The 144,179-nt window shown below is 39.7% G+C and overlaps 3 protein-coding genes and 1 long non-coding RNA gene across 11 annotated transcripts; all 4 read left to right on the top strand.

Annotated features, from left to right (window-relative positions):
- Positions 1-31,097: 31,097 nt before the first annotated feature.
- On the top strand, positions 31,098-75,332 carry LOC141410443 (liprin-beta-1-like). Of its 6 annotated transcripts, XM_074083076.1 has the most exons (8): positions 31,190-31,441; positions 39,053-39,166; positions 40,020-40,135; positions 45,083-45,175; positions 46,578-46,691; positions 71,586-71,757; positions 72,209-72,241; positions 74,946-75,332. In XM_074083076.1, exons 1-4 carry the CDS (start codon positions 31,361-31,363, stop codon positions 45,087-45,089), a joined length of 318 nt encoding a protein of 105 aa, XP_073939177.1. In that variant the 5' UTR covers positions 31,190-31,360; the 3' UTR covers positions 45,090-45,175; positions 46,578-46,691; positions 71,586-71,757; positions 72,209-72,241; positions 74,946-75,332. The 6 variants fall into 6 exon arrangements, 4 of the variants coding, with proteins under 4 accessions (XP_073939177.1, XP_073939179.1, XP_073939176.1 ...); XM_074083078.1 differs by lacking the exon at positions 40,020-40,135; XM_074083075.1 differs by lacking the exons at positions 71,586-71,757; positions 72,209-72,241; positions 74,946-75,332 and adding an exon at positions 48,760-49,791.
- Positions 75,333-77,218: 1,886 nt separating this feature from the next.
- LOC141410438 (uncharacterized) lies at positions 77,219-78,389 on the top strand. The gene is made up of 3 exons (XR_012450801.1): positions 77,219-77,359; positions 78,051-78,162; positions 78,269-78,389. It is a non-coding gene; the product is annotated as an uncharacterized lncRNA (long non-coding RNA).
- Positions 78,390-83,582: 5,193 nt separating this feature from the next.
- Positions 83,583-89,782, top strand: LOC109698757 (rab15 effector protein-like). Its single transcript, XM_074083074.1, has 4 exons — positions 83,583-83,764; positions 84,933-85,112; positions 85,486-85,551; positions 88,306-89,782. Exon 4 carries the CDS (start codon positions 88,389-88,391, stop codon positions 89,082-89,084), a length of 696 nt encoding a protein of 231 aa, XP_073939175.1. The 5' UTR covers positions 83,583-83,764; positions 84,933-85,112; positions 85,486-85,551; positions 88,306-88,388; the 3' UTR covers positions 89,085-89,782.
- A 7,908-nt stretch (positions 89,783-97,690) lies between these two features.
- LOC109698753 (small ribosomal subunit protein mS35) lies at positions 97,691-137,483 on the top strand. 3 transcript variants are annotated; one of them, XM_020183130.2, is made up of 8 exons: positions 97,691-97,831; positions 101,101-101,147; positions 102,164-102,331; positions 104,995-105,055; positions 111,244-111,383; positions 117,163-117,272; positions 119,281-119,350; positions 134,530-137,483. In XM_020183130.2, the coding sequence occupies exons 1-8, from the start codon at positions 97,720-97,722 to the stop codon at positions 134,797-134,799; spliced, it is 978 nt and encodes a 325-aa protein (XP_020038719.1). In that variant the 5' UTR covers positions 97,691-97,719; the 3' UTR covers positions 134,800-137,483. The 3 variants fall into 3 exon arrangements, with proteins under 3 accessions (XP_020038719.1, XP_020038720.1, XP_073939174.1); XM_020183131.2 differs by lacking the exon at positions 101,101-101,147 and having other exon boundaries at positions 97,696-97,831; XM_074083073.1 differs by lacking the exon at positions 97,691-97,831 and having other exon boundaries at positions 101,134-101,250.
- Positions 137,484-144,179: the final 6,696 nt, after the last annotated feature.

Genomic DNA, 144,179 nt, shown 5'->3' with positions numbered 1-144,179 from the left:
TATTGCTGCTTCTGGTGGGGACAGAAAAGGCAACCTGACATCCTAGGTAAGGGAGGGGGAACAGAGCTTGGAGACAGGACACATGCCTTAGGGTTTAATGATTAATCGTGCTATCAGTGCATCCCACTAAGTGGTACTGGAACACTGTCAGCCACACAAAATCTCCACTCTCAGGTCACTGCCTCAGCAGAAGTAGGTGTTGACATGTGGGAGAAGACAAAGGTCATCAGGTGTCAAAACCAATCAGGTCTTCCCCAACGTAGCATAGGCATATGCTCAGTCTCAGCCCACAGGGAGGGAGCAGGAAACACCTCCAGAGCTGGAATCTCCATGAGGCCAAAGTTGGCTAGGAGCTGTTGGTTTGATACCATGATGGGAAAGTCCCTCAGGAGGACAGGAACAGAGAGAGACAGGGAGAAGCGCAAGGAAGTCTGCTTTTGGCTAGTCCTCAGCAGGGGGTTTCCCCAGCAGGAGCATCCAGCACGGTGCTGGAGGCCCACAGCTGCACCTTAAGCAAGCTCTTGCTGGTATGGTGCTCAAGTCATACTGACCTTGATCCAGGAGAGATGTCCCTTCGTTTGGTCACCAGATATGTTACATGCCAGTGTGAAATGTTATGGGCCAGTGTCAAGGGCCCCTGTCTTCACAGGCCAGAGAATTGGCTCATAAGGCAGCTGACTGACTTGTGAGATAAGGCTGGTACATGAAGTAGGATTTATTAGAGAGAAAGGAAAGGCTACAGGTATAGCTGTGCAGCTCAGGTAAAGACGGCTTTTTATGGACACTTTAACTCTGAGTTAGGGTATCAGTTAGATGGCTTTTTTCTATTGGCTGTGGATTTGTGGGCTTTCTTAGATGAGCTGGTCTGTTTGCCCCTTATTGGGGGGGAGGACAACCTTGAGAGCATTCTGTTTATCAGCCCCATGGCAGATTGAGCTCCTCCTCAGGGTGCAGGAATGCAGATTTATAACTCCTTCTCAGGGTGCAGGGCTCATAGTGCAGATGGGATGCTCACACATCTGTCCTTTAGGTTCCCAGACCCAACAGTGGAAAAAGTTTTCTACTGAAAAAAAAATGAGGAATGCAAAGGATGTAGACTCCCTAGGAAACAAGAAACCACAGAGCAGAATGGGGAGTTGGCATTTTATGACCTTTCCTTAAAAGATTAGTAGTAAAATGCTTAAAATGTGAAAACCTTAGTTCTGGTCTCTAGAGGACTGCAAAGATAGGGCAGAAGTGGAAGTGAGGGCTGGAACTTCTCAAGGTTGATTGCCTGAGAAAGACAAGTTGGCTTTCATATAATATATATTCTGAAAAGCCAGAAAAATTTTAGACTATCTGAAGAGTGAGTGGAAAAATGCAGGTGAGTAGGAACAGGTGACAAGAATGCCTATTATAAATAATTCACCTCAGTTTAACTAGGAAGGACCAGAAGGAACAGAATGGGAGCTGACAAGGCCAGGATGGGAGTGAGGCAAGATGAGGGCTGGGCACCTCTGCATCTCTCTGGACACTGGCATTAACCACCACAGAGTTCCCGCTAATAGACCTGCCTGCTGGCCAGAACATCCTGCCATTGCTACCCCTTCCCTCAAGTGATTTGCTGTTCAAATGCTTTGCATTTCTGTCCAGCCTATTCTTAGCACAGATAAAGCATTCTCTATCTTTCCTGAGGCTAAGTAAATATAAGCTCTGGCTTACATTGCAGTATCTCCTGCAGCTCTGTGAATAGATGCTGTTGTGTGTGTGCAAGGGTGTGCATAATGGTCCCTATTCAATTAGGAATCACTTGTAAAAATCCCTAGGAAGACAGTTCATTGCCCAAGATGCAATTGTGATGGCTTATCATCTTGGAAATGTGTTAATAAGAATGATGTTGATTAATGAAAGGTATACATAAGACTTAAAAATAAGTGACGTTAAAATTAACTGTAAAAATTGTAAAAACAATACAGGACGGTTATAGAAAAAAGTGCCTCTGAGATAAGGGGAAATATTTTCAAAGCTTCCTCAAAATAAAATTTCAAGGGTACAAATCAGATCACTGATTGCCAAGAAAGGGGTAGGGACATAGTATTCACTACAAGGAATAGAAATAATGTATGTCATACTGTCAATAAAAATGCAACTTTAGCCATAAATGCAAATCATTAGTTTTTATCTTAATTTTTTTCCTAGGTACATTTAAAATAGGGCAAATACACTTAGAATTAATTTCATTGTGTGTTATAGAAGTCTTGAAACATTATAATTTCACTGTAAAATAAATATGACATTATGAAGAACCTCTTTTTCATTTTCTTTTTTTTCATTTTTCTTTTATTATTCATATGTGCATACAAGGCTTGGTTCATTTCTCCCCCCTGCCCCTGCCCCCTCCCTTACCACCCACTCCGCCCCCTCCCGCTCCCCCCCCAATACCCAGCAGAAACTATTTTGCCCTTATCTCTAATTTTGTTGTAGAGAGAGTATAAGCAATAATAGGAAGGAACAAGGGGTTTTGCTGGTTGAGATAAGGATAGCTATACAGGGCATTGACTCACATTGATTTTCTGTGCGTGGGTGTTAATTCTTTTTGATCTAACCTTTTCTCTAGTACCTGTTCCCCTTTTCCTATTGGCTTCAGTTGCTTTAAGATATCTGCTTTAGTTTCTCTGCGTTAAGGGCAGAGAAGAACCTCTTTTGCATTTTCTTAATCTTTCTTGAAGTCTGGTGTGTATTTTGTACTTATAGCACATCTGATTTTGGACTGCCCTCACATCACGTGGTTAGCCACATGTGGCAGCTCTATCCAGGCAACACAGCTTTGGTAATGATTAAACAACTGTATACATTCATCAGAACTTGTTGAACTGTACAATTATGAAGGGCAATTTTTACTCTACGTAACTTCTGCCTTAACTGAAAAATTTCTAGAATGAGCCAATATATGTGCCACACATGAACATATGTTTAAAAAACTATTTTCTTAAAATTAATCTCAGAAATGGAATTTGGAAATTCCATTGTCAAGTTCCTAAAGTAAATGTTGGGATCATGTATCAGATTCACCCAAGGCTAATACTTTTCATAAATTTCAGGTGTTGTGCATGTGTGTGTGTGCTGTGTATACATTTTGTTGTGTACAGGTTAGTGTGATGGGTAGGACTGATGAAAATTTAGTGCTTTATTCTTTACACTGTAGTCCCAGGGAGTGTTCACTTCCTGAACTAAAGGTGTGTAAAACCAGCACCCTTCACTGAATTAATCCTAAACATATATCCAAGGGTGTTTCTCCCAAAGATATCCATGGAGAAGAGGGTGAGTGGCCACTTTCAGAAGATGTTTTTATTGTGGCTAAAGGTGAGTAATAGGTGTTGACAAAGTGCCACGGATCATCCATAGAGACTTTGGCAAACTAGAAAATAATGCCCCTTCCAGACAAATGCAGGCCCTGTGCAGAATCTGGCTGACTAGATTTCGCCATGTAGTGGCTCAGGTGAAGGCAGGCACTTTTGCAGGGCATGACCTACACAACCAGAGCAGTGACCTTGACTCCAGGTGTCCATCAGTTAGCCTACAAATTAAAGTGGGTCGGCTTGACCTTTTTAGAAGTAGAAGAACAATGAGTAACTTTTGGAAATCCCTGACAGCCTAGACATTTGATAATAATAATAAAAATGAAAGACTTTCACTATGAAGCTATAGAAATTGTTCTTCGTGTGACTAAGCTGACGTGGTGTATGTGCCATTAAAGCCAGCATAATTATTTATATCTATGCTGCTTACTCAGTCGCCATGTTTCATAGTTGAAGATCAGGTGTGCTTTACAAGGTAGACTATCTCTAACTGATGGCATCAAGTTTGGAATTTAGCACTTGAAGTATCCAGACTCTGGTTTTACTGTGTGGAGGAGGGCACAACTCGCCAGGCGTGACATTCTTTCATCTGGCATGTTTTCTCTTGAGGAAATGGCTTGAAGTATTTGAGACCTAGCAATAGAAGAAATGGGAGGAGGACCAATTCTTGCTAGGCATGAGTCATCCTATAAAAATACAAATTGAACATTTTATTCAGAAATTTCACTATTGATATAAAACTATTAGTCAATTATTAGATTGCTTTGGTGTACCCGTTTTACCTCTATGTGTCTTATGCCAGGAATCTAGCATAAGCCTCTCTTTGATAACCACTGAATGGATAGTGCTGTGCTTTATGTTGCTTATAATTTTGTCTGATTTGGGGACAGTTTTCTTGTTTTTTAACTCTCACAAGTATGAGTGTCACAACATTTTATTTAGTGGGGTTCCATGAAAAGCAAGTACATGTGCACAGTACGTTTGTAATTTCAAACTCTACTGGACTCTTACCTGTCTGTAGGTCATTGTTGGATCAATCAGTAGTAATAGAATTAGAATCTGGAAGCAAGTAATCGCTTTGAAAGTGTGATATTGAAATTGATGATATGCTTAATTTAATTGAATTAGAACTCTGTGTTCATTATTGGGGCATAAAAATTAGGTAGCTCAATGTTGTCACCGACAAGAATATATCTATGCCTAGATAGAGCAGTCAGTGAGCTTTTATAGTCCCATTGCTCTCTGAAAAGTTGTGGATGCCAGAGGCATTGGTAAGATTGGATTGAGAAGGAAGGGTCTGCTCCAAGTTTCTAACCTTGTCTCTGGCAGGCAGATTCCATGAGATGGACTTGATAGGAATCCAAATATGAAAATGGACGGTGTTCAGTAAAATGAAAGTTCCTAGTGCCTGCACCAGCTTCTGGTACATGGTAGATACAACAAACTCTTTTTTTTTTTTCCTGTGCATGTGTGTTACCTTCTTTTTTTATTCTTTTATTATTCATATATGCGTACAAGGCTTGGGTCATTTCTGCCCCCTGCCCCCACCCCCTCCCTTACCACCCACTCCACCCCCTCCCTCTCCCCCCCCTCAATACCCAGCAGAAACTATTTTGCCCTTATTTCTAATTTTGTTGTAGAGAGAGTATAAGCTATAATAGGAAGGAACAAGGGTTTTTGCTGGTTGAGATAAGGATAGCTATACAGGGCATTGATTCACATTGAATTCCTATGCATGTGTGTTACCTTCTAGGTTAATTCTTTTTGATCTAACCTTTTCTCTGGTTCCTGTTCCCCTTTTCTTATTGCCCTCAGTTGCTTTTAAGGTATCTGCTTTAGTTTCTCTGCATTAAGGGCAACAAGTGCTAGCTAATTTTTTAGGTGTCTTACCTATCCCCACCCCTCCCTTGTGTGCTCTCACTTTTATAATGTGCTCAAAGTCCAATCCCATTGTTGCATTTGCCCTTGATCTAATGTCCACATATGAGGGAGAACATATGATTTTTGGTCTTTTGGGCCAGGCTAACCTCACTGAGAATGATGTTCTCCAATTCCATCCATTTACCAGTGAATGATAACATTTTGTTCTTCTTCATGGCTGCATAAAATTCCATTGTGTATAGATACCACATTTTCTTAATCCATTCGTCAGTGCTGGGGCATCTTGGCTGTTTCCATAACTTGGCTATTGTGATAGTGCCACAATAAGCATGGGTGTGCAGGTGCCTCTGGAGTAACTTGTGTCACAGTCTTTTGGGTATATCCCCAAGAGTGGTATTGCTGGATCAAATGGTAGATCAATGTCTAGCTTTTTAAGTAGCCTCCAAATTTTTTTTCCAGAGTGGTTGTACTAGTCTACATTCCCACCAACAGTGTAAGAGGGTTCCTTTTTCCCCGCATCCTCACCAACACCTGTTGTTGGTGGTGTTGCTGATGATGGCTATTCTAACAGGGGTGAGGTGGAATCTTAGCATGGATTTAATTTGTATTTCCTTTATTGCTAGAGATGGTGAGCATTTTTTCATGTGTTTTCTGGCCATTTGAATTTCTTCTTTTGAGAAAGTTCTGTTTAGTTCACTTGCCCATTTCTTTATTGGTTCATTAGTCTTGGGAGAATTTAGTTTTTTAAGTTCCCTATATATTCTGGTTATCAGTCCTTTGTCTGATGTATAGCTGGCAAATATTTTCTCCCACTCTGGGTGTTCTCTTCAGTTTAGAGACCATTTCTTTTGATGAACAGAAGCTTTTCAGTTTTATGAGGTCCCATTTATCTATGCTATCTCTTAGTTGCTGTGCTGCTGGGGTTTCGTTGAGAAAGTTCTTACCTATAACTACTAATTCCAGAGTATTTCCTATTCTTTCTTGTATCAACTTAAGAGTTTGGGGTCTGATATTAAGATCCTTGATCCATTTTGAGTTAATGTTGGTATAGGGTGATATACATGGATCTAGTTTCAGTTTTTTGCATACTGCTAACCAGTTTTCCCAGCAGTTTTTGTTGAAGAGGCTGCTATTTCTCCATCGTGTATTTTTAGCTCCTTTGCCAAAGGCAATTTGGTTATAGTTGTGTGGCTTCATATCTGGGTCCTCTATTCTGTTCCACTGGTCTTCATGTCTGTTTTTGTGCCAGTACCATGCTGTTTTTATTGTTATTGCTTTGTAATATAGTTTGAAGTCAGGTATTGTGATACCGCCTGCATTGTTCTTTTGACTGAGTATTGCCTTGGCTATTCGTGGCTTCCTGTGTTTCCATATAAATTTCACGGTAGATTCTTCAATCTCTTTAATGAATGTCATTGGAATTTTGATGGGAATTGCATTCAACATGTAGATTACTTTAGGGAGTATCGACATTTTTACTATGTTGATTCTACCAATCCATGAGCATGGGAGATCTCTCCACTTTCTGTAGTCTTCCTCAATCTCTTTCTTCAGAAGTGTATAGTTTTCCTTGTAGAGGCCATTCACATGTTTTGTTAGGTTTACACCTAGGTATTTGGGTTTTTTTTGAGGCTATTGTAAATGGAATTATTTTCATGTATTCTTTTTCAGTTTGCTTATTATTAGTGTATAGAAATGCTAATGATTTTTCTATGTTGATTTTATATCCTGCTACCTTGCTAGCTATTGATGATGTCTAGAAGCTTCTGAGTAGAGTTTTTTGGGTCTTTAAGGTATAGGATCATGTCATCTGCAAATAGGGATATTTTGACAGTTTCTTTACCTATTTGTATTCCTTTTATTCCTTCTTCTTGCCTAATTGCTCTGGCTAGGAATTCCAGTACTATGTTGAATAGGAGTGGAGATAGTGGGCATCCTTGTCTTGTTCCTGATTTTAGAGGGAATGGTTTCAGTTTTTCTCCGTTAAGTATAATGCTGGCTGTAGGTTTGTCATATATAGCTTTTATAATGTTGAGGTACTTTCCTTCTATTCCTAGTTTTCTTAGAGCTTTTCGCATGAAATGGTGTTGGATCTTATCAAAGGCTTTTTCTGCATCTATTGAGATGATCAAGTGGTTTTTGTTTTTGCTTCCGTTAATGTGGTTTATTACGTTTATTGATTTTCGTATGTTGAACCACCCCTGCATTCCTGGGATGAAGACTACTTGGTCGTGGTGAATAATCTTTTTGATGTGTTGCTGAATTCGGTTTGCCATTATTTTGTTGAGGATTTTTGCATCAATGTTCATTAAGGAGATTGGCCTATAGTTCTCCTTTTTGGAGGTGTCTTTGCATGGTTTTGGGATAAGTGTAGTACTGGCTTCATAAAATGTGTTTGGCAGTTTTCCTTCCATTTCCATTGGCTTGGTAAATCTTCTTCCAGTCTTTCATCCTTAGCCTATGCTTATTTCTGTCAGTGAGATGGGTCTCCTGTAAGCAACAAATTGTTGGATCTTCCTTTTTAATCCATTTCGTCAAGTGGTACCTTTTGATGGGTGAATTAAGTCTGTTAACATTAAGTGTTAGTACTGATAGGTATGTGGCGATTCCTGTCATTTAGTTGTCTTAGTTGTTTGAAGGTTTGATTGTGTGTACCTAAGTTGAGGTTACTCTCTACTGTCTTGCTTTTCCTTTTCCTGTGGTTTGGTGCTGCCTGTCTTTTCATGGTTAAGTTGGGTTTCACTTTCTGTGTGCAGAATCCCTTGAAGAATCTTTTGTAGTGGTAGCTTTGTGGTCACATATTGTTTTAGTTTCTGCTTATCATAGAAGACTTTTATTGCTCCATCTATTTTGAATGACAGTTTTGCTAGGTAGAGTATCATGGGGTTGAAGTTATTTTCATTCAGTGCCCGGAAGATCTCACCCCACGCTCTTCTTGCTTTTAATGTTTCTGTTGAGAAGTCTGCTGTGATTTTGATGGGTTTACCTTTGTATGTTACTTGCTTTTTCTCTCTTACAGCCTTCAATATTCTTTCCTTAGTTTCTGAACTTGTTGTTTTAATGATGATATGTCGTGGGGTAGTTCTATTTTGATCTGGTCTGTTTGGTGTCCTGGAGGCCTCTTGCATCTGTATGGGTGTATCTTTCTCTAGATTTGGGAAATTTTCCATTATTATTTTGTTAAATATATTACGCATTCCCTTCATTTGCACCTCTTCTCCTTCTTCGATGCCCATGATTCTCAAGTTTGGTCTTTTGATGGAGTCGATGAGTTTTTGCATTTTCTTTTCACAGGTCTTGAGTTGTTTAATTAATAGTTCTTCAGTTTTTCCTTTAATTACCATTTCATCTTCAAGTTCTGAGATTCTGTCTTCTGTTTGTTCTATTCTGCTGGATTGGCCTTCCGTTTTGTTTTGCAGTTCTGTTTCGTTCTTTTTTCTGAGGTTTTCCATATCCTGGCTGTTTTCCTCTTTAATGTTGTCTATTTTTGTCCTGAGTTCATTTATCTGTGTATTCATCGTGTTCTCTGTTTCACTTTGGTGTTTATACAGTGCTTCTATGGTTTCCTTTATTTCTTCTTTTGTTTTTTCAAATTCTCTATTTTTGTTGTCTTGGAATTTCTTGAGTGTCTCCTGTACATTTTGGTTGAACCTATCCAGTATCATCTCTATAAAATTCTCATTGAGTACCTGTAGTATGTCTTCTTTTAAATTATTCTTGTGGGCTTCATTGGGTCCTTTGGCATAGTTTATCTTCATTTTGTTGGAGTCTGTATCTGAGTACCTGTTTTCTTCATTCCCCTTCTGGTTCCTGTACTAATTTTTTGCTGTGGGGAAACTGGTTTCCCTGTTTTTTCTGTCTTCCCGTCACTGTCTTTTGTGTTGGTACTGTCCCTGTACTGTGTGCAATTAAGTATTTTCTAGCTTGTAATAATAGCAATAGTAATATTTAGAATGGAAGGGTGAGCTGAGATGGAAAGCAAGAAGTTAAAGAAATGGGAAAAACAAATACACAGACAAGATGGAGGAAACAGAACAAGGTGTGAGACAAGAAGATTTCAAAGGTATAAACAGGGAGCTTTAGTGTACTAATCAACAGTAAGCTGAACAGACATTAGAGAGACAGAGAGAGGATTGAAAATAAAAAATAAAAAAAGGTAAAAATGAAAATAAAAAATAAGTAAATGAAAGAAAAATCTATTTATAAAAATGTATTAAAATAAAATGAAAAAATAGAAAATTTACAAAAACCAAAAAACTAAAAAACCTCCAAGTTCAAATGCAGTGAAGTCTCAGTCTCCAATCCTGGACATTGTGCCTCAGATGTTGTTCTGTAGTTGTCTCATGAAAGGGGACACATAAAGAGAAACAAAACTACACACACATGCACAAAAAAAAAACCCACCAAGTGTCCCAAGTTCAAATGCAATACAGTTTCAGTAAGTTTTTCAGCTTGCAGGTGTAATTCGGTTGTTCTCTCATCAAATGTAGGGAGACAAAGAAAGAAAAAAAAAAGAGTCTGGAGACAGTTCTGAGAATGGTATCTGCAACTGTGGCTTGCCTGCCTGCTGCTGTCAGCCTGCTGTTGCTGGAGGCATTATTTATGCAGATCTCTGGGGTGAGGTTAGCACTCACCTGGCCTTGCAGGATTTGTTTGCTCAGATTTCTCCTGTGCGTGAGCCTCTGCTACAAGCTTTCCCCTTTCCAAGCACTGGGAAATGTGACACTGCACCCACATTCTCAGGCCTGTGTATTTATTTACAGTTCATGTGGGAGGTGGGTCTTCCCCCCTCTCCTGTGCAGTTCTCCTCCCACCTCTGCTTTCACAAGCTTTCCTGCTCCTGATTACTGGGTGGTGCTGCTGCTCCTGCCAGCCACCATGTTTGTTTACAATTCACGTGGGAAGTGGGTCTTCCCTCCTCTCCTGTGGAGTTTTTCTGCCTCCGCCACTCTCACAAGCTTTCCTGCTCCTGGTTGCTGGGCATGCGCCCCTGCTCCCACCAGAGCCTCTCTGGCTTGCCCAGCTTGTTTATTTACAGTCCTGGGAAGGATTCCCTTCTCCCAATCTTCAGCACTCAGGGCACCCCACCCTCTTTCCAGCGTGTCTTTATTGCTCTTATTGCTTATTACTCAGTTTCTCTTTTTTCCCCAGGTGGAGGTCAGTCTGTCCAGGGGGCTATGCTGCTCTGGCCCAGGCTTGTCTGTGGGAGTACCATGGTTCTGCGAAGCTTGCCTGGTCCGTGTCTTCCCAAGCCATTTGGGCGCCAGCGACTGGTGGCCTGGGGGCCCTCCTTGTTTCTCCGTTTAACGTGAAGTGGAGATTCTCTGCACCGGCTGAAGGTGTGGAGGGGTCAAAGTTTTGCCTTTTCTCAGTGATTATGCCTGCAAAGTGTGTCTCCAGCGTCTTTCCAAGATTTCACTATAGGAGGCTCACTTTCTGCTTCCTCCCTCTAGCCGCCATCTTGGAATGTGTCACAACAAACTCTTTAAATAAAGTGTGTATGTGTTTGAATGTATGGGCTTACCCATGCCATGTTGGAGTACTATTACTGCCAGATACAGTAAAGTATCAAACAACCTGATCATATTGGTCATTTGGTATCTCCCCCTACTTATGGTAAAAACCAAGCTTTCCAATTTGTATCAGGGCAATTCAACATACTTGCTCTCTTCAGCTTTTCATCTCTACCTCCCCCATTCCCTCTCTCCTGAAAATTATTAGGAGGGGATTAAGTATAGTGTTTCACACCTGTAATCCCAGCTATTCGAGAGGCAAAGATCAGGAGGATCAAAGTTCAAGGCCAGACCTGGCAAAAAGTTATGGTGATCCCAATGTCAATCAATAAACCAAGCATGATAGCCGAGCCTGTCCTCTCAGCTACATGAGAGGTGTAGGTAACAGGATCTTTTGCCAACAAAAACATGAGACCCTACCTAAAAAATAAACTAAAGGAAAAAAAAAATAGTCTCAGGCATGCTTGGCTTAAGTGGTTGAGTACCTGTATAGCAAGTGTGAGACTCTGAGTTCAAACCCCATTACCACCCCCCCAAAAACCAGGTTGTCATAAGTTTTAGTAAAATGAAAACAAAACCTAGCTTAATGATCAAAGACAATAAATCCCTTCCATTTAGGGAGCATACTGCTTAAAATTTCCAGGGAATGAGTTTCAGTTTTCTAGATAACATCCTTTCAGCCTGAGTCAAGATAGTCTAGAAATGGATAACAAAAACACTTACTTATTGGGAACAAATATATGAACTCCAAGGGATTGTGGAAAAGGGCTATAAAAAAGTGTAAAAATGTGGAGATGAATGGGGTCATGAGTCAAGGCATTCTCAAGGCATGATTGTGTTGCTTCTAAAAGGGTGACTCTTCAGAATCTTTTGGTACCATCTCGTCTGGTCCTTGTCAGCAAGCTCTCTCCTTCTCCTGAGGGAGGCAAGGACATGCTGCCTCAGCCAGTGGAAGGCCCTCCTGGGGTTCAGACAGGATGCAATATGTGTGTCTGGAAGAGTGTCCTCCTCTGGCTGCTCAGCAGAAATTGAGGAGGTCTCTGTCATGCTTGTCCTTTGGTTTTCAGTAGCCTGGCTTACTGCCTGCTCACAAAAGAAAGATAAGTTAGAAACAAGTCTTGTTGACAGCAGTGAAATCAATATTTACTCATTTATGGACCTAGAATTCAGTTACCAAAATTAGCCCAAGTGTAAACACAATTTTATAATACCCATTAATACTTAAATGCACACACTTTTGTAATCACATTATTATTATCATTTCTTGTTCCTACCCTCTTCCCCTCAGTGCTCCTCAGGATTTTCCCTACAACTCCACCCTGACCCCTTTCCTTGCTGTCATCCTTCTCCCCTTGCTAGTCATTTCAGACAACTGGGGCCCACCCTGCTTCACAGCAGGTAGTAAGGTTCTACTGTCCAACCTGGTCCTCTTACCAAGCTGTCCTTTGCTTTCCTGTGTGGCATCTTTGTGTTTACAAGAAGTTCATGTTCCTTAGACCGAGGAGGAGTCTCTGGGAGCTGAATGACTTCTTCATTTTCTGGTGGTTTGCACTTGGGTAAAACTTGACAAGCATCATTTTCTTTGTGGCTGATCTGAGTCATATTGAGTTGGGGAGCTGGTGGACAACTGGAAATCTTTCAGATGAGATTCAAACAGGGAGTCATCATTCTGATCTTCTAGAAATGTCTCAACCTTTTGTATTAGATCATCCAATTTGCAGGGAGTCAGTTTTGTCCACTCTTGTGGCCATTTGTCCATCCAGTGGTGGTCTCTATTTAGGTTCCAGTTAGCTGCTGGGTCTGCCTGGTCAGGGCCCACATCAACATCACAGGATAGGGTGATTCTTAGTTTGCAAAACTGCGCTGGGTCATCCTCAATCTGATCTCGTCTCTTGACAAGTCTGATACTCTTAGTCCACCCTTTCCCTTGGACAGGAGGGAGGAACAGGAGTTGTGTCTTCATAGGAGGTTGGGTCCTCATAAGAAAAGGGGTCATCATAGGGGAAGTAGCCCACAGAGAGGCTTAGGTCAGATTTGGATTCCCAAACATCGTCATCCTCTGTGTCAGTGTAGTCACTGCTGGAAGGTGAGGTTGTCATGGCTCTCAAGGGCTCCCGTCTCACTTTTCCCTTGACTCAGAACTTCAAAAGAAAAAACGGATAGTGAGAAGAGAGGCAAGTCCTTAAGCAACAGTATGATCCGTGCCCTTTTCTGTTTGGAACTCTCCCATTCAGATAGAAGTTTGTCCTACGTTTGTACTTTCTATTGAAGGTCAGAAGAGGCAGTTCTACCCCCTTGAAAACTGATTTAATTATACAATAACCTTCTACTGAGTATCTCCATCTGACATCTCTCATCATTTGAAAGAATTTAAATAAAAGCAAAATGTAAGTGTACACAATTTTTAAAATATAAGGAAGTATGAAGATGAAAATAAATATGTCTAAGATCCAACCATCTAATGATGATAACCTCATAGACTGAGATTGATGGACTTCCTTGGTGGAGGAGTTGATGATGCATAGCCCAGTGTCTTAGAGTTAATGACACAACCCAGTTTTTTTAGAACTAACCATTTCCATCTCTGTAGATTTCGTAGAAATCTCAAAACCTCCAGCATAGTGTTTTGTTTTCTTTTCTTTTTAAGTCCTTTTACAATTCCATTCAGAGAGTGTACTTTTGCTTTGTTTTTACTTTGCTTTACATAAATTTATCCCAATCCTCATATCAGTGCAGCAGCACTCCTTGTGCTCAGCTGCTCATTGCCTCTCTGTGTTTTAATAAATTTGCTGTTTTCACTTGTCTTAGTAAATTCTTTTTATTAATTTATTATTGTTGTGCTGAATGGGTGTACATTGGAGTATTTACAAAAGTTCTTACAATGTATCAAATATATCATACTTAAATTCACCCCCTCCACTGCCCTCCTCCATCTTCCTCCCCAGATGCCTGGTACAGTTTCAATAGGTATCATTTTCAAGTGGTGGTGCACCTGCCTTAGTAAATTCTTTTACCAACCTGTAGTATTAAAATTTTCTGGCACTTATCTTGACAAACCAAAATATTTCTTTAAGTCAGTTTTTTTGTAAATGTTATTAAAAGCAGAATAATATTTTTAAGATAGTCTTGCTGTTATGGTTATTGAGAATTAGGTTCTACTTTAATATCAGTATATTAAATTTTAACCTTAGAAAACCTTTTAGATAACTCCTAGGTTACATCAACTTAATTACTTACACAGGCCTTTATGTAAGTCTCCATCTTTTTATGACGACCTACTCTGCACCATTATGACAACTTGCTTTGTCCATTCATATGACTTATTCTAACTTTTATTTTCATTTTGGGACAATCCTTGAGGACAAATGCTTTTTCTTTTACAGAATCCTTTCTCATCCTAAAGTACTCTCTTTTCTTTAACCTTTCTTCCTCAATACCCTTCTATATCTTTTCCTTAAATCTCCTGTTGACTTGCATCTTAAAGTTACAGAATCCAGTTACATCCAGTAGGAATAGTATTCCCCATATCACTGTCAGGTTACAGTGCCTGTCAGTCATCGTGGCCATTTCCTCCAAGGAGCAGCTGGGGAGCAGTTCTCATCCCATGAGATCCTCTGCTTTTGGTGAACTTGTTGCCTGAATATTTTACTAAGACTAGTCCAACTAGTTATTATAGTTGGACTATAACTAGTGTTACAGTCCAACTAAGGTGGGGTGAGATAACAAGCCTTTTAAATGACCTTAAACAGCAACACTTTCAGCACAAGCAAGGAAAAAAATGCAGACATGATGAGAAATATGCCAAGTCAAAAATCTTCACATTTTAACCCTATAATTGCTATTTCCCTCTTTTCCTGTTTTTTTTTTCCCTCAAGTTTTCCTCAAAACCAAACAAGTATTGGGAGTATGGATGCACAGGAATGCAGAAGAAAGCATGCTTCAAATCTAGGACTGTAAACCAGGCTGCATCTGAGATAATAGGGTGTAGGGGTAGGGACCACAGGGTGAATGGGAATGACTGTCTTATTAACCATCCAAAGATCTTTTACTAGTTTCCAGTTGCCACTTGGAAACTGGAAACCCCAGGTTTCCAGTTAACCCCAGGGATTGGAGTGTTGCAGGGTCTATTGGGAAGGCACTAGGAGTTTTCTGCTGTTTTAACCTCTTTATTATTTTAGATAAGCCTTTTCTTGTCTCCTGATGAAGGGGAGGGATATTGTCTCTGATGGGGATGTGCTGCCCCAGGTTTAAGATGTATTTGTACAGTGGCACAGTGGTCCCTGTGCTCTGTCAATCTTTCCGTTATCTTCCCAGACATCTGAGTTAATCTGTCTCCACCAGAGGCATCATCCTTTTAATGGGACATGAATTTTCATTTGAGCTAAGATGTCTCTATCCAAGAGAGGAGTGGAAGTTTCAGGCATTGTTAGAAAGGAGTGTATGAATGGGACACCCGTTCACAACTGAGAAGCAAGGTAAAATGGCAAGTTAGGGGCTAGCCAGAGACTCTTTGTACTGTTGTCTTTTGGGTGGACATCAGTCCCAAATAGGAAAGGAGAATCGAATACAAGGTACCTGTGTCCCTCCATTTCAATAACTACCTGAGGTTTCCATTCAGTGATCTCAGGTGGGAACAAAGGGAACTTGTGAGGTGGGAACCTCCTCGGGAGCCCATCAGTCCTGCTTCTGGACCATCATGGAGGAGTCCTTCCCTTGGGACCTTCATCTCTTGGGGCAGTCCATGTCCAGTTGTCCCCTTGGCAAATTGGACAGGGCCAGGGAGGTCTCTCAGGTCAATTCTTTTTAAAGTGGCCTGCTTCTTGCATCAGAAACAGATGTGGCCATTTTCTCTTTTTCCTCTCCATCTAGGATTGTTCTCTCTCATGGCCGACACAGGCTTCTGCCTTTTCCTTTTGTTTAATCTTTTGAGTCCTTAATTTCTCCTCTGGAGTAGAACATGTCGGTGACCAATTTTAAGAGGATTTTAGTGTTGTTGCTTTTTTTTTTTTGGTGGGCCCAGGGTTACTTGAGCCACACCTCCAGTCCATTTTTCTTCAGTTTTTTTTTTTTGGAAATGGGATCTCATGTAGCATTTGCCTCTCATAACCTGTTTGACTGAACTGGCCTCAAACTATGATCCTCCTGATCTGAGCTTCCCAAGTAGCTAGGATTGCAGGCATGAACCACTGGTGCCTGGCTATAAGCGTTTCAATTCTTAAAGTCAGAATTATTTCTGGCTTCAGGCCTAAAACATTACAAAGCTCATAGCATACTATCAGTGTTTTAAATGTCAAGAAACTTTATTAGGGATGATTTTGCCTCAGAAGAAGACAGTCTGTATTTATTTTAGACAATGAACTATAATCCAAAGACAGCTAGATCAGAAAGTCTAGACCCTGAGAAAGAAATGAACACAAAAGGTGTTGCTAGTGAAGACCCCCAAGTCCCCTGACCTGTCAGGAAAGGATCACACCCTCAGCATGGCATCCTAAGCTTCACGTATGTCATTGTTACTTGTATTGTCACAGGAAAGCTCAGACAGAGACAGGAGAAGGCACCAAAGCTTTCAGGAAGCAAGTTTATTGGGCAGGCTGCCAGCAACTCAGCAGACTCGAGTCTGAAGGCTGAGCCCCAAGAATAAAGGGGGCCTTCATTACATACCATTTAGAGCAGGTTACAGAAATGGGGGGGTACACCTTGTCCCATATGGTCACATATTATTTCATTGGCTCCTCTAACCTCTGGGGTGAGGTGACCCTTTGTTGGTCTCCAGGTAACATTTCCCAACTCTGGTTTTTCTTTGTTTCACTGTAGCACTCATCCTCTTCCTTACCCCTCTCTGCCTTCCTGCCACAATATGATGCTTTAAAAATCTGAATAAATAATATATAAGTAAGCTGTTATCACTGATTAGCATTTTTTTTTTTCTGTGCAGGACATCATGTGAGTTCAGGGAGTTTCACTATTTGAGTTGTGTATTTAAAAGGAGAAAATGTATGTGTGGAGCAGGGTGGAGAAAGACAGAAAGGAAGAAGGAGAGAGAGAGGGAAGAGGGAGAGAGAGAGAGAGAGAAGGAGGGAGAGAGAGTAAGAATTGTAGTTTTCTCCACACCTCCAGTCCATTCTGCTTGGGTTATTTTGGAGATGGGATCTTGTTTGCCTTGACTGACCTCAAGCCACGATCCTCCCAAACTCAGCTTCGCAAGTAGCTAGGATTATAAGTGTGAGCTACTGACACTCAACTTTGGAAGTTTCCTTTTTAATTTATTATTGTATCACAGATTTGTCCATAGTGCACATACAGTGCTTTTAGTTTGTTTTGACGACTGTGTGTCATGCCAGCCTGTGATTAAACCAGATTATTCATCCCCTCTCACATTGATGGACATTTTGGTTATTTCCATATTTTTGCTTTTGTAAAGATTCCTTATGTGAGTATTTATGTACTGTTCTTGGTAGACACATTGGAAGTAATATTACAATATTGAAACGAATTTGAATGTTTAATTTTAGATGATAGCACCACACTATTTCTCAAAGTCGTTAAGTAATTTTACAGCCCACCAAAATTTTATATTTTTTCTTTTATTTTATCATTTTTACATTTACTTACATGTGTATAAATTGTTTGGACCACCTCCCCCTTCCCCATCCCATTTCCGGGCAGAACCTGTTCTGCTCTCTTGTTCTCCGATTTTGTTGATGAGAAAACATAAGAGATAATAAGAAAGACATAGAGTTTTTGCTAGTTTGAGGTAAAGATAGCTATACAGAGAGATTCTTAGCATTGCTTCCATGCACTTGTGTATTGCAACCCATACTGGTTCATCTCTACCAGACCTCTTCACTATTTCCTAGTCCCCTTCTCATAGTGGCCTCTGCCAGTTTAAGATTACTATATATGCTCCTCTACAGTGAGCACATCAATGACAATTAAGTTTTAGGTTTCCTTGCCTTCCCCTATTCCTCTCATGTTCATTCTCCCCTTAGTGTGTGATCCATGTCCAATAATATTACTGCATTTGTTTTGGATCTATAATCTGAATATTAGGGAGAACATACAATTTTTGGCTTTCTGAGCCTGGCTAACTTTGTTTAAGATGATGTTCTCCAGTTCCATCCATTTACTTGTGAATGACACAATTTCATTCTTCTTTGTGGCTGAGTAAATTCCATGTGTGTAAAGACCTCATTTTCTTAATCCACTCTTTGGTAGTGGGGCATCTTGGCTGTTTCCATAGCTTGTTTATTGTTACTAGCACTGCAATAAACATGGCTGTGCAGGTGCCTTTGTAATAACCTGAGTTGCATTACTTTGGGTATATCCCCAGGAGTGGGATTACTGGATCATATGGCAGATCTATGTTTAGTTTTTTGAGAAGCCTCCATATTGTTTTCCAAAGTGGTTGTACTAGCTTACATTCCCATCAGCAGTGTATGAGGGTTTCTTTTTCCCCACATCCTCACCAACATTTGTTGCTGGTGTTTTTGGTGATGGCTATTCTAACAGGAGTGAGGCAGAATCTTAGTGTGGTTTTGATTTGCATTTCCTTTATGGCCAGGGATGGTGAACATTTTTTCATGTGTTTTTTGACCATTTGGACTTCTTCCTTTGAAAAAGTTCTGTTTAGTTCAGTTGCCTACTTCTTTATTGTTTCATTAATTTGGGGGGAGTTTAGTTTTTTAAGCTCCCTATATGTTCTGTTTTATCAGTCCTTTGTCTGATGCATAGCTAGAAAATATTTTCTCACACTCTGTAGGTGTCTCTTCAATTTAGAGACAATTTCTTTTGTTGTGCAGTAGCTTTTTATTTCATGTAGTCTCATTTGTCCATCCTTTCTCTTAGTTGCTGGTCTGCTGGAGTTCTACTGGGGAATTCCTTGCCTATACCTGTTGCTTCCAGAATATTCCCTGCTCTTTCATGTATAAACTGCAAGGTTTTGGGTCTGATATTAAGGTCCTTAATCCACTTTAGGTTGATACTAGCACAGGGTAACAGGCGGGGATCTAGTTTCAGTTTTCTGCAGGTTGATAACTTTTCCCAGCAACATTTGTTGTAGAGGCTGTCTATTCTCCATTGTATGTTTTTGGAGACTTTGTAAAAATAAGGTGGGCATAGCTGTGGGGATTCATATCTCTATTCTGTTCCATTGGTGTTTGTGTCTGTTTTTGTGCCAGTACCATGCTGTTTTTATTGCTGTGGCTCTGTAATATAGTTTGAAGTCAGGTATTATGATACCTCCAGCATTGGTCTTTTTGCTCAGAATTGCCTTGGTTATTTGCAGTCTTTTGTGTTTCCAAAATGAATGTTAGGGTAAATTTTTCAATCTCTGTGATGAATGTCATTGGGATTTTATGGAAATTGCATTGAACATGTAGATTGTTTTGGTAGTACAGCCATTTTTAATATGTTGATTCTGCCAATCCATGAGCATGGGAGATCTTTCCACCTTCTGTAGTCTTCTTCAATCTCTTTCTTCAGTGGTTTGTAGTTCTCCTTGTAGAGGTCATTTACTTCCTCTGTTAAGTTTATTCCTAGTTGGTTTTTTTTTTTTTTGAGGCTATTATAAATAGAATTGTTTTCCTATGTTCTTTCTCAATGTGTTCATTGTTGGTGTATAGAAATGCTACTGATTTTTGTAAGTTGATTTTGTTTCCTGCTACATTGCTGAAGATGTTTATGGTGTCTAAGAGTTTTTGGGTAGAGTTTTTTGGGTCTTTGAGGTATAGGATCATTTCGTCTGCAAATAGAGATACTTTGACTATTTCTTTACCTATTTGTATTCCTCTTATTTCTTCTTCCTGCCTTATTGCTCTGGCTAGGAATTCCAGGACTATGTTGAATTGGAGTGGGGAGAGTGGGCATCCTTGTCTCATTCCTGACTTTAGGGGAAATGGTTCAGTTTTTCCCCACTAAGTATGATGTTAGTTATAGGTTTGTCATTTAGTTTTTTAATGTTGAGGTACATTCCTTCTATTCCTAGTTTTCTTAGAGCTTTTATCATGAAATGGTGTTGAATCTTATCAAAGGTTTTTTTCTGCATCTATTGAGATGATCAAGTGGTTTTTGTCTTTGCTTCTATTAATGCATAATTAATAAATTACATTTATTGATTTGCATATGTTGAACCATCCCTGCATCCCTGGGATAAAGCTGACTTGGTCATGTTGAATGATCTTTCTGATACGTTGTTGGATTAGGTTTGCCATTATTTTATTGAGGATTTTTACATTGATGTTCATTAAAGAGATTGTCCTGTAGTTTTCCTTTTTGGATGTGTCCTTGTCTGGTTTTGGAATGAGTGTAACGCTGGGTTCATAGAATGAGTTAGGCAGTTTTCCTTCCCTTTCTGTTTCATGGAAAAGTTTAAGGAGTGTTGGTATCAGTTCTTCTTTGAAGGTTTGGTAGAATTCAGCTAAGAATCCGTCAGGTCCTGGACTTTTCTTTTTTGGGAGAATCTTTATTGCTGCTTCAATTTCATTACTTGTTATAGAAGTGTTTAGGTTGTTAGTAACCTCTTGGCTCAGTTTTGGATGGTCATATGTAGCTACAAATTTGTCTACTTCTTCAAGATTTTCCAATTTATTGGAATATAGGTTGTCAATGTAGTCACTGATGATTCCCTGGATTTCCTTAATGTTTGTTGTTATCTCCCCTTTTTCACTTCTGATTTTACTGATTTGGGTCTTTTCCCTTCTCATTTTAGCGAGATATTCCCAGAGGCTTGTCAATGTTTTTTATTTTTTTAAATAATCAGCTTTTTGCGAGAGCACACAAGGGAGATATTAGGATAGGTTAAACACCTAAAAAATTAGCTAGCATTTGTTGCCCTCAATGCAGAGAAAGTAAAGCAGATACCTTAAAAGCAACTGAGGCCAATAGGAAAAGGGGACCAGGAACTACAGAAAAAGTTAGATCAAAAAGAATTAACCTAGAAGGTAACATACATGCACAGGAAGTTAATGTGAGTCAACTCCCTCTATAGCTATCCTTATCTCAACTAGCAAAAACCCTTGTTCCTTCCTATTATTGCTTATACTCTCTCTTTGACAAAATTAGAGATAAGGGCAAAATAGTTTCTGCCGGGTATTGAGGGAGTGGGGGAAGAGGGAGGGGGTGGAGTGGGTGGTAAGGGAGGGGGTGGGGGCAGTGGGAAGAAATGACCCAAGCACTGTATGCACATATGAATAAAAAAAAATCAGCTTTTTGTTTTGTTTTTTGTTTTTTTTCAAGGTTGAATTAATATTTTAATTTTATTTTCAGTTTTTACGGGTGGGGGGGGTTCATAGTATTGCTATTTCTTTGCATGTGAGTTAGCTATTGTTTTTTCTTTTATTATTCATATATGCATACAAGGCTTGGGTCATTTCTCCCCCCTGCCCCCACCCCCTCCCTTACCACCCACTCCTCCCCCTCCCTCTCCCCCCACTCCCTCAATACCCAGCAGAAACTATTTTGCCCTTATTTCTAATTTTGTTGTAGAGAGAGTATAAGCAATAATAGGAAGGAACAAGGGTTTTTGCTGGTTGAGATAAGGATAGCTATATAGGGCATTGACTCACATTGATTTCCTGTGTGTGTGTGTTACCTTCTAGGTTAATTTTTTTTGATCTAACTTTTTCTCTGGTTCCTGTTCCCCTTTTCTTATTGGCCTCAGTTGCTTTTAAGGTATCTGCTTTAATTTCTCTGCATTAAGGGCAACAAATGCTAGCTAATTTTTTAGGTGTCTTACCTATCCTCACCCCTCCCTTGTGTGCTCTCGCTTTTATCATGTGCTCAAAGTCCAATCCCATTGTTGCGTTTGCCCTTGATCTAATGTCCACATATGAGGGAGAACATACGATTTTTGGTCTTTTGGGCCAGGCTAACCTCACTGAGAATGATGTTCTCCAATTCCATCCATTTACCAGCGAATGATAACATTTTGTTCTTCTTCATGGCTGCATAAAATTCCATTGTGTATAGATACCACATTTTCTTAATCCATTCGTCAGTGGTGGGGCATCTTGGCTGTTTCCATAACTTAGCTATTGTGAATAGTGCCGCAATAAACATGGGTGTGCAGCTGCTTTTTGTTTTGTTGATACTTTGTTTTTTTTTTTTTTTTTGGTCTCTATTTCATTAATTTTGGCCTTTATTTTCATTATTTGTCTCCTTCTGCTTGTTTTTGGGGTTTGCTTGTTCTTGTTCTTCTAGGAGTTTGAGATGTAGCATTAGGTCATTTATTTGAGATCTTTCTGTCCTTTTAACGTATGCTCTCATGGCTATAAACTTTCCTGTTAGGACTGCCTTTGCTGTGTCTTCCAGGTTCTGGTAGGAACCCACCACAATTTTATAAGAGACTTCTGAACCTACATCCTCTACAATGCTTTGAAGTGTCAATTTTTGATTTTTTAGGTTTTTGTTTTGCCCATTGTGTATAAAACAATATCACACTCTTAAATTCCTTAATTATTGACATTAAGCATCTCTTCACAATTTTATTTGTTGAAAATATTTCCTTTTCTTTTAAAAGTCTGTTCATGTCTTTACCCCTTCCTCTTTTTTATAAACTTGTAGGAATTCTACGTTTGGCATGCCACTGGACCTAGACAACTGTATGTAACTTCTTTTCCATTATTAGATAGATCTTTGGCCTTCTAATCTGTCACTGCACTCTGATCACCTATTTAACTTGCAAACCCCTCCAAAGACTGGACCTGTTTATCCTGCTCCATCTCCTCCCCCCTTAGCACCCATTACCCTTGCCATATTATATATGTATTTATTACTTATGTCTTACTATCTTCTCCATACTGCTACATGGAGGCTGCTATGGGATAAATACAGACTGAGAATAGACGTCTATAAACTTTCATAGCGATTTAATATTGTCATCGTGTTCTTCTTATTATTAATAATGAATTGGTCTTTCGTAAATTGGAAGTTTTTAGGAATACTGTTTCTTCTCTGCCTTGGCAAGCATGGTCTAGGTGGTCTCACCCCTTCATATCATAGCATTTCAAAGGCTCACTGACCAGAACATAGGTGAAATAGTAATATAGGTGAAATAGTTGTTTTTCTACTTTAGTTGAGGTGGTGAGTATGCTTTTCTAGTGTGGGCATTACTGTGTTTTATTGATATAAACAATATCAATGAGTGTGATTTGTATCTCTTTTATATATAAAAGTGTATGTGTGTGTGCATGTGGGTGTAAAAATGTGGCAGGATAAATGTGTCCAAAGTTTGGAAGGGTTTGAAAGTTAAATAGAAGGTCAGGTGTGTGTGTGTGTGTGTGTGTGTGTGTGTTTGTACTTTTTAAATTAAAAAGAAGGCCATCCACTTAATTATATGAAATGTGTGGATTGCACACAGTCTCCTGTTTAATCCTTTATGCTCTTAAGTTTTCATGTTTGATTTTTCCAGTATGAAATGTGGTTATTGAATTTGTGCCCTGCCTCTGCAGACTGTGCACTAGCTGAAAGCATAAGTAAATTTTTTAGAACCATTTAGGTTCATAACCTAGTTTCTTTATCCCTTTATTTCTGGTTAGCTATAAACATGTACCTGGAGTATTTTTGTGCTATATTATTTTCCACATAAAATTGTAGTGTTCTTTTATGCCTTTTGAAATTCTAGCAAATCCTTAGCTAAAACTACTATAAAATCAAAGTGTGAACCTCCAGTATTTTGAAGTGCTTTGCCTATCAAATAAATGCCTGCTTGCTCTTCTTGTAAGCTAACTTTTTTTTTTCCAAAAAGGTAATATTTCTGAAGAAGTATATGATATTTTATTAGAATAAATGCATAGTAGAGAAGTGGTCCTAGAAGCGGATTCCAGAACTATAAATATATTTGTGAAAATAGCATGGTAAGATCTGGCTGCTTAGAAACAGAGGACAAAAGTGTGTTAGGCAGCATGCCCTTTATTCACCTGGTATTTATGATACTGCAATACCTGCAGACTAGCAAGAGCTTTATTCAGGCCTGTTGGGAGACTCTACATGTGTTAATTTTGGTTCCCAAAATGCATTAATTAATGTTGAAAAATACACATTATTGACTTTCCTCTCAGTGACCAAATTTTTTGCAAGTATAATTTCAACACATTTTTTCCAATGGATAAAACAAAAAGTGATGCTTTCAGAATAAATCTATTCTTGAGATCAGTTCCAATGAACAGAAATCCACCATTATCATGGAAGTCAGATGGACCTAGGTTAAAAAACTAGTCTTTGAGGTTGGGCACTGGTGGATCACGCCTATAATCCTGGTTACTTGGGAGACAGAGATCAAGAGGATCTCAGTTCAGTTCCAGCCTGGGCAAAAACCAAACCAAACAAACAAAAAAACCCTATCTCAAAAATATCCAGCACAAAGAAGGGCTAGTGAGTGGATCAAATGGTAGAGGGGCTGAGTAACAAGCATGAGGCTCTGAGTTCAAACCCCAGTATAGCCAAAAAGAAAAAAAAATAATCTTTGCTGTATTTACTTGCTACGTGTCCATGTAAATATCAAACATTATTCGTTTTAATTTATAAAATGGAGAGATTAACTTATTTTATATAGCATTATTGTCATGGTTAAGAATTATGAATAATTGACTGGCAATGTAGCTTGCCCAGCATAATACATTTGTCCATTTGGGGTTTTTCTGGCAGCCCTGGGGCTCGAACTCAGGGCCTCACACTTGCTATGCAGGCACTTTAGCCCTTGAGCCACTCCTCCCGCCCACATTTGGCTATTTATAGTCACAGATTCAACCAAGTGCAAATGGAAAATGTTTGACAAAATGATAACATTTTTACTTCAACAAGTACAGACTTTTTTTTTAATCATTAATCCCTAAAACAATACAATATAGAACTATTTACATAGCATTATATTAAGTGTTGTAAGTAATCTACAGATGATTTAAGTGTGTAGGTTCCATGCAAATGCTACATCATTTATATAAGGCACTTAAGAATCCATGGATTTTGGTATTCAAGAGAGTTTCTGGAACCAATCCCCTGCGGTTGCCAAGGGACAGCTATACATATGTTACTGAACCCTTTTTTCACACAATTCTTATGGTAAACTCTTATAGAGATTTTAAAAAGCAAAATTAAGAGGGCAGAGATTGGGTGCGACTGGTACAGGGGGAAGAAGTCTTGCATTTCAATACCCCTCATGACCCTCAGCAAGCTTCCACAGCCCCACTCCCACCCCCATGCCTTTTACAGAGTCAGTGTGGATACCATTTTACTGGGATTTATGTATGTATGTATTACAGTGCTGGGGATTGAGCCCAGGGCCTTACTCATTCTAGGCAAGTGCTCTACCATTGAGCTATACCCCCTGAACTTAAACAACCGCGAGTACAAGAATCATATATTACTTATTTTATTAACTGATACAGGTATAGGTGTGGTATTACACTACAGTAGGTGATTGGCCATGGCCAATCAGCTAAATGAGTCAGTTAATTCAGCTCCACTATGTCTAGTCTCTCTCTCTCTCTCTCTCCCTCTCCCTCTTTCTCTCCTTGACTACTAAGTGGAATTTTAATTTGAAATAGAATAGCAGACTCACTAGCAAGCATATTCCTGCCCTGGGAATGTCCTTTCAAATGATTGAAGGACTTTTATGTAGAAAACAGATTAGACTTATTCTGTCATGATGTCAGAAAACATAACTAGAATTGATCCTATGCTCTAGCCAGACTTTTACCCTTACACACATAGAAAAACGCAGTTGAGAGACGTGATCTTTCTGAAATAGTATTTGAAGGATTACTCTATTAGATTAGATTTGAAGGACTAATCTATTAGATTAGTGTGCTTGTTTCCTAGCTCCAGCAGGACTTCAAGACACACATTATAGTAATTAAGAAAAATTAAGATTTTCCAGGTCCCACCTCAAGCTAAACCAGTGAGAAGCATTGTGAGTGGGTAGGACCTGGGTTTATTCAAGTTGACATCAATAATTCTGATGTAGGAAGAAAGGAGGAAAGATGATTATAAATGCCTGGAGACTTTCTAAATTCACATCTCTCCCTATGCCTACATAGTCCTATGATGGGGACTTAATGAAGCGGAAGGCTGTCATGGGGATGTGCATTTTTTAATGACATCAGGTGATCTTAATGCTTAAAACTGCTGGAATAGAAAGAACCCTGTAACTTGTATGGGTTTTGATGCTCTCCTGCTCCTCCCGCCTAATGACATACCTTCCTCAATTTACACCTTTTCTGGATTCTCATCTCAACCATATGGGATCCCTGAGGAGATTAATCCAGAGGGTTACGTGAAACTCAGCACTGCATTTGACATATCAGCAGTGACTTTGGTATAGTTGAGCAGATTTTTGGTCCAGTGTTAGAAAGATCAATGGGATGGACTAGCTGAAAGAGAATTCCTGAATCCATCAGTAGACTTGATCAAGCCAGGCAGCCAACTGGAGAGAAAACTCACACATTGGCTTCACCCAATTGTAAGAACTCCTGATTTCTGAGGCAATAGCATAAATATAGTAACTGCTATTTAGGTATAAAAGTAGCATGTATATTTGACAGACCAGGAAATAAAAATCAAAGAGATGAAAAGGTATGTATGATTGCTTTCAGAATGGCTGTTTGGGGCTGGGATGTAGCTCAGTGGTACAGCGCTTGCCTAGCATGCGTGAGGTCCTGGGTTTGATCCCAGCACCAAAAACCAAACAAACAAAAAAACCAGAATGGCTGTTTGTCAGTTGTCTGAATTAAAATAGTGGAATTGCTTTTCTCTTTAATCTAAAGCAAAAATAGTTGTGAACCCTTTTTTAAAGCTCATGTTAGCAAAAGCATTTGATACTGCATTGCAAACAAAATATGGAAAATGCTTATGTACCTGTGTTCACACATACATATACAATGTACACATGTAATTCACTCAGCTTCAGAGATTAAATACTGGTAAGTTAATGGGGAACTGGCTCTTTACCTTCAAAATTAGGCTATGGAATTTTCTACCTCAGTGTATATCTCCTTTACAGGGAATTTGAAGCTTTGTGGTCTCTAAAAGTTGTGTTTTCTGGAAGGAATGGCTCTTCTGACCTGTCACCTTACCCATTGTTTCCTGAGGCAAGCACACCTCACCCCAAAACCCACTATGCTCTTTTTCTTCTATAACATAACTGACCTCGTTGTTGGGCCACTGGTATTTACCATCAGTTATGTGGTTTTGTTTTTCTAACCAATAACTATGTCTTGGAGAGATTTATATGATTGACTTATTATCTTTTCCCTGTTTTTGTTTGATTATTCCTTGTGACTAGACTGGTTTTACCACCTTCACCTCTGGTGTTTTATCTAACATAAATCATATTGCTGTCTCTGATTTTTTTAACCGAGGTTCTAAGGTTCTGGAATATTCCAATGGGCTTTTTGATTGTCAGTCTCCTACCTCTCCATTCATGGGAAGTTTGCAAGCTCTGTACCTTATAGAAGACCTGCGTGGATTGTTAGAGATGATGGAAACAGATGAGAAAGAAGGCTTGAGATGCCAGATCCCAGATTCAACAGCAGAAACACTGATTCAGTGGCTTCAGAGTCAAATGGTAGATGTCTGCATGTTACTTATCTATGCTATGGATCTTTTGTTGCTTATTTCAAAATTCGGAGCATAGAGTATCTGATCAGAATATGAAAAAAATCCAGAGAAATAGGTTTGCTTCTCTTTTATCACTGATGAAATCCCTATTCCTCTTGACTCTAAGGATAGCTTATTATGGATGCCACAGGTCACCTGATTTTGCCTATAAAAGTGGGCTGGTTTTTAGGTAGGGCTTGAGTGATCTAATGTAACTTAAAACTAGTAGTCCTATAAGGGAAAGGACCTTGCTCATAATAGATACTTTTGCAGTCATAATGAAATGTTCACTAAAAAGGACTCAGTGGCAATTCTAAATGAAAAGCGTAATAAGCAGACACTTCAAAAAGTAATAGAGGTTTGTAGTGTATTTGGCAAGAAGTGCCATCTAGTGGTTTGTGCCATTGCATCAAGTTCAGGTTTTCAGTTAGGTTGTGGAGTTTGACTAAATGGTGTCACTGACCAACAACCAACAGGGCCTGTTTCTAGGCATCCAGCTCACAAATGGATGACACGACTATGCTGCCCTTTCTGTGGACACCATGATATTACACCATGGTTTAAATACATGTTGAACACGGGAAATCTAAAGAATGTGACAAAAAGAGACAAAAGAAGGATGGTAAAGGTGATCTAAGTATTTAAGGGATGCTCAGTTTTCGGTAAGATGCAGGGATATGCTTATGATTTGGTTGTTTCCATTGAAACTAATAGAGATTGCGAAAGGATCAAGGTCTGCTTCTGGATCATGGTGGAAGTGAGAGCCACTTGCTCTGGGACCCTGTGCAGCACACCCCACAGCTAAAATGTTTGCATGCGATGTCTCACAGCCGCTGGTGCCCACCTGTCCTGAGCTGGATGGTCTCTGTCCATGCCATTTGCCTCTCCAGTTCTCAGTGCTACACCAGCTACACAGCCCTAACAAGTACAGATAGTGTCGAAATACTTTATATTTGCTCTGTGAGAATCTCCCACGGACAGTTAAGGGTCCCCGCTTGCTGATTTCTTTGGAGATTTTTTTCATGCTCTAACAATTCAGTGTTTCCTGCCATATTTATTAGCTTATTTCTACTTCTTCTCTCATCCCTTCTTTATTCCATGTTTTTTCTGACTTTTAGCATATAGTAAGAGAAATTTCCTATTATAGAAGAACCTTTTCCTAGCAACTTTCAGAGGCCACCAATGGTTGGATTTTTGACTTATGCCCAAAATATTTCCATTAACTGCACTCAATCTGTTCTACTAATGTATTTCTGGAATGGCAAAAAGAGTGATCATGATGATAATCAAGTGTAAGTTAGAACATGTCTTTAGAAACTGCAATGGTGACATCACTAACCCTCAAACATGCACTTCCTGTTCACAGACTAGAAAGCTCTGTCTCCAGTTAGCTGTTTGGCTAGCTTCTCTCATTCTTCTGGTGTTTACTCAAAAGCTGTGCTCTCAATAAGGCCTTCCTGTGCCGTCCTATCTAAAATTTTTATTCTTTGTCCCTGCTTCATTTTTTCTTTTCGGAGCAGTCACTACTTTCTTACATACTAAGTAGATATTTTGTCATTCTTTCTCTTTCTCTCTCTTGCTGGGATTTACTCTTTCTTCTCTCTCTCTCTCTCTCTCTCTCTCTCTCTCTCTCTTTCGCTCTCTCTTTTGAGGTACTGGTGTTTGAACTCAGGGCTTTGCACTCACTAGGCAGTCACTCTACTGCTTGAGACGTGCCTCTCCAGCCCTTTTTGCTCTATTTTTCAGATAGTGTCTCTCTTTTTCCCCAGGCCTGCCTGTACTGTGATCCTCCTATTTTATGCTCCCCAGTGTAGCTGGGATAACAGGCACACAGCACCACACACAGTTATTGCTTGGGATGGGGTCTTGTGAATGTTTTAGTCCAGGCTGACATTGGTCCTCCCAAGTAGCTAGGGCTACAGATGTGAGCCTTGGCACCTGTCTCTTTTCTTTTTGTTAATAGGATACCTAGAATAGTTAAATTCGTAGAGACAGAAAGTAGAATGTTGATTGCCAGGGGCTGAGGGAAAGAGGGAATAGGGAGATGATATTTAATGGGGAAGAGATTCAGTTTTGAAAGATAGCAAGTGTTCTTTAGATGGATGATGGTGGTATTTGCAAAACAGTGTAAATGTGTATAATATTACTGATCTGTACACTTAAGATGGTAAATTTCACAGGTTTATTTTACTACAATTAAAAATAAAATCAATAGTGAGATAAGAACTGAGGGAGCACAGAATCCTAGCATATTCCTCCTTTATATTATATGTGGAGAAAAAGAAAATCAATAAGGAGAGAGAGAGAGAAAGAGAGGGGAAAAAAGAGAAAAAGCATTGTAATGAAGAAATTTCTTAAACAATAAAGGAGGGCCTTATATAAAAAAAGCAGCAATGGGCTGGCAGAGTGGCTCAAGTGGTAGAGCACCTGCCTAGCAAGTGTGAGGCCCTGAGTTCAAACCCCAGTTACCACCACCAAAAAAAAAAAGTGAATGACAAAGAAAGCAGATCCAGGCTCTGAAGGTAGCAGACCTGAATTTACATGTTATCTCTAACTCATAGATGATTGTATTACTTTGGAAATGTATCTTAAGCTTTGCGTCTAGTTTCCTTATCTATAAAGCATGGACAGTGGTTTCTGCCATGCTTGTCAGTGAGCCTGACAGGTGGCCAGTCACAAAGGTAATGCTGAAGAGTGGATCTTAAAGAGAAAATTCTTTTTTTTTTTTTTTTTTTTTCATTTTTCTTTTATTATTCATATGTGCATACAAGGATTGGTTCATTTCTCCCCCCTGCCCCCACCCCCTCCCTTACCACCCACTCCACCCCCTCCCGCTCCCCCCCTCAATACCCAGCAGAAACTATTTTGCCCTTATCTCTAATTTTGTTGTAGAGAGAGTATAAGCAATAATAGGAAGGAACAAGGGGTTTTGCTGGTTGAGATAAGGATAGCTATACAGGGCATTGACTCACATTGATTTCCTGTGTGTGGGTGTTACCTTCTAGGTTAATTCTTTTTGATCTAACCTTTTCTCTAGTTTCTGGTCCCCTTTTCCTATTGGCCTCAGTTGCTTTAAGGTATCTGCTTTAGTTTCTTAAAGAGAAAATTCTTAACAGGATCCCTTTATACTGAGGGCAAGTGAGTTGTTGAGTTATAAGGGAATTAGGTTATAAATCATCCATCCATAGTTCACTTATTATGAAAAAAAGGAGACTCCCACTGATATTTTAGAAACACTTGTTAATGGTGCCAGTTACATAAGTAAGTCTTTTTTTTTTTGTGGTACTGAGGTTTGAACTCAGGACCCCGTGCTTACTAGGCAGGGACTCTACCACTTAAGCCACTCCACCAGCCTTTTTTTGTGTTGGTTATTTTTCGAGATAGGGTTTCTTGAATATTTGCCCAGGCTGGCTTTGAACTACGATCCTCCTGATCTCTGTTTCCTGAGTACCTAGGACTACAAACATGAGCCACCAGTGCCTGGCTCATAATTAAGTCTTTATTCATGTTTAATGATGGCCAAGTTTCTCAACTTGTACTTTAAGACTGATGCTAATCTTTTCATTAGTACAACTGGGCATCTGCATTTCTAGTTATTATTTTGGACAGGCCAGGGAGATGCCTGGTTTCAGTTGTTTCTTCACTACTAATTGTTGCTGCCTGCTTAATTATTTTATATGATCAGAAGCTCACACGCCTGTAATCCCAGCTCTTGGGAGGCAGAAGCAGGATAATCATGAGTTTGAGGCCAGCCTTGACTACATATCATTATCCACAGCAAAGGGTGGAGCCTCACTGCCCACCTGTCCTCATCCTGTCTCATGATGAGAGGACTTGGGAGCAGAACACTGCCTCTGCCAGGTAGGTTGATTTCCAACATTGCTGGTGGTGTACTCTCTGGCTCTTTGGAGACGTGGCAGTGTGAGATGCCTTATTGTGTTGGACTCAAATGAAATATGACTGCAGGATTCACGGGGAAGGATTCAAGTCTTATCTTGATCTTCAGTGTGTGCCCACTGGAGAGCAGGCATACACTACATGTTTACATGCAGGGGTGGAGCTGCAATACTGGTGAGGACACAGAGCACCTGTACTAGATCCTTCTTTTGGCGGCTCGAGGTAACGCTTAATTAAAGGAGATTTAGTATGCTCAGCCTAAATGTTCTTCCTTGATACTAAATTTTTACAAACAGAATTATGAAATCCAGACTGTGGGACAATTTTTTAGACCTGTTTTAAAAACAAGTATATTGACTAGATGGGATTTGTATGTATGTAATAATATTATACCAACTATATTTAACATTTATTTTCCTTATAAGAGAACTATATTTTCTCTTCCCATTTAAATTTAGATGCCATCCTGGTTTGGGCATGTTACATCCAAAATAAGTTGCTGTGTTATAGATAAGTACAACAATTGTGGCAAATCATAGCTTATGTGTTGGTTTTGGATTTAGATAAGACAGCAGAGCTCAGGAAAAAAGAACAAAGCAAAATGAAGATGGGAAACAGGGAAGACAACTAGAAACTAATGCAAAGAAATAGAACCCGGGGAAATATTAAGTCAAATAACATTTATGGTGAATTAAAAGCTGTTGAAATAAGCAACATGTACTTGGTTTCATCAAGCTAGGCCCTCTCATTTACATATACTTGAAATTTTCTGTAATAAAAATATTTTAAGAATGGGGACACAAAGGCTAGATGCTAACAGTTATTACATCTTTATGTAATAAATTATTACTGTGTATTTATGTTTGATAACTACAAGTAACTTATATAAAAAGACTTTTCACTTTGGTGGTCAAGGGTAACGTAGGTGTTTGATGTTGTATAGCACCTGCCACGTAGGTTCAGGAAGTTCATACTTCCAGGTGAGATTACAGGCTAGCCCCAGGACTTTGTAATTCTCTGGTTTGTTTTTCTCCTCATCATGCCAGGAAAACATGGCAGACACCCTCACAAGGCCTTAATTAGGTCAAAGTATCAGGGTTACAGCCAAGCTGGATTGCTACCCTGATCCTCAATATGCATTGTTGGTTGGATAGTGTCCTGTTGAAATGCCCAAGGTGATTCCAACTTTGACTTAAACTTTCATCTGGATTGAATGTGCGCAATAGGGGTTGTACCATGGGAAAGTATAAAGGGTTATTTTGAAGGTATTTCTGAGGTTTTGAAGAAAGTAATTGAGGCCACTTTTAAAAATGATTTTATTAGCATATAATAGTTGTACAGGGGAATGCATTGTGATATTTACATATGTGCTTACAGTGTATCTTAGATTTACCCTCTCCATTGTTCTCTCTCTTTTCTCTTCCCCTCCTTCTTAGAACAATTCCAACAGGTTTCATTCTTCTATTTTCATATATGAATACAAAATACATCCACCATATTCATCCTCTCTCCCTTTCCTTATGCCCATCCCCCCCACTGGTACCCACCCACGTATCTTACCTTCCTGCCCTTCATTTTTTAAAATAAAGTGTATATTAATAGTCCAAGGGGCTTTCGCCTTGTTACTTCAGGTCTGTTTATATCATGCTTTTATCAAATTAAACCCCTCCCTCTGTTTCTTACTTACTCTCTATCACCATGCTCCCCTAATATTCAAAAGCTTACTGTAGAGTACATTATATTATACTCATCTTTGGATGAGTTGTTTCAATATTTTCCATTCTCTAACATTTTCTTTTTCTCTCCCACTTCCCATAGCCCCTTTAGACAGACTCAATACCATTTTGTTCTGTTACTATACGTGTATGTGTGTGTGTGTGTGTGTGTGTGTGTGTTTATAATCTTATATGTTTCTATATATACATTTAACTTATAGGTCTAGCTTCTACATACAAAAGAAAACATGCAACCTTTGATGTTTTGAGCTTTGTTTAACATGAAATTCTCCAGTTCCATCCATTTACTTACAAATAACATAATTTCATTTTCCTTTATGGCTGAATAAAACTCCATGGTGCATATATACTATATTTTCTTAATCCGCTCATCAGTTGTGGGGCGTCTGGGCTGCTTCCAAAGCTTAGCTATTATAAATAGTGCTGCAGTAAACATGGTTGTGCAAGTGGCTCTGCCATTTCCTGGAGTGCTTCTTTCAGATATGTGCCAAGGAGTGGTATCACTGGATCATATGGTAGTTCTGTTTTCAGTCTTTTGAGGGACCTCCATATTGCTTTCCATAGTGGTTGCACTAATTTACAGTGTAGAACCATTCCTTTTCCCCTACATCCTCGCTAGGCCACTTTTTAATGCTTTGCATTGAACAAGGTTTATGATGCTAAATACATTTTTAATTATGTGCTCAGGATTTTGTGAGCATCATGGAAGAATCAGAAGACATGTAAGAGAGGTTTGCACTGAGAGACAAACTGCCACGAAATTGCTCTTTTGAGCCATTACTGGCAGAATGTGATGAAAAGCTACATTGTGAGTTACACAGGACACAGAAGGCACTCCAAGAGAGGGGATAAAGGAATGGCACAGTGTAAGAGGAGGCAGTGGGAGTTGGGTATGAAAGATGGATTATATAGGCAGAGGAGTGAGAGGGGAGTGTAGCACTGGACACAGGTTCTCTGAATAAATGTTGGAAGAGAGAGTTGAAGAGAATGTGTTAAGCAGAAGAAATTGAGAATGAGTGGAGGTAACAACTATAGGTCTAAAGGGAAACAGGAAAATTGAGGTTCCAAAGTAGATGTGGAAGATATGCTTTTAGGAAGGGAATTCTTAGTTCCCCGAGACTGGCAGAAGAAAGAAAGGAAAGATGTCAACTGCAGTATATAATACTGTGCCCAACAAGGTGTATTCAGGAGTTCACACGAGATGGCCTCACCTCTTGTCCTTTATAAAGATTCTGGGACCACCTCTTAACCACGGTGGGAAGAAGAGTGCAGGAGAAAGGAGCTAGTCCAGAGCACAATCATGGAGTACTGGGTACCAGGTTTAGAGGAAACCTGAATAAAAGTCTCACCAAGAAGCAAGTAGGCCAGATTAAAGCCAAACACATTCTCTTATCCTCAACCAGTGTTTACTGAGCACTTATCCTCGTTCCTTCATTCAGCAGTCATTTAGTTAGCACCTACTGTGCATCAGATGGAAAGACAAATCTACTCAGAAAAAAATACTTCAGATCTGTTAAAAAGAGAGGGACACGTGAAGCCAAGTCTAATCACAGTCCATTCAGTGTGATACCTGCTGTAATGAAAGCTTATTCGATGCTGTAACTGGCATACGAGTGAACCCTGAATCAGGGGAAATCTTCACAGACTGGGCTCTGATGGAAGTGGACCTTTAAGGCCTGAGTAAAGAATGAGAAAGGGTGAGAAAGACAGTCCATGCAGAAGGAATAAGATTAGTGTGGGAGAGAGCATGCCATGTTTGGGGAGGTTTTCAGTGATCCTATAGGTGGAACAAGGAGCCAAAGAGAATAGAGGTGATAGGGTATTTATTTACCAGATTTACCTCCAACATTCTTAGGCAAAAGTAACAAATAGGCAGAAGTATAAACAAACATATGGATGTATATACCTTTACCTATTGAGTAAGTTAACACAAGTGTGTAATTATTCCAGCAGTGACTCCTAAAATTTAATTTGTTCTATGTTCCTGTGGTGACAGTGCTTTAAAATTTAATCTCGAGTCTTATCAGTGCAATAATGAGAAATGTTAGTACACTTATTTTGAGTCAACTTTCAGTATTTTATTTTGGAAAACTTGTTTTGCAATATCTCATTTCTGTATCATATTTAGCCTGACAGTAAATACTGCAAATCTGGCTCTAATTCCTTCCAGTTAGAAAGAAGGGCTAGAGATTGTAGCTTGGTGGTACCGTGCTTGCTTACATGTGTGGAGCCCTGTGTTCAATCCCCAGCACCACCAAAAGAAAAAAAATTTGGTTGGGCATAGCGCCACATGCCTATAAACCCAGCTATTTGGGATGATGAGGTTGGAAGATCACTTGAGGTCAGGAGTTCAGTACCAGCCTGGGAAACATAAAAGTAAATAAATAAAAGTTTTACATCTTTCCTCACTGAACAAGAAGCATATTTTTCCTACCTAATGAAATGTGTGCTTACAAAACATTGCCTGTGTGGAGTTTTAAAAGCAGACACCTGCTAATGTTCATGATCAAAACAAGGAAGTCAAAACCGTACAGGACCTGCCTTGGCACTTTGTAGATTGAGAACAGGCATCAGTTCTCAAGTTTTGTAAAGTTCATTTTCTCCATTGTCTCCAGGGATGGGCGTCACTCCACCACACTTGTAATTTAATTCTGGGCTTTTGAGTTAGCAACGTGAACAGTTATGCTGTGGTAATTGTGCAGGTGTGTGTCGAGCAGCTGGCATTAGCATTTTTATCCACTGTAAATCATATTGCACACTTACTGCATTAGCTTCTGGCTCCTTTGAGGGGACCTAGTATTCAGCATACTTAGGTTTTTAAAAGAAACATCCTGGGTTTTTTTTTTTTTGTTGTTGTTGTTGTGTTAAAACCCCATTTGTTTTCTTTTTCCTTCCCAACATTATGACGTTTGTTATTCCCAGAACTGATATAGGGACTGCACTGATGAGAAAGGTAGAGCAAATAATACCAGTTAATTCTGGAAAAACAAAAGATGTCATATCTGATGTACCCCACCGAGTAAGTTTGTATTTTTTCTAATTCTAAATCTAAAAGGGTTATTTGCTTTTTCAGTTGAACTCTAATGACCCCATCTATTCATTTTGGATGTCAGCTGGCTTTAATTTCTGTTGCATTTGAATGAAGAATCAGGAAATTCTGTGGGTATTACGTATTAAATGGTTATGAACTATTTTGAGATTACAGAGACACATCACAAGCCGAACATGGTGTGCACACCTAGAAACCTATATAATCTCAGCACTCGGGAGTCTAAGGCAGGAGGATTGACATTCAAGGCTGGCAGGAGCTGCATAGAGACCCTGTGTCAAAAAAAAAAAAAAAAGAGACATGTAACATACACTGCTACTATGTTTCAAACTGGCATTTTCTTGTTTTCCACTTTTTGTAAACCTTTTCAAGCATCTCATGATTTGCATATAAGACATCCAAGAAAAAAGTCTGTACTTCCTTTGGTATTCATGCCTTGCATAAGCATACCTGAATCTGATTTTCTTTAATAAAAAGGAGGAGAAGAAAGAGTGAGCATCAATATTGGCAGAGCCAGACACCATGGAGGTTGCAAGATGATACCGTTCACAGGCTCTGCTGCAGGAGCTAAACATAACATTATACAAATGAACAAACTTACGAGAAGTTATTGGGGTCAAGACAGAAAGGGATAAGATGCTGTAAGCACTGATGCTAGTCAGTGCTTGCTGCCAGTGGAAGTCACCGTGGACTGGGTGTTCAGGCTTTTGGGGGAAGAGAGAGAGGCTTCCAGAGGCTCAGGGGTTTAGAGTGACAAGGAGGATTTGCCCTGTGGTCTGGAGTGAGCATGAAGACGCCTGTGGCATATGTTGGTCCTCCTGTCCCCTGCTTCAAAGCAGGCATTTGCAGTCCTGGATGTGAAATCTGGGGATGGGGATGGCAGGAATGGAAGGCCATCATGGGTCATAACCACTGCCCACACCCAGAATTAGTGACACTGGGCATTTAAAGAATATAGGGATATTGTACCCATCACACACTCACAAAACTTCACATGTCCCTGGGTTGTGCTTATTATCACTGAGAATATCAGCAAGCTGCTCTTTAGAGTCATTATTTTCTGCTTGGGAGAAGTTGTTTAGCATGTCTAAATGCCTAATGTGCCTGTCTTACCTAATTTGAAATAAATGAATTCTCACATTTTCCATTAATGGCAGTGACAAGTGTGCTGAATTTAATTCAGGCTCCTTGAATTTAAAATATGCAAATTTCATTTATTCAAAATATGTCAATCTTAAAGGATATTTGGCCTTACCTATATTGTTTCCTTTTTTTAGACAAATGGGCACTTACCTGGGAATGGAGATGTGAATCAAGAAAGGCTAGCATGCTTAGAAAAATGATAAAGAGCCCTCATTCTTCAGACAAATGTTTTGTAAATGTCACTCTTGTTTTCATGAGATGCAGTTGGCCTTCCCAGCTTGGATCAAAAATATTTGGAAAAATTGAGTTTGTAGTAAATATGTGCAGACTTTTTTTCTAGTCATTAGTCCCTAAAAAAATAGTATAACAACTCTTTATATAGCATTTGTGTTGTATTAGGTAATCTAATGATAATTTAAAGTGTACAGTGATCATTTAAAATGTTCTATGCCAACACTATTCCATTTTATATAGCAACTTAAGCATATGCAGATTTGGGTATCTGTGAGGATCCTGAAGCCAATGCTGCAGATACTAAGAAGATACTGTACTTGCAATGACCATACTAAATCTAGGTGGTAAATTCAGATGCTTACAGCAACCAGGCTGCTAAACACAGTAGTGCAGTGGCCACCTGTATGCAATAAGGAGCAGTGATGACTGGTGGAACAAGGGTGTGACAAACCCAGGCCACGGGGAGCAGCTCTTAGCCTCAGCTCCAGAACATGATGAATACAGACTCAATGCCATCTGACCGGAACTTAAATATATTTTAATATGTAATAGAAATCCAGATATATGAACATCTACAATATACAAATCTCAATACTATATATTTTTAATGTATTGAATGTATATTTAATTTTTCAATTTTTAAAATACCATGGGCCAAATAAAACACAACAGTGACTGGAGTCTTGCTTGGGGGTTACATTTGTTTGCTTCCTCATGTTTTAAATGCTGGACAAATATTTTTATTTTGATGTTTTGTTTGTTTGAGACAGGGTCTTGCTACATAGGCTGGTCTCAAATTCACCATCTTGCTGCTTCAGCCTTCCAAGTGCTGGGATTACAGGCATTACCGTGTCTGGACTTTATTTTGGTATTATGAGCTAAATGATAAATTAAAGTATATTTACTAGGCTGGTGATCGTTGTGGAAAGACAGGTTTTCATTTAACACTGAGGATGAAGGACTAACCTTTTTTTTATGGACTTTTGAGCATGTTTGCATTGCACACTGACCTTTTCCTCCTCCTGTTTTTTTGTTTTTGTTTTCTCATTTTTCTTGTGCTGGGCCTTGCACATGGTAAGCATGGGCTGTAACACTGAGCGACACCCACCCCTGTACTGTGGCTCTGAATGCATTTGTGATCAGTATGATCTTAAGAAATTTGAATTCCCTGGAGTCTTTTCCTTAAGCCCTCCCTCCCCATTCTTCCTGAAGTATCAGATTTGAATAGTCTTTAATATCTGTTTCAAATATTAACTTTATTTCCTGTACTAACCTCTAATGCTATCTCCTTCTCCAAAAATACATAATTTAAATGCTTTTAATCCATGATGTATTGCACATTCCTGACCAGCAATAACTTTCTCATAAATGAACAACAGTCCTTGGATCAGAAAGCAACACAATAGGGTGGGAATGTAGCTCAGTGATAAAGCATTTGCCTAGCATGTGTGAGGCCCTGGGTTCAATCCCCAGTGCTGCAAAATAAAGAAAAAAATCAACAGATAAACAGGAAAGTAAAGGATCACTATTATCTTTTACCTCTCAGATTTTTTTTTTTTTACCCACCACATGAGTGGTGAGGTCATTAGTTTTTGTTCCATTCAAAGAAATGAGTATGCAGTGGGACTCAAATTTTTTCTAACTCATTGCACTATTTTACTGTACATACAGGTAAGTGTGCTAACAGACCAGGTAGAGGCTCAAGGAGAGAAGATTCGAGACTTGGAGTTTTGTCTTGAAGAGCACAGAGAGAAGTTGAATGCTACAGAAGAAATGCAACAGCAGGTATCTACGGAGCTAGCATGGGGAGGCAGTGCTCCTGCCGACCTGTTTTATTAAGGATGCTACATTTCTATCTTTTTTTACTCTGATGCAGTGATAAATTTCCAGATTCACTTAGACTGGCACATTTTAAGCCACTTAAAAATCTAGAGTAGCAGGGTCTTAAAACACCTAGCCATAATATAAAATGTTTATGCAATTAGTATCAAATAAAATGTTATTAGGATTGTAAGTTGATTTTCTTCTTTTTGCATTCATATGGTTTCCTAACTCTCAACCATGATAATATATTTTATGATTAAGGAAAAAGATAAATATCGTATATAACCTTTGTTATTGGAACAGAACTCATGTGCACTGTACTCATAGATGAGAGGACCTATGACGCAGTGAGTAAAGTACACCCTGGAGTAAAACTTCTTAGGTCTGAATTACTGCTCTGTCATTTCCTTGCTGTATGAATTTTGACAAGTACTTAACCTGTTCCTCAGCTTCCTCATCTGATGAATGAGAATAATAAGAGTTTCTACCTCACAGGGTTGTTGTGGGGATTGAATGACATTAATGTCACATTAGTACCCCTTACAGAGCAAACGTAATTATCATCATCAGTGTCATTGTTGGGCTTAGGAATACACAAAGGGTCAACATGTGTCTTCTCTAATAAACTGACACGTTTGGTTCTGCTCAAAGGAGGGTAACTAAAGGACATAGCTGTTTAAGATGTACATTTGTAGAAATTATTCTTTGCTGCATCCTCGGATCTCTGCTGCTTTGCAATTGTGAATGACACAAGTTCGCATGCAGCCATTTATAGTTACTTGGTTTTTGAAGGCTTTTCTTAAAACTCTAATAGGAGCTTCTGAGTAGAACATCCTTAGACACTCAGAAGTTGGATCTGATGGCTGAAATAAAACTGACAACAGTAGAGAAGGATAGATGGATTATGAAGATAGGTTCAGAGACACAGAGGTAAGTGGCACCATCTCTGTCTTCTGGTCTGTCTGTCTCTCTCTTTCACACACATGCCTGGAGGTATGAAGGGGAGGTAATTACATTGTGCCTGCTTCCTGCTTTTAGAGAATAAACTTTAGGACTGGAGTGTCGCTCAGTGATAGAGCACAACATACTCAGCATGCATAAGAGCCTGACTTCCAAAACCCCCAGAATAAACTTTAATTAAATTGAATTATTATCACCAAGTGCTAATGGCAATTTTTATTTTGAAACCATCTTTTTCTTTCTTTTGGTGTTACTGGGGCTTGAACTCAGGGCCTCACGCTTGCTGCTATAAGTGCTCTCGCACTTGAGCCACACCTCCAGCTCAATTTTAATTTAGACCTTTGATTTGAAATACTCACCTTTCCATTAGCTGAGGAAATACTTTGACTTCGGGTATTTGTATCATTTGTCCAACAGTCCGTACTGGTTTTCTCAGTTTTGTAGATACTGTTCTTAAATGCGTGGTTTTTCTGCGAGTGTTTATAAACATATACAGACAACAAGCTAATATTATATAATCATGAAATCACAAGGCCTTTTAGGGATTGTTTAATTTGGCCTTTTGATCTGTTCTGCACATAAATCATTCTAATGAAGTCAAGCTCACTGCATTTTTATGAAATTCTGGGTAGATTCTACATCCTGTGGCTAAACAAACTTTGCTGTTTGTTCTCACTCTTTACTAATGAACCAGGTCTTGTAGTTTGCTGTTTTATTGTAGAGGGGCAAGAGCAGAACCATTTGAAATTTATTCATTTAAAATGAAATATAGGACTGGGATATAGCTACACAGTAGAGTTCTTGCCTAACATGGAAAATCTTGGTTATATTTCTTGCTTCCCAGTAGCAAATGGAAATCTGTAACCTGGTTCATGATCTAGTCTTAAAGTTCTTTTGTCTATCCATTTTTATGAATGTATACCTCATTGGATTGAGACTAGAGATCTTAAACAGAACTTAGAAAGTTACCCAGTTCTTTAAAATTCATGCTTTTGTGCCTTTTTTAAAACTTCACTCAGATATTTTCCTCTATTCTGTCATTCCCCAGCCTCACGGTTGTTGCCTAACAGAACTCAGTCAAAGGCTGGGGGCATGACTCAAGTAGCAGAACATCTGCCCAGCAAGTGTGAAGCCCTGAGTTCAAACCCCAGTACCCCCAGAAAAAAGAAAAAAACTCAGTCAAAAAGTAGCCAACATGACAATGGAGCTAGTTCTGCTACAGAGGAAGAAGTTCCAGGATACCAGGATCAAGAGTAGGCCTTCTACATTGTGTCTGCAAAGTTAGAGGACTTCTTAACTTACAGGACTGTTAATAGTTTAATTGGGGTACAAGATGTTAAACAAGCATTGGGACTAAATTGCAGTGGATGTTCTGTGAGTTTTTGGTAAGATTCCAGAACAATGTATAGTCTGCATTTTGTATGAGACATTTTTCCATCGCCTCTTCCTCACTTCACTCACATGTTCTCCTTCATGTGCCTTGTGGTGTTGTCATCTCACTTTCTAGTACACAAGCCCCATCGTTTTGTTAAGTGTTCAGTACTGTGGTAAATTGTAGTATGTACGTATCCACAGACTGTAGAACAGTGGTAAGCATTGTGATGTTATATCCAAGAGCAATTAAAATTTTCTCCAAAATGTTCCAGTGATTGTTCCCATAATAGGAATAAAATGTTTTCCCAGCTGTTATAGGAATCACAAATCCTTCAACTTTGTCTAGAATTTTAGATTATCTAGATGTTAATTTCTAAGAGAAATTGAAGTGGGGAAGAAATATAGGCATTTCCAGAAGACGGTCGGTAAAAGACTTTTAAACCTCACAAGACAGCACTTGAAGGTCTCAGAAATTGCTGACGATAGTTAGGTCGTTCAACACTGCCCTCTGCTGGCAAGAGCACAGATGTCAGGAATGGAATTGCTCTGGGAAGCCTCCAGGGTTCTCTGAAAGGGAAAGGAAATGTATTCTTTCTCTCTTTTGTTGTTGTGTTTTTTGTTTCTTGCAGTGCTGGGGATGGAACCCAGGGCCTTGCACATGCTAGGCAAGCACTCTGCCACTTGGCTACACCTCCAGCCCAGGGATCTTTAGGACTTGTTCTTCTGATAAGAAGTTAATTGAAGTAACTTGCATTCCATTTTTTAAAATTTCTTTTATTCATATGTGCATACAATGTTTGGGTCACTTCACCCCCTTTCCCCCTCCCCCTCCCTTACCCCCTACCCCCTCCCTTAACCCCCAACCCCTCGCTACCATGCAGAAACTATTTTGCCCTTATTTCTAATTTTGTTGAAGAGAGAGTATAAGCAATAATAGGAAGGACTAAGGGTTTTTGCTAGTTGAGATAAGGATAGCTATACAGGGAGTTGACTCGCATTGATTTTCTGTGCATGTGTGTTACCTTCTAGGTTAATTCTTCTTGATCTAACCTTTTCTCTAGTTCCTGGTCTCCTTCTCCTATTGGCCTCAGTTGCTTTAAAGTATCTGCTTTAGTTTCTCTGTGTTGAGGGCAAAAAATGCTATCTAGTTTTTTAGGTATCTTACCTATCCTCACCCCTCCCTTGTGTGCTCTCACTTTTATCATGTGATCAAAGTCCAATCCCCTTGTTGTGTTTGCCCTTGATCTAATGTCTGCATATGAGGGAGAACATACGATTTTTGGTCTTTTGGGCCAGGCTACCCTCACTGAGAATGATGTTTTCCAGTTCCATCCATTTACTTGCAAATGATAACATTTCATTCTTCTTCATGGCTGCATAAAATTCCATTGTGTATAAATACCACATTTTCTTAATCCATTCGTCAGTGGTGGGGCATCTTGGCTGTTTCCATAACTTGGCTATTGTGAATAGTGCTTGCATTCTATTTTTAAAGACTTTTGCACTAAGGAACTATTGCCAGATTTTCCAGCTTGTGTTGTCATGGGAAGATGTGACTTCTTCCAAGTACGGAATTAGATTCATATTTAAAGTATTGCTGTTTCAAAAACAGCAGAAAAATGATGCCAGTGTATAATCCTGTTTTCTTCAGTTGTTTGTTCTTCGCAAACTGCCACAAAGGGAAGTAGTAAAATGTACAGAAGTGTCAGATAGGAATTCAAAGCTGTACCCTTAACAATAAGAAAACAGGAAATATACACCAAAAATATCAGATGAAGGAAGATCACAACTCATTATTCAAGGATGATTGGTTAATAAAAGCTGGGGGGTTTTTCCTTTGAATTTGAATTCTGAACTGATAAATAAGGAATTGTATGGCTGGAGATTTGGTTCAGTGGAAGAATGCTTAACTAGCATTCACAAGGCCCTGGATTTGATCCACAATATTGCAAATAATAATAATAATAATAATAAATCATAACTAAAATATTATTGAATAATGTCAAATAGTTCTTGACCTCATATGTGAAAGAGAGAAGTAGATTTCTTCTTATTGGAGCCTTGTATGATTGTTAACAGGCAATTACATAGGGTAGGTAACACTTTTATACATTTCACAAGAGCCAGTGGGTTTACTGAGAAGCATATTTCTTTGTAGTGACCTTTTCCTAGCTTTTATGAGCTTGAGTCCTAACAGTTGGGAGCTTAGACTAATCACTGTTAACAAAGTTGTGTTTCTTACAGCATTGTTCAACTCGTTTCTTGGTTGTTTTGTTAGGGTTTTTTTTTATATATATTTCTACACTCTATGAATTTGAAGGAATAAATGTAAGAACAGAGGAGCTAAAACTTTAGCCATTGGAGGGAACTTTGTGGTATGTAGTATTAAAAAAAGAAAGGAAAAAAGTTTGCTACACAGCGTATCTGAGCTGTCTTTTGAAATAGTATTGTTTTATATTCCAATTTTCTTTTCCCTACTCTCTTGACTCTGAAAAAATATATATACAGACTTTATCAGACTACTTAGGTAAGTGTTACAGGCAAATTAGATGCATTTAAATGGCAGTAGAAAAGGAGTCATAGTCTACTATGGAAACATTGGATTGTTTTCTTTTCCAATCTTCAAATATAAAATTGTATTGTGATACTGAATATATGTCTAAACTATTGTGCTTTCATCCATCTCCAAGTTGAGAATCTATGGTGTAAAAAATTTAAATTTAAATCTGTATTTTTTCAGACAAAGGAATAAATTATTTTTAGAATTTTATAAATCCACATGTCACTGAAACGCTCTTGAGGTAAATGGCTTTACTAAAGAGTTTCTGTGGTTTATTTTAAAAGACGGATTTTAGTCTAGGAATATCTGACAAGTGATAATGAGTCAGATGTTAAACTGTGTTTCTGTATCAGTGAGCTTTCCATCACCATAAAAACAATACTGAGATAGTCAACTTAGAGGAAAGGTTTGCTTTGGCTCACCCTTTTGGAAGTTCCAGTCCATTATTAATTGGCCTCATTGCTTTTGGATCTGTGGCAATGCAGCACATCACTGCGGAAGTGTGTGGCAGAATAAAACTGCTCACCTCGTGGTGTCCAGAAAGCAAAAAGAGATGAAGAGGCCAGGGTCCAATAATCCCCTTCAAGGGAACGCCCCAAAAGACCTAAGGATGCCCTGCTAAGACCCTTTAAAGGTTCTACCACCTCCCAACAGTGACACAATGAGGACCAAACTTACCCTCATACCCTGCGCGTTAGGGGCACTCAAGATCCAAACTATAACATCTTCTTAAAATTACAGTCATCTTTTGCTTTTGTAAGCACACCACTGAGGGCAGAGGCATTGGGAATTGAAAGTGTGTTTTAAATGGGAAGAAGGCCTGGTTCTCAAGGAGATATACTTACTACATTTCTATGCATCACACTTGACTTACAACTTTAACTCTATGAAGTGTGGCTTCTGAAGATTTCCAAGCTGCTCTTTTGGGATGGGTAACTGTGTCACCCTTTTCCTGATGCTTTTCCTTATTTCTTTTTGGACAGGGTCTAATGCAGGAGATCAGTGATTTGAGGTTAAAAGTCAGTGAAATGGATAGTGAAAGGCTTCAGTATGAAAAAAAGCTTAAATCAACCAAAGTAAGTTTCTCACTGGCAAAATTTTTTTTAAACAAATGGCTCCACTACTCATCTGTGAGCAATAATATAAGTAAAATAATTTCTACTTAGTATAAAATGACAAAGGTATTTCATAAGTAAATGAATTTTTTCCCTAAAGTAGAAACCTTCTTGAACTTAACTTAATAAGGCTTAACTAACTTGCCATTTCTAAATTATCTAACCTCCTTTATAAACTGATTCTATTTTCTTGGTTATTTAGCTTGCCTTTTTCTATCTAGTTTTCTTTTTCTCCTCTGTCTCTCTACCAGTCTTTAAGGTCCAAACTTTCTAACATGAAAATCAAGGTGGGTCAGATGCAGTATGAAAAGCAGCAGATGGAACAAAAGTGGGAGTCACTGAAGGTGTGGTAGACTTTGGTGATGGGCTTCATGTCATTGCTTTCTGGCTTGTGTCGTTTTGCTGTGGTGATGTCTTTAGTGCCATGTGCATTCATTTTCTATGTGTGTGACCTGTTTATTAAAATGTGACCAACACTGACTAAAGGGACAATGAAATCCCTAATATTGTTTCCAGAAACATCTGAAATAATTACTGAAAATAATAAACAGGTAAAATAAAATCATTAGCTTAACCTTTTTAGGCTGTCTGAGTTCCAAGCATCATAAAATAATTGTAAATGTTCACCTGTGAAAGAATTATATTTCTTATATCAACAGCATTGCATAGCTCTGTTTTCTGTGTTAAATACAACCAACAAAATGGAGGGTTGCTAATGCTCATTCTCTACCAAAGTGGAATTGAAATTTAAAATGTTAACAGTTCAATGGGCTCAGAAGCTTTTTCAGTTATATAGTTTAAATAAAGAGGGCTTAAGATGTTTTCTAGATACATTTTTCCCTGTCATTGTCAGAGATTCTGTCCTTTTAATTAGTGATGAGGATGAATTATTTAGCCCCTGATTTGGCTAAAGTTGTTTGTGATTTGTTGCTTTGCCCACTCATTAAGCTCAGAGCTCATCCCAGAAGCATGACTGCCATCATGAAATGCTGAGTGAACACCAAGCCTTTTCCAATTTGCATCTTATTTTGCTTTTATGACACTAAGTATCTGAATTTGATTATCTTCTTTGACTAAAACTTGATCAGATTTAGAACTTAGGGCTATCCTATTATATTTTAAAAGATTTCTTTTTTATTTATTTACAAATCTGCTATTATTATACTATAATAATTATAAAGTGGTCTTACATTAACAGTCTTGCTTCCTGTTCAACCATCTAATTTCTGATATTTGTGTCTAAATTCTTACAGATTTTTGTTTTAGTCTCATAATTTAATTATTGATTTAAGGAGCTAATAGGCTCCTTAAATATTCCCTTGAGTCATAAACTACAATTCTAAAATGAATTTACAATTTGTAGGATGAACTGCATCTTTAAAGGAGCAACTGGAAGAGAAAGAATCTGAAGTAAAAAGGCTGCAAGAAAAACTGTTTTGCAAGCTGAAAGGAGAAGGGATCGAAATTCTTGATAGAGGTAAGAATGTCAGTTCAACATGTATTATCTTTATTAAAATTCTCAAAGTCTAGGAAGAAGCTGGTGTTAGTCAGTGTGTAATTTTAGCATCAAAGGAAAGAGTAGCAGAGCCACCTAGGCTCTAAGGAAATTCTTAAGACCATACTGCGAGGGAATCTGTAAACTTGCTCTTCAGCAGCTGGAGAAGAGCAGTGTTGTACTTTTTTGGGTGATTATTTTAGATTAGTACATTGTAAATTCTCATCACAAGAACACAAATTGCAATTTCAAAAGAATTAATAGGGGACTGGGGACGTGGCTCAGTCGCAGAGTGCCAGCCTAGCATATGAGAAGCCCTGGGTTCTGTCCCCAGCACTACAAAATAATAATTAATTAAAAATTACTACATTGACCTGGGCACTGGTGGCTCATGCCTGTAATCCTCAGGAGCAGAAATCAGGAGGATCGTGGTTCAAAGCCAGCCCGGGCAAACAGTTCAAGAGACCCTATCTCAAAAAATCCTGTTACAAAAAGGGGCTGGTGGAATGGCTCAAGGAGTAGGCCCTGAGTTCAAACCCCAGTACCACAAAAAAAGAAAATAAATTACTGTGTTCCAAGATTATTTTCCTCTGAACTGAACTTGAGACAATGTAAGTAAAGGATTTAAAAATAAACTCTGAGAGCGAGAAAAGAGGAATGGCTCTATATCTTTGGAAATCAAAGAAAACTTCTTAGAAAAGAAGAATGGCTCCATGTCTTTGGAAAATCAGTGAAAACTTCTTTCCATGGGTTGAGCCCTCAACCTTTCAGAAAACAAAAATAAGCTAATTCTGCTTTTGGAAAAATGTGTGAATTTATCCATTTTTTTCATATTTGAGACAGTTGGTTCTTATATATGGTTTGTAATTCCTAATAATGTAGGTTATACATAATAGAAAATAACTTGAATGAAATGTGTTTTTAAATTATATTTAGAAATATTTCTTTGTGATTACAAATGACAACCACAACATTACAAGACGTCAAAGCAACTTCTAAGTCATTCAAAACAAAATAGATTCCAGTTTGTGTGGTTTTGGCACTTTTTTATGTATCATGTGAAAATGAATAACATTTATACCTATAGTTACTACACTTCCCTATCCATCAGAAAACTCAATTTATCAAACCTGAGAGAAATGGATTTCCCTCCTGATTTTGTCATATGTAAAATGTTGTTAAACAATGCTCAGAAATAAGCCATGTTTTTAGGCTTATTTCCCCCAGACCCTGTGTTATTCAGTCAAAACAATTTGCCATCACAAAAGGTTAGCAATTGGTAATTGAAAACATTATGTCAATGCTAAATTATGTAATTTACTACTATTTAAAAAATTATCTTTAATAGTGTCTTTTCTCAGAAGCAGGTATCCTTAGCTGAATGTTTTTTCTGTTTCCATTTTTTTCTCTTTTTTTGTGGGACTGAAGATTTGAACTCGGGGCTTCACACTTGCAAAGCAGGTGCTCTACCACTTGAGCCACACCTCCAGTCCATTTGTCTGTGATTATTTTGGTAATGTGGTCTCACAAACTATTTGCCTTGGCTGGTCTTGAACATGGATCCTCCTGATCTCAGTCTCCCAAATAGATAGGATTACCATGTTTAAAATATTTAAGTTTTTATTATTCAGGTAACATGCTTTTGTATTTGAAAATCAAACTTTAAGGAAAATCACATTGACCTACTTTGGCTACTATGTCTTGGTATCTGTTTTAAAATGAAGCTTATGGATTAATTAAAGTCTGTATTATGCTTCTGCAAGGAACCTACAAGTAGCTTCTCAGCATGACTACTCATGAAATTCCACATGCCATCAGATTCTTACCATTGTGTCCCCATCTCGCTTACAACTGAGTATCATTTTCTCTGCTTTTGTCATTGTATGTATCACTTATGCTTTCACTTGCTGCTTTATAGCTTCCTTTTTGAAAAGCCATGCTTTCATTGTTTTAGCATCCAACTCTCATCTTCAGTGTCTGATGAAGATTTAGTCATTGCTTTGAGAGAGGGTTAGTTATTACATACCCATATTGTTTCCTTTCTCTTCAGGTGACACAGAAAATGTTCATCTTTCAAATTTCCCTACAAGCGAATTTGGGTGCTAAATGTGTCCTTTTAAAAACAAATAAAACAAATCATCAACATCTTTACCTTAAACCACCTCAGTCGATTTCATGTGGTGTCGATTTCATATCAAAGTACAAAAAATGAAAAAAGCTGTGGAGTCTCTGATGGCAGCAAATGAAGAAAAGGTATCAGATAAAATTTAAGTACTTATATGGGTGCTCTGTAACACCATTTTTATCATTCCATGTAATTTCTTGAGCCTCAGTTGGAAAGTACATACCCCAAACTCTACTGTTACTGAGCAGTCTTCTGTCTCCCTGTCCGAGTGTGCAGTCTCGGTGATGGCAATTGTGATTGTGGCTGTGTGCACAGGAACTAGCAGCACTGATTCCAATAAGAATCTTGCCCCGCCCCCTTCACGGATTTAGAAAATGTTCACGTCATCAGAAGAATGCTTACGTTCGGGTGACAAGAGACAATACATTCTACAGTATATACTGGAAATTCTGGGCTCAAGTATGAACTCTGAAGGAGTTTGCCCATGACACCGTTAACCCCAGTCATGCCGATTTTCTCCTTCCTATGGATATTACTTCCTCCACATTCCTGGTCTCTTTCACATGTAGAATTATCTGTGCTCTCCTGAGAGGTGAAATACCAGAAGACAGCGGCAGAGGCTCCATGGAATCATGTTTGGGTCTGGCCTAATACTTGTCTCTAGGGCTCTTTCCCTGATTGGCTCTCGTCATGCACATATGGTACTTTGTCCTGCTAGGAGCAGGGTGGGGTTACCCCACTAGAACAGTGTGTTTCTGTTCCTACCTGACCATCCAATGTCTAGGAGGCAGCAACTGTCAGGTTCAGCTCCTGTCATTAAGACTAATCTCCCCTTGTGGTCCTTTAATGAATAGAACAAGGGGAATTTTCTCAATAAAAGAGCAATTTCAAGGAAGTAACCAAAGAATAAAATGCCAAAGAATTAGCTTGATCTTTGTTATAACTTTCTTTCTCTATTTCTTGCCTACTCTGTTTTTTTTTTTAATCTCTGTATTTTTGCTTTTTATTATCTTTACTTGTTCTTCATTTCATGGAAATAAACTCATTGTCATACTTACCCACCATTATGTAGGTTTCTTCTTGCTAGTCTTCCCCACTATGAATACAAAAAAAAGTAATTAGCAAGCTACCCTCCATACTTTTTATTTCAAAAATCCCTGAATTTATTGTCTTAATTTATCTCCTTCAAAAATCAACAACAAGCAAAACCCCAGTGTTGAATGATGCTCAAAGTGCTATAATAGGAGCATCAAAAGTGACATAATGTTTTTCAGCATTCCAGAAGGCTTCAAAGAGGACATAGTTAAGCAAATTCTGAGCAGGAGCGTGAGTTGTTCATTAGGAAAACAAAGGCATCTAGGCAAAGGGTCCTTGAGCCAATACACATCTCAAAACCCAGGCTTGGAAGGGCTTGGTGCATGCTGGGAGAGTACTCGAACATGAGGTAGGTGGGGAGGGAGGTATATGAGGCTGACCAAAGAGCTCAAATAGTAGGTGACTTTGTATGGTGGCCTTATGATCGGGGTTTTAGCTTATAGATCTTGGGAGTAACACAATTAAATTGATATTTTGAAAACTAGCTTTAGTGGCTGAATGGAGGCAAGAGTAAGGGAGAGAGTATAAAGACAGAGCAATTAAGAAGCTGAGAAAGTAGTCTGAGTGACAAATTAAGAGGGCTTGAAACCAGGCAATGCCAGTGAAATAACAAGGAAGGAAGAAATCTTTGAGAAAGTTGCAGATCAACAAGAGTTATAGATCTCTGGGTTGGAGAAATGAGAGTAATTTCCAATTTGGGCAACTGTGTAAGCAATGGTACTTTCCAAGGATTAAGGAAATACAAGCAGAGGCCTAAGTACTGGGGGAAATAATAAGCTTAATTTAAGATATATTCAATTGAATGTGCTCACAGAGCATTTTAAAGGAGATTTATCATAGACCATTGGAATATGAATTGAAATTTTAGGATTAGTGAGAAGTGAGCCTCATCAATTTTAGGAGGAATCCAGAATTGTAAATCACTGGAGGCTAACCTACAGTTGAGTTGCCGGTTAGCTTATGCTCCATAACATACCACATTTTTTTATGTCTCATACTTCTGTGAGTTGGCTAGATGGTTCGTCTGGTCTAGGCTGGCTGAGCTGATGTCTACAGTGACTTGGCAGCTCAGAGGGACTGGATGTGATTTAACATATCTGATGATTGGCATCCCACATGGGATGACTCCTCCTATCTCCAAATGACCTCTCTTTCTCCAGTAGATGAGCTCAGGCTTCTTCATACAGTTCCTCAGTTTCAGTGTGCAAATGCTTCGTTGGCACCTCCTTGGCCAAAGTTAGTCACATGACCAGGCCCAGACTCAGTGTAATTGGAGCTAGGGAGACCATTTTTATTTTAATTCATTTATTCACATGTGTGCACATTGTTTGGGTTATTTCTCCCCCCTGCCCCCCGCCCCCATCTTCTCCCCTCTCCCCACTTGCTTCCAGGCAGAACCTGTTCTGCACTTTTCTCCAGTTCTGTTGAAGAGTAGAAATAAGCAATAATAAGACAGACATAGCATTTTTGCTAGTTGAGATAAGGACAGCTATACAGAGAGATTTCAAATGTGTTTCATCCCAGGTTGATTCATCTCTAACTGATCTTTACACTGGTTCCTGATCCCCTTCTCATGTTGACCTCTGTCGCTTTAAGGTTTCTGTATTAGCTCCTCTGGAGTGGGCACATCAAATGCTTTCATGTTTTGGGTTTTCTATCTAACCCCATACCTCCTGTATATGTTCTCCCCTTGTCATGTAAACCAAGTCCAACAACATTTCTATATTTGCTCTAGATCTGAGGGAGAACATATGAGGGAGAACATACGATTTTTAGTCTTCTGAGCCTGGCTGACCTCGCTCAGAATGATGTTCTCCAGTTCCATCCATTTACCTGCAAATGATAAGATTTCATTCTTCTTCATGGCTGAGTAAAATTCCATTGTGTATAAATACCACATTTTCTTAATCCATTCATCAGTAGTGGGCCATCTTGGCTGTTTCCATAACTTGGCTATTGTGAATAGCGCTGCAATAAACATGGGTATGCAGGTGCCTCTGGAGTAACCCGTGTCACAGTCCTTCAGGTATATCCCCAGGAGTGGGATTGCTGGATCATATGGCATATCTATGTTTAGATTTTTAAGAAGCCTCCAAACTTTTTTCCAGAGTGGTTGCACCAGCTTGTATTCCCACCAGCAGTGTATGAAGGTTCCTTTTTCCCCACATCCTCGCCAACACATGTTGTTGGTGGTGTTTTTGATGATGGCTATTCTAACAGGGGTGAGGTAGAATCTTAGTGTGGTTTTGATTTGCATTTCCTTTATGGCTAGAGAGAGTGAACATTTTTTCATGTGTTTTTTGGCCATTTGAATTTCTTCTTTTGAGAAAGTTCTATTTAGTTCAGTTGCCCATTTCTTAATTGGTTCATTAATTTGGGGAGAGTTTAGTTTTTTTAAGTTCCCTGTATATTCTGGTTATCAGTCCTTTGTCTGATGTATAACTAGCAAATATTTCCTGCCACTCTGTGGGTGGTAGGGAGACCATTTTTATTGTTGGTTTTTTGACAGTACTGGGATTTGAATTCAGAGCCTTGTGCTAGTTAGGCAGGTGCTCTACCTCTTGAGCCATGCTCCTAACCCAGGGAGACCATTTTTATACTGTGCCACATTGAGGGCATGGGAAAAGAAAATAAGGTTAAGGACAAAATTGAAGCTATAACTTTTTATCAACCAGGCTGGGAAATAATGTGAGCTATAGAAGTAGACTGTCTAGGGCTAAATGTCATGCAGTGACAGGGTGTTTATCTAGCATTCATGAAGCCCTGGGTTCAATTCCCAGCACCACCATCACCCCTCCCCTGCCAAAAAAAAAAAAAAGAATTAGAATATCTTATCTAGTTGAGGGGTTCAGAAATAAATAGAAGAAAGAGTAGACAGAGAAGTAAAGGGAGGAGTTAAGAGTGTGGTCAATAAAGTTTTTTATGGAAGTTAAATTAGAAAAGGGTAAAAATACTCATTTTAAATGGAGAGAAAAATCACTGGAAAGTTACACCATCAAAGCAACTTTGGTGGTGTTTTGAGAAGGGAAGAGCTAGCTAGTGATTGATGATAGCTAATAAAGATGGAAGAAATAGGGTCTTCTTTCAACTTACAAATTAGAGAGGAGAGTAATTAAAGCTGATTTTTTTCTTGTTTTTTTGTTTCATATCTTACTACCTTGTTTTGTTTTTGTTTTTTAAGGATGGCAACTTAAGGATAGAATCTCTAAATTTAGAGATACTTTTTCCATCTCTGATGTGTAAGAAACATAGATATTACCAGTTTTACGAAAGTGTAGAAGTATTCTTTGAGTAATGTAAATAATTCATGTCTACTTACTCTTTCTGTTTTAAAATCATAGTATTAAAGATAATTTATTTTATTCATAAAATCAGAAAATAGAAGATCTCTGACAATGCCTGAGCAGGTGCAAGAAAATGCAAGATGCAGTGGCCCAGGGTAAAACAGGTAGACCTCAGCTCTAAAGACTTCCCTTCTTTAGTTGGTTCTGAGTGGCTGTGGACTTACACATTTGGCCTCAGTTTCTTTAATATATCATACCCATTATCACACTAGGTGTCTCATTCATTCATTTATTGAACAATATTATTAGGTAACTGTTCTCTGCCAGAAAGTATACAGGCTGAGGAGTGAGTACACTATAGATTGGTTGGTGAGGGAGAACATCTCTAAGAAGCTGATTAGAGAGAGAGAGAGAGAGAGAGAGAGAAAGAGAGAGAGAGAGAGAGAGAAAACATGTATAAAGAGCCTAGGAGGAAAAGGAAGTGAAAGAAGACCAGTGAGCAAACATGGTTGATGTACTTTGTGAACGTGTATAAAAATAGAACAATGAAACTTGTTGAAATTATTTTTAAAAGGGGGAGGTGGGAGAACGATGGCGGGGGTGAATCTAAGATGTATGGTAAGCGTATATGTAAATGTCACACTGTACATCCTCCCACAACTATTATATGCTAATAAATAAAGAAAGACCAGCGGCTCAGTCAGACAAGGTGAAGTGTTCAGCTCTTGTTCAAGTGCAGAGGGATTCCCTGAAGGGTTTTTAAAACTCTGAGTATGATCTTCGTAACAAATGGACCATGGAGGAGGACTGTATTGGGAGCAGGGGAAAACAATCAAAAGACTTGCAATATTCTGGTGAAAAGATCTGGTGGAACTGGGTGTGATTGGGAATGTGTTACAGTGTTAGAATCAACATGGTCTGATGACTTAGATGAGGAGAGTGAAGAAGAAGGAAATAAAAAAAAACAAGAAAGCCTGGTATTTTTGGTTAAAGCAATGCCACAGATTCCATTTATTAAGATGCAAGAGGCTAGAGAAGAAATACTGAGGTGATTAAGGAAGGTGAGTTCAGCTCTGAACATGGGAAGTTCAAAAAGTCCTGAAAGACAGTAAGTACAGGTAGCTATGCATTTTTTTCCATTTGTTACTGGTTTAGCTGCAGATGGGCCAATTGGCTATCCCAAAGGTGGGAAAAACTTCAAGGGCAATTTAAAATAAAAATGTTAGGAATTTTGAATGCTCTTGTTTGCTAGCAATGCATGGGTAGTTATTTACTCAAAGGAAAGTACTGGAAAAAACATGTCTTTTGAAAGTATGATGAAATGCTCAAAATTTGAATTTTTTTTTTAACAGTGCTGGATCCAAACCCAGGATCCAAACCCTAGCATGGGCTAGGGAAGCACTATATATACCACTGAGTCTCACCCCAGCCCCCCAAATTTTATTTTGTTGAGTTCACAAAGAAAAACAAATCCTGCTATGGGCCAGGATTTGTTTGTTTGTGTTTGGTTTTGAGTCAGGTTCTCACGAGCCCAGGTTAGCCTACAGCTCATGATTGTTCTGTGTCATCCTCCCCAGTGGCTGGATTATAGGCATGCACCACCATACCCAGCTAAGATATTTGGGGGAAAAATGGATCTTCCTACTTCTTGTACACAGGGCCTGACATATGAATATCTTATAAATATCTAAATAAACAAATGAACCCCTAAGTATCAGTGTCCACTGAGGTAATTCTCATTGCTTAGCATTTTCCACGCTTTCAAAGGAATTTCTGTTTCAAGGAACACTATAAATTTGCAAGTGATTTTTACTTGTGGTTACATTCAAAATAGTGTTTGATTTTATAGAATTTCAACACTGCAATCTTTATGTTTAAAGCCTAAGAACTACATAGTATTTGGTTTTTGGCTGAGGTTGTTTTTTATGGGGTTTTATGGGCAGTACTGGGGTTTGAACTCAGGGCTTCATGCTTGCTAGGCATAGGTGCTCTAGCACTTGAGCCACTCTGCCAGCCCAAAAAACCCAAGAACTGTATTATAAAGCATTTGGGAAATAGAGATGAGGGGTAAAAAATTACTCATAATTCCACCAGCATGGTCATTCTTCTGCATTTCTTTCAAGTCCTTTTTTCAATATATATGAACATGTAGATTTAAAAAGTAGGGTTTTTTTGCTGAGCATAGTGGCACATACCTGTAATCCCAGGGCTCAGGAGGTTGAGGCAGGAAGATCACAAGTTGGAGGTCAGCCTGGGCTACATGGTAAGGCTCTATTTCAAACAAAATAAACAAAATAGTAGGAGTGTGTGTGTGTGTGTGTGTGTGTGTGTGTGTGTGTAGTTTTTAATCATTGTTGGTTTTTGTTTGCTTGTTTGTTTGTCCTTAACGGGGTTTGAACTCAAGGCCTCCCACTTGCTTGGTAGGCATTCTACCACTTGAACTACGCCCCCAGCCCTTTTAGCTCTAGTTATTTTTGAGCTAGTGTCTTGTGTTTGAACCATGGTGCTCCTGATCTCTGCCTCCCAGTTAGCCAAGATTACAGCTGTGCGCTGTCATGGCCAACTTGCATGGGGTTTTTTGTGGTGCTGGGGATTGAACCCAGGCCCTCCCATATGCTAGATGAGTGCTGTACCACTGAGCTACGACCATGACCTGTATCTAGTTTTAAACCAGATGCAGGGTAGCTTTTCATAAGCCATTAAAAATTATGTACTATTCTAATGAAGAGTTATAAATATGAAAATAAATGAGAATCTTAGGGAGGATACTTAACTCTTCACACAACTCCAATAATACCTAAATTCTAGTAAAATTAGGATAAAATTCTAGTAAAACCTTCTACTAAAATTAAGAAGTTACGGTCTGGCTGGGCATGGTGGCAGATACCTAAAAATCCCAGCACTAGGGAGACTGAGGCAGGAGGACAGCCTGGCCTACATTGTAGCAAGACACTGACTTAAAAAAAAAAAAGAGATCTTTAAACAGGTGTATGATTTGCCATTCATCAGTATGTAGAGATTGGAGTTTTAAGCATCATTCTTTCTATTTTTAAAAATAACTGTCTGGCATTCCACTGTTCAGCAGTCAATCCTTTTCATTTACACTGATGTAAAAAATTCTTCAAGTTACTGCCTTGCTGGATATGTGGTTCCTTTCTTCTGTTAGATCTGCTTTAAGAGAGCATAAAAGAATTCTTTTGAGGGGTCAAATGTCATCTGTCTATTTTTTTTTTTTCCTAATTTTCTATGTATTTTCAGCACAGCAATGCTGAAAAATGAGCTGTTTATGTAGTGATTTTGTTGCTATTCAGAATCAGTTTGTTATACCAGGTACTCCTTAGCTTAGTTTTTTCCTACACTAGTATTTTTAAAGCCCTAAAATTTTTAAACTGAATTACAAGAGGGTTGTTGGAATAAATTAACTTACAGTTTTCTTTCAATCTCGCACATCAATGATCATATCAAATGTGACTTCACCTGCTAACACCACTGCTTGTGCTCAGTGCAGTCTGATCCTGGGCCGCAAGTACTCAGGTGTTCTTGTTTGGTTGGTTTGGTTTTTGTGTGTGTGGTACTGGGGTTTGAACTCAGGGCTTCACACTTAGTAGGCAGGTGCTCTGCCTTTTGAACCACTCAACCAGCCCATTTTTGTGTTAGGTGTTTTCAAGATAGGGTCTAGTGAACTGTTTGCCCAGACTGACCTTGAACTGTGATCCTCCTGATCTCTGCCTCCCAAGTTGCAAATTTGCCTCATCTCTTACGACTCTTCAGAAGTCACAGCATCTCTTCTGCTGTGGTCACATGCAAGGAGTGGGAAAGCAGAGCCTACCTCATTTTTTCTTTAAACTTCTGAATTGTTTATTCTGGAATTTTTCTTTTGATATTTGTGGGTCATAGTTGACCTCAAGTAACTGAGACAAGATAAAATGAAACTGAAAATAAGAGGGGAGTGGTACAAATTAAAGTGACAAGAGTTAAATTGTTGCAACCCTGTGAGGTGGGCATTGTTCTCATTTAGAGAGATGACTAACTCCTGGCTAAGGAACTAGGTCATTTAGGCACGTGTGTCAGAGCCAAGATTCCACTGGGTCTTAAAGTTGCCAGTATTTGCTATTACTTTGCTTAATATTCGGTTTCTTATTCAGAACCAAATCCTGAGTAATTAAAAAGTTACCTTTCTCTGTAATGTTTTCTGTGATCAATACTTCTCTAAAATAGATGCGTATTTTCTGAAGCCATTTTATAAATGTAAGAATAGAGTTCTAAACACAGGTACATGCAATTTTACTGATAGACCGCTTAATCATGTTATTTATGTTTTGTTACTCTGCGGCTTGTGTTTTGATTGCTCGATTGATATTTGTTTTTAACTTTATTACAGTTCCACACCAGCATCTTGCAAGTTTCGATCCCTTTATTATTGCCAGCATCTATAGGGGCAGAAACTGCTGAAAAATCAAAGTTGCCTCCTAAATCAGAGACTTCATTCGAAGAGGAGTATGTCATTTATGAACTAACATTGCAGTGTAAAAAAATAGATCAACCAAAAATAGACGAACCAAAAATAAAGGCACATTGTACTTACCCAGAGAATAAGAAAGAAGAAGAAATGTGCCAGGGGTCCTTTCGTCAGTTGTAATTATTGAAATAAAAGGTGTGAAGCAGGAAGTAGTGGGAGGTGCAGCTGGTGAAGTGAGGTAATGTGGTTAGAAAGGGGTTTTAAGGAATTTGGATTTTCTTCCTGCTGCATGGGTGACCATCAATAGGTCTTAAGCAGGATAGTAAGAGTCCTGTGCCACAAAGCCATCTGAAGGATGAATATGAAAGAAACAGAAGAAAAAGACAAAATAATTTCTCTGTAGGCAAATAGAAATTTTTGTCAGCATATTTCAAGTTAATTGCCTAAACTTACATTTAGGTCAAAATAAAGTAGAATATTTTACAAATTAGAAATAACTTCCTTTGTGCATTTTTGTTGTTTTTGACAATTCTGTTCACTTAGAATATGTACAAACAGTCCTAACTGTGATGGTTCAACTTAGTGATGATTCAACTTTACAACAGAGCTGCTTTTTCACTTTTAGAGCAGCATTCAATAAATTGCATGAAGTATCCAACAATTCATTATAAAGCAGGCTTTGTGGCAGATGATTTTGCCCAGCTGCAGGCTAATGTGGATTAAGACTGGACAGTTTAGCTGAGTTGTTTGGCAGGTTAGGTATATGAAAGGCATTTTGAACTTACGGGGGCTTATGGGGGCTTACTACCCTTGTAAGTCAAGGAGCATCTGTACAGTCTTTTGCGCATGCTACTCATACATTCTCTTACATTTTAGTGATGGAAGAATAATCCTTGGTGCTGTGGTTGAAGCCCAGTCGTGTGATAATCTTCTGTAAATTGTGTACTACTGAATGTTTTATAACTGAGGCTTGAGAAAGATCGTTTGTAATACCAATGCTAATGAATACTAACAGCAATTGAGGTGATAAATTCATGGATAAGCTAATGGGGCTGTAATGATTGGCTGGAGGTGGAGGGCTGTGATCCCTGTTCATAAAAGAAAAGGAAGGGAGGGAGGGAGAAGGAAAGAAGAAAGACTAAGCTGGGCACCACTGGCTCTCCCCTGCAATCCCAACTACTTGGGAGGCTGAGATTGGGAGGATCTTGGTTCAAGGCCAGTCCAGGAAAATAGTTTGCTGAAACTCTGTCTCTAAAATAACCAGAGTGAAATGGACTGAAGGTGTGGCTCAAGCGATAGAGTGCCTGCTTTGCAAGTGTAAAGCTCTGAGTTTAAACCCCAGCCCAACCAAAACAAAAAAAAAGGAAAGAAAGAAAAAGAAATACTCATTTATCTTTATCTTATGCCAGTTTTTTGTGTTTGTTTGTTTATTTTGGTAGTACTAGGGTTTGAACTAAGGACTTCACACTTGCTAGGCGGGTGCTCTACCACTTGAGCCACTCCACCAGACCTTGTTTTCTTGTGTATTGGGTATTTTTGAGATAGGGTATTGCAAACTATTTGCTTGGACCCCCAAATCCTCTGATCTCTGCCTCCTGGTAGTTAGGATTACAGGCATTAGCCACCATTGCCAGACTCATGCCAGGTTTTTACAGATCTTTAACCTTCATTGGTTTTCATTCGAAGTTCAGTACTTTTCTTTTTTTGCTGTGTAACTGAGACTGGCCTCAAACTTCTGATCCTCCTGCCACAGCCTCCTTATATGGATGTGCCACCATGCCTAACTTTTAATTATTATTGATTTTTCTGCAGAGCTAGGGATTGAACCCAGTTCTTTAGCATGCTAGGCAAGTGCTATACCACTGAGCTACACTCCCACTCCTATAATTCATGTTTATAGTGATTTGTGGTTTTGATTCTCGCAGAAAAGATCCCCAGAGAATTATATGATGGCTGGAAAAGCTGAAATGGGTTTTTGCACTTTCAATTTAAGAAACTAACATGAATGTTTATCCAAGTTGAAGTCTGGATTAAATTAGGAAAATCTAAAAAATATCAGGAAAGTCTATTTTCAGAGTGGTGCTCAAAGATGAGATTGTTTCTTTTTTCATTTTATTTGGTAGTCAACACATCTAGCAACTTACAAACATGTAAATACAGGAGAAATGCCTTTAAAAGTTTGTGTGTTTATTTATATTATTCTATTTGTTAGAGCAGACACATTCTCTCCCCAACCCCCTTTGCACTGGAGATTAAACACAGGGCAGTCACTTGCTTAATAAGCATACACTCTCGCACTCAGTGCACCCCCGGCCCTCTTTCTTTAAACAGTTCCCATATTCCTGCCTTTGGTTTTTGAGTAAGATCACCTCCAGCTGTGCATACCAAATGCTAATTATGCAAAAGATATTTATAGCCTGTTGTGCTTTGACTAGAACTATAATTTCTTTGCGAATGGATAATTGAAACTGTCTGTATTTTAATTAGAAGGATTAGATTTAGCAGTGCATGAGTGTTTTAGCAGTGTAAGTGTATAAATGCAAAGGATGCATCACTCATCCATGCAAGGGCTGGCAGAGTGGCTCAAGCAGTAAGAGCACCTTCCTAGCAAGCATGAGCCCTGTGTTCAAACTACAGTGCTGTCAAAAAATAAATAAATAAATAAATATATATATATAAGGGCTGATGGAGTGGCTCAAGTGGAAGAGTGCCTGCCTAGCAAGCATGAAGCCCTGAGGTCCTGAGTTCAAACCTCAGTGTTGCCAAAAAATCCCAAACAAACAAACCCCAGTTCTGTCCCCTGCCCACCACCCAAAAAGAAAGAAGGAAATATAGAAAAAGGAAACTATGTCCAGTTAAGGATACAAAAACCACAACAAAAAAAGAAAACTAATCCATGGAAAATGCTAATCAATTTTCAAATATCAATATCACAAGGATAGTCCCTAGTGTTTTTCCAGCCATTCTAACATGTGTCAGACATTTAGAGTTATTGGCAAGACAGTTAACCACCCCGCTTTTAAAAGAACTAAATGTGATAATTTAGTTAAGCACATTGTTAGGGTCCAAGGTTGACCACCCCCCAGAGGAACAAAAAGACACTCACGATAATGTAAGCCACAAAAGGAGGTTTATTTCCAGCCAGCTGGGGTCCGGGTATCCGCCTGATGTAGTGGGTTTCAACACGGACCCCGAATACAAAATTCAAGCTGCTTTTATATTTTTTTAGACATTAGTCACGGTCACACAGCAATTTTTATGGTCCCTGGGGTCACATATTTCTGATATCACCCACATCTTGGTGGTGGGGCAAGATTACTTGAAGATTATTTATCAGGAATTTGGTAAACACCAGGTGTCTCAACTCATTGACTCACATACTGTTTTAGCAAGATTAACCAGAAACAGTCCCTGTTCCCAGAAACCATCCCACCTCCCTTAGTTCCAGTAAGTGGTGGCTTGGGTCATGTTAGCCATGGCCGGTTTCAGGCTGAGTGGGCTGCAAGCCTCAAAGGTATCCTAACATTTGTACCCTAACATTCCCCCCTTTAGTTGTTCATAATGAGGAATCATGCTCATCTGGGCAACGAGCGTAAACATCCTCAGGGCTAGGTAACTGTTCATATTGCTGCCTCAGGACCATTAGTTGGACTGTACTAATTCGATCTTTTACGAAGGTCACTAGCTTATTCAGAATACAAGGACCAAAGGTTAAGATAAGCAGTAGTATGACCAGAGGGCCCACCAGGGTAGAGACCAAGGTAGTGAACCAGGGGGACCTATTGAACCAAGCTTCGAACCAATTTTCTTGGGCTTCCCTTTCCCGTTTCCTTTTTGCCAGTCCTTCCCTCACTTTAGACATAGACTCCCTAACTACCTGTGAATGGTCAGCATAAAAACAACATTCCTCCCCTAAGGCGGCACATATTCCCCCCTGCTGAAGGAACAATAAGTCTAGGCCCCAACAGTTCTGAAGCACTACCTAAGATAGAGAGGTAAGGGATTTTTCTAGGTGACTAATGGAGGCTTCTATCCTCTCTATATCCTCGTCTATGGCCGTGTGCAGCGAGGACATCCCTTTATGTTGAGTAGCCAGGGAGGCTATGCCAGTTCCTGCCCCAGCCACCCCTAGGCTAAGTAGGGTAGCAATGGTTAATGCAGAAATAGGCTCTCTCTTCTTTTTCTCATCTGTTCCTGTATTCCAGTATGAATATAGGCTCTCCTCAGAATGATAGATGATGCGAGGCAGCACAGCCACTAGGACACAGAATTCTTTAGAGCCGTTAAACACATTAGTTGATAGACAAGGGGTGAGCCTGGACTGTGAGCATATCCACCATCCATTGCCTTTTGGAATTACCCACTTAATACCATCGCCCCAGGTGGGGTTGTTTTCTACAACAGCACATAGGTCCTGTTTTCCCACTGGCACCTTCCCTAAGCAGGTTCCTTGGCTGCTCACTTGATGTATGGTCAGACCTCTCTTATGGTCTCCCCAGGAACATTGGGTGGGGTTTTCACTAGTCAAGATATCATAGGTGACATTTAGCCCTATTGCCTCATAGAATGGGGGCCTCACATCATAGCACAGCCAGCAGGAGGTAGTCATATTAGGGTTGGTGTGTCAATATTAGGAATGCAGCATTTACCAGATTCCAGAGGGGGTCTGTGGACCCGGTCATGAGACTGGGCTTCACCAAGGGAGGGCCGGTGCCTAATGGTCCTGGAGTTTTAATACTAGCCTTTGTGTGAGGCTGGGTAGGGACTGGGGTTGTGCAAGGTCAGAGAGGTGGCTCTACATAGGGTGGCTTAAGTACTTTGTTGGGGCCTACCATTTTGGACGGTGGCCCCATGGGCTCAACTTTTAATCTGATTACTACGGTCGAGCCAGAATGTCCACCATATTTATAAAACACAAGTCCCCACACCTTACCTTGTATCCACCTGGGGGTGTCCTCTTTGCCACTGTCAGTGAAGGTGACCTTGATTCTATCCGTATCTGTGGGCTGGCATTCATGGGTGGGTGATGGAATTCTGCACCCCCAGGGTACCCCATTTACAAAGGCAAATTTGACAAGCTCCGGTTTTGATATCCCCCACTTCCATTCACCATTGTTGGATGTGACACATGCCCATGACTTACAGAAGGAGTATTGTATCCCCCCACAGTCCTTGTTCTTTTTGTGGCCGGGGCAAGCATAAAAACCATAACGTCGGGCTGACTCCGGGGCAGTAGACTTGTAGGCAGGATTGATGTCTCTGAAGCAGAATTGAAGCTCCAGCCACCAAGTTCCTATGGGGGCAGTGCGAGCAGTCTCGTTAAGGGTGGTATGAGTCTCCCCATCAGTGAGTATCCAGGTTTGCTTATAGGGCTGGTGAGGATTGGTTTCTGCGAGTTCCTGCTCCGGTCATTGAGCAAGATCAGAGTGACCAGCCAACCCATCCATGGCTGCTCTTGAAGACTCTGCATGTTCCCGGGGTCGCAAAAGCTTCAGCTTCAATGGGTTATCTGGGTGCTGCTGTGCGGTCCACTCTCTAGCCTCTTTCTGTTCCTGCTGATTGGCTTGACGCACGTGGGAGTGATGGACCCAAGGCCCGATGCCGTCAACCTTAAGAGCAGTGGGGGTAACCAGAATGACCAGGTAAGGGCCTTTCCATCTTTCTTCCAGAGTGCGGGCTCTGTGCCTCTTTACCCATACCCAATCCCCTGGGACGATCCATGTTCCGGGTTCAATGTGTCCTTTGTCTCATACGAGGCGAGCCCTGGCGCTGCCAGACCCTCTAAAGCCCTTCACCCTCTTTGTAGACGAAAGAAGGGGGATAGTGAAAGGGGTACTAACGCAGCGCCTAGGGCCCTGGAAGCGGCCAGTTGCTTATCTATCCAAAAGGTTAGACCCAGTTGCAGCGGGCTGGCCCGCATGCCTGCGAATCATAGCGGCAGTTGCCCTAATGGTAAAGGACGCAGATAAGCTCACTTTTGGGCAACATCTGAAGGTGGTAACCCCCCATGCAGTAGAGGGAGTCCTAAAGCACCCTCCAGGTAGATGGATGACCAATGTCCGACTGACTCATTACCAAGGGCTCTTGCTGGATGCTCCCTGAATCCTCTTCTCCGACCTGGTTTCTCTAAATCCGGCCACCTTGCTGCCAAATCCGGACCTGGAAGCCCCTCTACATGATTGTCAGGAGATTATAGCTGAAATCACCCAAGTGCGCCCCGATCTCCAGGACTCAACCCTACCCAACAGTGAGCTGTTATGGTATACAGATGGGAGTAGTTTCGTCTCGGATGGGGTGTGTAAGGTGGGCGCAGCGGTGGTGGACCAAGGTGGGAACATAATTTGGAGTGCCCCACTGCCCCCGGGGACCTCAGCCCAGAAGGCCGACTGATCACACTGGCAGAGGCACTCGAGCGGGCTGAGGGAAAACGAGTGACTGTTTATACCGACAGCCGTTATGCTTTCAGCACCATCCATGTACATGGTGCCATCTACCGGGAAAGGGGTTTCATTACAGCGGAAGGAAAGGAGCTACGTAACCTCCCGGAGATCCAGAGACTACTGACTGCGGTGCAGAAGCCCCAAGCTGTGGCGGTAGTACATGTTCCTGGTCACCAATCTGCCCAGACTCCAGAAGCTATGGGGAACCGGCATGCAGACATAGCGGCCCGAAATGCTGCTTTGGCCTCCACGACCCTAGCACTGACCTTACCCGTGTCCGAGCTTCCACGCTTGCCACCGCGACCCAAGTACACCCTGGAAGACAAACAGTGGATCCAAGATCACCGATGCCCAGAGCCCAATCAGCAAGGCTGGTATCATGATATCGAAGGGCGACTGATCCTGAAAAGTTAGGACTGTTTCTCCTCTCCAATTTACATCGAGCCAACCATTCAGGCAAGAAGAAACTACTCGCTCTCCTCGAGTCAGCCTGCCTCCGGTTCCCGCACCAAACAGCCCAGATTCAAAAGATTGTGGACCAATGTGTTGGGTGCCAGGCTATGAAACCCAGCAAAAGGGGACTCCTACATACAGGTACACGGGTACAGGGGAGGGCGCCAGGACGGAGCTGGGAAGTGGATTTCACTGAGGTGAAGCCAGGAAGGTATGGGTATAGGTATTTGTTGGTTCTGATAGACACCTTCTCAGGCTGGGTAGAAGCTTTTCCTACAAAACGAGAGACTGCTCAGGTTGTAGCTAAGGTTTTGCTGGAGGAAATCATACCCAGATATGGCATCCCTGAAACTCTAGGTTCTGATAACGGTCCGGCTTTCATCAGTAATGTCCTACAAGGGCTGGCCCGGGCAGTGGACTAATTGGAAACTGCATTGTGAATATAACCCCCAGAGCTCAGGGAAGGTAGAAAGAATGAATCGGACCCTGAAGGAGACCTTATCTAAATTAGCCATTGAGACTGGCAGAGACTGGGTGGCCCTCCTACCCTATGCCATCTTCCGGGTTCGAAATTCACCATATGTGCATGGATTGACACCTTTTGAAATTCTATACGGGGCTCTGCCCCCCATTATTGTCCAAACCCTACCGGACCAAGACCCCAGTACAGCCCCAAATTACTTGGCCAGCTTAAAAGCCCTACAGGAGGTCCAACATGAAATCTGGCCTCGTCCTTAGTTGCCTCATATAAGGGTTTTGCCAGTTCAGCATACCCCAATATCCACAGCCAGCAGTAGCCCGCCGTCCCCAGGAACTCGCAGACTTCTCGAGCTGAGGTGGGGATGGGGAGTCTGAGAATAGTTTCTTTCATAGCATTCGTTAACCATCTGGTTCCCTCTTTTAGTTCATACCCCAGGCAGGTGACTGTCTACAAATTTGAGCCTTCTTTGCACTGGCCCGATAGCCTAACTTCCCCAGCTCCTGGAGGAGGTCTCCAGTGGCTTGCCAGCACTCAGCTTCAGATGCAGCTGCCAGAAGCAAGTCATCTACATACTGCAAAAGTGTGACGGAACTGTAGCTCCAGCAATATGAGTCCAGATCCTGATTAAGAGCCTCATTGAACAGAGTAGGGGAGTTTTTGAAAACTTGTGGAAGTCTAGTCCATGTTAACTGTCCAGGGGTCCCCGTATTTTCATCATGCCATTCGAAGGCAAAAATGTGTTGACTGTTGGGTGCCAGGGCTATGTTAAAAAAAGCATCTTTCAAGTCCAAAGTGGTATACAAAACATGGGAGGGGGGCAAATGCTCAGCAAGGCATAGGGGTTGGGGACTGTGGGGTGGATGTCCTCAACCCTCTTGTTTACTTCCCTTAAATCTTGGACTGGCCTATAGTCTTTTCCCCCGGATTTCTTAACGGGGAGAAGTGGAGTGTTCCAAGCAGAACAGCAGGGCCATAATATTCTGGCCTCCAGGAGATGGTTTATGTGAGGGGCAATCCCCCTCCATGCCTCGGAAGACATGGGATACTGATGGACTCGGATGGGCTGAGCCGAAGCCTTGATCTCTATTATTACCGGGGCTCGATGTTCTGCCAGCCCCACACCTGCTATTTCTTTCCAAGCCTGGGGGAAGGTTTGAATCCAATAAGCCATTTCAGGGGACCACTCAATAGGTTTCGGGGGAGGGTCCCACAAGGAGAACAAGTGATGTTCATCCTCGAGAGACATGGTCAAGACTTGGAGGGGCTGTCCTTGTCCATCTGTCACTTTGATACCGTCCGGCTAAAAGTGAATGTGAGCCCTCACCTTAGTTAGCAGATTGCGTCCCAGAAGGGGGGCAGGGCACTCAGGAATGACCAGAAAGGAATGGGTCACCTGATGTCAGCCCAAATCCACCTGACGTTTGCTAGTCCATTGATATGCCTTGGATCCAGTGGCTCCCTGCACAAGGATAATTCTCTGGGACAGTGGCTCAGTAGGTTTATTGAGGACTGAATATTGGGCTCCTGTGTCCACCATGCATCTCACGGGCTTCCCCTCCACATATATGGTTACCCAAGACTCGAGGAGGGGGTCCGAGTCCCGTGCCCTCCAGTCACTGTCCATTCCAGCTAACAGGACTCGGGCATCATTATTGGGCCTGCTATTTGGTCCCGGGCGACCCTGGAGTTTGGGACATTCCTTCTTCCAGTGTCCATATTCCTTACAATAGGCACATTGTCCCTGGTCTAGCCTGGGTCTATCTCTTCGGGGACGTGTGGGGCCGGTCCGTCCAGAACTTGGTCCGGCCAGACCCTGGACTCCTGCTAGCAATATCTTAGCCATCTCTTTTTGCTGTTTCTTGTTTTCCTTACTCTGGTGTTCCCTGTCCTCCTTCCGAATCCTTTCTTGTAGTTCCTGAATCTCCTTCCTGATTCTATCCTCTCATTCTTCTGGGGTTTCTCGGGTGTTAAAAACCCTTTCAGCTACTTTCATCAGATCCCAGATAGTCATTTCCCCAAGTCCTTCCTGCTTATATAGTTTCTTCCTAATATCAGGGGCAGCCTGATTTATGAAGGACATTATCACAGCTGACTGATTCACCTCCGCTAGTGGGTCTAGGGGGGTATACTGTCTGTATGCATTGTAAAGACGCTCAAGGAATGCGGCTGGGCTTTCATTTTCCCCCTGCATTATTGCCTTTACCTTAGCCAAATTGGTAGGGCGGTGTGCTGCCGCCCGGAGGCCTACCATAAGAGTCTGGCGGTAGACCCAGAGACGCTCCCTACCTTCTGTGGTCCCATAGTCCCAGTCAGGTCTGTTTAAAGGAAAATGATCATCAATCAGGTTTGGCAGGGTGTTCGGTTGCCCATTGTCGCCGGGGACATTCTTTCTGGCTTCAGTGAGAATCCGCTCCCATTCCTCGGTGGTGAATAGGGTCTTAAGGAGCTGCTGACAGTCATCCCATGTGGGACTATAAGTATGCAAAACAGACTCGAACAGATCAGTCAGGCCTCTAGGGTCCTCAGAAAAAGGATGATTCTGGGCTTTCCAGTTGTACAGGTCACTACTTAAAAAAGGCCAATACTGATAGGTGCATCCCCCATCGGGGCCAACACCACCCGGGCCCGCACCGGGAGGATGGGGGGCCCGGTGAAAGTGGAGGAGGGCTCCTCCTCTGGGGTTTCTTCTCGCTGCCTACGGGGCCTAAGTCCCCTCGCCAGTCCGGAGACCGGAGCAGGGGGTGCAGACGGGGAGGCTGATGAGTGGGGAGGCTCAGAGGAGCCATCTGCCTCTGGCTGGAGTGGTGCGGCAGCGGCATATGGCGGGGGATTTACTTCACAATCTAAGTCTATCAAGGATGGATGGAGAGTTGGGTCTTCCTGCAGAATAGGCTTCTTAGGGGAATTAACGGGAGTGGGGGTGTTCCCCGACACGGCCAGTACTGCGGGCCGGTCTGTAGGTGCTCCATGGATAAATGGCCGCAGCCAGGAAGGGGGGGTCTTCTACTAAAGTCTGCCACATAAGGACGTAGGAATACTGATCAGGGTGGCCATGAAGACCGGGTCTATTAATGGCATCTTGGACCTTCTTAATCGTGTCCAAGGAGAAGGTACCTTCAGGAGGCCAGCCTACATTAAAGGTTGGCCATTCTGCTGAGCAAAGGGTGTCAAACTTACCTTTCTTAATTTTCACGCCATAATTGTGTCCCTTAGCGCGGATTTCTGAAAAATGACTCAGAAGAAGGGTCTTAGGAGTTACCTGAGCCTGTCCCATGATGATCAGGAGAGAGGGACAGAGGAGACAGCAAAGAACAAAAGAGACAATTCCAGCAGACAAACAAATTCGCACAGGACTCTCTAACATACACAAGTACCGGCCGGTCAACCAGACTACTCTCACAGGCACACTTCCATTCACACCAGATTCAGGATCCTTACCCAAAGACCGCCCAAACGGCGTCCACTGAGGATGCTGGTGGGGCTCCTGACTGTCGGGGATGTCTCCCACGACTTCCAATAGTGAAGCCTCCAGGGCTGTAACCCCTTCCTTCCACTCAATGAGAATTCTCAACCAAATTCAGATGGGGACTCTAAGTCCCTCCAAACAGAGGTGGCCAATCCTCCTTCCGCGGTCTTTCCCAATTAAACCTTGGTATCGGAGGCCGTTTGTTCCTCTCAGGGGCTGAGATCTCGGTGGGACCTCCAGATGTTAGGGTCCGAGGTTGACCACCCCTCAGAGGAACAAAAAGACACTCACGATAATGTAAGCCACAAAGCGAGGTTTATTTCCAGCCAGCTGGGGTCCGGGTATCCGCCGGACGCAGTGGGTTTCAACATGAACCCCGAATACAAAATTCAGGCTGCTTTTATATTTTTTTAGACATTAGTCACGGTCACACAGCAATTTTTATGGTCCCTGGGGTCACATATTTCTGATATCACCCACATCTTGGTGGTGGGGCAAGATTACTTGAAGATTATTTATCAGGAATTTGGTAAACACCAGGTGTCTCAACTCATTGACTCACATACTGTTTTAGCAAGATTAACCAGAAACAGTCCCTGTTCCCAGAAACCATCCCACCTCCCTTAGTTCCAGTAAGTGGTGGCTTGGGTCATGTTAGCCATGGCCGGTTTCAGGCTGAGTGGGCTGCAAGCCTCAAAGGTACCCTAACATTTGTACCCTAACACACATAAGTGACTACCGGATTCCAGATTTTCTTTTATTACCAGGATTCAACCCACACACAGTTTTAATTTCTTTATCTACTTAGAAATGCAAACATCAGAGCCACTTATTTTTCATCCTAATTATTATTGTTGCTATTTTTAGAACTTCAAGTCTGCAAAAATCCAGCAGCCTGGGCAACCTGAAGAAAGAGATATCAGATGGGGTGGATTTTGTATTTTGCCTCTTACCTTAGGAACAAAAAATTTAGAGATCTGCACCTTTTCCCATTTTGCAAATAAAAGTCTTAAGAAGAGTTTGTGGTTTCTCTAATGGGAAATTATTAACTGTCATGGTACAGTTAACAGTAATTACTATGTATAAATACAAAGAATTGAAACCAAAAATTGAGACTTTAATAAAACATTGTAGAAAGTAAATGAAACTAAGAATTATGTAGCTTAGAAGTGATGTGATCTTTTTCTTTTTTACAGAAGTATACATAACAAATTCTAAATATATAAAAGATTTCTTTAGCGCCTTAAATATCGTTGTTTTGAACAGGAAAAGGCTTCTATTCGGAAGCCTTTTTCTAACCAAATTAAAGTACAAAAGCGTTTTTCATTATTATTGCATGTAAATTGCTTAAATGTTTTTATAAACTAAAATTCTCAGAATTCCCAAAACATGCTAACTGAAATCATCTCTACACAAAGGTCAGCCACATTCTGCATGCTTCCACATCTATGAATATCCAGAATAGATAAATCCATAGAGACAGATTGCAGGTTGGTGGAAGCAGTGGTAAGAGGAGGGAAATAGGGAGAAATGGCACAATTGTGAGAAGGCTGGCTTTAGAAAGATGGAAATGTTTTGGAACTAGATGGGGTGGTGGTTGCACGGCATCAGTAGTACTAAATTCCACTAAATTAACTCAATTAACTTTAAAATAGTTAATTTTTTGTTATGTGAATTCCACCTCTATCAGTCATGAGAAAACTGAACTCATGGTCACGCTACTTGATGATCTCAGTGACTGTATGAACTTCTCAGGCTTCACAGAAATCCCTTTTAGATGGCCAGTGGTTCATTTTATACAGTCATCGTCCATTTGAAGCCAGCATTGTAGTATTTGTAAAGATATCAGCAGCTGCTCCAGGTCTTCTTTCCTGTGGTTTTCTACTATGACCCTTGTAAAGGTTCCAGTTGTATAGACAGGCTAATTTCAGGTGCAGTCTCTTGACTGTCAGCTCTTAGCGTCTGATCATTGCAGACAGAACTGGCAAAGCAGTCATGGAGACAGCTGTCACTGAGGTCCTGTTTGTCTGTCACTGCAGTGAATGGTGAAAGGATTTGGCATCAGTGTTGAGACACAGATAATAACAGCACTCTGTTGTAAGCAGTAGATAATGTAGAGCAAAGTCGCCACCTTAAAGGCCTTTGTGCCCTGGCCCTTTTCTCCACTTCTGCAAAAGAAAGAAATAGAAAGCAAGCAATGTTAGGGAAATGAGAACATATAAGCAGAAGAATCTCTGGGTAATACTTAAACATATCAATATATCACCACAATTACCAATTCAAGTCATCAGAAAGTTCAAAATAAACAGTTGCTGATTCTACTCTCATTATTCTTTAAGAACAGTGTTTAGAATAGCTAGAGTAGGATGTCCTTATATCGCTAGGGTAAAAGTGGGTTAGTTAATGCCTGCTTTATAGGAGAATTATGCCAGGCTTCTATTGATGTCCTTGTAACATAGACTGTGAACTGTATCATAACTGTATCATAGCTAGAAAAATAAGAAATTTGCTATTCAAGTTATGTAATATCTGTGCTTTTTGAGGACTGAGGCAAACAAAATTAAAATAAAACTTGAATTTCTATATTTATCTTAAATAGTTAAAGCCCTAAGTACATTGATTATAGATTAATGATGGACATCTTTGTCTTGCTGCTGCTGGGGGTTTTTGTTTGTTTTTTTTGCAGTACTGGAGATTGAACTCAGGGCCTCGCACTTGCTAGGCAAGCACTCTACCACATGAGCCGTGCTGTCAGCCCTTTTGCTTAGTTTGTTTTTCAGACAGGGTCTCAGCTAACTTTCCTTGGGATGGCTCCAAATGTGATCCTCCTGTACCCTCCTCCCAAGTAGTGGGGATTATAGGCCTGTACTACCACACCCAGCCCTCTGCTCCTGCCTATAAGGTAGCATTTAGAAAGGCTTTTTTAACCTCTAATATGCCATTCAATACTAGGAATCAGTTATTCTCTTAAATAAAGTCGTCTCTGTAACATGCTGTAATGTTTCATGTGGAGCCTGACCTGCCTTGATGATTACACATGCTAATGCTCTTTCATCATTGTCACCTCTCTCAGGATAAAGCTCCAGTAGAAAGTCACACATTTGGAAGCCTCCCTCCCAAACTTCCAGGACACCATGCCTCTGTGGATGACAACCCCTTTGGCACTTGAGAAGCCAGATCGTCCTTTGGCCGGGGGTTTTTTAAAATCAAAAGTAGCAAGAGGACAGCAAGTGCACCAAACCTGGGTATGTGTGGCCAAAATACCTGTGCTGTAATCAGCTGGAGTCCCATCCCTTCCCTTCTCTTACACATCCACCTATATATTTCTTTCTCATCAGTAAAGGTGAATGACTTGGGGGAAAGTTAGCAAAAGATACTTCAGTGGGCTTAACTTAGCAGTGAAAAGATATACTGACCTCGCCCTGACCTTCTCCTGTGGCATAGACCATGAAAAACCTAAAACCATGAATCTTTGCAGTTTCATTTTAGACAGTTTCCATCCATTCTGATGGGATAAGGTAACCCTGTGTGGACAACCCTGGTGGAGTCTGTGTGTAACCTCAGAAGCACAGTGCATGCCAGTCCTCCACTGTGTATATCCTGAGGAGGAGTCTCATCTGTGTTTCATTTTGTCACCCTCCTGTGTTCTCTCCATTGGGCTGCGTGTGATTGTGTGCGTTGTTGGGATATCTGAAGATCGTAAACGAAGTGCCAGTGCACCTTCCTTAGGTATTGTACCCTTGCATGCTAGCCTTCACCAGTGCTGTGCTCCAAACCCATCTAATCCCCGCTCTTGGCCTCTCTGATCTCTAGAAAGCAAGCTGGCAGCAATCAGAAGACATAGTTCTCTACTCCAGAGTGTTCCTTCCATCTTCGGCTAAAGCAGACGTCATACTCCTTAGAGTCTTTGCTTCCAAACCCACATGCTGTTTTAAGCAATGCTATTGACACCTTGTGAGCAGCCCTGAGAAGCCCTTCAAGTGCCCAGCAGTCCATGAAGTATGGGGCAGGAATGTGCATGCATCATACATCCCAGCTCTTGACACATAACATCACACAGTAGCTCCCTCGTCCTTGCAGTCCCTTCTCCATGTGCTCATTTTCCCCCCAAAAATGTTTGAGCCAGGTAGGGAGGATTGTAGGAGAAACTGAAGATGATAGTTTACACTTACTTATCTTAGGAGAACATCCTTCTGACATTTTATTGCTTTGAGACAGAGATAATATTTAGTGATGTCAGAGGTAACTTTGTGTGTTATCTAAGGAGTTGGCCAGAAAGTGGTTTTCCTCTTTGTGGGGCAATGAGCAGTAACGGGGAACAGAAAAAAGTCCTCAAGAGAAAAAAGATACAATGCTTTTTAAACGAAAGGTGAGCAAGGCAATGTTTTTAGAGGTACCCAACCCCCCCTTAGGTTTTCCCATTCAATGCTGTCACCTTACATAGATATCCACATATCTATTCATATGGACTAGCTAAGTGACATTACTTTCTTTGTGCATTAAATGTTTAGAATGAGCACTGGATGCACACAATAAGCTGATTCATCCAGACAGCTATTTCCAAATAGTCTTCCATCTTTCTGGAAGAACTGTTGTCCATGCTTAGAGGCAAATGCTGCTTACTATAACCTGTAATCACGGCCTGCTTGTAGAAAAGTCAACTTTTGCAACTGTGTATCTTGCTGAAACACTGACTCTGTGATTTTTGAACAACTTTTTCTTTCCTTTATAAAACATAAAAGTCTCACATTGAGAAACATAGGAGCCCTTGTGTTTGCTAGTGTGTGATTGTCCACTAGGGACAGCTAAAGGAACTCAAGTAATTCAGACTTGGAGATCTGGCAGTGCCAACTGGGGATATTCTTTTCTTTCTTTCTTTTTTTTTGGCAGTACTGGGGTTTGAACTCAGGGCCTCACACTTGCTACATAGGTGCTCTGCCACTTGAAATTTGAGCCCTCTTCAGGATGGGATATTATTCTTTCAAGGTAAAATCAAGAAGCACTAATTTTATGTCAGAAGAAAAGCATCTACATATCCAGTTCATTTTTTTCTCAGTGCCTAAGACTTTCTCAGATGGGATAAATTATTTTTGAAGGGACAGTACTGGAGTTTGTTCTCAAGGCTTTGTACTTCCAAGACACTCTACCACTGAGACACAGCAGTAGCCCTTTTGCCTTAGTTATTTTTTGAATAGAGTCTTGCTTTTATGCCTGGACCAGTCTGGACTGTTGTCGACCTATTTATGCTTCCCTACTAGCTGAGATGACAGGCATGTGCCACCATCCCCAGCTTTTTATTGGTGAATTGGGTCTTTCTAACTTTTTGCCTTGCCTGGCCTCAAACACTGATCCTGAGCAGGTAAGATTACAGATGTGAGCCACCATACCTAGGTGATAAATTTCGAAAATACAAAATTGCTAATACTTGGTAATTGATTGGATCTAAATGCCAAAGGAGAAGAAAAAATTAAAATGAGCTAGAGTTTGGATTGGAACAACAGGAGAATATTAATTAAATGCCAAATAAGAAAAATTGAGATAGGAGAAGACCCTCAGGGAAATTGAACGCACTAGATGTTCCTGGCACATTGCACTGGGAACATGTACAGACGTTCAGAAATTGGAGCTGGGGAAGAGGGACTGGAGGAATGGCTCAAGAGAGAGAGCACCTGCCTAGCAAGCATGAGGTCCAGAGTTCAAACCCCAGTACCACCAACAACAAAAATGAAACTGGGAGAGAAATCAGGCCCAGAAATTTTGATGCACCTGCTTCTGAATCAGTAAAGCCTTCATTTGTGCTGAGCTTGGAGTGGGTGAGCTTGTCAAGAGATCCAAAAGAGGTGACAAAGTACCTGCCTAGCAAGCACGAGGCCAAGTTAAAACTGCAGTACTGGAGTGAAATGGAGGAAGAAAACAGTATGCTACACAAAGAAGAAACTATCAGATGACATCTAAGAGCATGTTGTGACAGAAGCGAAAGGTGATGGTGATTTTAATGGAAGTAGGAGGTAGTCAGTGGTACCAACTGACCATCAAGATTGGTACCATCAAGATTGAGAATAAACTCAAGGAAAGCGTATGTCAGGGGCTGAGAATGTAGTTCAGGGGCAGAACACTTGGTTAGCTTGTGTCAGGCCCTAAGTCCAATCGCCAGTATTGCCTAAAAAGAAACAAAAAAGGAAGGACTATGACATTCCTGTCCCATTTAATCTCAAAGAGAATTTAAGTTAATTAACTACACAAGAGAAAACTCTAAAAAACACACATTCACATTCCATTTTTCATATTTACAGGGTGATCTCTGTAATTCATTGATTTATAGACCAACAGAAGAAGAATTCTTAACAGTTGCTAAAACCAAGAAGGCTAATAGCTAATCATGTTCATTCCATAGTTTAAAATTCATCAGGTCTTTATTCTGTTCTTGGAATAGCTGAAACAGAAAAGGAGATAGCGGAACACTTAGATTTGGCTGGTACATCTTTTCGGGCCAAAGACTCACAGGGGACCGTCCATTCCAGATGTCTCCACCATCTCCAGATTCCAGAAAGAAATCCAGAGGTATCATGAGACTCTTCAGAAAGTAAGTGAAACAGAGAATAGGTGGGTGGTTCTTGTCTCACACATTGCTCAATGTAGGGGTACAAAGAAAATTGGCTGAAAATGGTTACCAAATTAGAAGTCTTTCACATTCTTTTTTGTAAGAAAGATTATGATTTGGGATTGTTAATTCATTGGGCCTTAGTTAATGTTTAAATTCAAATATCTTCTTTAAAACACCTTCTGGGGCTGTCAGTGTGGCTCAAGTGATAGAGCACTGTCTAGCAAACATGAGGCCCTGACTTCAAACCCCAGAACCACTGAAAAGAAAAAACAAAAAAGCATGTTCTGATTAACTGTAAAGTCTAAGGCTTGCTTAGGTCTAATTCACAGTCATCTATGTTGTGTGTTCATCAGACTTAGGAGAAGTCAATCAACCTCATTCAACCCAGAAGACATGTCTGAACCTGAATTCAAAAGAGAAGGGACAAGGGCAACTGCAGGGTCCCGACTGGGTTGGTCTTGAGATTTGGGACAGTCCAACAAGTAAGAACAGCCAAGTGAATGGACGTCAGCATCTCCAACCAAGCATCAAGGCCTTGTGAACATCTGCAGTATTGGGACTGTCTTTGGGTTAACTCATCAAGCCATGGCTTCCTGCTGTGCCCAGTGGAGGGATCTGTCATCTTTAGAGCAGTGTGGTTTGTCAGTGGTTGATAGTTGCTATGCAGAAGATGAAGGCTGTGTGAGCTATGTGAGGTATCAGTGACATCTCTACTAGAATGATTCTTACACTTAAATTTTACACAGCTAATAATTACATTAGTAACACTCTAAAGCATTGCCTTGGAAAGGTACCATAGCCTAGTAGAGTTTAAAAAAAAACCCACTATGTTCTACAATCAGAGTGCTTAGATTTGGTTTTTGGCCAGCCAGGTAACATTGAGCAATGACTTGCATGCTCTATATCTCAACCTTACCATCATCATTATCATAATTAGTACCTACCCCAAAAGACAATTCTAAAGATTAAATGAGTCAGCCAGGCATCGGTGGCTCACACCTGTAATCCTAGCTACTTGGGAGCTGACATTGGGAGAATCGCAGTTCAAGGCCAGCTCAGGCAAAAAGTGCTCAAGACCCTGTCTCAAAATAACCAGTGCAAAATGGACTGGAGTGTGGCTCAAGTAGTAGAAACCCTAAGTTCAAACCCCAGTCTCACAGAAAAAAAAAAAAAAAAACTTAGTTACTACATGTTAAGTATCTGGGGCAAGTGATGACCATTCACTAAGCATTAGAGATTAATGCAGTCTTTGAAAGCTCTTAAAGACAAACCCTGTCAGAATTCTTAGGCTTATCAAGACCTTGCAATTGTTTACCTATTAGGACTCTAAGAACTTTTCTTATTCCCTTATCAAGGTGTAGAGCTGGTTTAGAACTAACTACACTGACCTACTGAGCATAAAAGGGTGGGGTTGGCAAACAGCAGTACAGGCCTTGATACCAAACCTTTTAAAATGGCTATAAATACCTATAAACGCAGGTGGAGCCCTGGACCCAGGTTTCATTAAGGAGGAAATTCTTTCGCCTTTTTCAAATACCAAATGGTCACGTTTGCCATATGTTTTCTTTGAACACAGTAAAGGAATTCCCTGTGCTATTAAAAATATTTTAAAATCATATTCATCTTCACTTTGTGTTTCAGTAAAAGAAAACAAATTTTGCCTTGGTTTTTCTTCCCTCTCTTGGTGAGAGTGTATTATCCTCTTCCTACTGATTGCCGGTGAGAGAGAAACCACAGTTCTGCCAAAGTTATTCAAGTTAGACTTGAATTTCCTTCAATTCAACTGAGTGTTATCTATTTGGAAGTATACCCTTCAAACAGCATGGTAGGGTCTGGCGCAGTGGCTTACATTGTTTCAACTTGGTGTCTTTCTATAGAATTTGTTCTTGCTAACTCACATTGAATCTTTTGTTGTTTCATTTGAAATGAAGGCAATGATCTTGGAAGGAAACTTTCAACTCTAGTGCTATCTCCTCCTCCTCTAAATATGTACTAAAAATTAAGCTTTTCATGGTCAAATGTGTATCATCAGAGGATTTCCATGTCTGTTGAACGTGTAGTTGTTTCTCATACCATTCTTCATTTTCCTATAGTGACTCGGATATGCCATTTCCAAATGGGCCAAGGAGCAAGTTCGCAATTGGCTTTCAGAAAAAGGCTTGGGGTCCTACCTGAATTCTGGCAAGCACTGGATTGTATCTGGCCAAACACTTTTGCAGGATTCTCAACAAGATCTAGAGAAGGTGACTGTTTTCTCTTTTCATTTACAAAATCCTGAGAGAAAGGGTATGAATATAAGATTGTTTTACATTCCAAAGAGGGGTATGGGTGAGATCAGCATTTCTGCTCTTGAAAAAATTTGAGTTTTCAGGTGCTTCATGCTTATCTCTTCTGACAAACTTAAAAGGTAGGGTCTAGTCTTAATGATTCTTTATGGACACTTAAGCCATAAGTGATGGCTTATCTAATGTTATAGCCACAATAATAAACTGTAAGATCATATGTTCAAAATCATTTTATGGCCTTTTCACTGACTTATCTTTTCAATGTAACATATTGCAATTCAACTTTACTTTGCAAAAGGAAAAAGGCACCCTGCATTTTGAGTCCCAGATATTTAATATTTTGTACAAAATAAATGAAATTCCTATTATACATGCTACATTTCCTGTCTTACAAAGAAAATGAGTCACTAAAGTAATTGTGGTCTTGGCTATCTAGCAGCCTCTTATTCAGCAACATCTTACTAGCCTCAGTTAGTATTCTACTTTAATGTAGAATGGGTTTACGTACACACCTAAGGTAGTATTCTAATCTAATGCAGAATTAGATCTTTAATGCTAGCTTCATTTAGGAGAAATTTGCATCTTTGCCAGTGGATCCAGTCAGTATAGATAAGAATTATAAGGTCAGTCTTTCTGTTTATTGTTTCAGAAACTTGGAATCAGGCATTCACTTCATCGAAAGAAACTGCAGCTGGCACTGCAAGCCCTGGGATCCAAAGAAGAAACAAATCACGGAAAGCTGGATTTCAACTGCGTCACTAGTAAGAGGTTTTCATGCTTAAAAAATAATAACTATTGCCGTTTTTTCTTTTTAGTCCCCAAACAAGTGTTTATAGCCCAGTAATGATACTAGTTTCTCTTCTTTAGGATGGTTGGATGATATTGGTCTCCCCCAGTATAAGACCCAGTTTGATGAAGTGCAGGTGGATGGTCGAATGCTACATTACATGACTGTTGTAAGTGATTCTCCATTGGGATTCGAAGAAGTAAATTTTTTTCTCTGAGAAGCACGGAAACAGAGTAGTCAAAAACTAGTGTGTTCGTTCACAGGGGTTCCACTGGAGTTTAAAGGTTGAGGAGTCAGTAGGAAAGTCAAAGTCATAGGGCTTGGTGATTGTAACAGCTTCAAGATAATTTGAAACCCCAATGTAAGCTAGGCAAAACTTAATTTAAACCAGCCTCCCCAGAAGGTTGTTTTGGTTTTGTTTTTCTGGTTTTTTGGGCATGTTTGTTTTTTTCTTTTTGCTGTACTGAGATTTGAACTCAGCGCCCAGCACTTGCTGGGCAGGCACTCTACAGCCCCAGAAGCTTGACTTTTATACATAATAAACAAATTAAATATTGAAGTACACACCTTGAATGAGTAAATTTGCACACTCAGCACTTTTGGTTGTATATTGTTTTGAGACAGGTTCTTTGCTGGGGCTGGCCTCGAACTCTCAATCCTTCTGCCTTCTCTTCCTGAGTAGCTGGAATTATACGCATGAGCCATTAGGCCTGGCTTCATAAAGATAGTTCTGAGATAGAGCTAAAAGCTAGTGGCTCACAACTATAATCCTAGCTACTCAGGAGGAAGAGATCAGGAGGATCATGGTTCGAGGCCAGCCTGGGAAAATAGTTTGCAAGACCCTATCTGGAAAGTACTCAACACAAAAAAGGGCTGATGGAGTGGTTCAAGTTGTAGAACAACTGCCTAGCAAATCCAGGGCCCTGAGTTTAAACCCCAGTACCACCACCACCAAAAAAAAAAAAAAAAAAGATATTTCTAAGATAGAATGTGAAGCTTTGTAACACTAGTAGTTTCTGTGTTATGTGTCCCTATGCAGTGACCAAGGCCTCCCTTTGACCTGATATCCACAAAGACTTGTCTTCTCCTTTCACTTTCCTTGGACACCAGTTGCTTGAAAAGCTTCTCCCTTAGCTCAGTTCTTCCAGAGAAGGAGTTACTGGGGTAAAGGAGAACAGAGAACAACTAGACTTTTCCTTTAGTTTCTTCACCATTGGACATTTGTAGCTTCTAGCCAGTGAGCAGAAGTACAGTTGTGCTCACTTTAAAGCAATAAGAGAGATTGTTTCCAGGAGAACTTGGTTCTAGATTCCATAGTACAATTCATGTTCTACGGAGGATACTTTCATTTAACATTTTGTAAATGAGGCTATTAATACCACAGGTATCTTCTTTGGTAAATAAGTGGAAAAGTGGAAGTTTAACCAGCTAACTTAGGTGGGAATTTCTCGATTTTAAACAAATTCGAAGTTTGCTTTTTTGATTTTGTTTTGTTTTACAACTGGGATTTGAACTCAGGACCTCAAGCTTGCTAGACAGGCACTGTACTACTTGAGCTACAAAAGTCAGTCCTTTTTCATGCTGGCTGTTTTTGAGATAAGGTTTTGCTAACTCTTTGCCCAGGATGGCTTTGAACCTCGATCCTCCTGATCTCTGCCTCCTGAGTAGCTAGGAATACAGGCGTGAGCCACTGGCTTCCAGCCAAATTTGAAGTTTAGCTGGTGGTATTTGTTTTCTTCTCTTATCATTGAACCAAGGTCCTTATGTTGGCGGAAACGTTGTGCAAACTTGCAGGAATAGACTCATATGTTGTAGTATGTCCCATATTTACTGTTCAGCATCTTCCTCATACTAATACTCAATTCTCAACCACTCAGAGTGAGTGCTATTCTCTTTAGATGAGGAAACAAAGGAATCCAGACGTTAGGTAACTTAACCAGGTTTACACAGTTAGTAAGTAGTAGGAGTCACTACTTCAAACAAGGCTGGTTTCAGATCCATCTCTTACTAGCTGACTTTTCTGCCTGGAACACATTCAGTACCTATTGCCCTGCCTATCTAGGTGTGAGCATGTTCCCCTGGGAAAGTGAGCAGATTCAGGCTTAAAATCAAGGCATATATGCATAGCTTTCATGGCTAAAAACAATAGTAAATTACTTTAGAAAATTTGACCCCCCCAAGTCCTAAGTCATAAGACATCTATTTTAATAAGTTGTCCTGGAGTGGATCCTGAAACAAAAAAAGGATCTTAGTGGAAAAACTGGTGAAAAATAAGAAATAAATATTCCCAAAAATCTATACTTATTACCTAGGTGAATTTCTTAGTTTTGATAAATGCATCATAGTTTTATAAGATAGCAGTATTGGGGAATCTGGATAAAGAATATACAGAACTTTATACTATTTAGCAACTCTTTGTAAACCTAAAATTATTTTAAAATGAAAAGATTTTAAAAGTCCAGAAATAAGGAACCACAAAAAATCGCTTATTTAAAAAGAAACAGCCCTTCCTTTAAAATCCTTCAAATTATGAAGATTTTCAGAAATAGCTAGCATTTAATTTACATTGGAAACGTGCATTTAGATTTTTTTTGATGACATTAGAATTTGAACTCAGGGCCTCATGCTTGCTAGGCAAGCACACCTGAACCACTCCACCAGCTCTTTTTTGTGTTGGGTATTTCTGAAATAGGATCCCTCAAACTATTTGCTTTTGTTGGTCTTGATCCATGATTCCACGATCCTCCTGATCTCTGCCTCCTGAGTAGCTAGGATTACAGGCGAGAGCCACCAGAGCCCAGCAAGATTTTTTTTTTTAATCTGGTAGACTTCAATTATATGAAAATAACACACACTGAAATATTTGGAATGGCTATCTCATCTTAGGTTAAACACTGTTTTTTTTTTTTTTTCTGATTTATCATATAATCCTAGTTTTAAAAAAATCAACCCAGAGAAAATTTCAGTTAGTAGCCTTAAGGATTTAAACTGCTAACATTTTTATGTTAAAAACATTTCTATAGTAAATTAATTTTTTCTTTTTTTCCATAAGAAATATTTTATCAGTGAGGTGTGCCTCAAATGGATATTTCCCATGTTTATTTTCTGGGTGTGTTTGGAAGCAGACTGGTGCTTATCTTGGTGGTGTGTCCCAAATTGCCCTCTTGTGAAACAGTTTGTTTGGGTGTGTTGGACATGTTTGCAGATGTTCCCAGTAGTCACAGACTGGTGGCTTGCTTGAAGGGTTGATTGTTGATATATGTTCACACTTATAATTTCTTCATTTCTCCTCTCCTTCTTACTAGCACCAAAACCTCTTAAGGTCAGGGAATGGTGTACTCAGGGTGTTCCTCTGATTTTCTCTGAAGTATGATGGGTTTACATTCAGAAAACCAACCCTGGATCATCAGTGAACATCATTGGCTCCCAGCTAGCTGCTGAAAGGAAAGGAAGAGGGCATTTGGCCAGTGCCTTTAGCTGTGCTTAGGTGTCCAGATAAAGTTCTGGAACAAAGGGATTCTTTTGTTAGCAGAATGTGCAAATTAAAGCAAATGGGGCCAGGGTGTAGCTCAGTGATATAAGGCTCTGGGTTCAGTAGCCAGTAACTCCCTCAAAAAAAAAAAAAAACAAGAGCTGGGCTTGGTAGTATATGCCTGATATGCCTGAAATCCCAGCACTCAGGAGACTGAGGCAGGAAAATTGAGAGTTTGAATCCAGCCTGGCCTACGTAGTGAGACTCTATCTCAAAAACAAAAACAAAAACAAAAAAGGCAGATTATCTTCCATAGTGACCATGGGGGAGAAAGAAGCAGTTGGTAGCCAGCTTTTTGGCAACAGCATTAACTTGGGGTCCTAGAGAGGATTAGTTCCGAACAGGAAAGGGGTTCTGTTGCTAAATAAAAGCACTGGACACTCTCTGGCAGGCTCTTGGGGCATATTGTTTTTAGTGGCTCTTCTGCTTTTATTCCAGTTTTCTGAACTTTCCCTTGGAGGGTCCTCCTGCTATGGGCCAGCACAGTGAGCACCAACTGTTGTTCTGTATTGCAGGACGACTTACTGTTTTTGAAGGCTGTGAGTGTGCTGCATCATCTCAGTATCAACAGGGCCATCTAGGTCCTGAGGATCAATAACTTCGAACCAAACTGCCTTCGGAGGCGGCCATCTGATGAGGTAGCATTTCAGATGGAGGCTTAGCACACACGCCATCATGCGTGTGACTGCATGTGTACAGCTGGTCCATGTGGCCCATTTCTTCTTGGGGCCTGCAGGCAAAGCTGGTCTCCTCAGGAGCCTCAAATCCAGCTTCATTCACTGCTTAGGCTTTGTTTTCCTGTATCTCTTCCTTTTCTCCCCATGGTGGTTCCACTGTGTCACTAAAGCCAATGGTTATTTTTCATTTATGCTTCCAACTTTTCATGGGTTTGGTTGGTTTTTCCTGTCTCCTTGATCCATGGAGTTAACTATCAGTATTAAAGACTCCCTTTCCTGTTTCTTTTCTGTGCATAAGAAAGCTTGAGACTCTGTATATCAGTTTTTTAAAACAGAACTCAAGTTAGCAAAGACCTTTTACCTTTCTTTAAACATTTCTTGGGATGTTGAGCAGTGATGCTCCCCTGGGCAGACCTGTTAGACCGTGCCTGCAGGTTTAGTATTGAGGATCCTCTCGTCAACTGAAGCTCATGGAGTTTGTTCCTGCAGAATAACATCACGCCATCCGAGGTTGAGCAGTGGACCAATCATCAAGTGATGGAGTGGCTGTGCTCTGTGGACTTGGCAGAAAACATCCCTAATATCAGAGGCAGTGGTGTCCTTTGTGGTCTCATGGTAAAGCTGATTGAATTGAAAATTGACTTCTCGTTTTATTTCCTTTAGTTTAATGTGTAGGATACAGGATGAGGATCCCTAAGGAGGATACGTTTGTTTGCTTGTCATAATCCTAAAGTCATGTTTCCCAAGCCTCCTGCACTATTTCTAGTGAGTTTTACTTTAGAGTATTTTTATTTAAACTGTAAAACTCTAGATTAGATTTAAGCCCATTTCTCTTTCACATTAAATAACATCCAGCTGCTGTCTCTCATATAATTGTGGTTTAAAACCCCTACAAAGATACAGATTGTATTTCTACTCATCTATGTTGCATAAGGGGTTGGTGTAAGTGCTGCCATTGTAAAACCTGAAGCGTGGATTACAGCACCAGCTTCACCACTTGCTAACTCAGGCAAAATAAAGAAAAGAAATGTGAACTAGAGATGGAAGTTCATACCCTGGGCTGTCGAGAGAGTCATGGAGATAAATAACCCAAATGAAAGCACTGCACAAACTGTAAAGCACAATGCAAACGTATGACCTATGGTACCTTTTAACAATCTTAATTTTTCTTATAGGTTTTAGAACCTGTGAGAAACAATGTAAAAACAATGGCTCAGTTATTGAACATCCCACCTAATAAGATCTTGCTGCAAAGACATTTGGCCACTCATTTCAACCTTCTGGTTGGTGTGGAGGCTCAGCACCAGAAGTGAGATGCCGTGGAGTTACCAGACTATGTACTTTTAACAGCCACTGCCAAAGTGAAGGTGGGTTCAAGCTTATACCATTTAATAATTGCATGAAGTTTGCAGTGGCTCAGCTGAGGGAATATACATCTTTAACAGTAATTAAGAGAATACATTTTTGAAGGTTTCTGCTGATGTCATTTATTTTAGAGTTGACAATAATAAAGATCATGATGCTGGTTTCAATAATTAATGTATTGCCAATGCAGAGAGCCTGTGACTTGTGACTTGGGTCCAAATACTGATTGCAGTTGTTCTGCTTTTCCTATGGATATCAGAGGAACATTTGGGAGCTTCAGATGTAACTCAGGGGTAGAATCCTTGTCCAGTATGTGCGAGGCCTGACTTTGATCCCAAGTACTGCAAATTAAACAAATGGAAAGATTTCTACCTATACAGATTAAGCTTGTCTATCTTATAATTGGCCAGCCTTGCAGTTTAGGGAAAGATATGCAAGAAATGACTGTGGGCACGGTCTCTCAGCACTTAGGAGGCTGAAGCAGGAGGTTTATGAGTTCAAGGCCAGCCTGGGCTACATAACAAGACTCTATTTCAAAAAAGAAAAAAGAAATGATTCAAGGTAGACAGAAAGTGGGTGTTTCCTAATTTATTAGAAATCATGGATTATACCAAATTGAGATTACTTTTTCTTCTTTTAAATCATTCCTACATTAACTCTTCTGAATATGTTGTCTTAGCCTCCTTAATGTGAAGGTAGCACTTAGGGGTTCCTCCAGAAATATGTGGCAAGTTCTTTTTGTTTGTTTTTTACCCATTCTATCTGCCTTTGAGTCCCTTTCTCCTTTAAAAGTTGTGCCAGATTTGAAACCTGTGGAACAGTGTGTTCTGTTTAAAGTCAGTCATTAGCCTGATAGTCACAGGGACTGGATGGTGACTAAGATGGAGTTTCTCTTCTAAGTATCACTGGAAGTTTTGTCTCCAAAAGACTGGGGAATTCATTTACCAATCACCAGTCCTGTTGTGGAAGCAGAGAAGCAAATGACATAATCATAGTTTTACCCAAAAAGAAAATACAGTAAAGACCATTTTCTTTTGCTGATCTGAGATGAAAAAACATGGACGCTTGGATTCAGCCCTGAAAGTCTTATGTCATCTAAACGTGTTTTGCTTGCACATTAACTATCCAGTTAGTTGGTGTGAATAAGAAGAATAACATTAATATTCTGAGCCAAAGAAACTTACCTTTAGCAATTTTGGCAATCTGAGAAAGAAGAAACAGGAAGATGGAGAAGAATATGTTTGTCCAATGGAATTGGGACAGGCATCAGGAAGTACCTCTAAAAAGGGATTTAAACCTAGTTTGGACATGGGCCTGTACAATGAAGATGATTTGAACCTTTTAGAGCAGGTAAATGCAACACCATAAACCTCTTTTAAATGCCTTCAGCCACTATGGGGGGCCTTTATACGCAATATCCACTAATCATGGATGTTCTCTTCAAATGCCTAAAAATAAGGATAATAAAATAACAGTGAACACTTACAGACTGCTTACGCTACTCCAGGTCCTATCCTAAGCACTTAACATATAACAATGTTTGTGGTAATCTGAAAACTTAGAATTATTATCCACATTTGAAAACCAAAGCACAAAAGTGTTCTGTTGCTCCCACCCCATCCAGCATCACTGCATTGTTTCTGCTTAGACTTTTGCTCATTTTGCTGTACTTTCCTTGAAATCATGAAAATGGGTATGGCATGCTGTGGTTTGTTCTTTGCAGATGGAAGATTCAGAAGGGACAGTAAGACAGATAGGTGCATTCTCTGAAGGCATCAACAACCTTACAGTAAGTTAATTAAAAATGTTACTCTAAAAGTAACCCCAAAGCACTGCATGTACATTGGTGAATGTGTGGGTCCAAGCTCTGGACTCACAACATGTGACTCCTTATCTGCTTGTCTTCCTGCACATATTAAAGGAAGATGACATATTTAAAGATTTTGCTGCCTGCTCCCCCAGTGCCAGCATTACAGATGAAGAATCAAATGTTTGACCACAGCACCTGGATGAGCACTAGGAACCTACCTTAGTTTTCAAATAGTGGGTATAACAAGCAACAAATTGTATATTGTTTATTGTTCAAACTTCTCATTCAGAAGTGGAAATGGAAGGCAGGGGAATCATGCCTGTTCTGAAGTTGCCACAAAAAATGAGACACTGGTGAATGAGAGTATAATTGCTTTACTCTATTTAGTGTAAAAATCTGTGAGGTATTATATTTAAAGCTGCATTTAAGATGAGTGTTTTACCATAGTGTTTCATTCACATCCCCAGTGTGGAGGGCTTGGGGAGCAGTAACCAGTATGTGAATGACTTTGTCACATCATTGTGTTACTGCAGTCATATAAGCAGGACATCTGTGCTCTCAAAGTAATTCATCATGTGGAGTTTCCAGAAGCATTCATTGTGCCTGCTAAATGCCAACTACACCTCTGCTTGCCTCTTACTTTTTGTTTTTATATATTTTCTAAGTATATGTATATATACCATACATTAAAATAGAACTTTTATTTTGTGCCATAAGGAAGACAATGAAAAGATCATATTAAAAACAAAAGCAAAAGAACAGTGATCTAAATTTTCACATAGCAGTTGATTCCTGAAGAGATCAGAATAGTCTTTCTTTTTCCACAGCTGAATTTTCACAATGTTCATCCTTCAGACTAAACTAATATACATGAAATATGTGTCTTTGATGACAGCATAGAATTGGTGAAGTTTGAGAACTTCTCCCTTGATCTTCTCACTGATGAGGCACCAGTGGCTCATGCAGTAGCCTAGCTACTCCAGAGGCAGTGATCAGGAGGATCGCAGTAGGAGGCCAGCCTGGGCAAATAGTTTACAAGACCCTATCTCAAAAATACCCAGTACAGAAAAAAGGGGTGGTGGAGTGGCTCAAGGGGTAGAGCGCCTGCCTAGCAAGCATGAGGCCCTGAGTTCAGATCCCAGTATCACCAAAAGAAAAAACTTCACCATTAACCTTCGATCTATTTACTTTATAAGGAAGAACTTGAGCAACATTAATATACAGTTAACTTGAGTGATTTGGAAGCATTCACATCTCCCTCAAAAAAACAGTTGTAGAAATAATCAGAAACAAAACACTTTTACAGTATTGAGGTTCTTGTTTTCCTCTTTGCTAAATACATCATTACATTCACATAGTAACCGGCTGCCTAAACGTATTAATTGTATATTCCTCAGCTGTCAATAAATGGAGTTTTATTTTATTTCAGTAAGAATTCAAACAGTCTGAGGCTGCAAAATTAGTTTTCTAATGGTTATTTTATTAAGTAAAGTATAACTCATGGCTTCTGTAACTCTGGACCCAAATATTCTTTATAAAGAAAATAGAAAACTGAAGCAAAACTGTTACTGTGGGTTTTCTTTAAGTGATATTGGAAAAATCTACTTTTCATTCAGGACTACATTATCACTCATACTAGCTAACTGCAGAAAAGACAGGTGTTCACAAATTGGGGTGGAGGTGGGCAGTTCAGTTTATGCCGGTGGATTTGGTTACAAACTATTTTTGAATACTGATGGTATTTTCTTTTACACTGTCAGCAAGTTACCAAACTATTCATCAAGGAATGTATAATACCAGTTATTCATAACTGAAATCATTTGATGCTAACAATGCTTTACTTTGAACTCTGTCATTCATTATTTGGTAACTGTATTGGATTCTTCTGGTATTGGGGTTTTATTTTAATGTGAATATACATCAGCATTTGAAAAACTCAATTTCTTATTAGAACCTGGTTGAAAATACCAGGAAATTGGTACAAATGCCAACATTGTTTATTCAGGACACTATAACATAGCTGATGATACATGATAAGGTTAAAAAATTTTGATATATTTTATTTGCAAAATATTATACACTGCTGGTATTACCTTATGAAAGAAAATAAAGTCAATTGATAATTGCCTCATGTTTGCATTGTTATTATTTAATTTTCCTTTATTCAAAGTAACAGATGGGCTTGGTTTCTGATTTTGAAAATAACACAAACTCTTTCTAGTTTGCAAACGTTTGTAAGTTTGTTTGGACATGTATTAGCAGAGAGAAAGTTGAGGTCATTGTTCAAGAAGCCTTGATATGAAAGGGGGCATAAACAACTGAGCTGGAGAGTGAGGAATCATGTCAGAGGGATGTAGGAAAAGCAAACAGAAATGACACACAAATTTGAAGAAATTAGTTGTAGAAAAGGTGTATGGACCTAACCTTTTAAAAAACTAACTTATTGTTTTTTAACTTAACTGAATTTTGGAAAGAAGACACATATCTAGGAAGAGATTACCAAAGATTAAAAGTAGAGTGAATATAACCTAGAGAAAAACTTATGTTTTATGTGAAATTTAGTATCTGTAACTTAATAAACCAGCAGGAATCTGTATGAATACAACACACCCAGTTGATAAACAGGGAACCTTCACATGTTTGTTTAGCTGTATGTCTATATGCTTAGCTACACAAAGGCACCTCTAGAGTTGGGACACTGTGACCACATTAACTGAGGTGGTTTTGTTGCAGAACTTTTCCTCTCAAAAAGAAGAGATTCTGAACAACGCTCACATGCTTGATATTTGAGGGCAGTATTGACTGGGTGTGAAAAAATGGGACAAAAAGCATCACAACAGTTGGCTCTGAAGGACAACAAAGAAGTTCTTGGCATCTGTGAGGTGGTCAGTGAGGCTATAGTCTACGCAGCTCAGAGACTGAAGGAGTATCTTGGATTTGAGTATCCGCTGACTAAACTCTGTCCTGCTGCCAGTACTCTGAATGAGATCTTCTTAATCCACTTCATCACTTTCTGCCAAGAAAAGGGAATTGGTGAGTGGCTCACCACCACCAAGATGACCAAGCACCAAGCCTTCCTGTTCGGGACAGATTGGATTTGGACCTTTTGGGGATCCAATAAGCAAATAAGGCTTCAGCTAGCAGTTCAGACTCTGCGAATGGCTTCTCTTCAATCTGCGGACTTCTCCAATCCAGAGTCAAGGGTAGAGGAATCTTCCTGGAAGAAAAGTAGATTTGATAAACTGGAAGAATTCTGTAACCTGATAGGAGAGGACTGTCTAGGCCTGTTTATCATCCTCGGTGTGCCAGGAAAGCCTGGAGATGTTCGGGGAGTTGTCCTGGATAGTGTCAGAAGTGGGATGGTGAGCAGCCCTCTGCCAGGACACCAGGCTGTGGAACAGTTTGTCCTGGAGACAGAAGATTGTGTGTCCATCAAAGAGCTGCTCGGAAACTATCTGAGTAAGAAAGACGGGCTGAGAGAGGTGGGCAAGGCTTATATTAGCATCCTCTGAACTGCAGATGTGTGTTGTGACTGGCCTGTAAGGTGAAAAGAAAAAATACTTTATTCTCTAAATCAAGCTCTTCTATTACACCATTCCATCATGGGACTGTTTCTTTTTTAAAAGTTTTGGGTTTTTTAACCCCTGTTAGTTGAAAATGATTACCTGGGTTGAAGCATACTAGTGTCACAATTATGGAAAGAAAAAAACCTGCCAGCCTTATTTCTGGAAAATGTATAATTTAGTTTAATCTTTATTCATTTATTTAATAATAACAATTGGAGAGGATAATAAAGTTTGATTTTCCATACAAAAAGTGTTTGTTTGAAATTGTAACTCTAATGCTCACAAGTATAAAAGATACTTTTAGAGCAGTGGAGGGGGTGAATTCAAGTATGATATATTTTACACATTGTAAAAACCTTTGTAAATGCTGCAATGTAGCCCACACACAGCACAACAATAAAAAATAATTAATTTAGAAAAGATCCTTTTACTGCTTGTTGGTGGGAGGTGGGCAGGATAGGGTGGTAGTGAGTGAGGAAGACTTCAGAGCATGTTTAATTGTAGTAATGATACCAGGTCCAGTTCTGGCCTCCTGCGCAAAACTGCACACCATTTCTTTCCTCTGATCCTGGACCCTCTTGTGCCTTGATAGCAGCTTTCTCTGGTGGGATTTACTTGGGAATGCAATTAGTGTTAGCTTTACCCTGATTTAATAAAAGTATTCCTTGTTATATTTAGCAGCATTTGCAGTAAGGAATGTATACTCACATACAAAGGCCATTTTTTCTTAAAAGCCTGTGTGGGATTTAACAGTACAAAGGGGAATCGCCATTATTTATTGAACGTATATGCCAGGTCATGTTACTTACATGTATTATTGCAGTTTACATACATGCTTTGCATTTCTAAGAGTTTCTAATTAACGAAGAGGGTAAATAAATGTCAAGGTCATAAAGAAAGCTAGAGTGGCTCATAACAAAAAAGTCTGCCCAGTAACAAAGCCCTAGTTCTTTTCCAGAGTCATGTAAAGTAAAGTCTTGGACTAAGGTGCCGGAATTGCTGAGGCCACAAGGATGTTCAGCTGGCTGCCACTGCTTCTTTCACAGCCTGGCCTTATGCTGCAGCTGCCCCTCCTGCTGGTGACCAACCTGTTCCCTGGTGAGCAGCTTTTGCAAAACAAGGGCCAACAACTCTGAACTGCATCCAAACTCTGAACTTGGCCCTTTCTGTGTTTTGGAATTTAGGCAGGGCTCTTCCTGTGAGGCTGAAATCATCTGAAGGCAATATGATATCAGGCAGTAATAGGGTATCATATCTTATGGGGCTGCTATCCAAAGTGAAAACTACATTTGTTGTGATCTGTATGACGAACTCCCAGGGCACTCATATTTTCTGTTCCATATCATTGTTTTTTTAAATGCTCATCAGAAATCACTAAATTGGTATCAGGACACTTGCCAAACCTCTGCACTGATTTTTCTCAGTTTGGATCTCCCCTCCCTTCCCTCTGCCACCTTCTCTGCCTTGCTGGACTGTGACTGCATCTTCCCTCTCCTCAGGTTTCCAGTCAGAAGTATGCAGATGAAAGAACAAGATCAGAGGACAGGAAGGTTGGGAATTTATTACTTTACTCTTCCCTGTTTCACTACTCTGGGTTACTACATAGCTCCTGTTCATCAGCCCTCCTGTTGTAGGACGGCTCAGACAGACAGACAGTGCACCAAAGCTTTCGGGAAGCAAGTTTATTAAGCAGGCTGGCAGCAACTCAGCGGGCTCCAAAGGATGAAACTGAGAACAAAGAGAGCTTTCCTTATATACAATTTAGAACAGGTTACAGAAATGGGAGGGGTACAGCTTGTCCCATACATAGTCACATATTATTTCATTGGCTACTTTAACCTCTAGGGCAAGGTGACCCTTCTCTTGTCTCGCCCCAGATGCTACTTGACATTCCTCAAATCTGGTTTTTTGTTTTGTTTTTGTTACTTTGTTTCTGTTTCACTGTTGCACTCATTATCTCTCACTATCTCTCTCACTGTCTCTCATTATCCCCCTCCCTGCCTTCTTGCCACACTCCTTTTGGACCCTACCTCTTCAGGCCATTGACTGTTCCCTGGGTGATTTGTTAGTCCCCTGCCCCTGTCCCCAATCTGTAGACATTTCTTTTTGTAATTCAGTGAAACCTTTGGAGCAGTTTGACTTCTTCTGGCTCCCAAATTCCTTGTTTTCCCATCCAAAAGTTGAATGAGGGTGACAAAACCTGCCTTATAGGACTGCTATTAGTTACACAAAAGTACAAGTAATGAAAGTTCTGGTACAATTATCCTAATCCACTCTGATTCTTTGTCCTGTCCACACAGGGTTCACAGAGAACCTAGAGTTGCATCATTAGCTTCTGTCTACACTGAACCTGAAAAGGCAGCTCCTATTTTCTGTCCAATAAGCCTAGTGTTCTTCAAATTAGGATAAGCCTTGCTGCATGAGGGAACACCAGCCCCCAAATCCCTTGAGTCTTTTGACTCAAGCCCTGGGGGAAAAGGAGGAAGGGAACTTCCACAAAGTCCGTGATGCCTCCTTGCTTCAGGAAAGAAAGGGCACCAGGGCACCTCAACCTTTTGTTTTACCTCCTCAGAATATATATGCACTTCACAGCCCTTCCCTAGAAAGCCGGAAAAGGAAGAACACAAGCAGCCCCACCCATAGTTGTGCTACATTAGAAATTTTTGTGTTTAATATGTCAATAAAGAAGTATATTAATACTGCACAATCAGCTGTTAAACATTTTTTTTTAAACTGGGGCTGTGGATGTATCTCAGGGTAGAATGCTTGGCTCCAGGGCCTGGATTGGATCTTCAGTATACAGTCAATCAGTCAATCAGTCAATCAGTCAATCAGTAAATAAATACAAAAGAACATGGGGATTAGTAGAGAAGCCCATTTTCACTTTCTGTTGGCAAGGTCTCCAGCAGCTCAGTTTTTGTGAATTATGCTATACTGTCAAAAACAAAACTAAGTGCTTGAAGGCATAATTGGAAGATAGGTTTATTCACACATTTGCTAACCCAGCAGTGAAAACAAAGTCCCTCTTCATGGGGAGTTTCCATCTTGATGGTGGAAGATGTAAATATATGTACATATACTAAAAATGCATATTTAGAATCGACCAGGGGTGCTGTAAAGGAAAAGCAGAGGGAAGAGGATGAAGAGTGAATGTGTGCTATTTTGTCTCGGTGGCATGAGGGAAGGCCTCAGTGAGGATGGGGCAACTGGCCAGAGATCTGAAGGTGGGGAGACAGCCTCAGTGCAGGCATCTGGGGAAGTGCTGGAGGGAGAAGGAACCACAGAGGCCAGCCCCGAAGGGGAGGGACCTGGTGTGATCAAATCTCGCAAAGGAGGCTGGTGTGGACCCAGCAGAGTCAGTCAGAGCTGTGGGAGATGAGTTGAGAGGAGTTGCCAGCAAACATCACACTGATCAACTGCCAAGCCAAAGTATGGAGTCTGGATTTTCTTGAGTGGTTTGGGAAGAAGAATGCCTTGGTCTGACTTCCGCTTTAAAATCCTCACCTAATAGCTGTGTGGAGACTAGACTGCACGGAGGAAAGAGAATGAGAGCCCTGTCAGGCAGCTTTCCAGTTGTCATAGTAATCCAGATAAGAAAAAAAGTTGGTCTCTACCAAGGTGAGAGAGGAGGAGGAGCGATAAGTTCAGATTCAGGCTATTGTTGAAGGCAAACCAGATAATATTTGCTGATAGTTGCAAGAGGGGTATGAAACATGCTACAGTTAGAATACTGAACTTCCAAACTTTTAAGTAATGATGATATATAACTAAGATATGGAATCAACTAAGTGTCCACCTACAGATGAATGAATAAAGAAAAATGTGGTATATATACACAATTGAATAGTAGTCAGCCATAAAAAATGAATGAAATATCGCCGTTCGTGGCAACATGAGTGGACAAGAAGGACATTAAGTAAAATAAACCAGGCACAAAAAAGACAATTATTACATGACCTCACTCATGTGGAATCTAAAAGGGTTAATCTCACAGAAGTGCAGAGTAGAATAGCAGTTAAATAGTGGTTATTAAACACTGGTGAGGTTTGACGGGAGGGGAGCAGATAGGGGAGAGGTTGATCAATGGGTACAAAATTGCAGTTAGATGGGAAGAATAAGTCCTGATGTTCTGTTACACAGTAGGCTGAGCACAGTTAGTGAAATTTATTGCATATTTGAAAATTCTAGAAGACAGGATTTTGAATGTTCTCGTCACAACGAAATGATAAATGAGGTGATGATATGCTAAGTTTCCTGATTTGATCATTACCCAATATAATGTATCAAAACATCACACTGCACTAGTTCTATTAAAAATAAAACCAAATTTATAAAACTAAAAACCGTTTGCTCCCAGATTAAGGGAAAAAAGGAATAGATGCAAGTGTAGAAACAAATTTGTCTTTGACATTTCTTCATCCCAAGGAGTCAAAAGATCAAGAAAATCATTTCACCTTCTGCTGTTGGTAAACTGGGCATGAAGTTAAGCAGCATTTACTTCCACTTTGAATGTTTACAATCACTTAATATATACAGTATACAATCACTTACTGTTTCCTTGGTGTAGATGACCCCTGTCTGCTGTGTAGAGTATTCTGTCAAGATGGTGGTGTAGAGTACAAAGAATATGCATCTTGGAATTGGGTGTAAGTTTGAGTCTCATTCTCATGAGAACAGAGTCAAGTACCTTAACTCTCTCAGTTTCTTACCTGTAAACTGGGAGTGACTTCAACTAAGTCAAAGCAGACAGACTGTGAAATATATACTAAAATGTAAGCCTACCAAAATTTCAGAGAAGCTAATTCAACTTATAAGCATTCATGGCATTAATAACTGGAAGATATAAACCAAAGACTTGTTTTGGTTTTTATCCTAAGTGAAAATAAAAATGTGAAGTTTTTGGTGATTTAAAAAATACTTCATCCTTGGGGCAGCTCAAGTGGTAGAGGTTTTGCCTAGCAAGGACGAGGCCTTGAGTTCAAACCCCACTACCGCTGAGCAGCAGTGGCTCACACCTGTAATCCCAGCTACTCAGGAGGCAGAATCAGGAGGCTCATGACTTGAAAATATCCAACACAAAAAAGGGCTGGTAGGGTGGCTCAAGTGGTAGCATTCCTGCCTTGCAAGCACAAAGCCCTAAGTTCAAGCCCCAGTACCACCAAAAAGAAACCCAGTCCCACCAAAAAATTAACTAAATAAAAAAATACTGCATCCTCAATTTTTTAAAGCTGCATTCTTGGGGTAAATAAAGTACAGAAGTGAAATTAAAGTGCAAAAGTGAAGTCCTCAGGAGTCACACCCGTGTTGGACAATGTTCCTGGGTAAATAAGTGTGGAAGGACTTACTTGTGCCTCATGACTTCAGTCCATGGTTGCTTCTTGGAGCAGCATGGTGAGCATAACAGCATGGTGGGCAGCATGATGGTGCAAAATGGTCACTTATGGTGGACCAGAGGCTGAAAGCGAGATGACGAGGGGCAGGAAGCAGGTACACCCTTCAAAGACAGGCACCTGGTGACCTACGTGACCTACTTCCTCTAACTAGGCCCCACCTCCTAATTGTCCATTCAGCTATGAACTCATCAATGGGTTAACCCATGAGGAAATGCGTGCCCTCATGGTCCAGTCACCTCTCAAGGCATGTTTCCTATTGTCCTAGTGCAAAGGACTTGGCTTCTTCATCAACTCCACCTTCCTTGACCCCAACTTTACATGTGTTTCTTTTCTGGCCAAGCTGTGAGTTTTTCAAATTCTTCTGTTCTGCGTTTTTACTCTTGATTGTCATTGTAAGTCTGGCTCAAAGCAGCCAGAATGCCCATTCCACAGCCAGAAATGGTGTGTTGCCTTGAAATCTCCACCACATAAAGGAGTCCAAAACCTATATATTCACCCTCCTACAAAGTCTCAGGGCATGGACAAAATGTAGATAAGCTTTTTGCCAGAATGTGACACAAATGTCCAATTCCCAGTGGTCCTCATTTCCATCTGAAACCTCATGAGTTCTGTCTTTACTGCCTAGATTCTTAGTAGCATTTTTTTTTTTGGTGGGACTGGGGTTTGAACTCAGGGCTTCATGCTTACAAAGCAGGTGCTCTACCACTTGACCCATACCACCAGTCCATTTTGCTCTGGTTATTTTGGAGATTGGATCTTGCAAACTATTTGTCCTGACTGGCCTCAAGCCACCATCCTCCCAATCTCAGCCTCACATATAGCTAGGATTATGGGTATAAGCCACCAGCACTCCTAGCAGCATTTCTTATACCTGAATATTTACATGTTGTCTATAATACTTGCAAACAGACATACTTCGTTCACATATTTTTAATAAAGAAGTTTTAATTAAAATAAATTTAGGGTTTTTTGTTTTGTTTTGTTTTGAGTAGGATCTTGCTATATAGCCCAGGCTGGCCTCAAACTCACAATCCTCCTGCCTCAGCCTCCTGAGTGCTGGTTATAGGCATATACCACCATACCTGGCTGTAATCCAGGCTTTGAATATGGTAAAAAATAAAACATGACAAAGCAACAACAAAGAATAAAACAGTGGCAGTTCAAGACATCAGAGAGTTTAATATTTAACATTGTTAGATATAGGATTGGCTACATGATTTGCATGGATTAATGTAAATAAGGGTGGAATCCCTTGTTCAAATATTATTAATAACTTTAAGTCAGTTGGGCACTGGTGGCTCATGCCTATAATCCTACCTACTCTGGAGACAGAGAGCAGGAGGATTAAAGTTCAAAGCCAGTCCAGGCAAATAGTTCTGAGACCTTATCTTGAAATTACCCAACACAAAAAAGGGCTGGCAGAGTGGCTCAAGTGGTAGAGCACCTGCCTACCAAGGGTGAGGCCCTGAGTTCAAACCCCAGTACCACCAAATAGTAATAATAGTTTTAAGTCAGAGATCACAGAGCATTATGTCACACACAGGGCCCTTCTAAGTGCAGGTCATATGCCCCAAAGCCAGCCTGGGTTCTTTATCATGTTAGATTATTCATTCAAAAAGCCTGAAGAAATATGTTTATCATAAGTGAGTGCACCTCCAAGATCCTTTCCAATTGAAAAAATAAGTAATTCTTAGTAACTTTTATGCGCATAAAAAGTATGTTATTGACTATTGATAGCATTACAAATGAGATTTTAATATTTAATGTAGAATGAAAGTCACTGTTCTTGATTCCAGGGAAAACAATAAAAAGAACACATAGCAAGGTACAATTTGGGACTAATAATTTTCTGATTTTTTTTTTTTTTTTTTGATGGGACTGGGGATTGAACTCCGGGCCTCAAGCTTGCAAGGCAGGCACTCTGTCACCTGAGCCATTCTGCCAGCCCTGAGTTTTCTGAATACAATCATATTCTCTGTCACTAAATTTCTATGGTTTATGTCTTTTACTTTATATACTAATATACTCACTAAAATACACAAATTTGAGAGCAAAAAAAAAAAATGAGGCAACTGAATTGACCTTGAGCTTAATCCAATGGCCACCATTTGTACTATGTCTTCTGAACCATATCTCAATCACAACCATACCAAGAGAGAGAGACATTGTTACATTTTCCTTGAATCTGAAGCTCAGAGAGCTTAAGGGGATTTCCCCAAGATCACAAAGAAGCCCCATATCCACCTTACTTTAGAGAGACTTGCAACTGCTTGGCCCTCAGAGCCTTCAAAAGGAACCAACCCTGAGGACCCCTAGGTTTCAGACATTGAGATTCCAGAACTGTGAGAGAATAAATTTCTGTTCTTTTGGGCCACCCAGGGTGTGGTCTTTGCTACAGTGAGTCCTAGGAGACTAATGCCCAGTGCTTCTGCTTTGGAGCAATAGTGGGATGGAAAGAGGTCAGAAAAGATGAGGACAGTGATTAATGCAAATGCATACATGTCATGCCATTTGTGCCCTGTGTAGGAACACACATACTGTTTGACTCTCAGGCACGGTGAATGCTCACAGCAAGAATGCCAGGCACGCTTGTGGTTCACACCTGTAATTACAGCTACTCAGAAGGCAGAGATCAGGAGGATCGTAGTTCGAATCCAGCCAAGGTAAATAGTTTCCAAGACCCTATCTCACAAAAAAGGGCTTGTGTAGTGGCTCAAGGTGTAGGCCCTGAGTTCAAACCCCAGTAAAAAAAAAAAAAAGAAAAGAAAACAGTAGTATGTTTGCCGGATACTCCAGCTCTACCGGTTGTATGCTTCCTGAAAGTTGTTGTTCTTATAATTTTGCATTTTGCTATAAAAATAGAGTAATTTTATAAAGGGTTGTATGTTAATCCACCCTACTCCTGTGCCAGCTGAGGTCCAACCCCCACCACGCCAGGCCTCTGTGAGCCATATTCCCCCACTCCCTATGGTCCTCATTCGCAGTGGTCTCTGAACTGATTAAAATCATTGTTTTTCCTTCCATGACTTTTATCTATCCTGGGGTATCATCTGCCCTTGGGCTCTGGCATTGGATCCACACCAGCGCCCTGCAAGTATTTGCATGCGAGGGGCGTGGCGAGACAGGACACGCCCACCGCTCGGCCCCCGCCCCCCGACGCACAGCGTGCCGTCCCTTCCCCGTGCGGCATGGCGCCTGCCGTGTTCCTGCTGTGGCTCGGCCCGCGGCCGGTGGTTAAGAGCCTGCGCGCCTTCTCCACCGCCGTGAGCCCGGCCACCCACGCTGCGAGACCCAGTCCGCGTGAGTATCTTGCGTCGCCCACGGGCCTGGGCTTGGTGAGGGCGAACTGCGGCCGCGGAGACCGATCCGCCGCCCTTGCTGCAGCGGGTGGGGAAGCCGCGAGCTGGGCCTTTCCTCTCCCGGGTCCATGTGGTTACGGCGCCCCAAGTGCTAGTCCCGCACAGCTGTGCCAGAGGAAAGGACAGCCCGATACCAAGTCCTGAGAGGACGACCTTCACCCGCGGATTGTAGGACGCTCCGCGGAGGAAAGGACGCTGGCCAGGCTCGCCCTTCAGTGCAGCGCCCCTCCCGCGTTCAGTCCTCGCAGGAGCCGGAGGGGGACGTTCAAAACTCAGATCTTGTCTTGCTACTCCCGGGTCGAGAATCTACAAGTGGCTTTCGGATAAATTACAAATTCCTAGATACATCCTAATGGCCCTTATACCTGCAGGACCTGTTTCTAATTTTTTCTTCTGTTATCCTGAGTACTTAACTCCTACTGTATGTGAGGCAGTGTTGTAGACACCCAGTAGGGTACGTTCTTTTGGGGAGTTCAGAGGGCAAAAAAGTAAACAACTACATAAAATGTCATAGTGTTTATTAAGAATGATGTACTGGGAGAGTAGTGGTTGTAGGGTAGAATAAGATAGGGTAGTCAGACCTCTCAGAGGAAATGGCATTTGTTTGTTTTTTGACGGGACTGGGGTTTGAACTCAGGACCTCTTGCTTGGTGCTCTCCCACCTGAGCCATTCTGCCATGAGCAGAGCCCAAAGCCATGCAGAGATTTGGGACGAGAGCATTCTTGGCCTAAGGAAATGTTAGGTGCAAAGTGAGGACAAGGCTGGGGTGTGATCCAGGAGCAGAAGTAATGCCAACCTGACTAATGGGGAGCGTGGCAGGTGAAGAGTGAGACAGTTAAGTAATAGTCTGATCTTGTGAGGGCTTGAAGGCATTCAGTTTTGATATATGGCTGGATTTTTTTATGAGTTGGAGTCACATTGGAGAGCTTTGAGTAGGGAAGTGATAAAATGTAACTTACACTTTTAAAAGATCATTGGCTGCTTTGTGGAGAACTAATTTCAGTGGTTCAACAGTGGAAGTCACAGACAGGTTTGGAGGTTGTTGCAGTAGTCCAGATGAGGTGATGGTGATTTGGGGTAATATTAAAGAAGGTGATGTAGTTGGATTCAGTATAGATTTTGAAGGTAGAGCTTATAAAACTTACTGATGGATTTGATGTGGTTCTGAGGACAAGTTTCAAGGAAGCCTGTTAGATTTTTGTGCTGAATAATTAGGCAAATGGCAGTACCGTTTACAGGGATTGGGATGACTGCAAGGAGGAAATCAAGCAGTCTACCAAGCCTGGTTGAGAAGCCCAGTAAAGTCTTGAGCCTCTCTGTTCTGCTCTTAAATATCAGCCCTACTGTATTTGAAGCTGGTTACTTCCCTTAGTTTTCCATGTTCTGTCACTTCTTGGCAACACTTTTTCTCAATGCCTGTTTCCATGGCTGTCTTCTGCTTATCCTTCAGGTTTTAGCTCAAAGCTTATTTTCTCAGGTGGGATTCCCCAGTCATAGTAGACAGTGTTCTCCAAGAGGCAGAACCAGTAAGATGGATAGATGGGTAGATAGGCAGATGAGAGAAGATTCAGTAGGGGATGTGCTCACGTGATTATTGAGGCTGAGAAGTCCCACAGTAGGCAACACAGGATGTCAGTAACATGGCTCAGTCTAAGTGAGGAGAACATTCCAGTGCTGGGAGAGCAAGAGAACAAATTCACCTTTCTTCTGTTCTGTATCTCCCCCAGAACACCTCCAATACACACACACATTGAGGGAATTGAGAATGGATTTTCCCCATTCAGTCCACCAACTCACAGACCTGACTATTGTCTGCTCTGGAAATGCCCTCACAGACACCCAGAAGTAGTGCTTTACCAGCCATCTGGGTATTCTTAATATAGTTGAGCAGAAAATGAAGTTCAGAGAAAGGCTGAAGGGCCAGGTACTGGATGTTCACTGTTAAGGGAGATGAAGCTAGAGATGGTGAACCAGAGTATGAAGAATCTTGTATGCTTTGCTCATGTCACCCTTAATTTATTATTTATTTGGCTGTACTGTGTTTGAACTCAGGGCCTCATGCTTGCCTGGCAAGTGTTCTATCACTTGAGTCATGCGCCTTTGTACTTCAATTATATTTGAGAAAGTGTCTTGTATTTTTGCCTTGGGCTGGTCAGTATACCTCCCTCATAGTTGGGATCACATGTATGTGCCACCATGCCCAACTTGTTGGTTGAGATGTGGTCTGGCTAACTTTTTGTCCATGAGGATCCACAGTCCTTGCAATCTCAACTTCCTAGGTAGCTGGGATTATAGCTGGTAGCCACCATACCCATACAGTTTCTTGCTCTTTAGTTTTTTTTTTAAACTACAAATGACATAAATAAGGATAATAATAGTTACTTGTGTTAGTTATAGTGAATGAGATGAGATAATGATGAATGAAAAGCATTTAGCTCAGGTTCTGCATGTGGGAATGCTTAATATCCCTATTATTTTAGTACAGTAAAACATTTAGAGAGGCATAGGGTAGTGTTTTAAAAGGTGTTTTCTATATGTGAGTAATCTGTCCTCTTCTGTTGTCATGTGACTTAGGAATGGCTGTGGATTTTGTTACTGTAGCATTGGTAGTGTTGGGGTTTTGATTTTGTTTTTTGAGACAGTCTCACTATGTAGTCCAGGATGGCTGGAAACTATTGATCCTCCTGCCTCAACCTCCTGAGTGCTGGGCTTACAGGTGTGTGTCACCATGCCTAGCACATTGGCAGTTCTCATGTACAATAGAAAAAGAAAGACTGAGGATTGTCTTTTCAGTAAGAAAAAAATAAAGTAATTCCAAATATGAGCAAGTATATTTACAACTAGGGAATTTCAAACCAATTATTTTCTTAACCGATTATTTTTAAAGATTCAAAATACTTCTAAGTAGATATTTTAATTTGTGGAAGTGAGCTTATTTTGTTGTGAATCTTAAAGCTTATGAGACTGTTTCTTTAGATGATGAGTTCACTACACCAGCAATCACAATAAACTATTGAAATAGCTATAGGATTTTTTGAAATACTTCAGACTTTTTGTTTTCATTAAGATGATTTTAGTCTCTGAACTTAAAATAGATTAGTTTCCTTGTTTATTTCACTGCATCTTAAATTGTGTTAGAACTTGGAATAATGATTAATGTTGAATATTTCTACATTATTAAATTCTCTATCACAATTACGTCCTTGTAGGTACAACAGGAAGAATATCCAGAAGTGAAAGGCAACTGAGAAGAAAGGTGAACAGTTTATGTACTTTAGTGGCTTCTGAAATCCTGAAGTGAGGTAGTACTCCAGAGCAGGCTTCCCAAGGTCACTGGTGACTGCCACAGCCCTGATGGTGTTAGTTTTTGACCTTTCTTTCTTTTTTTGTCTATATCCAGAGAATGGGCCATCTTTGAGATGCAGAATGACCCACATACTCCCAGGGAACAGATATATAAGCCAGAATAGAGAACTGGTTTTGATGATGCCGTTAGCATCCATACAGCCTGAGTGTTTGCATTAGACATCGGTGGGCATCTCTACAGGGATCCAGATTACATGGTCAATTGATGAGTATGGAGTCAAAGGCACGTTACTTGGAAGTTAAATGGCATCGAATGATAGTCATTGAGAACAGTAATTTTCACAGGAGTATTGGCTGCTTCTTATACTTCATGGTTTTGAGATGGCTTAGTTGGGCACTGCTGGATTTTGCCACCTTAAACCCTACTTTTGTATGCTGGCCACCCTCTTCTATTTCATATCGTATTTTAAAATATATATACTAATGTGATTGACTAAGCTATCTAGTAATTTTTCTCTGGGCCTAGGAGACATATAATTTCTTATTATGTATTTATTCAGTTTGTTTACTCCTAATTTACTTATTTCCAAATTCTTACTCTTTGTCTTCCTTATTTTCAAGTTCTTAATGGCCCCTCATGTACTGTCTTCCATCAAAGAAGTTTTAAAAATTACTTCAAAATATATTGTTAACACTTCAGAAACAAAATATAAAACTTTTACTGAAAGCCTCAACTTTTAGTGAAGGAAATTTGACATTAAAAGGGATTTTTGCCAGAGGGTTTGAAGCAACAGTACAGAAATATTTATACAGCGGTAGTGTTTCTTCATTTGAATAGCAGATTTGTTGGAAGTCAGATTTTATATAGGTGGCAGTTCTAATTTTTATGTCTCATAATTGCAGCATTTGCTTTAAGTTAAAGAATTTGTTTTTATTTAAAATATGTAAGTATTTTGTGTTTCTTAGGCATTACCTCCTAGGACTGAGAAAATGGCTGTTGACCAGGACTGGCCTAGTGTTTACCCTGTGGCAGCTCCATTTAAACCCTCTGTGGTGCCTCTACCTGTTCGAATGGGTTATCCAGTAAAAAAGGGTGTGCCCATGGCAAAGGAGGGAAATCTAGAACTTTTGAAGGTAAGAAATTCCTAAGTGAATGCTGATCTTTTCTCCATTCTACTCTCTCATACTTCAAGGTTCAGCATAGAGCAGCTTGCCATACTTAATTTTTTTCAGGCAGTAATGGATGTTGCATTTTGATTAGCCTTTGGAAAGAAGAGTCAAAGAACCCCAGGCATTTAAGAATGGCCTTTCTACATATCTTCTTTATATTCGATCTTTCAAGCAGAACTAACAAAAGCTAAGTAACCTAATTTGAGACAGAATTGGGAAGTGAGGTTCTACTTTTAAAAGACGAATTATAAAACTTTCTTTCCAGAAAGGTAGAATGTTATTTAAATTTATTTTTCTAGTCTACCAACTAATTTTTTTTTGGTGAGGTACTAGGGCTTGAACTTGGGGCCTTGCACTTGCTAATAGGTGCTCTATTGCTTCAGCCTCAACACCAGCCCCATCGACTAACTTCTTTACTACTTAAAATAAGTAATATTATGTGCTTCACTTGATAACATCTATAATGACTTGTGATGAACTATAGGGTTTTTTAAAGAAAGTATAAATCTTACCCTGGGAATGCGTGTTTTCAATGGTACCATTTTACATACAATGGAAGTTATCATGTAATAGGAATGAACTTTGGTTTTCACTAGATAAAAAGGCTGCTAAAAAACAAAAAATTGCTAAAAGTTGTTGTTGAAAAATGAGACAGAGCTGGGTGTGGTGGTACATGCCTGTAATCCCAGCACTTGGGAGGCTGAGACAGGAGAATCAAAAGCTTGGGACCAGCCTGGGCTACAAAGCAAGTTTGTGGCCAACCTGGGCAAAATAGTGAGACCCTGTCTCAAGAAATCCACCCTCCCCTTAAAAAAAAGAAAAGAAATGTCTATGTTTTTAAAAATGAGACACACAGGGCACAGAGGTACTCTCTTCTGGTAATAGAAGTAAATGAAGTTTGGAAATGAGAATATTTTATAAGACAAACATTGAGGAAAGCAAATCTTCAAATTAAGAGAAAAGAACTTAAAGATAAGGGCTAGGAATGTGGCTCACGTGGTAGAGCAGTAGCCTCACAGGGATGAGGCCCTGAGTTCAAACCCTAGTACTGTGAGAGAGGGACTGAGAGACCGTCTTTGGAAGAGGTCACTAGGTGGGAGAGAGCAGCCGTAATAATGCTGATGGCTGTGAATGCTGTGTTAACAAAGAAGTATGCAATATTTCGTGCATTCCCTATATTCCCAGAGATAGAATCACTGAATGTGCTAACTGACCTAAAGTATGCAAAGTGCTTAGAATGGAGCCTGTGTAAGTTCATGCAAATGTTAGCTATTATTGTTTTCCTTTTATATTTTTTTTTAGGGGCACGGTACTAGAGATTGATCACAAGGTTTTGTGCTTGCTAGGCAAGTGCTGTACCACTTCAGCTATACCCACAGACCTGATCTTGAGGTTTATATTTTCATGTTTCAGAACCACTCAGGTGGAGGTTGAGAGGATTGTGGTTTGAGGGCAGCTCTAGCAAAAAGTTAGTGAGACCCCCATCTCAACCAATAAGATAGGCCTGTTTGTGTGTACCTCTGGTTGCAAACATGTGGGAGGCAGTAGGTAGGAGGATTGCAGTCTGAGGCCACCCCCATGCAAAACAAACAAATTCAAAACTGTATCTTAAAAACAAAGTAAAAAATATGGCGGTGTGGCTCAAGTGAGGCCTTGAGTTCAAACCCCAGTACTACCACCACCAAAAAGAAAAGGAGTACAGAAGATGAATCCACCCATCCAATAATCCTAATGTTTGATATCTATTTTCTCTTGATTAAAAGAAAGATTTTCTAATCAACACTCAAGATTGCTGGCTTGATTCCTAGAGTAACTTTCTGCTTGTTAAAATTTTCATTTCCAAAAAAAAGCTAAATTTTTTATTTACATGTTTGCTACTATTTAAGAAATGTGTTAGTAAATGTTAATTTTATTTGAAGGAATCCAGTTTCCTTAAATTCTCGTTGATTTCATGAATGACTTGGTGGCCTTTTATTGTATCATCATGAGTATATTCTTCATTAAACTGTTAAGATTTGCTTGCTTTATTCATTCAGTTCACAAATGTGTATTATTTGCAAAGTGTAAGTAACACCATGCTAGACATTGTCTGAGAACTGGGATGCCTAAACAATGACCAGTGTCCTGGAGTGCTTTCAGTTTTTTAAGTATACCTATAAATTGATGACAGAAAGAGTGCTATAAAAATGATGCTTATTTTTCTAGCATGATTGTTGTAAGATACTTGATAAAAGACAATTTATACCATCTGAAGATGAACCAGAGTATCTTTATAAGCTATTTGGTACTGAATCTATATTTTAAGGAACTTGTTTCTTGAATTGACAACACCTGTGACATAGTATTGTAAAAGCACTGTCAGATTTTATTTTCTACATAAATAAAATGTGTTGTGCCTGTGATTTAGTTTTGTGAGAAAATTATCTTTTTCATATTTTCACGACATTTAGTAGTCGGGTGTGGTGGCACATCCCTGTAGTCCCAACTACTCAGGGGGCTGGGGCAAGAGGATGTCTTGAGCCCATGAGTTTGAGATCATTTTGGGCAACATACTGAGATTTTATTTCAGTGAAAAAGTTTTAAAAAGACATTTAACTATAATTTATTCTTTAAACTTCTCATTTTAGATCCCCAATTTTCTGCATTTGACTCCTGTAGCAGTTAAAAAGCACTGTGAAGCTCTTAAAGGTAAGCCGTTTGTTTTCCTATCATAAACATTATGTTGACCTTGGACATAGAATTAGGAATCTCAGCTCTAATGAAATATAGCCTTGTGTTCTGAGGCATTGTCAGTTTCTCCCTTCTTAAAGAAAGATTTTTAAGTTGTTTTCAGTGAACTGCTAATTTCAAATCCACAAACTTCTTTTGCTAATCACTCGACAAGTGTTATGAATACCAAGTAGAAGCCGAAGGCTAAGCTGGGTCGTGGTGGTGCACACCTGTAATCTCAGCTGCTTGGGAGGCTGAGGCAGGAGGAGTGTGAGTTGATGGCTAGCCGAGCTGCAGAGGAAGAGCCTGTCTCAAAAACTGAAAACCTAAGAACAACACGAAAGAAAGATGAAGCCAGAATTCAGGGACTTATTGCTGAAAGCGCATATGTAGTAACTCTGAAGAAAGTACTGCAGTGTCGCCCGTGTTTGCAAATCTATACAGTTCAAAGTGAAGGTAGCGAGAGGATGCTGGGTAGCAGAATAGTCAGCGGGTTCAGTGACGGGATGCCACACAGAAGAAAGAATCTTCCTGAGGGAGCCGTTTAAAATTTTAGAAAATTTAAAAGTGGTACATGTATGTGGTGACTCAAATAGAAGAGGCTAGCATGGAAAGCAGCCCCTCACCCAGCATGTTCTCTTTGAATCATTATTTAACTCTAATAATTACTTGCAGAGAAGGAACTCACTTATGCTTGTTTATGATACATACTCTTGCTGTTGAGTGTGTATGTGAGTAGGTAATACAAGTGACCGCCAGCATATGATTACATCCCCAGCTCAGTAGATGGATTCTGAACAGTATCTGTGGATCCCTGGTATAAACATAGATTTCATGCACTTATGCTTCTACTCTTTCTCCTTCCCATGTGGGGTGAAGGCAGACTTTTTTCACTGTTAAATTTCATTACTATGTATATATTCCAATTTAATTCTGATCTAATTTGCATTTGTACATAGAATAAGCACATTTGAATTGTTTGTGGTTCGCACAAGTGATTGATTGTGCCATTTAATTCAAAAGAATCAGCCCCTTTGGTTAAAGTCTTAATGTGTTCATGCTGATTTAAAGGTGTGTAAAATATTCAATGACATTTCTGGAAAAAAATGAAACCCAGATACATTTCATAATTCTATTGGAAGGAAAAATAGGCCAATTAATGTAATTATGATTAAATTATGTAATTATGATTAAATTTGAGCTTTCAGGAGGGCTTTGCATTAAAAAGTACAAGGAAGAAAATAGTTGAGATCCTTAGGAATAGTAATCTTACTCCTGAAATGAGGGAAGAAAACTGTTTTCTCTCATTTATGGGTTTGTCTGCTTTATGCCATTAGGATGTTTTCCTGTCCCTTTTCAGTGTCTGTTTCTGTTCACCTGTTCTTGGAATTGGAAGAAAACTGGAGCACTCTTCCAAATTTGTGCTCTGCTTGGCTCAAATCATATACCACTTTTTGATTCTTTGTAAAAATCAATTAACAAACACATTTCTGTGCAAATCCCATTTTTTCCTTTTTAAAAATTATCTTTAAGTATGCTTATAATCTAGCAACTGATCTTTCTTTTGATGTGCTGGCAACCAACCATTTTAATGAAATAGTTCTATAATCCTAATTTTTTTTGGGGAGGGTGGTACTGGGGTTTGAACTCAGAGCTTCACACTCAAAGCAGGTGCTCTTCTACATGAGCCACACCTCCAGTCCATTTTGCTCTGTTATTTTTGGAGATGGGGATCTCATGAACTATTGGCCCTGGCTGGCCTCGAACCAAATGTTTAAAAAGATACTATACCAAGCTGGTGTTCTCCAAATTAAAACTGTTAATGTGATAGCCTTTTACAGGTTTGTGCATGTGTTCCTAATTGTAACAAGGCAAACTTAGTGGCGCTTATGTAGTGCTGTCAATCATAATTATTATCCTAAAATGTTATACACAATAAAAATAAACTATTAAGAATATCTGCACACAGTTGTTTACAGCAGTTTTATTCATAATTGCCAAAGGTTGCCAGGTGTGGTGGCTCACGTTTGCAATCCCAGCACTAGGAAGGCTGAGACAAAAGGATTGTAAATTTGAAGTCATCCTGTGCTACAAGATGAAACCCTGTCTCAGAAAAACAAAACAAAAAGCAAACAAACAAAACTAAAAAATTGCCACAACTTGGAAGCAACCAAAGGACCTTCAATAACATAAACTGTGTCATTCTCGACAATGGAATATTACTTAGCACTGACAAGAAACCTGTCCATAAAAAGAGACACAATAAATGCATATTGCTGGGGAAAAGCCAGTCTGAAAGGTTACATGCTGTATAATCCCAAATGTATGACACTGTAGAAAAGACAAAACTACCATAACCTATAGACATTGCTTTTCTTTTTTCTTTTTGAGACAAGTTCTCACTGCACAGCCCAGACTGGCCTAGAGCTCCCTGCATAGCGGAGGCTGGCCTGGAACTCATCATCCTTCTTCCTCCATATTCTGCGTGCTTGGCCTGCAGCCATGAACTTTCATGCGGCCAGACTGTAGATCTTAGTTAATAACGTATCAATATTGACTCATCAAGTGTAACAAATGTACCACACTCATACAAAGGTTTAACAATAGAAGAATCTGGAGGAGGGAACTATATGTGAACTCAGTTATTGTGTAAGCCTGAAACTGCTCAAAAAAAAATCTATTAATTAAAATAACCTTTGCTTCCTATGTAACTGTCTGACTCAAGGCATGAGGAGACACCAAAGATGCTGTGGCCACAGCACAGCAATTATCAGATGCCTGTGAATATATGTATGGACAGCCCAGTGTTTGTCCTGTTAGAGATGGGAAGATAGACATCTGTAAACTCATGTCCTGGGTTTTGGCCTATGGCAGGAGGCAAAAAGCTTTTCTTTGCTTCTTCTTGGTTGGCTTCAGATCAAAATACTGCTTCAGCATTGTTTAAGGTGACATATTTTGGGGTGACATATTCTGGCCTCCTACAGTGTGTTATTTTTTTCTGTTATAATTAATTTTTTCATCATGGTCTTAATCCTTTTAACACATGCAGGGCATAACATTATCTTCTAATCCTGGGGATAGGAAAGTATGGGCTGGTAACAGGAAGAGGAAAATCATCCTTTTGTGAGTGTCAGAGACCCAAGTGTGATGTATATGAAAATGCATGTAAAGTCATCCAGTTACCTCTGCAGGGAGAACTCTGCCATGGGCCACACACCCCCTGATACCCAAGGCTTGCAGGAAAAAGGCCTCCATGGAACAGAAATTCACAGTCTTGGACTGAACAACTCTTGCAGCAATTTTTGCCCAGGATGCCAATGTGGACTGAGGTTATCACTCCAGCTAGCCTTCTCTGTGTTAGTCTTCCTACTCCCATTACGACTTTTCTGAAACCTGGTCCCTTGACCACCTTTGTGCATTTCCTGGAACATTGCTGCTGTCTGACCTCTTGTGATGTTCTGGAGACTCAAGTAAACCTCTATTTCCTTCTCAAATTGTTGGCACCAATTCCACAAAGTGTCCTGAAACACCTTATTAACCAGAGGCACAATGGTACAAGGGAAGGATTTTATAATTAGGTTTCAGGCAAGCTTTGAATTGTTCATTTGTTTGTGGAAGGTGAACTTTATTGTTTTTCTTAGACTTACATAGGTTTGATACCTGCATGTTTGATATCTGCTGTTGAAACACTGTGTTCCATTAGATGTTCTTGTTAGGTTCCTCTGTAACTGGAACAGATGTTAAAATCACATTTTCCTCATCTAATTCCTCCTCATAGAAATTCTCGCTGATACTTTTACTTGAATCTGACATCTTCAGGATTGCCCAGCAGTACTAAGATTACTTGCATTGTACTCTCCCCCCAGGTAGCTTCATTTTTTTTACAGAACTTAAATAAGTGTCTTATTCTTTCCTTAATTACATCTTTACACTTCTGCCAGTCTCGGGATTTAAATTGTGTCATCCAAATAACTCAGAATTTTAAAACATTTCAATTTTCTTTCAAAGTAGGTCAGTTCAGATTTTATATCTGCCATGCAAATGGAAAATTTGAAATACAGGAAAGTAAGCCAAGGTCTTTTAAAGTCTAGTCATTTGCTTTACCTATCAGATGAGTAAAGGCTAATGGGAATCTATTATGTACTTTCCATTTGGCTGTGGTTTTTTAGACATAATTTAGGTAGTTTAATTTAAAAACTGTAATTATCATCTGGTGATTGAAATGACTTATTCAAGGTTTAAAAAGAAAAAAAAGATTTTTGTAAAACCAAAAGCTTATATAATTCTCCAGAATAGTCTGTCTATTATAAAGGGCTGTCACTTGGGCTGGCAGAGTGACTCAAGTGGTAGTGCCTTCTTAGAAGCATGAGGCCCTGAGTTCAAACCCTCTACCGCCAGAATTAATGAATGAATAAATAAATAAAAGTGCTGTGAAAATGGTACATCTTTTAGTGTAGCATATTGAAATTAGGCCATGATGGGGATGACATTCAACCGAGTCTTACTGTGCTCATTGTTTTAAATGTCAAAATGTTCTTAATTCCAGAGATACTTCTGTCCCCTCAAAGTGACTAAGTATTGATCTTTTAAACAGAAAGTTTAGGGAATGGTGTGATGCTGCTTAATTTGTGAGCATTTATTTAGTCCCAGATATCAGAGAGTCTTTGTAACCCAAAGTGATATTTTACTTACTGATTTTAAAGTCAAGCCCAAAGGGAGCAAAATATAGTACCTACCAGTTGAAAATTGTTAGCTTGGGGAAGTGCTATTGGCAAAGTACCTCTCGCTGTGTCTTAGAAGAGCTCCCACATCTGCCTGTGATTAGATCAGCCTCTCTTGCAGTGCTTTATTAGAGAAAGTATGGATCCATGAGATTCCACGTGTTTGACCCCTCAAGTCAGTACCATGCTCAGCACTTTGAACTTTCTGTTGCAGCCTGGGTCTCAGGCCCAGACCCACCTCCTCACTGGGCTTTCTTGCCTGCTATGAGGACAGAGCTGTTTCTGCTTCCACTGAGCCCCATTGGCTCATTGAAGCCACATGCAAGAAACGAGTTATTTTAAGGCTACACATAAGGATGACCCATGCTTTTAAACCTATTTGAGTTGAAGCTTTCTTTAGGTTTTAAAATTTTTTGTTAGCATAAATTAACTGTACAAAGGGGTTTCATTACAATACTTACATACATGCATACAATGTTCTTTGATCAAATTCACCCACCTATAGTATTACTTTTTTTTTTTTTTGGCAGTTCTAGTTTTGAATTCAGGACCTCTTGCTTGTTACACAGGTGCTCTCCCACTTGAGCCACTCCGCCAGCTGTTATTACTCTTTCTTAACCCCTCTCCTTCCTCCCCTTGAGTTGAGGCTTTCTGTAACTCAATTTCTGAAAGATTTGCTGACCACACTTCAGTTACCTCTTAGAGATTCTCTAGGGCTTCTTTCAGTTCCTTTCAGCTGATCTTTACTAGTAACCTTCATTTGAGAGTGAATTAATATTATCTGTCACTTTTCATAAATAATTCTCTGGGCACTGAACTATTTTCTTTTAATTGGTAGGGAGCAGTTAAACTATCCCATAATAGATATATGCAGAGCCATAGTACACTGCCATCAAGACACAGTCTCTCTCCTTTCTTTTTTATTTTTCAGTACTGGGGCTTGAACTCAGGGCCTACATCTTAAGCGACTCCGCCAGCCCTATTTTTGTGATGGGTTTTTCGAGATAGGGTCTCTCAGACTATTTGCTTCGAACCACAATCCTCCTGATCTCTGCCTCCTGGGTAACTAGGACTACAGGTGTGAGCCACCAGGGCCTTTCTTTTTTATTCTAAATTTTGGTGTTGGTAATTGAACTTCATGCAAGTAAAGCATGAACTCTATCACAGAGCTACACCTCCAGCCCCATAGTTCCCTTTAACTGAACATACTACTCCCCACTAAACCTAAAATACTCAAATCATGCTCTTGATTAAATTCCCTAACTAGGATGTAACTAAGAAAAAGAGATGAGAGGTGATGCTGTGTATGTGGCATGCAAGCGAGATTCTGTGCTTTTGCGTGTGACCTGCGAGCGGTGTCACTAATAGGGTATTGTCTGTTAGCATGCACTGCAATGAGAATTTACTTGCAAAAGAATAATTGAGATAATTTTTTAAAATTCTCAGATTTTTGCACTCAGTGGCCAGCTGCACTTAGCAGTGATGAGAAATGTGAGAAGCATTTTCCAATTGAAATCGACACAGCTGATTATGTCTCATCAGGACCATGTATTCGAAACCCCAAAGCTCGAATAGTAACCCTGAGGGTAAGAGATTTTTTAAAAAACAAGAATCATTATAGTGCATTATATAAAAATGCATTTTGTATGTGACTACAAAACTTAATACATGTTTATTGTGGAAAATATGAAAATTTTAAATTACAGGATAAAATTGCCTAAAAATATACCACTCAGAAATAAGTTCAGTTAACAACAGTAGCTCATTTTATTATATATACAGACAGTCTTTGTGTATTTTAATGGAATGATGTTAGATGTGTTTAGTAATCTTTTCTTTTACTCTTAATAAGAATTAAACATTTCGTAATATTATTAAATATTTTTTAATTTTACTTGTAATGTCTACATAATATATAAGTGAGCATCTATTCGAAACAGTGTTTAAAGCTGAGGGTGTGGGGTTTTTTGGTTTTCTGAGCCTTACACATGCCAGGCAAGCACTGCACTGCTGAGCTACATCTCTAGCCCATGGGGATACAGTGTTGAACAATTCTAATATAATTCTTTTTCTGAAACTGAAATGAGAGATACAAATAATGTCACAGCTTAGATCTGTCATAATGTATTAAGTTACTCATGTTATGGACATTGGATTTTTAATAGTTTCCTTTTTGCCAGGTGTGGTAGCTCATACCTGCAGTTCCAGCATTCACAGGAGAGTGAGATAGAAGGTTCACAAGTTTGAGGCCATACTGGACTACATAGTGAAACTTTTATCTCAAAAATTAAAAGAGGTTTCAAGGTTGCCCTTCCTGCCTTCCTGCTTCCTTCCTCCCTTCTCCTTTCCTCCCTTCCTCTCTTCTTCCTCCATCTCCCCCTCAGCCCATGCTAGGCATGCCCTCTACCACTTGAGTTACACCCTCAGCCTCAACAGTTTTCTTTTTTGCATGAACTGGGGTTTGAACTCAGGGCTTCACGCTTACAAAGTATAAAAGACACTACACTAGTAGATTATAGAGAAAGCCTATTTTTCTGTACATTCACAAGGTTAAATTTTTGTAATTAAAAATAAGTGTTTTGCAAAGAGGTAAATTCTCAACCTTTTAGTATTCAGACATATAATTTAGTACTAATGTGGTTGAGAATTTATTCCTTTGCAAAATGCTTACTTTTGTTGTTTGCCCATTTTGATGGTGTATTGGTTTCTTTTATACTTTCATTTCTTTCAATTATAGCGTTATTAAGATGTAATTCATGTACTACAGAATTCACTCTTTGAAGTATGAAATTTAGTAGTTTTTATTATGCTCACAAAGTTGTGCAATGATTAGTACTAACTCCAGAAATTTTCATCACCACAAAAGAAATCCTATTAGCAGCCACTGTCAATTTACCCCTTCTCAAGCATCTACTCTCTGTCTTTATGAATTTGTCTGTTCCTGACATTTATTCATACTGTATGTTTTCCATCTTGAAATGTTTTTCCACCTTCTGGTGTAGATCCCTGCTGTAGGTCTTGGCATGGGAAGCCTGGGGCACTGAGGAGCCCAGTGAGGCACTAGGACCTTGAGTCCTGCCTCCTGCTCTGCCCTGGTGCATTGGTATTCACATTTTAGATCCAGAGAAGGAAAGTGGTTTTGTTTTTCTCAGTAATCTTGAAGTAGTGTCAGAAGTAAGTGCACCTTATGTTTGCTGAGTGTGGTGGCTCATGCCTATAATCCTAGCTACAGAACAGTTGAAGACTGGGAAGTCACAGTTCTAGGCTAGCCTGGGCAAAAAAGTCAGTGAGACCCCCATCTCAACTGGACATGGTGGTGCATGCCTGTGGGCCTACCTACGTGGGCGGATGCAGTCCCAGGCTGGCTGGGCAAAAACACAAGACCCTAGTGCTTGCCTAGTCAGCATGAGGCCTTGAGTTCAAACCCCAGGACTGCAAACAACAACAACAAAAAACCTACCTTACATCTATAAAGTGCTTTCTTCCGTTAATGTGATTTATTACTAACAAAAGTCCTGTGTGTTAAATTGTCCTGAGGAAACCTAGTCTTGTGAGGTAAGATGATTCATTTGAGTCACGTTAACAAGAGGCAAACCTAGAAATCAAACTGTGTCTTGTCTTATGTGTAAACACCAGACCTCTTTAACACCATATTTGCAACCTAGTAAGATATTCCATGTGCTTAGACATTTCTCAATTTTGTGTAGGTCTTTTGTGTTAATAACAGATACTTAGAGACACATATAACAGTATCCTGTGATTCGAAATGTCAGTATTATTTTGGGGATAATGTTAATAGCACAATACCTGTTGTTTGCCCTATTCTTTGAAAAATAGCAACTTGAAAAAAAACAGCTGTTGAATTTTGGTGAAGAAAGACAATGAATGCCACTCAACTTTGGAGCCAGTGTTCGTCCAGATTAAAGACTACAATTTTGCAGTGCCTTTGAGTGCTAGCAGGTGGTGTGAGTGCACCACACAACTGTTTATGAGTTTCTGGCATAAACTGTGCAGTTATGTTAATGTGAATGAGCGGTAAAGCAGTTGTTATGATAAGAATCAGCATCACTGCCACATTTGACCACTTGCATAAAAACCTGGGACATGCAAAAAGCTTAAAAATTTTAATGTATTGTTAAATATTTTGATTTCATTGAAGAGAATTTTAGAAGGAAAAATCACTACTTTCTCACTATTCTGATGTAAAAATTGTCATTTTTGTCTGCATACATGCATATGTATGTATACATGTAGTTTTAAGGTAGGTACATTTTTTTATTTTCATATCAGTAATCGTCCATGTTACTAGTAGTCGGTTATCATAAAATGGATTATTTTAGCTGTCAGGCTGAAAATCAGTACTTAAAATTACATCTTTTTAAAAATTTACATATTCATTCAGCAGATGTTTATTGAATGCTTTTCAAGTTCTAGGCCCTAGCTAAGAACAAAACAGACATTATTCCCACTCTCAAAGGCTTGCAGTTCAGTGGGGGAGAATGGGCAAGTAAATAAACTACTGTGCTGTGGTATCTTGAGGGAAGTGCAGAGTTAGTGAAGCTAGAGATAAGAACCAGATGGGATTTAAATGTCCTGTTTAGCCTTTTTCCTTCTTCATGGAGTTACAACTTTCTTATTCTTGATGCTGTCCATGGGAAATTAATTTATGCTTGCTGTGATTTGAATATGGTTTGCATTGGGAACTTGTTCCCCAGAGTGGTGATGTTGGGAGCAGATGGGACTTTTAAGAGGTAGGGCCTGAGAGAGGCAGAGGTGGTTCAAGCCTGTAATCCTAGCTACAGCGAGTTTTTTCTCTCATTCCTGATTATTCCTGAACCTAACTGGGCCTAATGGGTTGGAGGGTGGAGGGGTAACTGGAGATGCAGAAAGGACACAGGATAGACAGACTGACAGACAGTGGGGCCATGTGTGTTGGGTGCTCGTTTGGAGACCCACAACCCTCAATGCTTCTTTTTCTCTATTAATCTTCATTTACTTGCTTCTCTCTATCTTTATTCTTTACAATTCTTTAAAACCCTGCTTTTAAAGTCTTCTTTTCTGTTCTTTAAAGTCTCCTGAGACTCACACTGTCCCATGTTAAGTCTGCCCCCAGACTTGCACTGTCCCATGTTCTCTGTCACTTTTCTTTAGCTTAGCTTTTCTAAAGCCTATGTATAAAGTTCTTGGTGCAGACTTTCTATAACCCCTCTTTAGCAATTCTTTTCCCTTCCAAAGCCTCCCACATCAAAAAGCCAACAAGCAAAAGCCCCCAAAGCAAAAGCCTCATGTCCTCCTTCAGGCTGTCTTTTATATCCAGTGGTAAACAGGGTGGAGCAGCGGGGAGGGGCGTGACATTGTACAAGGAGAAACCTGTTCCCTGCTTCTCTGAAGGTAAACAACTTAGGAGAAGAAGGAAACTGTTCTGCATTTTCCTCTTTTGTGCCTGAGGCTGTGTCAACAGATAAACATCTTAGGAAAAGCAGTAGAGCTGCATCTCACCTTGCTAATGTCCATTTCTCATAGGTTTCTCATAATCTGCTCTCCACACTAGCTATTTGGGAGGCTGAGAGAGGATCCAAGTTTGAGGCCAGCCTGGGCAAAAGTTTGTGAGACCCCCCCCCCCCCCAATCTCCAAAATAACCAGAACAAACTGGGCTGGAAGAGTGGCTCAAGTGGTAGAGCTTGTTTTGCAAGCACAAAGCCCTGAGTTTAAAAACAAAAAAAAAGGTGGGGACCGGTGGGAAATCCTTTGGCTACTGGGGTGCTCTTCTTCGATGGGATTTGGGCAGTTTTTGTGGATCCTAATCTAATTCTCTAGAGAGTGAGTTGTTACAAGAGCAAGAGGACCCCTGAATTGTTCTCTGGCTTTCTGTCTTGCAGTATGATCATTACTTATTGTATGAATTTCAGTCTTTCTGATGGCAGTGCCATACCCTTGAATCTCCAGAAATGTGAATAAATAAACCACTCTTCTTTATAAGGTTACCCAGCTGCAGGTATTTCTTTATAGTAACCAAAAATGGGCTAATACAATGCTTTGCTTTACTTAACTGTATTCAGTGTCAAATCTGTTCATCTCTAGATAGATATACCTTCACCCCATGCTGAAATTCTCTTCAGATTAAATAATGTGCATATTTAGGCCAGCATTTCCCCAAATATATCTTAATGAAGACGAATTTTATGAATTGTCCTTGAAAAGTGGAATCTGAGGTCAAATAAATTTGAGAATCACTTGCATACTACATCTTGAAATTTAAAATTCTCCAAGAAGTATTACTGTAAAGAACCCAGTTTAGAGCTGGATGTGGCATACACCTGCAGTCTAAGCATTTGGGAGAGTGAGGCAGGAGTATCATGAGTTCAAGGCCAGCCTGAACGATATAGTGAGACCTTGTCTCAAAAAATGAGCCTAATTAAAGTGAGAATATTCTGTGTTTTGAAAAATAGCTCTTTTTAAAAACACTTTTTGGCAGTGTTGGGGAATAACTCCAATTCCTTGTACATGTGAGGCAAGTTCCTCTACCTCTGAGTTGTCCCTACCCTTAAAAAAGAATTCTTAACAGTCTGTGGGGCTGATACTAATTTTTGAAAATTGATTTCAGATGTTTTGATCCTTTTCTAATGTGATACTCCAGTCTCCAGGAGATAGCTGTAGCTTTTAAAAGTAAATGTTCCAGCCAGATGTGGTGGCGTGTGCCTGAGGCAAGAGGATCAAGAGTTTGAGGCCAACCTAGATTGCGTAGCAAGACCCTGTCTAAATAAACAAATAAATGCCCCAAAACCAGTTGCAGTGATGCAGGTCTTATCACTGCATGGCAAAGATACTAGTGGGGATGGACCTCGGGGACTTGTGTTTGCTAGGTGAGCACTCTACTTCTTGAGAATGCACCAGTTCTTTTATTTTTAATTTGTTTTTCAGGTAGGGTCTCTTGCTAACTTTGTCAGGAGTAGCCTTCAGCCACTGCTCCCAAGTAGCTGGGATTACAGGTACTTAAAGCTACTATAGTCTTATCTAGTTATTTCTGTAGTCCAGCTTTACTAACACCAATGAAGTTTAATTTTATTGATGCATCATAATTTTACTTATTTAAGAGATATATCAGTTCTTTCAGAGAAGGTACTGATTCTTAGAACTTTCAAAGAACTCCAAACAGTATATTCACTTCCTTTTTTTTTTTTTTCCTGTGAGTACGATCGTAATGTTAGTACTTCTATAATGTACTAACTGCTGACTTTGTATAGAAAGGAGTTTAGAAAGGTCTAAAAGTGTGCTTGATGTTAATATATATAACATTGCTTCCTTTTTCAAAATTAAATCATATGAAATGATGCTTTCAATAATATTTTTCTTATATTTTCAAGGTTAAACTGTCCAGTTTGAATTTAGATGATCATGCAAAGAAGAAATTTATTAAACTTGTAGGAGAACGATACTGCAAGACCACAGATGTACTTACCATCAAAACAGATAGGTAAAGAAAAAAATTGGAAAGACTGTTCACATGTATTTCTTTATTGTCTTCCATCCCCTGTAGGCCTCTTTTGAGAAATCATATTAAGATAGGAATGGTGGCTAGGCAAAATCCTAGCTACTTGGGAGGCTGAGATTGGGAGGATCTTGGTTTGAGGCCAGCCCAGGGAAATAGTTTGCAAGACCCCGCCTCCAAAAATAATCAAGCAATAGAATGCCTGTTTTGCCAACATAGATTCCTGAGTTCAAACCCCGGTCCCACCAAAAAAAAAAAAAAAAGATAGGAGTAGCTTTTATTACATCAACTTTTATTAGAGAAGTTGTGCAATTCATATTTTTGAAATCCTCAAACTAGCCTACTTTCACTATTCTTTTTATGTATGGAGAAGGACTTGCTTAGTTGTGTTGTTATTTTTAGTCCTCACTTTCATATACCTATGTATGTAAAACTTGGAAGATGTTAAAAGAAGACAAAGTATGATTTGCTAGTGATTAATGCTTAAATAGGCGGGAGTTTTTTTTTTTTCTTAATTGGCTTTATTTGTGATTCTAGACTGGGACAACACTTCATTCTATGAAATAGAATAAGTGTTCCCTTAAATAGGTTTTTACAAAGTTGAGGTATGGAGGCTGGGGTGTAGCTCAAGTGGTAGAGCTTTTGCCCCAAGCAAGAGGTCTGAGTTCAAACCTTAGTCCTAGCCTAAAAAACAAAGTCAAGGTATGTAGTTCAAAATTAAATTGCTAATTTGCACATATGAAAATTTGTCAAGGCATTGTAAATAAGCAGAATTTCAGAGTCAGGATAGTCATTTATAAAAAGAGTATTAAAGTTATCAACTATGAGTTTATAAGTTAGATGATTTTCATTTGATATAAAGAAAGGTTACTGGTATGTTTTTACTAAATGGGTATTTTATTTCTAGAATTTACTTTTGTTGCCTCTAAATTGTGTCAGAATATAAAACAGCTCCTTAGAGAAAAGTGAGTGGCAGATCTCCCCACCCATCCTAAATTTCAAAGGATTTGGAGGCATCAGAATCAGGTCTCATAACCTGTTTCTTAGTGGTGGGAAGAAGGCTCAGGACAGTATGCAGAGAGAGGTGGTGAACATGGTGGAGGCAGGAAAAGCACAGGAGCTGTGGTTTCTGATTATTACCTTAAGAGGGAAATAGATTTGAAATATATTTTAGTGTCTTTAGAAAATGCAAGGTAACGTTGCACTTCTAATTTATCCAACTTCTAAAATACCTTTAACATGTTATTTCCTGAAATTCTGTAAGTTCTGATAAGGTTGCTTTATCTCTTGGTTGACAACATCTATACACACATTTCCTGTAGCAGCTATTCAGAGGACTATTAAATACAAGTAAAGAATAATCACTACAGTTAAAGTTATTTGTCATGCAATAGTTTTATATTTGTAGAAACTAGAAGCAATTGTTTCTTTTTCTGTATTACCTTATTACCCTACAAGCTTAGTATACTGTCTCATACGTGTGTAGAAGTTTTGCTTAATTTTAGGGTACTAAAATTCTTTTTTCCCCCATATTAATTCTATTTTAAATATAAATGTAGCAGCAACATTATATGTATGTGTTCATTTTAAAAAGAATCAGCTCTGAAGAAATAAGATTAACATTTAAATTAGCATGTATCACCTGTCTAGCTCATTTTTAAGTTAACTCAGATATTCTCATGCCATCAAGCAGATTCTCAGCATTGAGATGGTAGAATGAACCTGGATTGAACACAGTCCTGTTAAAAAATAGCTTAAAGCTATTATCATATACAGATATCTCCATTAGTGATGAAAGCAAAGATAAAAGTAAGCCCAGTACTCAGTATTTTCAATTAATGAGCTACACAGACTATTCTTAGAGCAGAATTTCCTGAAGTGGATAGAGAATTACTGAAAATGTTATCCTCTGTTTTAGTATATTGTATATTTTGCAAATTATTCTATATATTATTTCTAGAATTTTGACTTCCTCCCTCTTTCTCTTTTGAAGGTGCCCTTTAAAGAGGCAGAATTACGATTATGCAATGTATCTACTAACAGTTCTGTACCATGAGTCTTGGGTAAGTGTGGGTGAATGTTCCTGGATTTTGCCAGTGGAATTTAGATGATGCCAGAATACTCTGTGGTGAATACTCAGTTGAGTATTTGGTGAGCCACTAACTGAGCATGTACGAATCTCCTATTGGTACCAAAAGTGAAGATCTTGAAATAGATTTCAATCAGTTATAGGACCATACTGAAATCATGTGTCTAAACCTTTAAAACTCCGTTTCTGAAAAATTTGGAGTTTTTATTTGATTTTTTTGTTGTTTGAGTTTGAATGAAAGTTCTCAGTTATGGAAGAGTAACCATCATATGTGTAACTTGAGAATTTGTGATTTTTTTCCTGTTTTCTAAAACTTGGTAGAAAGGTATTTTAAATGTTTATTGAAATTTTGGGTTAGCACTGAACATACTGGCTATTATACATTAGGAACAGTTAAGAACAGTTCATTATTTAAATAATATTAAAAGTGTTGTGTCTGTATACTTTTAGTAGAAGTATGTTTGTTTTTGAGGGAGATTTTGTATACTTAAGCATCAACTTTTTCTTTGTTTTTGGTAGCACTCGGGTTTGAGTTCAGGGTCTCACACTTGCTAGGCAGTCACTCCGACTGCTTGAGCCACTCTGCCAGTCCTTTTTTGTGATGGGTTATTTTAAGATAGGATTTTGCCAACTCTTTGCCCAGGACTGGCTTTGAACCTCAATCTTCCTGATCTCTGCCTAGAGGATCCTGTAGCTAGGATTATAGGCATGAGCCACTGATGCCTGGCTAAGCACAAACTTCAGAATTCAAGTTGGTATCCAACATGTTTATGTAACTCAAAGTTTTAAGTACTGTTTTTAAAATTAAAATAATTATCAGTTTGTATTCAAACTAAATTTTTTTTTATAGTTTGCCCAACATAGAAGACTCAGTAGAATTTCGTAATTAGGAACATTTGAAGAAATAGAGATAGCTGGAGAAGAGAGGCACTCTCTTTATATGTTCATAGAACTTCATATCAAGAGAATTTTTTTTTTTTTTTTTGAAGGGGAGTGGTTTTGGGAGGCAGGATCTTGGTATGTAGTCTAGGCCAGCCTTGAACTCATGATCCTCCTGCTTTAGCCTTTTTAGCACCACCATACTCTGCCCTGTATTTGTTTGTTATGACTCTTAGAGATGCAACAAGACTTCAGTTTATTGAGTACCACATTTCTAAGATCCATCCAAAGAGGCACTGGGCAGAAAATGTTTCATGTATTGGCCACTTAGCCAACATACAGTAAAAGAAACATATTCCTGAGATTTAGTAGTTGCATTAAATTGCCTTTGGAACCTCCTTCTGGCCCTGAGATCCTGTGATTCTGTGAACACATGCAGCTGTTATTCAAACTGCTCACAGCATTTTCATTGGTGTTAATAATAAAACTTTGTTGCTGTTGTTGTTAAGACTGAGGTTGAACTCAGGGCTTCATGCTTGCAAAGTAAGCACTCTACTACTTGAGCCACATGTCCAGTCTATTTTGCTCAGGTTATTTTGGAGATGGGTCTGGAGAACTATTTGCCTAGGCTGGCCTCGAACCTTGATCTCCTGATTTTAGGATTACAAAAGTGGGCCACTGTACATGGCTAATAAAACAGTTTTAACATAAGAGAATGAGTAACAAATGAAGGAGGAAGGTGAGGAAGAGGTTTTATTTCAAGTTAGTGAACAACAAAAAGTAGCTACTAGCTCTTTTCTTTTACAATCTTCTCTCTGTCATAATTTATCTAGATTTTCTAATTTCTGGTATCAGGAGCAACATCATAACAGCAGTTAATCTCTTTCTTGTCAGTTGGCTTTAGAAATGCCTTTGGTTTAAGATGATTAAGCTCTCTTTTGAGTCAGTTCCCTAGCTGCTGTTAAGAGTAAATAGCCAACAATAAAAGCCAACTAGTTTGAGTCTCTTATTTTGCCAGCAGCCTATAAAGTGAATTTGCCCCAAAGGAAATGACAGGTATAAATAAATTCAGTGAAAGTTTTCTTACCAAATTCTTTTTTGTGGTTCCATGACATAGAATCCAATAAGCTTGTATTCTGAATTCATGCAAAAACCTTTGATCTTTAATGCTAATTAGTTGATGCCAGGACAAGGAGCCACATATAAGTGTCCTAAGCAGATATAATTGAAGAATTCCCATATTAAAATTGGCTCTTAGTCTTTTGTAAACAAGTACCATCAGTGAAGAAGCTTTAAGAGCATGCAGATGAGCCATGAAATTTTGCAGAGCTACTGGAACAGAATTTTTATTGAATCGAAATTCTTTTTTCCTTCACCAGCATTGAATTCATGTTTGAAATTGGTGTTACCACCTGGTATTCAATCCAACATTTGGAGAGCTTTGCTTAATCCATTGCTTTATGTTTTTCACAGGCTAGCTTCTGAGCATTTAATACTCAAAATATGTGTATCCTTGGCTTTTCAGCCTTTCCATGGAGGTTACTTCTAAGTAACATTGAGAGGAGAGTATTTGGAATCCTTCTGGAAAAGTATTCATCTAGACGTTCATATAAGGATGCTACTGTAGTATAATATTCAAGCCAGTTAACTATAGAAGTATCAAAGTTGACTCTAGTACATAGACTTCACAAAGCATAGGTTTCAAGCATAGAGGCATAGTAATCTTCAAAGAATGATTATTTTAGTGCCGAGAAGGTGATGAAGACACAAAGTGATCAAGACACCGGTCTGCTTGTCCTCAGCAGTTTAAAGAAGCAAAGAGGCTTCTAGAAATTCAGATTAATATTTCAGCATTACATACTGTTAGCCTAGGAATGAATTACATTTCAACATTTGGAGCCACGGAGACCTGGGTTCCAATCCCGTTCCCATTGCTTTTTACATGTGTAATGTTTGTCAGCCATTTAGCCTCTGAGGCTGTTTTTGGGTGGATCAGGGAGAATTTATGTAGCGTCTAGGAAATAATGGACTCTCATTAAATGGCTAGTAACTGATAATAATGTTAAAAATGAAGAAACTTTTTTCTTAGAATTTTAAATTCATTTGTTCTTGATTTCTGTGTATTCATTTATTTTTATTCCGGTGTTCAGTTTTACAGTTTATATAGTCAGATCTGTACCCTACTGTATGTAAACTTTTAGAACATGTATCCTATTCACAGTCTGACATAACGGATAACAAAACTTACTAAATTTTAACTTGTGTACAATATTCTTTTCTTGCCTCTCCCCCTGTGTAATTTTCTTTAATCTAAACCTACAAGTGGATAGGTTAAGAGATGATTGAAGGAAATATTTTGTAAAGGACTTGCACAAAAGAAATAGGCTAAAACACAAACACTGGGCCAAAGAAAAAAGCAACTGCTTTAGAATATACAGAGATCTGAAATTTGGATGCTTTTGATAGATTCAAGGGCTGGGTTGCCCTTGGGAACTACCTCTTCTTCACCATCCCCTGTCACCCCATGTCAACTTCTGCACAGACTGGGAACCTGCTCATTCTTTCAGGATGGGCTTCTCTGCTCACAGTTCACGCCAAAACCCCTAAGACTTAGTCCTTTCGCCTATGTTCTCTGCTGACATCCCCAATAAAGGATAAAATCTGAAAATATTTTAAAAAACAAGAAGAAAAATCTCTTAATTATCAGATTTTATTATATCAGATCTATCAGATTCAATTTATGTATATGTTTATATTAAACAATGTTTACTATGTTGTTTAATCTTACATTCAATAATTGTTTAGTTTTTATGTACCATTTGTCTTCCATATCCATAAGTTCAATCAACGTTGTATCAAAAGTATTTTTTTAAAAAATTGCATTTATGCTGAACTTGCATGGACTTTTTATTCTTGTTGTTCCTAAATAAAGTTTTAAAACTATTTACGTTGCATTTACATTGCATTGGGTATTGCAAGTAATCTAGAGATGGTTTAATAAGTATACAGGAGGATGTGCCTATCAGATACTGTGCCATCTTATTTAAGGGACTTGACCATCTGCAAGTTTTGCTGTTTGCAGAGACTCTTGGAACCAATTCCCTTTGGATATTGTCTCTCTACAAGGTATGGTGCTAGGAGTCAGTAAGACCATCAGAATAAATCAACCTTTACCCTTAGGAACCTTTGTTTCTGGAGGGAAATTGATGGTAGTAATAGTCTCTCAAGCTAGATAATGGTAACGGGAACATAGTGTTATAGTGACACCAACTAAGATTACTTGTACCTGTGAGCATCAAAGACGTGCTGGTGATTTGGGGAAGTGAGTAGGAGTGAGTATTAAAGAAGTGGGTGAAGGCCTTTGTAGGCCTAGTGGGTTTAGAGAGCAGGCAGAAGCTTGGTGTGGCAGGGAATAGATAACAGCAGAGGCAGAAGATGAGGCAAATTATAAAGACGATGTGCAGCTTACTTACAGTGAACATTCGTAATCACAGGGCAGCAGTGTCTGATGTAGCATTTTGCTAATTGTTTGAAAAGGCATTTCTTTCACTAGCTTAGTGTTTATGAAAAAGTAAGCCATCTTTTGTCAGATGTCAGGTATATATACTTTTCATCCAAAATGACACATACTGGCTGGCAGAATGACTCAAGTGGTAAAGCGCCTGCCTAACAGGCTTGAGGCCCTGAGTTCAAGCCCCAGTACTACCCCCAAAAAAGAAAACAAAATATGTAAGCTGAATACATAAAATATGTAAGATAAATATGTAAAAATATATATTTATTGCCAGTTGTTTGCTTGGTAGTCTTGGATTCAGAGGTTAAGATGTAACAGGAAAAATAGCCCCCAGTTGAGGAACATGCTTGTGGAAACCAGTTGGTTTAGTAATAAATATTTTTAAAAGTGCTATAAGGGTTGTCTTAGTCAGTTTGAGCTGCTCTAACAAATTACCATAGATTGGATGACTTAAACAACAGAAACTGATTTCTCACAGTTCTGGAGACTGAGATCATGATGGTTGGGTTAGGATAAAGGCCCTCTTTCTGGTTTGTAGTGGCTGTCTTGTTGTGTCCTCATATGGTAAGGAGCAGAGAGAAAGGACACCCACTCTTGTCAAGCTCCAGTCTCTATGACCTAGCTAGCTACCTTCCAAATGCCCCATCTCCAAACACCATCATATTGGGGTTTGAAATTTCATCCTGAGTTGAGCGGGGAGGGACACAGAAATTCACCCAGAGGAAGAGTTGTATAATTTACTATTTGATTTAAGTAAACTTCTTTTTCAGTAATATAAACTATAGCATACTTGATAGATGTTAGTAATAATTAGCTTACTCATATAGATATTAAGTCAAACATTATAACCTATTTTCAGTATATATCTTTACAATAGTTTAAGATTCTTTTCATGAATATAGAATTTGAATTATGTGTAGATCAGCTTTATTTTTCATTTGATTACATTTTTTCAAATGTTTAAAAGAAAGTATTCTAATTTTTCATTATTTTGAAAGTTCTCCAAAAATGTTCCTATGAGTTTATTTCTTGATACATGTTTTTATTTGGCAAAGTTAATAAATAAAATCTGTATTATAAAAAAAGTTAGTTTCTTCTATCAAGATGCGTCCCTTTAAATGAAGTGTGCATTTTATTTCATATTCTGCATAAACCTAATTTTAATGACTTTTAAAGAAATGCAATTGGCTAAGCATATTAATTGCACTCTCATAATGAGTCTGAACATTAATGGTGTACCAATAGCAGTAAAAAAGTGACTATATACCATAGTTTTACTTGAATCCAGATAAATCCATCTGACCTTTGTTCTAAAAGTGGATCTGGGGTGTTACAGTGAGAGTCACTGTGAGACTTAACTATGAGAGTCAGCTGTGTTACCAGGAGAATCAGCTGAGTTTTCTGCTATTTCAAATGATCACCTTGGGCTAACACAAAAAGGAAACCAAAAAGGGGGTGTGAGAGGAATTGTTCCCTTTTTAAAAAGTGCTAAGAGTCGGACTATTTTCTTCTAATATCTAATACATGGCCAGGTCTTTTCAGTTTTAGCTTTTAAATGTCTGTTAAAACTACTCCTCTTAGGTTTTTATCATCTTTTACCTGAATAACTGTAACAGCCTTCTAATTGATATCTCTGTCTGAGTCTGCCTTCCATATTATTGTTAAAGTAGTTGTTCTAGAAAACAAGTTACTGTATCACACTCCCTTATAAAACCCTTCCTTGGTTTCCCATTACCTAAGATAAAGTCTAAACTCCTTAGCACATTATTCACAGCAATTTGGCATTTCATTACCAGCTACTCAGGAAATAATAGGCTCTGTACCCTATTCCTCACCTATAGTATAAAAGTTATGTTCATAACATATTCTTTCATAATTCTTCATGTGTTATTCTCTTTGCATATTCTTTTTCCAGTTGATCAGCCTGGCAAATTGATGTGAATCTTTTACACCTCATATGTAATCTGTTTTAGATGTTTCCTACCAATCCTTTTTCCTTCCTCCAGTTAACATTCCGTTTATTACTTTTATGGCAATTGCCTGTATATAATGTCTCTTCCCTCCATTGGACTATGTAATCACTGGGGGCAGTGACTGTATTTCATTCTTCTTTATTTTCCCAGCAACTAGTATGACGTCTGGCATATTAGTGTTCAAGAAAATTTTTTAACTGATCTAAATTGAATTGAATTCCTTGACATACTCAGTTAAAATTTAGCTTTGCCAGCTAAATTGGCAGTTTTTTTCACTTTGTATCCGTTATGCATATTTGCCTCTCCTGGTTTTTTTTTATATTCATATGCCTTGGGATTTTTTTATATGGTTAAACTGTTTCATATAGCACAATGCCTAACTTGTAATCATGAGACGTGAAACTTAACTGTGATTCATGTGCTAAGAAAGGGAGTTGTAAGTAAGATAGTAGGAGGTGACAAATTTGTCATTTAGTGAAATAGAGCATCTGCTATATGTTAGATCCAAAAAGATTAGATGTAATTTTTCCCAAGTTTTGTCCCTTCCGTCTCTTTTCCTTATTCTGCTATCTGAGGAGATATAAATTATACATATGCTGATAACTCTAAACTCTTTGTATCCCAAGGTCTCTGTCCTGAGCACCTTGTACTAATTGAGTTCTCCTTGTTGTAAGTTATGGAAACTCACTCAAGCTAGCTTAAGCAGAAAGATAGGGCAAGGGTACTAAGGGATGTAAGAAATGGGCATGAGTGGAAGCTGGGCAGAGTGAGGTTCCTTAGTTTCAGGGCTCTGCTACCATATGGGCAACTGAGCTTTATTGTCTCTGTCTATAAACTGACTTCCTATCCTGCTTCAGTCTACAGGTCTGAAAGCATGACCTTGACTATTTCAGGATTTATAGGACTGAAAAATTAAAATAAAATTTTATTTTTCATTGGATTCAAGCTGAAAGGGAGGTATTGTGCTTTAGTCAGGCTTCCTCCAGTCACTGCAAAAGGATACCTAACAGGAAATGTCCCTGTGAGGAGCCAGTAATCTGCGGCTGACAGACTGAATGCATGAAAAATTGACCCAGCTTCTGCCCTGTGAATCAAATTAATAATGCTGTTGCAGTTAGAATTTTTAGAAGTCCCTATTTTTTAAAGACAGATACTGATATGCTACACAAGAAATGACATAATGCCTAAAATTTCCTTCACAGTCATTTAGCGAAGGTTTGGGAAGGGGGCAGTGGTAGAGGCATATATGAAATAAGAACGACCGTGAGTGAATCATTAGAGCTGGGTGACAGGTACATGGGAGTTCATTGGCTGTTCTCCGTACTTTTGTGTGTTGTTGAGACTTTTTAAATAAGAGACTTTTTATAAATCATGAAATCAAAATTGTATTTAATAGTTAATAACCCTGTATAAAATGATTGGTTTATAAATTAGTTTTGTTCTACTAGCTGTGTTTTCATGTTTGGATAATGAGGTGTTTTTGCTTTAGCCAACTCTTACTTTTTATTTTACCTGAAGGGAAATTCAGCAGTTGTTTAATATGAAAAGCCAGCATACCTTTTTCTAAGATATGAAGCATTCATTTAAAAATGCTAAAGCAAGGGTGTCCTAGAGATTTCTGCCTTCTCATACTGCCCGAGCATGTGGTAGGCTCTCTGTAAATGCTTTTTTAAAGAACGTCCTGGGCCAGGGGTATGGCTCAAGTGGTTTCAGAGCGCCTGCCTAGCAAGCACTAGGCCCTGAGTTCAAACCCCAGTATTGCTAATAGTGATGATGATGTGTTCCAGAATGGTCATAAACCAACAGAGAGAGTTGTGTTGTGTCTTGACATTTGTTGTCCCTCAACAACAAACTGCTTTTCTTTGCAGTTTATGTGTTGAAGAAATCTTGGTGTGTGTTTCCCTGTAGGCTCTCCTATCATTTGGATTTTGCTGATAGCGTCACATAGTACTGTACATCCCACTGTTCTGTGTTTCCTGTAAATCGATGCATAGATCTAGAGGCTTACTCACACCCTAATTAGGTTTTTTTTTAAGGGAAACTACTTTATAATTGGTATTGTAGACTTCCATTAAGAAATAGAATGTCTGTTTCTCTTTTTGTGAACTTGGTACCATAGCTTTTTAAAGTCAGAAATTAGAGAAAAATTATGGGCTTTTGAAAGTAAAACCTATATGTTTTTATAGTAGTAACAAGTATTGTATAAACTCAGGAATTGCTAATGCAGACTAAGTTCTTCAAATTATATTTTAACAATCTTACTTAAATATTTTACAATTTCCTCTTCATATAGAACATATAAGAGTTGCCCCAGTTTCACATTTGTTGAACTTGTTAAACAGAATCACCATAAACCTTAGGGGAAGTTAATTAGTACAATATTTTTAAAAAGACTTCTCCTAGTTGTAATCCCACAGTACAGATTTCATAGTTATGTTAAGTATCTCTAATATATATAACAATATAGTTTTCTGTTGCTCTTTGAGGTCATTAATCCTGCCTTCTGCTATATCCAGATCATTTTAAACCCAGACAGTGATTTATTAATTTTGGACATTTTGTTTTTCAATTCTACATGTTCATTCAGTTCTATGTTAAAATTGTTCATTTTTATTTGTTGACTTATTTATTATGGCTGTACTGGGGTCTGAACTTGGCCTTGTGCTTGCTAGGCAGGTGTTCTGCCTCTTGAGTCACCCCTCCAACCCAAAGTTGTTCATTTTAAAATCCACAGTATTTATCTTTTTCTCTGCATTCTTTTTTTCTTTGAAACAGGGTCTTGTTGCATAGCCCAGGCTGGCCTTTATCTCAGTCTTCCTGCCTCAGCCTCCCATGTGCTGGTATTACAGCCATGTGCTGCCATACCTAGTCTTTATTTTCTTTAACACATTAATCATAGATATTTTAAAGTGTTGTAACCTGTTATTATGATCAACTGAATGTCTGCTGCTGTCATTTGTTTTTCCTTGGTTATTAATTACATTTCCTTGGTTATTATTTTCTTTCCTTCCAGTCTTTTTTTTTTTCCTTCCAATCTTTATTACATGTCAGACATTGTGGAGGGTTATTTGTTTGTTTGGTTTTAGCTTTTTTAGACAGGGTCTCACTATATAGCCCAGGATGGCCTCAAATTTATGATTCTTCTGCCTCCACTTTCTGAGTAGCAGGAATTGCAGGTGTGAGCATTGAAAGACCCATAGAAGCTGCACTTGATATTGACCATCAGAAAGGATCTCCTCTTTTTTCTCTTGAGCAGATAGCAGTCAGGGCCTTATCATTTTAACTCACTCATGATTGAGTTGGACTAGGGCTAGGTTGCAGGTTTGTAAGATCTAGTCCATCTCTGGGTTGTCCCTTTTCCTGAGGCACAGCCTTCCAGGCTTGTGATGGGAACTTGGTGAGTCTGACTCCACATCTCTGAAAGACTGCTGAGCGGTCACTTGCTCCTTCCAGAAGTTTTGGGCTTAACTTGTTAACTTAGCCCCTAACAGCTTCACAATCTAGCAAATGTCTTGAGAGGAAGATTAGTCAGAAGAGGACTTCCTACCTCATCCAAATAGTATGAGATTATGGGAGTTTATACACTGCCTTTTAGAAGCCTGGTCCTGACTTCCAATTCCTCTATGTAGCCCAGCACTAAAACTGGTCATATCTGTGGCTTCCCAAATTCTAATCTGTCATATAAGTCGTGGCTGATAGAGCAGACCTTACTCATTTCTCTTTTACTAAATAAAGTCCTTTTGCATGGACCGATTCTGTCTTATTCTTGTACAGAATTGGAAAATGTCCTCAAGGAGCAAAATGGCTGGGGCTTGAACTCATGGACTCTACCACTTAAGACACTTCACCAGCCCTTTTTTGTGTTGGGTAGTTTCAAGATTGGGTCTCCCGAACATTTGCCTAGGCTGGCTTCAAACCATGATCATCTTGATCTCTGACTTCTGAGTAGGTAGGATTATAGGCATGAACCATCAGCACCCAGCTTTAAAAATGTATTTTTAATTGACTCATTAATTGTACATATTTACGGAGCACAGTTATGATAAGTTGATAAATGTATCTGATGCACAATGATCAGATCAGGGTAGTTAGTATTTCCATCTCCTTAAACATTGACATTTCTTTGTGTTTGTGATTTTAAACTCTCCTTTATGAAATACAACAAGTTGCTGTAAACTGTAGTGACCCTTCTGTGAATTTATTTCTTGAACTGTCTTATTCCCTCTCTACCTTACCCTTTCTAGCCTCTAGTAATTGCTATTCTGTGTTCCCCTCTTCCATGAGATCAACTTTTTTAACTTCCATGTAAGAACATACAATATTTGGTTTATCTCATGTAACATATTAATCCCCGAGTTCTATGCATTTTGCTGGAAGTGACAGTTTTATTTCTTTGTAAATTTTTTTTTAATTTATCATGGGGCTTTAGAAATTAGATTTCTTTTTTAATCCTAACAGTGACCTGGTACAAAATCTTTTTAAGAGAGGCTTGCTTTGGTCTTATTGGTCATAAAATGTGACCTGAATGGATGAGGATCTATCTATCTGTCTGTCTGTCTATCTATCTACCTATCTATCTATCCATCCATCCCTTCTATTTAGAGATGGTATCTCCATGTGTCTGGGTATTGTAATCTGAGTTTGTTTAGACCAAAAAAGCTTACACCCAAAGGCAACTGCATGAACACTGAAGATAATGTAGTTATTCTAAAAAAGAGGTGTGTAAGAAAATTAATTCTGGCTGTGGGTATAGGTCAGGGGTAAAGTGGTGGCCGAGCATGTGCAAGGCTCTGGGTTCAGTCCGTAGCACTGCAAAAATGACATCTTCATCTGAGGTTCATTTATCAAGAAGATAGGAAGTAACAGCGTTATGAAAATACCACCTTGGGCAGTTTAATTATTTTTATTACTGTTGTACTGGGGTACATTGTGACATTTTCCAAAGTTCTTACATTATATCATAGTTGAATTCACCCCCTCCATCCTTCTCCTTTATCCCTTCTTCCCCCCATTTTCCTACAATAGTTTCAGAAGGCCTCATTTTTCCATTTTCAAGTGGTAGCGTTCTTACCTCACATCCATGAGTCCCTGAGGTCCAATCTCCACTGCAGCAGAAGAAACAAAAAGAAGAAAAATGTCACCTTTAGATCAGTGACAAAGAATTAAAGCCTCTTATTTGTGTATATTCTATCAGGTTTAAAGACACCAGTCATTTTGTGAGTGGGAATAAAATGAAAAAACATTTGGGGCAAGTATGTGTGAATTCGTATTACCTTATTTTGTTGTTGTTTGATGCCTAAACTGGCCTCAAACTCATGATCTTCCTTCTCTTGCCTTCTGAGAGCTAGGTGTGTTTACCTTTAGAGTTTCAACGTACTGCTTGATAGTGGCTGTGGTAGGCACATGTCATGTTCACTTTGAAGACATTCTCCAAAATGTTTCATAGAAACTCTCCCATAAATACTCCTCCCAAACCCTTGGCATAAGTGCATAGGTTCTGGAGGTAGGCAGATGTGTGTTTGCAGTTATGTTATCAATAACAAATATTTAGTTAGTGTTTACTGTGAGCCACGTGCTCTCAGTATATAGCCATCCTTTACTCTCTTAATGCTTGGAATAGCCCCGTGAAGTCTGAGCTGATAGAGATGCAAGCTCAAGGGACTTACTTATCACAGGTAAAGCTAGGATTTGAATTCAGGCTTGGGAAACACGAGCCTGTGTGTGTGTGTATGTGTGTGTGTGTGTGTTTGTGTGTGTGTGTTGTTATCCCACCTCCCTCCTCTGTGACATTGAGCAAATTTCTGATATACAGCTCTATATTTGTATTGTGAAATCCAGAATACCTTGGAATTTGATAGTCTTTTCATAACTTACTTGGTAGGAAGAATGGGTCCTGAAGGCTGGGGAGCTATTTTATTTATAATTTATTTTGAGATGGGATCTCACTGTGTCACCCAGACTGGTCTCAGATACCTGGGCTCCTGTAATCTTCCTGCCTCAACCACCCAAGTGGCTGGGACTATGGTATATGCCACCATCCCTGGATATTTGTGTTTTCTGTTTATCCCGTTTAATGTGAACCATTGATATGTGGTGTAAAAATAGTAATGGGTTAGATTAGGAGGTGCTGCTGTAGACCCTTTCTGGAGGAGTTACAAAATATATGGCATATACACTGCCATATATTTTAATTTCCTAAAATGCAGGAAAAGTTTAGGAAATTTAAATTTCCTAAAATACAGGAAATTGTGAAATCTGAAACCCTGTAAGAGATCGTGGCCCTCTATTTAACTGGTATACCGCATTGTTTTCTCATCATAGTAAGAATTACAGTGTATGTAATAATTAATGCATGTAGGTATTTGAGATACCTGGTGACAGGAAGCATTGGGTTAGCTGAGATTGTTGGATCATTCTGTTGCATTTTATATTCAGCTGTACACGGCTTGGACGCGAAAGCTCACGTATGTAGAAAATGTGAATTGTGTTCAGCTTGCAGCTATAGTTCAGCGCTGTATTGTAGTGGTAACAGGATAGTGAGAAGCCATGCCTTTTACAGAATGTGGCTCTTTGGGGGCAGTAGTGATTTCTTCCTGTAAACGTACATTTTCCTGTAGTACAGGGTTTCCTTACCTTTTCATGCCATTGTGCACTTGGAAAATCTCTTACTGCAATGAAATAGTGGAGAATGTGTTTCTCCCTGCTTCTGGAGAATCCAGAACTGAGGGGTCATTATGGCACACCTGTACCACCTTGGCAGAAGTGTATATATGTCAGGTGGAGGAGCAGGATAAATGGAATAGAAATTATTAGTGGGTTTACTTTGGCTACTTACTTCCAGTAAATATCTACTTTAAAGTATTGTAGAAAGTCCAGACGACACATGAATGAAATGTAGAATTTTTTAAACAGCCAGGTCACTTAATTTGTTGTCTTCTAGCAGTCAGGAATGAGATGGAGTGACTGTTTACTTAATGCTTTATAAAATGAATTCATTGGCTTCTTAAATTAAGCATATTTCACTTGTAAGTTGGAATTATGAAGAAATTAATGTACACAACAAAACAAATTCAGTTTGACTGTTAGAAATTATTCATGATGGGTGTAGAGAGGAGTACAATAAGAAGCAGTTTCACATGTCTACATCTCTCCGTGCCAAACTAAAAGCTTCCCTGCCAGATAAAAGGTGGGCAGAGGGTTGATTGTCATCTGGATAAATTATTTCTAGAACATGTGCTGGGACACTGCCTGCATCTATCAGTTCAGTTTTTAGGATAGTAGGGCAAACATGCAGCAGTTGTGAGAGCAGAATACCACACATTTTGGGGTCAGAGAAGACACTCTGTATCATTGATTTCCTCTCCTCTGCTCTCTCACTCTCTCTCTCTCTCTCTCTTTCTCATGCTCTCTTTTTTTGGTGGTACTGGGATTTGAACTCAGGGTCTCACAGATGTTAGACATTCACTCTACCACTTGAGCCACACTCCCAGCCATACTGGTTTCTTTCGAAGGATTCAGGGGAAGATTTGTTCTGACTGGTCTCTGTGTGAGGGGGAGCATCTTCCTTGAACCTCAATGGTTGCATATGCTAGACAAATGCTCTACCATTGGGTTACGTCCTCCTTTGTTTTCCAGTGGGCTGTTGTGGAGGGGTAGGGGTAAGAGGGTTGCATGGGTGGAAACTGTTTACCTGCTTGACACTCACACACTTAGCTCTGAGGAGCCTTGGAGCTCTCTCTGCTCAAGCTGGGGCCTTTTCAATAGAATTTTTCAGAGGTAGTATATTATTTCTTTCTTTTCTTTTTTTTTTTTCTTTTGTATTTTGTTTCCAAGCTAGGGGGTCTCACTAACTTTGCCTTGAACTCACAACCCTCTTATCTCCACCTCCTTGAGTAGCTAGATAACAGGCGAGTTGTTCCACCACGCCCACCTATAAATATACCTCTTGTAATAGATTTCCACCTTTGTAGTGGATGATTCTTTAATAGTACACAGCTCAAAATATTATGTTAATTTGGAATCTGTGAGCTAGGGCATATTACTTACTAGTTATGTTGTTTGGCTTTTCACAGAATGTTGCATCTCCACTAAAGCACAGATCTGAATTATATGACTCTTAAATCTGCCAGTGTGCCCTAAATAGCATGGTAGTAATTTTTGCAATAAAAAAGAAGTTCTAGAAGAACAAAAGAAACAAACAAAAAGAAAAAAGATGTACTGATGAAAATTCTTCTCATTATAGAAACAAAGATAAAATTCTAGAAGATATGGAGTCATGACAAAAACCATGCACTGCATACAAATGTGCACATATATTGATATTTTAAATTTTATAATTATTCTCTCCTGTCATTCCCACAAGCATGTTGCAAAGATAAGTAAGTCTCAGCTCATTATTTTTAACCTAGGTAATGTGAAGTGTTGATGTGTTAAGGTTTAGGGAATAGAATGCTGCAAATTCCCTGTATTTGTTGGAAAACAGGATAGCTGTATTATAGGTGAAATTTGCAAAGTAGACAAATTCTAAATTATATAGCTAGAACTAGTGAGAAGTAGCACAGCTTGAATGACTGGTGTCACAGAATAGAGTTTGGGCCCTATGGCTGGCCCAGATTGTCAGCCAGTCCAGATGAGGGGATCGGAGTGTGCGTACAAAGTGTTAATCGGAGATTCCACATTTTGCAGAATTCTCTTCCCCTAAAACAAATAAAAACACTTTGTCTTTTGGTAACATTTCCCAGAATTCAGATCTCTCTCTTTTTCTTTTTTCTTTTTCTTTTCTATTAGAAAACTGAAGAATGGGAAAAAAGAAAGACTGAAGCAGACATGGAAGAGTATGTGTGGAAAAATAGCTCCTCAGAAAAAAGTATCTTGGAAACACTTCTTCAAATTAAAGCTGCTGAGAAAAATTTGGAAGTAAATAAAGAAGAGCTCCTTGGTACTAAAGAAGTTGAAGATTACCAAAAGTGTGTTGTTAGTCTTAAAAATGAAGGGGAAAATGAGATTAACCTTTCTCAATACAAAGAATCAGTGAAGAGACTATTGAATTTGACATGAATTATGAAGTAGAAAAGTCTGCTCTGGCTTACTAATTTTATGCATGTAAGCAATATCTCATTTCACATAGAAGTGAAAATGTTTTAAAACCATCATTTCATGTCATTAAAATAATCTTTCTTACTAATTCACATTGACAGTGATTATTTTAGAGTTTTTAGTTTATACACCAGAACAGTTAATTAGAAGATCACTGATTGCTCAGACTCTAAGGTGTCTTTATTTCTATATAACTTTAATACTCATATTTTATATATATTTGATTGCTTGTCACTGCAGTATTTCTTTCCTCCCAGATTGGCATTTAGGGCTTGCTCTTGAACAGACTGATTATTTGGAAAGCCAGGCCCAGAACCCAGCTCCCTGACTTGCAGTTCAGTGCTTTGTTGACTTGTTTCCAGTTCTGGGCTGAATCAGGTCCTTGGGGATATTTTCTAATCTAAAAACTTGTTCCTTCCCTTCCTCCCTTTTAGGGGCACTTTTTGTTGATTCAGTTCTGCTTAGCATCCTGCTTCCTATGTTTTAGAGCTCATTTTGCAAACCCAGGCTGGAGGAAAAGTACAGTAGATACTACCTGGTGTTCACCCCTCTCAATGCCCCAGGTAGAGCTCAGGAAAGAGTGCCATGTGAAGACCTTCAGTTTAATTGGAGTAAATGACAAAGTGAAAACTGTGCTAAGAAGCATGCCATTGAGTTTGAGTTTAGCTGTTAAAACTTTTTTTTTTCAGTGCTGGGGATTGAATGCATGGCCTCATGCTTACAAACTCTGCTCTTGGGGCTAGATTCCTAGCCCAAGTCAGTGATTTTAAGTGTATTTGCAAGTCATTTGTTAAGACTTCCCAAGTTGTTGACAGGTTGTTCATTTACAATCACAACAAAGGAATTCTTGAGAGGTCACTTGCTAATAGACATATTTTGCCTAACAGAATTAGAGAATATAAATGAAAGTAAAAAGCTATCTCAAATCAGTTGTCTAAAACATTTGTATAAAATGAAGTATAATTTGGTATTAGCAAGGCCAAAGTCTACAGGTTATAAAAGACAAAAATGTGGCCTTGAATATAAAAGAAAAAAGGGAGTATGTTGAGTTCCATTGGATACAGATAGTGAATAAAAAGCAAACAGGTAAAAATGACTTCTGGTCATGTTTAGAACATTTAGGAAGTACGTCAGTACAGGTGCAGTGCACGTGAATAATCCCAGCACTGGGGAGGATTCTGAGTTTGTGGCCAGACTGAGCTAAATAGGAAGACCCTGTTTTTTTTTTTTTTAAATTAAAATATGCAGTGAAAGAAAATAGATACAAAATGGGGTTGAAGAAGGGAACATTTTGAAAACACTGGAAGCTGAGGGGAGACCATTTGGGTTAAGGGTGGTCTGTTGTGTACTAACAGTGCAGGTGAAAGCAGAGGGTGTAGTGTGTAAAAAATTCATCCTTGCCCAGAGAGACTGGTCTGGCCTTTATGCTCAGCCTCTGAGAGGCAATCTATATAATGCCTGATAGGGCCTTTATGTAGGGTAAGAGCCAGTGCAAAAAGATTTGAGGGTGGACCCAGCCATGCCAGAAAAACCAACTATATGATTCAGGGTGGGGGCTTTGGGTCACATGGTATCAGTCCACCTGGCAGCTGGGATCAGGTACCCAGGCAGTGAGTGAGTCATTCCTGTGTGATGGAGCCCCAGTAAAAACTTTGGACTTTTAGACTCAGACAAGCTCCTCTGGTTAGTAAGACTGTGCAGTTATCACATAATGATACCAGACAGTAGAGTCCTGACTTTGTAGCAGGGAGGAGGACCAAAAAGAAACAGGCCTGTGTTCTGATAAAGTACACAGGAAGGGATGGCATGGCAGAGAGATAAAACCTAAAGCATCCAAATGTGAAGAAAGTCATGTAGGACTAGAGGTAGAGGGGCACTTAGCACTAGGGTGAAGCAGCCTATAGAACTGCATGTAACCATATATGTGTTAAACCTTGTTTGCTTCTTTTATTTTATTACCTCTGTAACCTGCTTGCAAGGGTACATAAGGTGAGACCCCTTTGTTCTTGGGGCTCAGCCTTTGGACTCAAGTTGCTGACTCTGTGCCAGCACAATAAAGTGTTGCTTACTTGCCTCAGAGTCCCATCTCTGTTTGAGTTTCCTGTAACAACTCCAGAGAGGACCCCAGAGGCTAAGCATTGGAAACCTTCCTGGACTTCAATTTATTTGCTTTTGCCCTTGGATGTACCTTTTCTTTGTAATTGTTGCAGTACTTTAACTTGCAGCCCACCTAGCCTAAAAATCAGCTATAACTGGCATGACCCTTGGGTAACCCTGAGCCCCACTCCCTGGAACAAAGGGAGGTGGAACGGTTTCTGGGAACAGGGAGTGTTTCTGATTGATCGTGCTGAACGGAATGCAAGTCAATATGTTAAGACATCTGGTGTTCTTCAAGTTCCTGACAGGTAAATGTCTGGTGTTTTTTTTAGTTCCCAATAAGTAATCTTACCCCACCACCAGGATGTGGGCAATGTCAGAAAAATGTGACCCCAGGGGCATGAGGAATTCCTCTGTGCAATGATTGATGCTTTAAAGAGTATAAAACCTGTTTCAACTTTGCATTCAGGGTCCTTGTTGAAACCTGCTGCGTCAGGCAGATACTCAGGCCCTAGCTAGCTAGAAAATAAACCTTGCCTTGTGACTTACTCTGTCTCGAGTGTCCTTTGTCCTCTCAGAGGGTGGCCAGCCTCAGACCCTAACAGTAATAAACTGTACAAATAGTAGCTTTCATTGAGTTCTGTGAGTTCATCTAGTGAATTATCTCACCTGGAGATGGTATGCAAACACTCCCAATTTACACGCGGTGTCAGAAATAAGGACAGTCTTGTAGGAGAACTGTGCCACCTTTGCTTCAGCAGCTTAGCCAATTCCAAGAAATTACTTGCAAACTTAGGTTGCAGTCATTGAAGTCTAGTGGCAAAACCTTAAGAGCTGTAAGGTTAATACAGAAGTGTCTCAAAAAAATAGTTGCTGTTACTGTAATTTTAGCAATAATTAAGCAGCACTGTTTGTCATTAATTGATCCTTTGGGTTTTAAAATCTGTTAATTGTTGCAATACATACAATGAACATCCTCATCCATCATTGTGAGGATTCTATGGGATCCTCATAATACTTTTTTCTTTATTGGTAGTGCAGCCATTTTTTAACCTCAAATTCCTAAGTAGTGAAGCTCAGAAGTTTAAACACACAACTGAGAAACAGGTCAAATCCGTGCTGTTAATTTTAAGGTGTTTTACCTGTTTTTGTTCTTGTCACCAGTGCCTATTGGTTCAATTGAGTACAGAGACAGTACTCAGGAGACTCTTATTATTTCAGTGAACAGGGTTTTTATTCAAACAAACTCACACAGCACTTTCCTATGGATCCTAATGCCTGTCTTTTCTACCCTAGCCAGCCAGGGGTTACTCAGACCTTCCCCCAAGTCTCGCTCACACTCACGTGCAAAGTCTTCTCAGCCGATGAGGGGAGTGTAGCTGTGCCCCAGGGGATCCTCACAGCAGCCTTCAGTGCAGATCCAGTTCACAGTTCACCGGGGACACCCAGTGGTCGTTGGGAGAAGGGGCACGCTCACAAGCAGCGGCTGTCTCTACGTCAGGGTCCCGGACAGACTCCTGACAGCGTGGTCTCTGATGGCAAGGGGGCGAACAAGGCTTTGGGTTCTGGCCTGAGTTTATATACCCTGTGGTGACCTCACCACTTCTGTTATCCACACTGTCACCTTAGGGTTGGCTTATTAGCATATCAGCTTGTAACACTCTGGCTGGCTTCTGAGTCCTAACACACACTAGCTAATATTTCTTTATTTCAACAATTTTGCATGCTTTAACACAATACAATCCATCAATACAACAACAATCTTATATGTGTTCACCACAGTTCCAATATTTGTATTTTATAATACTGGATAATTACAGACATATTAGAAAGGACTGGTAAGAATGTGACACAGGTTACTCCAGAGGCACCTGCACACCCATGATTATTGCAGCACTATTCACAATAGCCAAGTTATGGAAACAGCCAAGATGCCCCACTACAGACAAATGGATTAAGAAAATGTGGTATCTATACACGATGGAATTTTATGAAGCCATGAAGATGAAATGTTATCATTTGCTGGTAAATGGATGGAATTGGAGAACATCATTCTGAGTGAGGTTAGCCTGGCCCAAAAGACCAAAAATCGTATGTTCTCCCTCATATGCGGACATTAGATCAAGGGCAAACACAACAAGGGGATTGGACTTTGAGCACACGATGAAGCGAGAACACACAAGGTATGAGGATAGGTAAGACACCTAAAAAACTAGATAGCATTTGTTACCCTCAATGCAGAGAAACTAAAGCAGATGCTTTAAAGCAACTGAGGCCAATAGGAGAAGGGGACCAGGAACTAGAAAAAAGGTTAGATCAAGAAGAATTAACCTAGAAGGTAACACACATGCACAGGAAATCAATGTGAGTCAACTCCCTGTATAGCTATCCTTATCTCAACTAGCAAAAACCCTTGTTCCTTCCTATTACTGCTTAACTCTCTCTACAACAAAATTAGAGATAAGGGCAAAATAGTTTCTGCCTGGTAGCAGGGGGGTGGGGAGGAGAGGGAGGGGGCAAAGGGGGGTTAAGGGGGGGAGGGGGGAGAAATGACCCAAACATTGTATGCACATATGAATAAAAAAATTAAAAATAAAATACTAAGAGGAAAAAAAAAAAAAAGGACTGGTAAGTTTCAATGTTGGGGAGATTTCGTGGTTATTTCCTAAACAGGCGTAACAACATTAGCCTTAGTTATTGATTGGGCCTTGAAGTTTTTGGTTGTTTCTTAATAAAATTGTAAATTTTATTTGGTTATCTTTGGATTCCAGTTATTGTGGAGACTTATAGCCCCAGTTATTTGTGTTTTTTGCCTTACTGTAGTCAAGGTTGCCTCTTCAGGCCAAGTTTACTGAGTTTATCTGAAGGATAGAAGTAGGGGCTGAGGAAGAAATGGAGTGTGTTTGTTTCCTTGCAAGGGTAGTTATATTTTTCTCAGGTGAACTTGAAGGAATGAGTAAAATTCTAAGAAACCCCAAGGAGGACAACATTTTTTCCCCTCTTAGAAGTTTTTGGAAAACTTCTAAGCAATTTGTACATAATTAAAATTATATAGGTTTTTAAGAGAATGAATGTACAAATAACCTATATGACAGTTTCCTGAATTATTTGTTTAAATATAATTTTAAGGGGCTGGGAGTGTTGGGGAACTTTCTTAACATGTGCAAGGATTTGGGTTCAAGCTCCAGCACTGCAAAAAAAGAAATAAAACCATAAATAGAATTTTATAATTTAAATCTTGATATTTCCTCCACCTATGAAATACTTTTTTTTCTCTAATGTATTAGGAAATAAATCAGTAAGATTTATGAGCCAGGCACTGGTGGCTCACATCTGTAGTCCTAGCTACTCAGGAAGATCAAGGTTCAAAGCCAGCCCCAGGCAAATAGTTTATGAGACCCTATCTTGAAAAACCCATCACAAAACAGGGCAGGTCGAGTAGGTGAAGTGGTAATGACACCTGCCTAGCAAGTGTGAGGTCCTGAGTTCCAACATCAGTGCCAAAAAGATTTGTAATACTTAATATTATGAATCACCAGCAAGTTAAGATTCACTGATTTTTTTGGGGGGAGGGGTAGAACTGAATTTTTAAAAATTTTTATTGTTTTATTATTCATATGTGCATACAAGGCTTGGGTCATTTTTCCTCCCTGCCCCAACCCCCTCCCTTACCACCCACTCCACCACCTCCCTCTTCCCCTCACCCCCTCAATACCCGGCAGAAACTATTTTGCCCTTATCTCTAATTTTGTTGAAGAGAGAATATAAGCAATAATAGGAAGGAACAAGGGTTTTTGCTAGTTGAGATAAGGATAGCTATACAGGGAGTTGACTCACATTGATTTCCTGTGCATGTGTTAACCTAGAAGTTAACACAAATGCACAGAACTGAAGTTTTGAACTTGGGGTTTCGTGCTTGCAAAGCAGGCACTCTACCACACCTCCAGTCCATTTTGCTCTGGTATTTTGGAGATGAGGGTCTCATCGACTATTTGTCCTCAAACTGTGATCCTATCTCAGCCTCTCAATCATTAAATTTTTAATCAGATTGTTATTTGTGGTTGATGTCCATTGCTAGAGATTTTGTATACTTCTATATTAAAAGAAATAGCAAGTTCCTTTTCCACCTAATTTCAATACATTTGAAGACTGAATACATTTAAAGAAAAACATCTTTTAAGACACTGGACAGTTAACATTTGATGAACTCCTGCTATCTGGTATTTATCCATACTAAACAGTATTTGTCCATCTTGTAATAGGATTTTCCCTTACCCTTTGTGCTTAATGGCTTTCTTTCAGAATGAGATGAAGGGCTAGAAGATGTGGACAGAGCAGGGCTGGAGATGGGGTTTGGTTGGTGTGGCATTCACCTAGTATGCAGGAGATCCTGGGCGTGATCTCCAGCACTGCCAAAACAACAAAAGATTTGGATGGATGCAAAAATACTAGAGATAATATTTATACCGGGGTAAACTATGCAAGAAAAGGATGCAGACTAAAATTCTCAAGCTTTATTCAACAGAAATCAATGGAAAACTCAAGGAGCTTAGTACCACAGTTACTGAAAGGCATCTCAGCTTTAGAAAATAAGGAAGGCAGAATGGGATTGAGAAGGATTAATCAATCAAACTTAAAAAGCAGGAAGCATTTGCTTATGGATTAGTTGGTAGCTAATAATACTTGTTGGTGCAAATCAGTAAAGTGATACGTAACAATAATGTGACCTTGTCGATGGCATCTTTTATGTCATGTTTATTGGAATAACAGTGGTTTTTGAAGTCTTTTGAACTAGATTGCCTGTGGTTAAATCCTGGCCTTACTGTAGCTGTGTGACTTCAGCCAAGATGCCTACCCGCTCTTCACCTCAGTTTTCTCATCTGTCAAATGCAATAGTAATTGTGTGATAACAGTATTATGCAATGGTAATGATTAATCACAGTCCACCTCTCTTCCAGAGTTGTAAGTGTGCAGGTAGTTAACACACTTAGAACTGTCTCTGACATGAGGCTAAATGACAACTGCTGGAGTGAGACTTATGTTTACTAAGCATTGGCCTTTTTAGAGGTTGGTAAGAGTGGACACCCTGGATAATTAATTATGTTTTTAACCAAATTCCTCATGGCTTACAGAAAACTGAAAATGAAACCCTTGAAAGCTTATAACCTCGTTCCAACTTTTAAAGAGTTCTGCCTCAATGTATTATGGTTTTTACTTTGTCTCGATCCTGACTTTCTCTGTCCTAGTGTATACTGGCCCTGTTGCTTCCGACAGCATCCAAATGCCAGGATGACTACACAATAGCAAAGGAAGATGACAGTGGTACACAAGGCCACAGAAGCCAGCCAGGTCTTTGAGGTCACAGATGCCCCACCAGGTATCTCATCTTCATTCTCAGATGTGTGATTTCTGCTGTTGGACCCCTTGGTCTTGTTCAGTAATTGTTTGCTACTGTTGAGTCGGGATGGGATAGGCACATGAGAACGTTTTGTGTCTGTGGGCACAAAAAAAGGAGAAATACTTTCATTGTCCGGATTGCTGATGAAGTCAGTACTTGGAGATTCCTTATTTACTTTGGTGGTAATGGGGTCATTTAGGGAAATGAATTTTTCCCCAAAATCTGTGGCTAATTCCTTGGAATAACCCGTATTGTTTGTGTTTGCAACCAAATCTTGATGTGTAGTTGATGATGGAGGCTCTATTGATGGCAGCATATGGCTGAGCATGGTGGTTTTTTGTTTGTCTAAATTCATAGCTTTTAGGATCCTTAGTCTGTCCCACCTACCAGATGAAGAATGGGTATTTAGATCAGAGGGAAATGATTGCTCAAAACCCAGCAAATCTGAATCTTTACCTGAAAGATAAATAAGATATGGAGGCAGGCTAGAAGTAGGAAAAGTTTGGGGCTCATGTAGGTTGCCCAGAGATGGGCAGACCACCCTCCCCTGCCCTCCTGTGGGGTAGTGTAGGATTTAAAGGCACCTGAAAAAGAAAAGCACTCTCTCTGCCGGCAGACTCCACCTGCACCCACCATGCTCTCTGCTGTTTCTTCCCTTTCCTCACCTGGCAGAACAGGTGACTCCCCTTTTCTCAATAAAGCTATCCTACCTCACCCCATCCATGTGCTCTGCTTGGATTTTTCCATTTGGAGCACAAAACCAGGATCTTCTGATCACAGACTACATCAGCATCAGTAACAATGTCATTTATTTTATTTTTAATTTCAAAGAGCAAGTCTTAAGACACAGTTTGGAGCATCAGGTTTTCCCACTCTGAGTTGTTGAACTAAGTTAAATTCAGACTCAACCACTGAAAATTTCTGAAAAGCTTAGACACATGCCATCTAAATTTCAGCTTATCTTAACTTCCTAGTGTTGGGTCTGGGGACCTAAAGAACAGATGACTGAGTGTCCCACTCTGTGGAGAGCACTATGAGCCCTGCACCTGAGGAGGAATTATAAATCTGCACTCCTGCATCCCGAGGAGGAGAAACATGGTCTCATAAATCTGCCCTGGGGCTGATAAACAGAATGCTCTCAAGGTTGTTCCCCCTATAAGGGGCAAACAGACCTGCTCATTGAAGAGAGCCTGCACATGTGAATCCATGGCCAATGGAAAAAAACAAAACACCTAACCCTTACCTAACCCAGAGTTAAAGCGTCCATAAAAAGCCCAGCCTTCTCCTGATAGGAAGCCACAAGTTTCTGGGCTCCACTGCACCACTCTAGCTGCAGCCTTTCCTTTCTCTAAAAACTCCTACTTCTTGTACCAACTTTGGCTCACAAGTCAATCAGCTGGCTCACAAGCCAGTTCTCTGGCTTGTGAAAGCAAGAACCCTAGACACAGCCCAAAAAATTTCCCACCAGCAGGTAACATTTCTGGTGACCATGAAGGGACATCGTGGACCAAAGTCAGTATGAGTGAGCACTAAACCATCAAGAGTTTGTCTAAGGTGAGCCTCGGCGCCTTGCCGACACTCCTGCTGGGGTAAGCCCCTGCTGAGGACAAGCCAAAAGCAGACTTCCCTATGCCACTCCCCTGTCTCTTTCTGTCTTCCTGAGGGACTTTGCCCTGGTGGTATTGGACCAGCAGCTCCTAGCCAACTTTGGCCTCAGGGAGATTCTGGCTCTGGGGGTGTTTCCTGCTCCCTTCATGTGAGCCGAGATTGAGCCCGGGGTTTAGTTGAGTACTCCTTATACTATGTTGGAGAAATCCTGTTTGGTTTTGCCACCTGGTGATCTTCT

The sequence above is a fragment of the Castor canadensis genome, chromosome 8 (genome assembly GCF_047511655.1).
Source record: "Castor canadensis chromosome 8, mCasCan1.hap1v2, whole genome shotgun sequence".
Taxonomy (NCBI): Eukaryota; Metazoa; Chordata; class Mammalia; order Rodentia; family Castoridae; genus Castor; species Castor canadensis.
Note: the sequence above shows the minus strand (reverse complement) of the source record. Positions and strands in the feature narration are given on the sequence as shown.

Bases quoted from the DNA above. Each gene is read 5' to 3' on its own strand.
- LOC141410443 (XM_074083076.1), top strand. From the start codon at position 31,361: ATGTTTACATGCAGGGGTGGAGCTGCAATACTGGTGAGGACACAGAGC. The intron at 31,442-39,052 runs GTAACGCTTAAT...CTGTACATACAG, and splicing joins CCTTCTTTTGGCGGCTCGAG to GTAAGTGTGCTAACAGACCA. The intron at 39,167-40,019 runs GTATCTACGGAG...AAACTCTAATAG, and splicing joins CAGAAGAAATGCAACAGCAG to GAGCTTCTGAGTAGAACATC.
- LOC109698757 (XM_074083074.1), top strand. From the start codon at position 88,389: ATGGGACAAAAAGCATCACAACAGTTGGCTCTGAAGGACAACAAAGAA.
- LOC109698753 (XM_020183130.2), top strand. From the start codon at position 97,720: ATGGCGCCTGCCGTGTTCCTGCTGTGGCTCGGCCCGCGGCCGGTGGTT. The intron at 111,384-117,162 runs GTAAGAGATTTT...TATATTTTCAAG, and splicing joins CTCGAATAGTAACCCTGAGG to GTTAAACTGTCCAGTTTGAA. The intron at 117,273-119,280 runs GTAAAGAAAAAA...TCTCTTTTGAAG, and splicing joins CTTACCATCAAAACAGATAG to GTGCCCTTTAAAGAGGCAGA.